Source organism: Pithys albifrons, chromosome 3, assembly GCF_047495875.1.
Source record: "Pithys albifrons albifrons isolate INPA30051 chromosome 3, PitAlb_v1, whole genome shotgun sequence".
Lineage (NCBI taxonomy): Eukaryota > Metazoa > Chordata > Aves > Passeriformes > Thamnophilidae > Pithys > Pithys albifrons.
The window spans coordinates 70452502-70596680 of NC_092460.1; the positions used below are offsets into that span (position 1 = coordinate 70452502).

At 40.0% G+C, this 144179-nt stretch overlaps 1 protein-coding gene and 1 long non-coding RNA gene across 2 annotated transcripts; one reads left to right on the forward strand and one right to left on the reverse strand.

Moving 5' to 3' along the window:
* Positions 1–48765: 48765 nt before the first annotated feature.
* On the reverse strand, positions 48766–60254 carry LOC139670514 (uncharacterized). Its single transcript, XR_011697495.1, has 2 exons — positions 60063–60254; positions 48766–52462 (listed from the first exon to the last, which is right to left on the reverse strand). It is a non-coding gene; the product is annotated as an uncharacterized lncRNA (long non-coding RNA).
* A 10688-nt stretch (positions 60255–70942) lies between these two features.
* SLC38A4 (solute carrier family 38 member 4) lies at positions 70943–93514 on the forward strand. Its single transcript, XM_071552340.1, has 16 exons — positions 70943–71051; positions 74795–75023; positions 75770–75860; positions 77195–77310; positions 80547–80620; positions 80743–80835; positions 82408–82489; positions 82580–82662; positions 82774–82832; positions 83217–83495; positions 83613–83692; positions 84782–84882; positions 85851–85975; positions 88403–88547; positions 89409–89506; positions 90916–93514. Exons 2-16 carry the CDS (start codon positions 74905–74907, stop codon positions 91015–91017), a joined length of 1647 nt encoding a protein of 548 aa, XP_071408441.1. The 5' UTR covers positions 70943–71051; positions 74795–74904; the 3' UTR covers positions 91018–93514.
* The last annotated feature ends 50665 nt before the right edge of the window (positions 93515–144179 follow it).

The following is a 144179-nucleotide window of genomic DNA, read 5'->3' on the forward strand; positions in this document are numbered from 1 at the left end:
TTTAGATAAATAAACCTTGTTGGCATGTATCTACCAAGTAAATTGTACAGTCTGATGTAAAAGAAGATAAGCAGAAATTAACCATTTCTAGTTTGGCTAATACAAAGTTTACATGCTTTGATTGCCCACCTCTGAATATTTAGTGTGAAACTCAGTTCAGTCCATCATGTATCATTGCTTTCCTTGTTCGGGGTTTGGTACAGAACAGACTAGTAAGCACCTGCTTTGAATTTACTTCATCTTGCAGTATTTTCTCTTTCAAGAGAGAACTTCTCAGAAACATGAGGGTAGCAAAGGTACAAAATAGACTAAAATGCATCATTTTAACAATGATGTATCCCAGTAACAGGGCCTTTCCCTGACCATGCAGTCACCTACAGCATGTTATTATTGAAGCAACAGCAAAAGAAAATATCAGAAGACACCAGAAACTACCTCTGTGCCCCTATGCTTAGCATGCAACATTGGCCAAATATTCGATGTATCAGTGAAATGTATCACTCAGCAAATAAAGCTTTTGAAGCAGCATGCCTTTTTTTTGTTGTTTTATTAAGACAGAAAACCATATATGCTTCATCTTTCTTTCACATGAAAGACAGCAGTCTACTCCTTTTTTTTCTAATTTAACAGGTTTTCTAATGGCTTTGCACAAGTACAAACTACATTATTCACAGGCTTCAGTGAATATTCTTGTTCTTTTCCAAGTCACTTGATAATTAAATGCTATAGGAATGTCTTAGAAATATTGTAGTTCCAAAGCCATAGAAAGATTAGAAAAAGCAACAGTTCTTTAATCCAAGTGTTTTTTCATGTAAATTTCTTTATTATAATTTTAGCAATTTAAATTAAAATATATTCAAAATAATTATTTTGAAAATATAACAATTCTTTTACTATCAAAAGCATCTCATTCAGCTCCTCCAACTAGGCAATAGGATGTTTCTTCCTGTAGTTGTTAAATTAAGGCGAAAACAAGCAGCTGTATATACAGAAAATAACCACTTACCTTTGATAAAAGACACGTTTCCCAGAAAACTATCCAGTCATGAATGTAGCAATAGGTGAGGAATCCTCTGTTTCCTATGGCAGATATTTCCCAATAGTCATCAACAATATAAATATGTCTCTGCCATTAGAGGTTCTTACTGGATACAGGAAGCAACTTTTTCCATACAGGATCAGAATTGGAACAAGTTGACTAAAGGCAGTTGTGCTTTCCATCCATGTAGGCTTTTAAGACCTGACTGGATAAAGCCCTGAGTGACCTGGTCTGAGCTCAGAGGTGATGCTGCTTTGGATAGCAGTTTGGAGTAATGACCTCCTGAAGACCCTTCCCGATTGAATTATCCTGTAATTTTATGACACTTATAATCCCAATATTAATTTGCCTCTCCCCAGTTTCCCGGCAGAGGTCTTAATTAGGCCTTTGTTAACTACCAAGCTTATCCTGCTGAATTATATCTCATTGGAGTGCTCACTCCCTGGCCACCAAGGATTTTCTCACTTCTGGTTTTGCAGTAGATCTCCAGGCTCCTGATCTGCCTATTGGTGAACCTTTGAAAAGGTTTTACCTGCATCACAGAACAGACCAGAGCCACAGACCCTCTTCTCTCACTGCCACACAGACTAGCAGATACATTTTACAAAAAAAGCACACCGCATTTTCCAGGCTACCCCTATGCCCAACTGCAAGCTGCTAATTACAAAAAATATTTGATGATATTATTTAATTATTAAAGATCAGATATCAAAGCTAATTCAGACACAGAATTAAGAATAAGAGACTCTTCAAGACATGATAGACAATTTTGCTAATAATATGTGATGTGCTTTCATGTTATAGTAGAAATGGTAAGTTTTGAAATTAAGATGGTAAGGTTGTGTATCACATGGAATGAAATAATATGTATTTCAGGTCCTTTTGTTAAGAATTGCAACAAAATTCAAAATAAGGGATTTTTTTTCAATCAAGAAGCTAGAACAGCATCAAAGTAGAAAAAATGGGAAAAAATTGAGAAAAGTTAATATGTTCTCTTTTATCTATAACAGACATTCCTTAGTGTTTTAGAGACAGCAATTAGCCTGATTACATTAATTCTAGTGTTTAATAAGATTTTTAAGAAGCTAGGAAGTCTGGAAAGAAATAAATAAGTCTAGAAAAGAATATCCCTCTTTAATGTGGTAATTCATGCCACATAGGAAGGATGTGACTTGAAGTGACCAAGCTCTGTAATGATTTCAGCATGATACAGAGCATCAGTTCATTGAAAGAACTCAGTTGTTTGAACTTAGGGGTGTATAATACTCTCTTTCATAGTGGAAGTATGTTTAATGCATTGAAATTACTTTGAAGAGAGAAAGTGTCCCAGTTCCCATTTTTTTCTGAAGATTCAATTTAGACCTGGAGATTCTTCTAAGGTATTCAGAGAACTCTTCACTCAGGAAAAGGGAGAAAAATCTGATTACACTTAAATGTATCAAAATATGTGCCGTAATCAGTGCACTGAACTGTTTTGAGAAGTACTGTGTTAGCATCTGCATTTCCTGCTGACAGTTTGGCAAAGCATTCCATGCAGCTATTACAAGGCACAGACTTCCAATGTAAAGTTTTATATTTCAGTCATGGAAAAGCAAGAAATAGAGCTCCTATAGATCACCCAGGATGAGATCAGCAGTGCCATAGAAATATGAAACCGATATGTCTTTCCCAGAAGATATGGATCAAAATCTGTTCAGGAAAAACCCTAGGTTAAGTAAATATGAATGAGAATTTTTACATCTATTCCTTCCCACTCAATTTCAGTGGCGTAAGCTATCATTTCAAACGAAGCACCATCATTATTTTGGAAATGTTGTGATTTGGGGGGAGGGAAGTGGGAGGAGGGTGGCTCAAGATTACAGTCTCAGATAACAACACAGTATTTACCTGATTAGATCTTTCAAAAATCCATAAGTGTCTTCTAGGTCAGAATGACAATTCTTCCTGTTCTTCATTTGTGATCTAAAAAAAAAAGAAGGAAGAAGAGCTGGAATATGGCTATCATATGGGGACAAGGTTCTGCGCTTAGTCTTCCATCATCTCTTCAACAGCTTTGCACGATACAGTAGACAAACAGGGTTTCCTACAGAAATTGCTGATTCAAACCAGGCAAAAAATAAACTCCTTTTTATTTTGAGCCATTGAGTTACCATGGGTAACCCTGAAGAGCTTTATGCTTCATACAGTGCTACAATACCACACCACTGACACCACAATTCAAATAGAAAACAATAACAGAAGAAAGAGTAGATACTATGGGCATGCCATCCATACACCAAACAGTACCCACCCCATCCCCCAACAATGACAACATCAATAGTTTGTCCCTAAACAGTAAACTTAAAAGGTCATTATTAAAAATAGGAAAATAATCTTCACTATATAATGAATCAGAGCTTATTTCAATCATATGTTGATTCCTAATAAATTGAACTTAAAAATAAAATATTATATATATAATATTAAAATATATAATAAAATGTAAAACACCAAAGTTCATTAAAACAGCAACAAGAATGGAATGTCTCATTTATCTTCCTTTAGAATTTCTGATTGGCAACTCAAGCATTTCCTCATTTTCTAGAACTAAAAGCTACATATTGAAATTTTTTTTGCTGACTTTCTCCTGAGACATGATAAATTCTTTTTCATTGCTTCACTTGCTTACAAAGGAGTTTTCACTGTGGTTGTTTAAAATCTTACTTCTTCAGTCTATCCATCAGTATTCTCTGCCTGTACTCGGGACGGCTGAGGTGGCATCTTAAATACTGTGTTCAGACTTGGGCCCCTCCCTACAAGAAGGACGTTGAGGTGCTGGAGTGTGTCCACAGAGGGAAAACAGAATGTGAAGGGTCTAGAGCACAAGTCTTATGAGGTGAGGCTGAGGGAACGAGGGTAAACAGTCTGGGAAAAAAAGGAGTCTTAGGAGAAACATTACCACTCTCTGTAACTACCTGACATGAGGCTGTAGGAAGGTAAAGATCATCTCTTGTACCAAGTAGTTAGTGATAGACAAGAGGAAATGGACTCAAGTTGCACCAGGGGAAGGGAAGTTTACATTGGATATTAGGGAAAATTTCTTCACCAAAACAGTTGTCAAGTATTGGAAGAGGTTGCTCAGGGAAGTGGTATTTAAAAGATGCATAGATGTGGCACTTTGGGACATGGTTTAGTGCTGCACATGGCAGTGCTGGGTTAACAGTTGGGCATAATGATCCTAAAGACTTTTCTATAATAAACAATTGTATGATTCTATTATCAGGACAGAAAAGATGGCTTTGAAAGCAATATTAATAAACAAAACAGAAGAGATAACACAATATCTTTATTCACAGGACTTTGCCAATAATCAGATTCCTTTTAAAAACCAATAAATTCTGGTCTGTAGAGGATTTACTCTTGAGGCTTGCAGAGTATCACACATGTCAAAGTACACGTAATAAGTTGGGTGACAGGTAAGAGACAGAATCTTACCTAGACCTCATGGAGTCTCACTATTACATTTAGATATTATAATTTTTGGAATGTGCAAATTTTTGAAATGTGGAATTGACTGCTGATCTGGAACACATGCCCTTTTGTTCAGACATGATTGCTTCATATGAAAATCTGCACAAAGCTCCACAGTTACAGTCATAAAAACCACTAGAGACTCAAATCCCAACTTTGCAAAGGGACAGCAGACTTTATAGGTTGCAGTGAAACAAAATCAAGACCTCGACAGAATTTCAGGAACTCAGCAAAATAATGCCCAGTTTCAGCATCAGTTCCAACACCATGCCATGGCCAAAGTTTTGCAGTTCAGGCTTCCAGGGGGCTGAGTGAAAATCCAGCAACTGCAAACTCACCCACAAAGGTAGATACTAATAATGATTAGGACTTTCAGAGAAATTTTCCAGATGAAAACTTTTGAGGTACTCTGGATGAAATTAAGGAAGATTCACATAACTTGAAAGCTGTGAAGGGTGTCTCCAAACACCATTGCCTTTCTTTTTAACACAAAATCTGTAGCTTTACATATGAGGAAATCAAGGCTGTGTGGGGTAAAAGACTAAAATACTTTGAATTTGAAGTTCAGCACAGGGTTTGTGCATTAAAAAAAAAATATTCCACAAATTAGATGGAGTCATGCCCCAATATAAAAGGACTGATCAACACTGATAATAAGACAGTTAGTTTATAAGGGAATTAAGACAGAGAAGGTCACAGTTTCTATAACTCAAACAAGGGTAGCACCACCAATGAACAAGTTTTGCCAGAGTATGTTTCCAGTCCTCCTGGTGACTGCAGGTGTTCTAGAATTATGGTGTTCCACATAAAGGCTACATGTGTACTAAATTCTTGTGTGGTCCTCAACCTTACACTGCTCCAAACTGGGAACCAGGCAGAAGACAAGGCAAGCTGGTCTCTTCTCATTGATTCAGGAGTGCCTGAAAGAGCATAGCAGAGCAGCAGCTCTCACTGAGCAGCTGCAGCCATTTCTTCATCAAAATATTGTGTGATGATGATTCCAGGAAAATTAAGCATACAGCAAGTCAGGTCATTCAGGGTACAGGATAAAGCTAATCAATCAAATGCTTCATGTCTTTACTACAACCATTGCAGAAACACCTTTCTTGCCCAGCTGCATGAAACGAAGTTCTACCTCCTTGTGTTTAAGTCATATTAATTCTCTGAAACCAGTGCTGCCTCTGAGTTGCCTTACACTCCAGTTGGCTCAATGAGAATAGACAAGCAGAGACAGACAGACTCATTACTCACATTTGAGGAATATCTGTATTAAAGTGAGAAAAAACATGCTTATCCCTAATGACTGTTATTTACTTTCCTCACTCTAACCAACCATGGGAGGAGTAATAAAATTGAAATGCTAATTCTCGATCATATGAGTCATACTTTCTTACAATATTCAGAGTTGGATTCTTTTCTACTTGTCTCTTTGACACAGCAGAGAAAAATAGATGTTTGGAAGGAAAGGAGAGGAGAAGTGGTTGAAATTAATTGATAAGAAGGGCTCGTTCTTCAAATTTGAACAGAAATCTAAGTTTCAGGCTCTGAAACATAAGAAAGGGACATATTCATTACCTAGAAATGACCCTTGACATTTCAAATACAAGAAAGAAATTGTCTATGTATCTCTAGCAGGTGCATTGTAAGCCTCTTCCCAGACTGAAAGATCTGGGAAGGCTGGGTGTTAGTCCTTTATTTTTATATATATTTCAATAATAAGTTCATTTCAGTCATGTAGGTTATAGCTATACTTGGAGTTAAGGTTGAGCTTATAGTGACCCCAAGCCTGTGACCCTAAGTCTTCAGTGTTTTAATGGCAGGACTCATGCCCAAACACACATGCATCTTAATGCTAAAATTTCCACTGAGCTCCCAAGAACAAAGTGCACTTCTGTCACTCAGCAATTTTTAAGGGATATCTTGAATTTACTTATTGAGTGTCCAATCTTAACAGAGAAATTCATCCAAAGTCTTTCATACTGTCCAGTTTCATTTTCCCACACCACTGTTATAGAGAAAATTCATCATCATTCACTTTTGCTTGTAAAAAGAATTTAGGATATTTGGTCAAATTTGTGCAAAACTTCATCCTTTTACTGAACTATTTTTTGAAGTGTTTTCTGTTTACAGTTATAAAACTTCTTCATTCATTCCAAACCTAATCAGTTTCTCAAGATGTTGAGAATATTTATTCAGATAGGGAAATTCTCAAAGTATTGCATTTATGGTTCTAAAAGTGTTCTACAATTTTGGTTCTGCATTACTTTTTTTTCCTCTGAACTGATCAGGATAAAATCAAAGTCAAGACAATTTTCACATCTTGTACCAAATGGATTATTAGAAGTGATAGCTGCTTAACCTCAGAATTTTGCACTTTTGCAAAAGTCTTCAGCAATAACCCAGGCTGGTGAGCAAGTCTGTTGTCTCAATTCACAAGAGCAAAAGCTGGAGAGTCATGGTATCACAACACCATGATACTGAAAAGTTTGTACTACTACTCTGAAGCAAAATTTTCAGCAGCATGATTCAATGTAAACAACTCTTTGGCAAATAATCTGGCTAAATTTGTTTGGTGTGCATCCATGCCAGATGAGAGAAGAAAACATTTCAACAAGTAGGTGAAGTGTTAGCTTAGAACAAATACGTGCTTGCTCTGTCCATGATATTTCTTATACAACAGGTAAATCCTTAAAGTTTTACTGGGTGTGTAGTACTAAAAGAAGGTCAACTAAGTGGCTGCATATGGTTCAACAGCTGTTTCCTTTGACCTGTAAAACTCTTTCTTGTTACATGCTAAAAGAAACGAGTATTTGTAATTTTAATGAATGAGGAAACCAAAATTAATGGATTATCAGAACTAAAACTACAAAACATGAAGCACTTTTTAGAAATGTTTACAAATATTATACTGCCTAGTTCTGAGATCAAACTCTGATGACCCCCCAAAGGAAAAGAAGTCTGATTATCCTGTTTTTGTTGGAAAGACTAAAGCTGGAAAGGAGCAATGCTGTCACAAGCCATGTCCACCGAAGTGGACAAAGACAGTCCTAGCACCAGCATGATGACAAAGTGAGAAAGGAATCATAGATTGTGCCAGAAAATCCCTATAAATCATAGTGAAAATGGTCTTTGCTTTGTGTAGTGTAACTTTTCTCCACTCCTCACTTCCTATCAATATGACAGTGTTCTGCTTCACATTCTTCATATATCATCTTTATAAATAAATTCTTTTTTAAAGTAATCATTAACTAGTAATTGGTCATGTTTTCATAACAACTCTTGAATGAACCTCTTGCTAATTTCTCCTTCCTTGCAATTGACATGATTTAGAAAGTTTGATTACACATTTCTCATAAATATTTTCTTCAAAATAAGAAACTAATAGTACAAACTAATAAGGGCCAGAACATAAGCTACTAGCTTCAGCTGGGGAAACGGAAAAAGTATAGGTTTTATTCTGATGTGATTGACAACAAGAGATCCACTTTCCTCTAGAACTGTCTAGAAATAGTGTAGGACTTCCTCCTGCCAAATCCTTAAACTGAAGTGCAAAAACTCACATAGATAGTGGGACAACTTCTCTCCTAAGGCAAATGGCACACATTAACCGCAATGAGGTTTTGCACACCTAGGCCAACAGAGAGGAAGGTGCAAGTTGTCTTACTACATTTTAATAACTCTGGCATGGGTGATGCACACACTCTTTAGAAGTCTGCGGCCCCCACAGTTTTTATAATTTTACACTCCTTATTTCAAGTCATGCCCAACCCCAGATTTGGTAAACATTCATAAAAATTAATGTGAAGGACTAACATAAAGACTCCAGGATTTTCAGCACTCTGTCATTCCCAAAATCATGTTTACCCTGCTTAGGAAGGCACCTGCCTTTTTGACTATTTTTCATCTCCTTTACAGGAGATGAAGCAAAACTTTCCTTCATTCTGCTTTCTTTTATCATGTCTTTGATTATTGTATGCTTTGTAATTAAACAAACAAATTGCAACAGCCATAGCATTTAAAGAATCTGCTCAGGACTTTGAAATTTCTTCAGTGTGTTGATTTTTATGAATGACTGTCCTCAAATCATCTCCTTTCAGATTCTTAACTACTCAGATAATGAGAAACCTGGACAAGGTCATTTTTTGGAAATATTTAAGATCCACTGCACTGCGTAACAATCTTGCAAAAGCGGTTCAGTGACACAGCTCTGTAAATATTTCTTGTGATTAAATTTCATTTTCCCAGCCCACCATATTTTGTGGTTTTATAATTGTGTGTGTGTGGCTCGGCTTCACGAACGAAGATTTGGGAAGGGCTGGCCCCATGTGGTTTTATAATTATTATTGAATATACTTACCAAAAATGTAAATATTATTGCTTAAAATTTTTACAGTAAGTATTGCACAAGCCTTAAGGCATGCTGAAGGTATTCTCAATGCCTTTCTGAGTAACCATAAGGAGAATTGTGTCATTCCAGTTTATGATTTGATCAACAGTGCATGGCTGTTTCAGGTGATACAGCAGAACATAAACTTCTGAAGAAAAGAAAAAAAGCTCTGCTTCCCCCACTCCCCCTTTCTTTACCTCCTTTGCTCTAGAAAGTTGTGAAACTCCATATATGTAGTCTGTAAAATCTTCTTAACATTTTCTACTTCTTTTTTCTGTGATTACTTTCTCAGAGTAAGAGAAGACCAAAGTGAAAATGTTGGTGCTGTCCAAAATCCTTAGTGTCATAATTTGCCTTGGTCCAGCTACAAATAGCATTTACAGGCAGAAGAGAAGTGAAAAAGTAGGGGAGACGTCACTGCAGCAGCACCAGCAGCCTGAACACTCTGGAAGGAGGGTCTGAGTGCAGGAGGTGAGGAAGAGCCCCCGCACTGAATCCACACAGTGCCAGGAGATCGTGAGCAGCAGTGAAGAGGTGGCCCAGCTAAGCTTTGTGGGAGCACAGTGTCAGAAGGCAGTAGGAGAAGCTGTGTCTCCCACAAGAGAACAAAACCTTTATGTAGGTAAAGCTCAAACAGAAACTAAAAACAAAGTACAAGAAGGCTCCAAGATGAAAGAGCCAACTTTACCATTTGGAAGCAGACTAAATCCCAGCAATAACCCCTTAGATTCTAAACAAATGACATCTGGATTTCAGAAATTTCTAATTTGACATTGAAGAGAAGATAAAAATAAACCCAAGGAAAAAAAAAATCTCAATCTCAAAATCGCAATCCACAAGAGCAGATGCTCTTCAATAAATACTGCAAGTCAAGACACAGAGATTTTAGAAGACAATGCAAGAATTGGAATGAATTATCAGGTTTGTAAGAGATTGAAGATAACATTTCAACAGTCAGAACGTGGAAAAGATGGAAACAATAAGAATGCTGAAGTCTTCCTCTGCTTGGAGCCCACCAAATGGGAGCTGAAAGAAAGAAATAGCAGAGGAACATTTGAATGCTGTGAAATCAAAAAAACCACATATTTATATAACATGCCTAAGGCAGCATAGCACAAGGACTAGTCATTTTAATAGTGAAAGAACATGAAACATTCAGATCATAAGAAGTGTGGTTCAGTGGAATGCCACAGAAAGCACCAGCACCCTGTAATTGGCTTAGAATGGATATGAAGATCTCATTTCCTCTGAAGGAAAGAGCTGGAGAAGAGGAGGGGACTATCCAAACTAAGAAAGAGTTTTTAATGTCTTGTAGAAGGCAGCAAAGCTTTCAGTAGAATAAATCTGGGAAAGACTGTCTATGTCTCCAAGAACATGTGCCTCACCCTGAAGCTAAAAAACAAGCTTCAGAGATTCTTCCTTTGTAATATTTAAAAAAGAGAGAGAGAGAGAGAGAGAGAGAGAAAAGTTGAGGGGGTTTTATACTGTATTAGGGGAATTGACACCCAAAGACTACTCCTTCTCTGACCAAATAAAGAAAACAAGGATCCTGAGTACTCAATATCTAAGGTAGCTGCCTCAGGTAGCCCAAAAATTTGAATGCTTGAAGTATCTTCCCCAATCTTCCATGGATATCCAGGCTAATTAGATGGCATGGTAAAGGTAGCTCCATTACCATTTTAAAATAAGACATCTCCAACTTCTTGGAGCACTGAGCCCATTCTTAACAATTTCTTTGATGCATTTTGAGAACCACAACAGGACTGAGCATGTCAAAAACAGAAAAGGGTGCCTACTTTCTGGCTCCTGATGGAGCTTAGAGTTTAATTAGATACAAGATTGTTCAGACAATTCAGGAAGATGATTCAGGAATGAAAAAAGGTATTCTTCTGGGCTGTCTAGAAAAAATGTAAGATGCTCTTGGAAATTACTCACCCCAAGAAGTCAGGCAGCAGCTGAGCAGCAGCATCACACATTTTGGACAAAACCACCTAAATTCTGCCTAGTCAATTACTGGAATTAGACCTGATCAAATACACAAAAACATCTTCAGCTTTCAAATAAGACAGAAATGCCAGTACAGATGATCAACATCCACAGTTTTTCCACACAATGCATCAGCATGAGTCTGATGGGTGAGTTAAGTAATGGATCATATTTGGTTTTATTCAGCACTTCCTTTGGGAGACACTGTCTGCATCTCAAAAAGCAACTGCAGTCTGTGGAAATTCCTGAGTCCTGTATCTATTTTCCTCATGTTAAGACCTGTGAGAAATTGTTGTGGAAGATGTTGAGGAAAATGCTGACTTTACCAACTTCATTATGATATAAGAACAAAGCTGGAAAGCCCACCCAAACCAAAGGAATTCAAAGGTCTCCCATACCCAGCTGTCTTGACAAAGCCACTGTTTATGTCTCAGACCACATTGGTTCAGCTCTAGATGTTTCACCCAAATCAGAAGATTTCTCTGTATTTGTATTTTAAACAGCTCACTCAATGTGCTAAAGTTTACATAGACAACGTTTTGATATGACTTTGTATTTATATAGTAAAAAGCATGACAGATGGCTCAGAACAACTTGGGGGAAAGCCCAGACTCACAGATTAATGCTAAATAAACACGACAAGAAGTTAAGTTTAGACAGATGAAACAGGGGAGGAAAAGCTCATACAGGAAGATAGGCAAAGAGAGGTTACTTGTTTTGGGAGTGCTGGAAAGACAAAAGTTTCCTTGGAATGGTAATGTACCCCGGGAAAATATATCTAATTAGGTTGCATCGATCAACAACCTGTAAGCACTTCAAAACAAAAAAAGAGCAGAGGGTGGAAGTGATGGTCAAATGCCTGAAACACATTACAGACATTAGCAAGGGCTGAGCATCAATGCACCCTCAAATAGAAGTGAAGAGTCTGCTTCTGTATTTATTATGGGAAGCATAGTCACAAGGCAGGCTCAGGATGACAATAGCAAGTCATAGAGCTTTTAGGCTGGAGCTGGCTCATGCCCTGATGGTCCAGAACTTGAGCACACTGTGTTGGCAGCATCCTGCAGTACAGCACTTGGACATCACAGGCAATGCCAGCATTTCTTTTCAAGCAGAACAGATCTAAAGTGTAGAACAGTATGTCATGAGTAAAATATTACCCTCATTTTAAACATGAAATCAAACAGTAGATGTCACTGTGCTATAGGAAAACACACATTAGCAGTTACTATCCAATGCACTAATATTAGGAGAGCAGTTTACACAGTCTATCCATCTGAATTTCCAGACTAGATTTTCCAGGCTAGACTGCAGAAGGGGTCTCTGTTACTGCTGTGAAAACCAGGCCACTGCTCAGCTGAAACTGCAAAAGCAGGGAAGCCAGCAGGAGAGTGAATCAGACAGATGCTGACTTCAGACATGCTATGGAGGCTGGAAGACCAGCCTCCTCTTTGGCAGCTAGTTAGGGTTGTTGCTCTGTAATATCTAAAGCTCTCAATTAAACCAGCCTACTGATGCGTACTTAATGAACCAATATACATTGTCCTATTCTGTGTGTTTCAAAGAATTTAGTGTCCAAGCAGCCTGATTTCTCCTGACTCTGACACCAAAAAGACCAGGATATAAAAGATGCATTTGAGATGTGAAGCACAGGAAGATTCAGGGTAAACCTTCTCTGCAGTCTGATTGATGTGTGACTGCAGCACAAACAGATCTTTTTCATCCATTTTGGTGCCAGTAGCAATGATGCTCCTGGCCAGTCTTGGGGTGTGGAAATCCCACAAGATACCCATTCTGGCCTGGAGTTTATAATACAGCATTTCAACTGCTCGCAGCAGCAGCAAAGTAAAAGCTGTCCTAGGTCTGTCTACAGACCCTGCAATCACAGCCTTTCCATGGAGACAGTCCTGCTGACCCACATTGGCTTTACCTACCTAACTCGTGGTCATGGTGCCAACTGAAGAGCAGAAACTCATTCTAACACCACAAGATAGGGTGACTAAACACAGTCTGCCAGCTCCTGCCACTGCTACTCAGCCTGGTTCAAACTAGCATTATACCTATGCCAGAGTACTGCAGTCATTCCTGTGACTGCTGTTTAGATGCAGCGGTACTGCAATCTAAAGGCATTATTACAATAAGCTTGGTGTCAACCTCCTTTTATATTCACTGGAGTTGGAGTTCAACATGCAGATATGTGGACATTTGTAGCACAGATTTTGTCCAGGATGTGGGGGGAAGGGATAAAAATAGGACATTTTATGGAAATAGAGCCTTCACAATACTTTTTTCACAATTCTACATGTAGTTCTGTATCCCTTTATAATAACACTACACTGACTGGTGGTAGTCTTGGATGATTCATTAACCTCAGTTTTCTGTCCTGCTATTGACCTGCAGCAGTGCATGTGTGGTCTCCAGAGGGTCCCTCTAATGGGAAAAAAAAACTGGAGAAGTGCCTCCCATCCATCTTGATTGTAATTGTAAGCAGAAGGCAATGCAAAGTCACACAGTCTGAATTTGTTTCCACTGACTCATGGCTGCCTCTGGGAACTCTGAGCAAATGCAGCTGCTGAGCAGTCTTTTAAGCTGCTGGGTTGCAGGTTGATCATAATTAGTATCAGAGTGCCAAGGGATGCAGAACTTTTATGAGGAGTTTAAATACAGTATGTTTGGTAGCCCAAGGGGGAAGGTTTATACCCAGTGATTTTATCTGCACATCTGCTCACTTACCTCCTTTTTAGCATACCTATTGCTGTTACTGAGTCCTGTTTATCCTGAAAACAAAGAAATGAGAGAATCTGAGAAATGCCACAGAATGAGATCACTCTTTGATGCTATGTCAGCAAGGAGAATCAAAACTGTAATTTCCCTCTTTGTTTGGTTGCTTGCATTTTGTTGAACCTATAAGAATCAAAGGCAGAGCAATTGCTGATCCCAGATTCTGCAGTGCTTTGAAATCAAAAAGCCCAACACTGACAACTTTTTAGGTAAGTTAGTGTTATTGCCTTTATTTTGAAGCCTCACATAGTGTTAAGCACTACTCTATCCTTCTGGAACAGCACACAGAACTAAGAGGTCATACCTTTAATGCAACTTCTGCAACTTTGCCATTGGTGATACATATGCTATGAGACAACAAAGCAGAAAGGTGTGTCAAGAGGGAGAACTCCTGACAAGGTAGTTTTTTTTCTCATATTATCAGATATTATTCACTTTCTCTAATTTTTACTAATTCTATATGAAACACACTCAGCTCCCTCAGCACTCCTCATATCATTTACTCTCTAGAACCCTCACCAGCCTTTTTGGTCTTCTCTGGACTTGCTCCAGCACCTCAATGTCTTGCTTGTAGTGAGGGGCCCAGAACTGGGCGCCAGTACTCAAGGTGCTGAGTATGTAGGGAAAATCACTTCCATGGTCCTACTGGCCACACTATTTCTGATACAAGCCAGGATGCCAGTGGCTTTCTTGGCCACCTGGACACACTGCTGGCTCATGTTCAGCTGGCTGTTGACCAGCACTGACAAGATGGCTTCACCAGGAGAATGCTGTGGGAGACAGCATTGAAGGCTTTACTGAAGTCCAGGCAGACAACACCCACAGTCTTTCCTTCATCCACCAAGCAGGTCACCTGGTCATAAAAGGAGATAAGATTGGTCAAGCAGGACCTGTCTTTCCTAAACCCATGCTATCTGGGCCAGATGCCCTGGTTGTCCTGTAAGTGCTGCATGATGGTAATCAAGATGATCTGCTCCATGCCCTTCCCTGGCACCGAGGTCAGGTTGAAAGGCCTGTGGTTGCCTCCAGCCTTCACAACTTATTATCAGTTGGATATCCAGTGGATAACCAATGAACAACTCAGCTAAGCAGAAATAGTGTCCATCTTCACTGTATCAAACAGACATGACAATGAACAAAGTGGACAGAGTGATTCCCTTCATTGGCTAAGCCAACTGTAAATGTACAATGGGCTGAGGCGAGAACATCTGAAGATCCCGCTGCTTGTGTATGGTCATCCTTTCCTCACAGGGCAACTGCTCCAGCTCCTAACCATCCTGGAGCTGGATGGGCTCCTCCACATAACTCCACAGCTGGACTCCTCCATCTAACTCACTCCAGCTTATTGTGGTCCACTTTATTCTGGGTTAGAGCATGGCAGAACTGGATTCAACATTCTGAATGTGGTCTGATAGGTCCCAACTCTCAATCTACTGTCTGTGCCCCCATTTATGTAGCCCAGAAGGCCACTGCCCATCCTTGATGCCAGGGCACAGGGCTGCTCATGCTCAGCTGCCCACCAGGACCCCAGTGAGGTGCATCCCAGCCAGGACTACTCTGCCCCAGCCTGGGCCACTGCAGAGGAGCTTCCTTCCCAGAGGCAGCAATGGGTATTCCTCCTTTGGTGTAGTGTCCGTTGTAACTGTCTGTCAGGTAAATGGTCAAACCATAGAACTACACATGACAGGTCCGGATTTGGACAACCTGATTGTAGTGGAAGGTGTCCCTGCCCATGTATGGAGGGTTGGAGCTAGGTGGTCTTTCAGGTCCCTTCCAACACAAACTTTTCCATGATTCTATGAGTCTATGAAAGTTTGGTCTAAATCATTTTATACTGACATCCTTTTTCTCTTGTATTATGAATTACAATATAAATCTCTTAAAATATTTCCAGATTTATTGGAAATAACGAGAGGAAATCTACTTCTATGTCTGTAAACACTGACTGCTTTCTCCATACATACATATACCATCATAACATCCTTCAACTTCTGTGAAGCAGCACCTAAGCACCAAAAGTTGTTTGCCAAAGTGTGTCATCTTTGTCATACCTAACAAATTTATCAGTGGCAGAAGAGCCCCTTGGCCCGCCAAAGGTGGAACAGAAAGAGCTATTCTCTCAACTTTGTCATTGCAGTATTAATTTCCATTTAAGAGCATAGTACAGATTAAGAGAAACAAAATTTGCTTTCCATTGTCTTCTACTAAGCCATGCAAGATATTCTCAAATCGCAGCTATGCTTTTCCAGAGCAAGGTGATGTGTAGCTCTTCATAGCATAATAAGGTGTCATACAAGACTTTCTGAAATAGTTTTGATCTCTTTCCTGGACAAAAGAGAAAAAAAACCCAGTGATCAAACTTCTGAATGGTGCTAACCAAACTCACTTCCCACAGACATCTCACTAAAATCCGTTTAAAAGTGTGACATGGGCAAAAGTTTCTCTTCAGCAAATCCTGTTTGGCATCCCATGAAAGCATATACTGAACATGTCTGGCATGTATGTCTTATATGACAAGATCTCCATTTGGAAAGAGTAAAGTTATTAAGTGAGAGCAAGGTCAAATATTTAAAATGCTACACACTGAGAATGAGGCTTCATCTAGTGAGTTGTCAGAGAAGTCAGCTTAAGAGCTAATTAAAGGCAAAGCAATTACACACTGCTTCACAAGAACACCTCTTATTCTAGTAGTTATGAGTTTAGGAACATGCTTAGCTGAAGTTTACATTTGGATCAAGGTACTTAACAGACCCTGATGAGCCTCTTAGTCATGAATTTGTCATTATTAAGAAATTTTATTTGTGGTTTCAGTAACTACCTACTGGAATAAGCTTCACAGTTAACTATGCTTTACATATGTGAAAAAATATTCACCCATAACATTAATGCAGAACCTCAGTGTCCACAGTAAAATGAAAATAAAATTTCTTAAAAGAGAAACATAATCTGCAAAAGAATTGATAATATTTTCCTCTTTTTTATGATGCAAATAACTCTGTGGTTTACAATGTCAATAAATAGAAAATAAAGCAGTATTTATATAATTTCTATTGGATAGCTCTCTTTTATTTTTAATACAGTATATTAGCATGTTTGTGTTTTTCTAGTTGGAAAATATCCACTCTGAGAGGTGTCCAGATGGAGAGGTGTCCAGGTGTCCGGTAGCTGGGGGCATCTGGTGGCCAAACAGGAGAAACCTGCTCCATAGGCAGCAAAGACCCTGAAGGTCATCACCCACTGCAGACTCAGCACCAAACTGAAGCTGCTGAATCACTCCTACAAATGTAGCACCACACAAAAAGCACCTGACTTCTTTCTGTATCTGGCTTAGATCTGGAAACAATTTTGTTGCTTCATGTGCCACACACTCTAACAAGCATTGTGCAGAAGTTCGGCTACATCCCATTTCCCCAGCCCATGGATTTATCAGTGAACTCTCACCAGTTCCTTATCTTTATGCTCCAAACAGCTGATGTGCATCACAGGAATGTTCAGGGCAAGGTGATTCAGCTCAGGGTGGCCACATCCACATGATCCTATCCAGACAATCACCCAGGGCTGCCTGTGGCAGTGAACCCTTACTGCCCATGGCATGGGGCACTGCTGTACAGGGACACCTCATGGTTCTGGCTGAATTACTGCTGCCTGTTGCACCACCATGCCCCATCTGGGCTGGATTCTTGCAAACACTCAGGAATTGCTCCATGCATGCACACACGGGCTGGATTTAAACATTTCCATTAAGCAGGAGATTCCCATTTGCCATGCAATGAATGTTGACTCTATATGCTCCCATAAGCTCCCACATGCTTGTACATTTTGAAAAGAGCTGGAAACAGAAATTTTAATCTTAGCACTTAGACTTTCTTCCACTGACTTCTGGCATGGGTTTTGGCTTGCTCTGTGGACTTCAACTGAACTGTAAGAATCAAGATAAATCTGAAAAAAATATGTATCAGAAATGGGAAGATTGCAAAATGGCCTTTTCTGTCATTTTTTTGTGTTAGGCACTAAAGATTATATTGCTTAATATATTTCTAAGTTGGGACAGTGCATTGGAAGACCTATAATTTCCTTGGGATAAGCAAGGTACTAATTTATAAGACAAACTGATGAAACAGAACAGCCAATTTTTAGTTCAGTCACTGACTCAAGTACAGTCTATGGAGATGTCTCCATCTCTCTCAATCCAGATTGCAGACAGACCTTCTCTTAGTGTGCTAAGGCCTGTGCTCTTGCAGTTGGTATGGTTTATTGTTATTTCAAGTGTTTTTTGTTAAATATTGAGAATAATGAGAAACAATTTCCTTCCCACCAGAATGTGACACATAGTGGCTAAGTCTACTAAAAAGAATGTGTACATACTGTGAGCAATCCAGATGAGGCCAGTGATAGAAGCAGAGATGAGCGTGCAAAATACATACACAAAAATTCATTAACAGTTTTGCTGATTAAAGTATTGTAAAGAGAAGTTAGCTACAAAGAACTGATCATAAGAGCCAGTGGTTGGTTACCATCATTATTTTCTAGAGTTTTCCTGTTAAACATTCACATGAATAGAAAGTGATCATCACTTCAGCAACTGTTCTTGTATGAGACCATAAACTCTCTTTAAGAAAACAAGTGGATTTTTCTTATGGGTGGACCTAAAGAGCCAAGTGCACCAAGGATCTGTGCATGTTCCTATATTCATCAGTGTGCACCTCTCATTGTCCTGATATTGACAGTCTACACCAGTAGCACAGGGCTGTGCCATGCATGGAAAAGTATTTAATTACATGGCACAGGTCTGGAAGGTGGCTCAGCACTTCATTTGGAGACTCAGCAGAGCTACGCATAGGAATTTTGGTACTCAAACCAGTTCACTGTTAGTATCATACAATCTGGGCACATCCTGATGTGGTGTTTAAGTGACAAAAGCTTCAGAGGTTGTCCTTGACTTAAATGGATATTACCACTCTTTTCAGAGCAAGGTGTAGAGACAAGGGATGGGCTTTGGTTGAGAGGAAGCTGGTGGCCAAGATAAGATCAAAACAGTGATTCTCTGAGGAAGTGGTGCCTCTTTTCACTGTTTCAGAAACATTCAGAAACATAGCTCTGAGCTTGACATATCATACTGTCCTTTTTTCCTCACCACTTTAGTCTAATATCAGTACTTGAGACTATTATTAAAATTGCAATACCAGAAGGAAAATTTTATAAATAATCTTTGGGATTTTCTTTTTCTTTTTTGTCTTTGGATAGGAGGAAAGATAACAATAGTACCAGACACAAATGCAGCAAAGTGTCTGCTACATTATTGAGACCCATGTCAGGGTTTGTGAACCACAAAGGAAAAAAGGGAATGTAGATTCACCTAAGCCGTGTTTCCTCAGCATTCTTGGTCACCACCCCCAACCATTACCATTCCACAGGACATAGCAATGATAGTTTCCCTACAAGTCTACCCGCCTATATGTAATAAACGGTTATATTTTAAAGATTGCAGGACTGATTTACTGGACGTTACAAGCCTATTTGATTTCTCCCATAAGAAGTGCCAGAGAGCAGGCAGGAACTGAGGATACCTCAATAGAAAATTATAAGTGTGACTTATCTCTGTTGATCAAGTATAACTGGTCTCTAGATGAGACAGTTTCCTCAGGAGATCATTGGTAGCTTGTGCTAAATCTAGTAAAAATAACTTTTTTACAGAAGAGCAAGAAGGGCAGATACACCACTAGCTGACCAGTGAAGTAATAATATTTTTCCCTTTTTTGTGGTAAATGATATCAAATCTCAAGGCTAGTTTTGTCAATGGATTTTTTTCTCTGTCTTCAGTGCAGTGATTTATTGGAGCCTTTTACCATATGAGACCCTTACTCTTGGGTCATGTGCAGCAGTTTTTTTTAAAGAGCTTTTTGTAAGTATATCTGGATTTCTCTATCCATACAGTATTAAAAGCACTTGAGAATATTGTCTGTATTCAATTTGTAGTGGTCATGTCCCAATCTGAAGAATTAAGTCTACTGATAGTTTTCAAATAGCTGACTGCAGTGCTCACATCCTAGATTTTGAAAAGTCCACAGAAGCAACAGTAATTTTGGTGCAAACAGGTACCTGAATGATGGATAAGTATTGTGCTTATGACTTTGCTCTGAACTCAGGTTACTAGGACACTACCAACACAACAGTTTACAAATGCTATACCTCCCAGTGTGGCTGAAGCAATATCATTAGAAGCTGTGCTGAGAATAGCAGTCCCTAAGCAGTAGATAATTAATTTATTTTTTGGTTCAGTGCTAACTATGAAAGTTATAACTCATTTGGTGTTCCAGGCTGAGCAGGCAAAGCAGTTACATGTTTCATTATCCAAATCAAAACAAAGAGATTTCCACTTAGCGCCATTTACTTTGGGTATTTCAATGTGAAAAAGAATCAGCTATCATTTCCAATAGATTTGGGTGAGTTTGGTTGCTCATTTTCTGTGTGCCATGTAGATTTGAATCCATCACAGCATAAATATATATGCTTAATATCCTCTTCTCATGTTTATAAGACTAATTATATCTTTAAGCTGTAACATAGTCAACAATATCTTCATTGGTCTTTTTGCTCAATTAATTAATTAATATTAAGCTTTGTAAAGAAAAAATTTCTAGTTGAATTGGCACAACAGAAACTGAAGGTTATAAAAAATTTGGCAAAGTTCCCATTTTAGTGTATTAATTCTGCCAAGTGAGTTGATAATAAGATTGAACTGGATTTGAAAGATTAGAGAGGCCGGCTTAGAAGGACACGAAGGTTAGCTCCATACACTTTTTCAGCTGCTTAAGGGGAGCCGGTATTTGAATTTTGTTCTGCACTTTTATGATTAACTCTTTCTGTAATCTTCTTCTGGGGAGGGGGTAGATTTAGTGCCAAAAATTAAAAATATTATATAAAAATAGCTGAAGATTTTTTCTAATAGCTTGGTATGCTGAAATTGATCCACACAGTCCCAAAGTTTATTAACACAGGAGCTTATGTGTCAAGGCCTGCTGGATAATTAATCAGGTGACCTACATGCTGTGACAGCATACTCAGACTGCACGATGTTATCGTTTTATATTTTCTGCCACAGACTGTAGGCAGAGTAACACGGCAAAATTAAATCAAAGTATTCAGTGGCAGTTGTGGCTTGTTTCACTGATTTTGCAGAAATTGTTTCTCCCTGTATCAAGTGCAAGACAGACTGCGCAAATGGTTGAAAATAGAAGTTACTGGCTACAGAAAGAAGTAACTAGTAAAAAGCAAACAAACACAGCCCTGATGAAATCAGCAGCCTTCTCAGGTTTGTCTGTTTGATGGATGATCAAATCCTGTTTGCAGCGCTTCTAATGCCTGTTTCATATTTATCACTCATAAATCAAAGTCTTGGCTAATTCAAATGTACCTGCAATTTTGTTAAGAAAGGCGAAGAAAATAACTTTTTGTGTTGGTTTCTTTCCAACTGCACTATTATAAGGCATTACTTGAACCCTATTAAAAATGCCTTGCTCCTTTTCCATGATTGCATCGTTCTATACCTGCAGTTTTCTCTTGCTTTGTGGAACGCAGGTTAAACATTCCTATAATAAGCCCAAAGCAATGCATGAAAGCAAAGAACCAGAGCTATCATACAAGTACATTCACAAATACATCTTTGATGGTACAGACCTTTCCATTCAAAAGCTTCAAACGGAAATTGTGGAAAGCCATTTAGTCATGGAGTTTACTGTCCAGATATAGAACAGGTTGCCCAGAAAAGTTGTGGATGCTCCATCTCTGGAGGTATTCAAGGCCAGGCTGGATGGAGCTCAGACTAACCTGGTGTAGTGGAAGGTGCCCCTGCCTGAGGCAGGGAGATTGAAACCAGATAATTTTTAAAGTCCCTTCCAACCCAACCATCCTATGATTCTATGATATTTCCTGAGGCGAAGATTTTGTCTCTTCTAAAATACCCAAGCCAGTTTTAACAAGCCTGGAAGTTCATGCTTGTCTGAGGGTCTTCTGAGGGCAGGTGGCTGGAAGGAGATCTCCAACAGATGTTGAATGTTATTCCATGAAAGTTTCATGCTCTCCACAGTGTGAAAGAAAACTGATAATTCCCCTCAACAATCAAAATCTTGTTAGGATGGCAAGAATCCATCATGTCTTGATACCAGGATTAAGTTACTGTAATTGCTTCATAAGACTTATCTTGCAGAAGAAGGACTACATCCTTTGCCTTTCACTTTCTCCTGCTGTTCTTTGGCTCTAATTAAAGCAATACTCCTAATGTGGCTGGCAATTTGGTAAATCTGGATGTCAATGGTAATGGTAGAGAAGAAAAGTCAGGAGTTCTGGGAGTTCCTGGGTAATTGGTCTTTGTCCCCTTTCAGGTATTGCATAATGCTTCTTCCTGGTTCCCCTGCCAAAAATTTGAGCCAGGAATGATGTGCACAGGAATGAGAAGAAACCTGAACTGCAGCAGTCAATAGCTTGTTGCAGGGAGGTGTGGAAAGGAGCCCAGACAGCAGCTGCATTTCCCCCCTCAGGAGCCTTGGAGAGTCACAGCCCTTTCTGCCAGCCCCATGTCCTGTCATGACCCAGTGCAGGGCTTGCAGGCATCACACAGCCTGGTTCCCACCAAGGAAAGCAAACTAAGCTTAGCAAATTAATTCCCATTTCTCTTCCAGCTGACTGAACCCAAAGCCAAGCAGATTGGAGGAAATAGTCTGTGCACCCTGAGCTGGGGGACATGAATCAGTCATTCTCTTCTTGCAGCTGCGGTAAAGTCACTGTAAACTCTCAGAAGAGAGAAAAAACATGGGCAATCATGCAGTAACATTGTAGAGCCCCTTTGCCACACCTGTCAGAGCCATTAATATTATTTTATAACTAGTTTTCCTGTCTCCAGAAGACAGATTCAGTAACCAACGGTTGTAGTTATGTTCTAGCTCTACCCCTTATGCCAGCCCCCTGCACAGACCACCTTAAGGTTTCCTTAGATGAGGCATGTCCTCTTCCAGAAACCTGGTCTGGATCTGTTGGCATAACAGGGCTGAAATGGTTCTTGTCTCTGTATTAGAAACCTGTGGTGAAACCTGTTGTGAGATCTCCAAAAATGGTAAATACCAAATTGACTGGGACAGTCAGGTGAATTGAATAATTCTTAGTAGCAATATTTTTGGGTAGATGTAGGTTATATGTTTGTGTTTAAAAATGGAAAACACATCTATTCACCGTGTTTGTTTTCCCAGTTCATACATAACAATCTACATATTCTTTTCATATTCAGTAGAAGGTAGTTGCTTTTTGAGCCAGTCACAACAATGCCACAGCCTAATAAAGCTATTTGAGAAAATGAAAGTCAGACTGATTGAAGTTGCCATTGATGGGGTGGGGGGGCAGGGAAGAAACATTATTTTAAATCTGAGTTTGATTTTTCTCCAGAATTTACTAACAGGTGGATCTTCATCTCCACTGCTCATATATAATTTTGGCAGAAGTGTGTCTGTAATTTTATACTGCTGTCACACACTATATTCTGTACCTGGGATGTGGCAACCCTGGTTGTGTGTGTAGACTGGGGTATGAGAGCCTGGACAGGAACACCATTGAAAGGGACCTGTGAGTCCTGGTCAGTGGAAAGGTGAATATGCAGTGTGCCCTGACAGCCAGGAGGGCCAACCATGTCCTGGGGGGCATCAGGTCAAGGGAGGTGATTGTCCCAATCTACTCTGCACTGGTGCAGCCTTTCCTGGAGCACTGTGTGCAGTTTTGGAGCACCACAATATAAAAAAGACATCAAGGTATTAGAAAGTGTCCAAACAAGAACAAGGACGGTGGTGAAGAGTCTAGAGAGGGAAACCTTATGAGGAGAGGCTGCTGTCACTTGCTTTGTTCAGCCTGGAGGAGACTGAGTGGAGACATTGCAGACTTCAACATCCTCCTGAAAGGAAGTGGAGGGGCAGGTGCTGATCTCTTCGCTCTTATGACCAGGGACAGAACTTGAGTAAATGGCATAAAACTGAGTCAGGGGAGGTTTAGGTTGGATATCATTTAAAGGTTCTTCACCCAGAGGGTGATTGAACACTGAAACAGGCTCCCCAGGGAAGAGGTCAGCACCAAACCTGACAGAGTTCAAGTGTTAGAATGATACTCACAGCCACATGATGTGACTCTTGGGGATGGTCTTGTGCAGGGCCATGAATTGGACTCAGTGATCCCTGTTGTGTCCCTTCCTGCTCAGCATGTTCTGTGATTCTATGATTCTAAACTTCTGGTTGGGACATATCACCCAGGACAGGACAAGGGACAAGGACAGAGCAAAAAGTCTCCCTGTTTCCTCTGGGCTTCTAGTGCAGAGAAGGTTCAAGGTGGATACATTTCACCATCTTGCTGTGGTGTGTACTGAATTCACAAAGGAAAGGCCACAAAAAGGTGATGTACATTTATAGCTCATGAGTCCACATTTAGGTCATGGAGACATTTTGCAATCATAATAAATCTTAAAATAGGATAATATATCTGCTGTTCAGGATGGAGCACAGTTGCAGGAAAAAGTACAAAATATTTTATTCATAAGTCTAGCGAGACTGGTCATTCAACCTGATTGACTGTGCTGACCTACTTTTCATGAATACCTGAACTCATAGAGCTGAGCCACTTGCCTCAAAACAGGTGGTACAACAGGTGAACCTGCCTTTCTAACCACTTCAGAGTAGTAAGCTAAAGCATCATTTTTAGCTCTAGTGTTTTCTTTGTGTTTTACTTGAATTCATTCTAGTGATAGAATGATTTTTCCTTTGTATTTAGTATCTGGGTTTGGTCAGACTTGTCATTTTAGTACTTGCTGAATGTAAAAAACCTTTATCGTGAAGTATGACAATAATGTTGCTTTCTTTATTGCAGCCTGGAATTGTACCCAGAGTAACCTCAGTACAAAAAATATGCAAAATACATATTCTTGTTCACTGTATGCTAAAACCATGTTCTACCTGCAATATACTCTTTCTGGGGAAGAATTCAATATTGTGAAGAGGAAATCTCCAATCAATTGAGTCTTTTTAATATTAATTTATAGATACTCAAATTACAAATTACTGCCACATCTGAAAACTCTTACGAAATGGACTTTTATATTCTACAGGTCTTCATATAAAAAGTGAAACTGAATTTGGCACTTGTCTCAATTTGTTTTTTCTATCTCCTAAGTGTATTTGGCACTCATCTCAATTTTTCTTTTCTTTCTCCTAGGTAATAGGGGGTGGTTTTGTATGTTTATTCCTCATTGAAATATAGCTCTCTCCCTTTTTATATATATAATAAAAAGCAGCATGCTACATGTTACATGTGCTAATGATTTGGCATTTATAAAGCAGAATGAATACCATATCTAAGACAACTGCTGTGAAAATGTCTGAGTTGCTACACTCTCTAAATAGAGCACAATTATGGCATACGGCTGTAGTGCTTTTATCTGTACTGCCACTGCTGGAAATTTAACCGTGTATGTGACCTGAATATTTAGAGCTCAGTGGAAAATTCCATAAATGTAGTGTAGCTTCAGAGCACCTAGCAGCTGTTACACATATCATGCCCATTATACACCATTGCCAAATGATACATATGAAGCCACTCTCCCATTCTGGATGTATTCTCTCACTTGTATCACTGCAGTATTTTAAAGGACCCTTTGAAAAATGCAATGACTAAGTGCTAAGTAGTATGCATAATAATTCAGTGGAAGACTTTCCTGTCTATATATTCATACTTCTTCCTGGCTGGACACAGTTAATGTTCAAACCTGAAAAGGCAGGAAGAAACTCTATCATAGGTAGACCACATTTGCTGTGTCCTTTTGTTTGCTTAGTTTGATATACATGCTAAAAGCCACTACTTAGCTGAGCAAACACAAAAGGAGAGAGCAACTCTTCACACTGTTATAAGGATTCTTATTATAGTTGGATGGAGCAGAGGTGTAATAAATCTGTGAAGGCTCCCTTTCACTCATACTTACTACAGGAGTACACTAACACCCCAGAGGAACTGCAGGAACAACAAATGAGAGAGTTATAAGAGCCAGAGAGAGTTTGCGAAGCGTTGTGTTTAAAATAGCACAGTAGTTGAACTAAGATTACACAGGCTGTAGGCTGGCTTTCTAACTAATGATTCTTCCTACTTGTATTTCAGTTCCTCCTGTTTTAATGCTCTTACAACATGTTAAAAGAGTAGAAACAAGAAAAGGAGAAAAGTTGGTGCACTCAACAGCCATTGACAACCTGCAGCTTTAGCACTGCACTGGTTGCATATAGGGGCAGGGCAGGTGAAGAAGTGTTTGTTGGCATGCAGCTGGGAGTTTATAACTGCCTGGCTCAACCGCAGTAACACAGAGGTATCAAAGTTCACATAGATGTAATGGCAGTTACCTATCTAAAAGCAAACTCTCTGTGGCAAATATCTACAAGGGGAGGAGTCATGAAGGCTACAAATTCCAGTCCTCTACCTATCACTGAACAGGGCTAACCACAGTCCATGTCAGTCCTGACAGTTGGTTTCAGAGCTTTCCATAGGTGACACCATCTCTCAAGGCCATCTGTTCCAGCACTTCTCTGTCCTTGCCCTGATAGAGTGGGAGCTTTTTGCCTAATGTCTAATATGAATCTTTCTTGCTGCAGTACATACCCATCAGTACTTGTCCTAATGGAGCAGAAACAGACCAGATTGTTCCCTTTCTCACTGCAATACTGCTCCTGGACATTGCTCCTCACAGTAATCCCTCATTAGTATTAATAAGAATCATCTACTCGATCTATGGAATGGCAGGAAGAGGACATTGTATATGAGGCACTGTCAGCAAAAATGGGAGACAGAGAGAACTGAACAGCTGTCTGAATCAGGGTAACGGCAGTCTGCCCCATACAAATTGCACAGCAGCAAACATTCTGGGGCATGTAGGAGTAGAGCCAAAAGTAGTCCTTCTCCATTGAGGATCTTGAAACATTCCTACAAGGAAGCAGTCCTTGAGCACTCCTAGCATTGGAAATATGATCATATGAGACCCTTCTGAGGCTCAGCCTTACGCATGGATGAGCTCATTTGGTTAGAGCATGGTGCTAGTAATACAAAGGTTGTGAGCACCAGCCATCCACTTAAGAGTTAGACTCAATGTTCCCTGTGGGTTTCCTCCAGCTAAGAATATTCTATGATTTAAGAAGGCCAAACTTATTTACAAGCACTGCAAGTCAACCATTTTAGGAATATCTTTTTCAATCAAATACTGTCAAACTTCTGTGATTTTAAGGAAAAATAATGTTTAAAACAGGTGATGAAAATTACTTCATTTATTGGTTTGCAGTTTAGTACTGGGGCCATCTCACATTTCAGTACAATTGCATCGCATAATCACATAACTGAAGCCTCTTCTCAATGTTCCCTGTCCTTGGCTTCCTTTGAATAATGCCAAAGCATCAGAGCAGCTTAATGCCATTGACTATCTCAGTTCATGTAATACTTTGCATCTTCTCCAGGTCTTCACCAAATTCTCTAACTGACCATAGATATTAAGTCCCATTTTGAAGGTCAGAGTCACAGCAAAGACATCAGTTAGAGAGCACTGTGCTCCATACCATGTCGAAATTACGTAGTCACATCCAAGCTCCCTGTGAAGAACCAAATCCAACCAAAGGTGAATTTGACCTCAAAAAATTTAATTGGCAGAAAATATAAATTTTCTGAGTGTTAAATGAGAAAAATATTTGAGAACATGGCAGGGGATTTTTAACTAAAAGCATTAAGGGAAAAAAACCAAAACAGTTTTTTATTACAGCAAATATTCTCTAGCACCAGACAGCAAACATATCCTTGACCATTTAGGTATGATTTATAATGCCCTCACGCTCTCAGTAGATTTTGCAGTTCTATGAGGTGAGTTACACAATGCCAGTAAAACTAAAGCAACTAACGCAACTTGATGAAGCTGCACTTAATTAAAATGCAGTGGAAATCCCTTCATGAAGGAACTTTCTTATAGTCTTTCTACCTTCAGGAGAGAACACTATGTTCTTGTGCTGACAGACAGAAGCAACCACTTCCTGTACACGGGGAGTTCTGGTAGTTGAGCAGGAATTGAAAGCAAGGCAAGGATCTGCTTCTTTCCCTCACACACCACTGCTGAGACAACCCAGACAAGAAGCCTGAGTGCACCAAGGTCATATGCACCCTGAGGAACCTTCAGCCTCATAAGCAAAGCTGATAACTCTATTCCCCATGTCACACTGGGTACAAACCTCTCAAGGGGGCTCATGTCCAACCCTCCTGTGGCCTCAGGTGTGTAGAGAGCCTGGGCCAGGACCAAGCATGGGCCTGAGAAGGAGACATTGTGCCAACCCCAGATTTCGATTAATGAAAACATAGGTGACTTCTGAGAGCCTGTTTGTACCCATTGGGATTGTAATTTAAAGATCCAGATCTCTTCCAGTCAAAAACAATTAACATCATGTGTCACCTATTTATTTATAATTTACGATAGTAAAGTACCTCTCATAGGACCTATGTGACTTTCTAAATTTCCCTATTACTATTTTTTAACATAATAATCAAAATTCTAAGTGACTGCACTTTTAAATTTAAGTTATATGCAAAAAAATTAAATATTTTCAGCATTAGGCACATTTTCTTTTTATCACAATAAGTTAAAAAGCTACACTCTCTTGAGAAACTGAATAGAGACCCTGGTCTTATAGTGCAAAGCATCTCAGAATAGTTTTCCTGGGATTAAAATTTTGGCTTTATATTGAATTTATGACCTAAATTTTTTTCAATGTTGTATCCTGCTGATATTCTTTCTTCTGAGGAAACCCTGCTGACTTCAGCCAGAGTCCCTGGAAATTATTGCAGAATCATAGAATTGTGGAAGTTTGGGTTGGAAAGGACCTTTAAAGATCATCTAGTCCAAAAACCCTGTCATGGGCAGGGACATATTCTAGCACATCAGGTTGCTCAAAGACACATCCTACCTTGGATTAGACACTTCCAAAGAATGGGGCATTTACAGCATCTCTGGGCAACTGGATCCAGTGCCTCACCACTCTTATAGTAAAGGATTTCTTCCTTGTATCTAATATAAATCTATTCTCTTTTAGTTTAAAACCATTAACAGGATCAACACCAGAGATTCCAGAAACCTGACTCTCAGCAATGACATTATTAGTTAGCATTATCCCTCAGGAAGGCTAGAGCTTTTGTTAATTCTCCCAGTTTAATTGCAAATCTCTGGAAAACCCAGATCCTGAATTTTGGGGAAAGAGAATGAAGCATTTTAGGAGAAAAAAAGTTTGGAAAAGGGAAACTATAATGGACTGAAATACCACAACACAGATAAAAATTTTTCAAATGTTATTTTTAAGCCTTCATTATTTTAAAACTACTTTGAAATTTTGCCTCTTTTTCACTTATGATACTTAACACAGGGAACAAATCCTAAAACTTGGAGTATTTGTGTACTTAATTCCAATGTCTTCTAAAGAAAATGCAGTTGACAGCTGTCATGGCTGTATTTGGAGCAGTACATGGGGTCACTTCATTTAAGTGAAGGATTTATTTTCATTTTAGAGGAGAAACATAAAGTCCTATGTGTTGCAGTAATGTGATAAATCTGTTTTTTCCACAGAACCTACCATCCTTATCTTCTCCCTGATGTCTTTTATAATGAGAAAATCTCATTACCTAGAACTGCTTTATCCCACACAACTGTTTTGGGTCAGGTTAGAAGGGAGGGTGACTGGCAAGAACAGGAGAAGTTAGGGCTTCCTAGTAGTACAAAGCACATAAAGTCCTGTTGATCCAGCCCAGCAATGAGTACATGGTTATAACAGCCATATAACAACCTGTATGAAAGCAGCTGGTGTCTCCCACAAGTCCTTTATTGCAGATCCCACTGATATACTGAGGGTGACACCTGCCCAGGTGTATTCTTAGAGTGATATCCTTGCTTGCAGCCAGGCTGGCAGCTGAAACTCCTTGGACTGGTGCTGCTGGGTCTACTCAGAGCAGGCAAGCAGAATGAGGATGCAGGGTTTTTGCACTGTTGTCATAACCATTTCTGCAGTAGCCGCCAGCTGTGCCAGCTGTGCATTCAGACCCTATCATTTTAGAGGCTCTTGTAGAAAGAGTAAAAGCAAAAACGGGTAACAAAAATGGTACCAGAAAAGTGATCCCTGCACTAAGGACCTTCCAGACTAAATATCCACACTGTACATAGACAGCTTCATTCCTTTGGCCACCTATCTCAAGCCCTTTCCCCTCTTAAAAGCATTGTTGATCATTTAAAGGATAAATATTCAGTTTCACCTTTGTTGTCGGGTCCTTATTTCATTTCTCAAAATCCCATAGGAATAGTTATAGATCCATGGAGGTTCTACTGTACCTTGTGATTTCTATCAGTGTTACCTTGAAGGAAACAAAACATGAAATTGAGCCAGCAAAAAGCATACAGGCAGCCATTCCCTAACCTGTGTTACATGTATATAGCAAGAATAAACAGCAGATGTCAGCACTAACCCAGAACTTTAAATGTTCACATGGAATTTGATCAGACCACACTTTACTGTGCTCAAAATGCGTATGATCAAGCTGTGAAGCCATTCATCAAAACCTCTGCTTGGAAACAAATGTATTTCAGTTTAAAGAACGTTAGTAAATTTTAAGTGCCATTTCTACATGAATACATCTAGCTGCAAGAGAGCACATCTGCATGGATAGGTTTTTGCTTCAACCACCCAGTAAAACATTACTATCTTCATACACTTCCCTAAAAATAAAAACAATTTTTTAAAAGTGGCTTCAGAGGACTTAGTAGTTTGGAACAAGCATAAAGATTGAAGAGACACACAAGGAGCAACAGGTATGCCTAAAACTGAAAGACAGAAGAGAATCAGAAGCCTCTTGGTGAAATTGGCAGCTGGGGGCTGCAGCTCAGCCTTACCTTGGGGTAGAACAGGATGGGACAAGTGAGTGAAATGGATGTAAGAACATGGTTTCTAAGGCCAGACATAGAAAACTCCCTACCTGCTGAACAAGGCCTACAAATCACTGATGATTTTCCTGGAAATAAAACATAATTTAGCAGGGCAAGTACACACGAACCATGTGCATCTGCAGGCTGAACTACATGAAGATGTGGAAATAGGAGAACAGAATCCTCCCTGCCTTATCACCACCACTTTGAGGTCAATGGATGCTGGATTCCTTCTGGAGGACTAGCAGCATACACTAACACACTGCCTCCTAATCCCTGGAAACTCTTTCACATCTTGGAAAAGAAGGCCAAAAAGAAAACTTAAAATGTGTTACAGGTTGCATGATTGTTTCCTGACATCACAAAGCACAGTGACATTCCTCAGGGTTCTGACCACTGTCATGGCTACTAGAGATGTGAGAACCTATATAATACCTAAGACAGGGCTCAAGATTTCTCTTTCCAATATCTGTGGTGCGATCTCTCAAATCCTGCAGCAGTTTGATGTCTGCAGTAAATCATCCTTGATAAGGCTGCTCCCAACAAAAATCTTAAAAAAAAAAAAAGAACAAAATACTAAATACTACTCTAAACATAGTAACAATTTTTATACCAATACATATGAATGTTCAGGGGGGAGGGGCAGGGCGGCAGTTCTAGTTTTCACAAGCATTTTCCATTTGAAAAAAGAAAAAGAAAAAATGACAGGCTTAGTGGATTTATTATCTACTACTATGGCTTGGTCTCCAAGGATCCCTTGTTCCTTAACTGACATTGAACGGAAGAGGACAAGAAATATATCCAGAATCAATTAAAAAAAGTAAAAATAGCCCTGCTACTTAAAATCATGTTAGTTCTGGTTGCAAAAGCATATTGACAGCTGTTTACATTGTGAGCTTAAAAACTCAGATAGTTCCTCCTGAGCTGAGAGCTAAGTCTCAGTCTGAGCAAACTGGCAAGATGCCCAGAGCTACCTTTATTTTTTAGCAACCACCACCACCATACTACAGTCAACTGCCTTTCATGTCATTCCTTGCTCACTGAACTCCTTTGTTCTATGTTATTTTGGGGAGAAAAGAAAAAAATAGTAGGCTATTTTTATTAACTAGTAAAACAATTACTTTGGTTCGTCTTCTCTGACCAGAAGAGCATAAGAGGACATCAATCTTAACTTCTCTGTCAGCATAGAGATGTCAAACCAGAATTAAGTAGTGGAAAAATTGTTGAGGGAGAAAGTGGAAAAAACTAGACAAACAAAATGAAAGACAGTGAATTCTCTTTCTCAAAAGATGAGAAAAGTACTGCTGAGCTGCCATGCTATCACTAGTTGATGATCTCTCAGGTTAAAAAATTCTTTTTTCATACAGCATCAGGGAAACTGTGATACCTGAAAAGGGTGCAGGTTTTTCATGAATTCACAGAAAAAATAGAAAATTAAATTAATTTTCCTTTGGTTCCAGGTGAATTAAACATGCTTTGATCTCCATTTTTTATAATAACAAACAAAACCTCCCTTGAAATTAGTTGCCTTGTCTTTTCTTTGCAGGATGCTCCAGTGTAGGATTAGAGTCCTCTCCTGCCTTCACTTCTAAACTGCTCTCTTCAAAGTGTCTTCTCTCATCCTGAGTGGTGACTAGCTCTTTACCAAATCAAAGCACAGAAGGCTGATTTTTCTACTAATTTCAGCACTTTCTTTATGCACAACAGAAGTTCTTTTGCATTATTGCAAGGGATAGTATGAGTTCTCTCGCATTCTGAAGATGCTTCAATTCTGGCTGGTCCACAAGTAAAGTGAAATTCCATGATCTGTCTACCATAAATGTCTCATATCTAGACTTCTGATACAAAAAGTAGTAACAAAAACACTTTAACTGTTCTGTATTACCACTCCAGCAATGACAGAATGAGAACTGCAGTTAAGTATATTGGCTCTATAACTAGTTAAATTTCTCTGCTCCTTGAAATCTCTGCCAGTCAGAAGAAATATTCAATAGGTCATGGGTGACCTTTCACTTTCCTCAGTAGCTGGCAAGGTTAGCTCCAAACCAAACACATCACAATATCCTGACCACACGTACTCAAAGGTGAATTTCATGTCAGATTGATATTTTTGTAATTACTAACATGCAAGTGGAAAATAGGATTTTAATGACTGAAGAATGTCTAGGAATCTGGGAGATATTGAAGACAACATAACAAATGCATAGCATATAGAAGGTTTTGTCTTGCAGACGGTCTTAATACCCAAAGTTGTTTCTTTTCCCCATCAATCAGTATCTTTTCTACCCCATCTGAACAAGACCTCAGACAGACCTTTCTCTTGTTCATGCACTGGAGGAAGAAATACACCACATCATCTGTGAATTGTGGGGTGGGAAAGGGACAGAGGATGACATTAAAAAAAGGGTAGAATGGCTTATTATCAAAGTAGTGATGGCTTTCTGTACCAAGTAATTTTGCTCTCTCTAGTCATTTCACAATAAGGGCAAGCAACACCTAGAAGATAGACCCTGCATTGCATTTCCTCCTGATGTGCTTTCCTCTGAGACCTTGCAGGGAGGAGGGGACAGATGTTCCTGGGCCACCAGTGCCCATGGGGACCTTCAGATGAAGGGATCCCAAAGTCTATCAGATATTGCTAACAGTTCTCAGAGAATGAATATAAATTAATATAAATATATCAATGTGAACATCATCCTGGTGGAATGCAACAAGGGAATCACCAAATTTAATTAACGCAAACTTTTCCAGTTCACTGCTTTCTTCCTGAAATTGTTTTGGATACTGAAAAGTAAGTGATATACAGAAGTGTTCTGGGTATTAAAGGCAACTTTTAAAAAACAGAAATTTTATAAATGTGGAGCTGTAATTTGTATGCAAACAAGTGAGACTGCTTAAAAGTTTTCAAGCATTTCTATATACAAGGCCTTTCATAAAATGCTGAATAAATTGGAGGTAGGTGGTTCTCTTAGGAATGCTGACATACACTCTCTTAAAAGGAGTTTCTGACCATTTATAAGCTCCTTTGTGTGTCTTTTGTCCTTATCTGTGAACCCATCTGTCACAAGACACTCCATGTCCTTAAATATTACCTCTTATCTGACCTCTCTAGTTGAAAGCAGATTAAATATTTATGTGTCTCATAAATATATGCCAGTGGGCAGAGAGAGTGTATATGAGAATGTAGGCATGTGCACTCACATAAAGGCATGACTTCATAAAGAAAAAGAAGCAACTTCCAACTGCTTGCAGGGATACCACAATTTCTTGCTTGTCACTTTACATAAGGAGTTCACCAGAAGAGCACATTAACATAATAGTGCCAATCGGTCTTTTTTTTTGATAGAAAAAACAAATGCATTTTTAGGACATTTGATTGGTTTCAAATATCAACAGTGGAGTATACTCTAACAGAGGAGTCCTTAAGCAGAATTTAGTTCATTCATCTGCTCAGAGAGATGAAGTGCTAAAAAGAATAGTGTGTTCTATCTAGTAAATTCTTTTATAGTATCCCAATCTTTGTCACAGTATTATCACTTATGCTTCCTTTTAATAACAGATTGCTGTAAAACCATGAGCCATTCTTTAATGTTTTGTTTTATTCTTATCAGCAACCTACTTATTCAAAGTCTTGTCTAAATTCGGATTGATTCTTTTCCTCCCAAATAACCCCATGGAAAAATGTAGAATAGTACCTGACAGTTTTATTCACATTCAAGAATTTAGTTGCACTTGCTGCCTGTGAGAAGGCAGCTATTATCGTCCCCATCTTTGTACTTGGAGAATTGATGCATTGAAGGACTGAAATCAGATTTACTATAAATGCCTATTTTAAGAAAATGAGGGTGTAATGTTACAGCTCCTGCTCTAAATACTGATTATGCAATAATACCAAGTCAAACACTTGGGATACATCCTCCAGGTCCTTCTTGTGTCCTCTTTATTTATTCCTCTCCTCCTGGGCTCATGAAGAAAACATCCCTTGCTGCAAGATCCCCTTTGCCCTTCCACTCCTTTTGCAATGATTTATACCCAGACTTCGGAATAGTCTTTGTGCAGCAGGGGATTGGGATTTGCACTGACCACAACTCAGTAGAGAGCCAGCTAAGTGGGGATCTGAACTATAACTTCTCACTGCTAGTGAAGTCATTGCAGCAAGAAAGCAACCACCACTTCCATCAATACTTGGACTGAGTTAAATTTTAAGGAAGCTTGGTTTTGTCAAGCAGGGCAAGTTTGAGAAGTTACTTACATGGAGACTCTCTTCATTTCTGGACCCAAAATGCTCTCAGAAAAGGAGTAGATGCAGAAGTACTCTGTGTAGAAAAACATGGGCACTCCCAGGAAGGGGACTGTGGACACCCAGAGAGGACATAGGAGGCTCCTACCGAAGCCAGTCGTCCCTAAAGCTGCGTGAATAATCTGAACCATGTTCTGAATACAGCCAGAGCCTCACTTTCCTCTCTTACATCCTTGACTGGACTTAATCATACAGCATGCAGAATATTCATAGCCCTTATAATTAAAGGATTGTCTATAAGTCTAATTTCTCCTAAATATGGAAATGTTTATTTGTTTATTTAAGATAGCACAAATTAATCATAAAACATGGAAGAGAAGAACCTTGGAAAATTATGTTTGAAAACATGATACTCCTCTTTCCTGGCCAGCCCATATATTTTGCAGTCCTTCAACACCCATGTAACTCATGAGGTGCTCTGTGCAGCTTCCTCAGAGCACATCTCCAGCTTCTTTTGAAAAGGACCTGAGCTTCAGATCATGACTTTGATGTGCAGCTGCCTCACACCATGAAAACTGTCAAAATGACCTGCTAACAATTTCTTATGGTCTTTGTAACTGCTTTGCAAACACCAATAAAATTTTTCACATTTTTCATGCAGAGACATCAAGGTGTGGGATTCTTGGTAAGAGTCATACAGTAATATAGGGCTACAGCAGAGTAACTTACTCCCAAGATAAACTATCTTCCCTTTCTCTAAATATTTTCAATATACTTTCTACCTTCCGCATTTTAATTTCTTTGCTATTTACTTAATTTCCTGCTGAAGTGTTATTTGCTTCAATTCTTCCTTCATTTCCTTCTCTTTTCTTCAGTCCCCCCAATTCAATCTTGCTCTGAAGCTGCACCTCTGCCCTACACTGCATACTTTATGGTATGCCTTTAAAAAAATAATAATCCTCTCCTTGTGTGTCCTCTTTTCAGTACCTTACAATTCTCATCCTCACAGCTTCCATCCTGCCATTCTGTTTTGCTCCATATATTCATAGATATTCTAGGATATCTCTGTGCTAACCATCTTCTAGGGCTTATTTTGGTTCTTTCTGGCACAGCTAGAGGTGGTCTCAGGAGATTCAGTTGTGATGTCAGGACAAGCCCCTCACCTCTCACAAACTGCTCATTTTGCTTACCCAGAAATAGTAAGAACTGGCTTTTTCCCAGGAGAAGATCTCTCTTTCATCATAGCAGTGGTGCATCCCCTGTAAAATTCAACCTGAAGCCACAAGTGGTGCTCTGACAGCAGATCTCAGAGATAGTCAGCAGCAATAGCTGCAGCCTTGCATGCTTGAACACTCCCAAAAACATGCCAAAGAACTTTTCCTTTTTACTGAGCTTTCTTGCAGTGCCCCTGATTATGATATTGTCTGCCCCTAGCTCTGATGGAACCATTCTCTTACCTTATGTGGTGGACATACCTTATCCCAGTTGTTAACATGTCCAAGTTTCCCTTCTTACCTCTTAAAAATGCATACCTCTGGTTATTATAAAAATTATAATACTTTGCAGAAGATCACTAACCCATACAATGCCTGAATCTAACCCAGCGCATTGAAATTCTGTTGAAATTAGGACACAGGACCAACACTGCTGAAAAATTTAGATGGAAAACCAAACTGACTTTATCAGAAACACTGCTCAGCTCCGTTATCTCCTACTTCTGCATCAACACATGTAGCAAATGGCCAATAGCCTGTGAGCCCTTCTCATAAGCCAGATATTCCCATCACAACACACCATCCCTGCATTTTTCATGACAGGTGGCCAGTGCCACCATTTTTCCTAACAGTGTGAAACAAACTGGGAAGAGCTACAAGAGCAGTGGAATGTCCAGATCACTACCTCCTGACCAAGCTAGGGAATACCCTGTAGCTGAGAGCACTTCCCTGCTCCTGTCCTGTAGCCAGCTGAGGCTGTCAGGCTGGTGCACATGTTCAGTGTCCCCACACCCCTGAGCATGTGCTGTGGCTGTCGATCCCAAAGGTGGAGACGAACTCACAGGTTTCACCTCACTGCCGCTTCCCTGCCTTGGGACATGAGGGACAGCCACAACACCTCAACCGCTCTGCTATAATTAGTAACACAATGACCTTCTGTTTTCCTGTTCTTTTACACATGAGCACTATAAAATTTATCCGTAGCCTCAGAAATGCTGTAAGATAACTTGGTTATTCTATTACTTCTGATATTACTTCTGATTCTTTTATCACATTCTGCTGAAATAGGCAAAACTACCCCTCAGTTACTGATGCAGCTGAAATCTAGTCCATGCCAATAGCATAAGTTAGTTATAGAGGAAATTAAACATTATGAAAAAAAAATTTTAAGTACCCAGATAAACAGGAATATGTGTATTGTAAGTACAGTTATGATATAAGCAAGGGGACACTGTTACCAGCTATGCTCATGCTTTGCATGATTGATGATTTTAATATTTTTATGCTTCTAATTTTCACATCCCTTTTTGTTCATTTGGAGACATTCAGGATGGGGGTTGTACACACTTAAAAACTCTTCTAAAAGTAAGAATACTGGCCTAGAAATTCTTGGAAAGAATGCAGCTGTGCCATGTAGAAAGGAACAGTTTTGATGTATTCAGGGAAGTGTTCCTGCTGAGCTGGCATTTTACAGTTAGTTTTTGTCCAAACTGAACTGCTCATGCTGATTCATTAGTAAGGGATCTGTTCTTTGCCAGATCACACTTGCCTATGCCAATCTACTTTAGCCAGGCACTAGCAGTTCCTCTACCTGGCATATGAATAGCCTCTCCAACACAGCCATGTATTAAAGCCAGTGGCAAATGAATACTGTGAATAGTTTGGCCTTTAAAAAACTACTTGACTGTATGGAAACATTTCTTAGTCATACCCAATTCCAAAGATTTTCATCCATGAAACCTGCAGTTTGCATGAAAACCATGTGGCAAAACCTATGTTTGATTAAGCAATGTGAACATGTCTATTTCTGTATCAAACATGTAGGGTATATTTTGGTCAGATGCAAAGCCGTTGTGCTAAATAAAGAGCATTTCTAATGTGAAACTACTGACTTCTTTTCCATTGTTCTGTAACATCTCTGACTGCCATCCTCAATCCCCAGTTTTTTCACCTGCCAACTGTTTACAAGAGCTTCTACTCCCACTTAAGAGTTTCCACCTCTTCCCCCACCTTTGAGCAAAGGAGGTGATGCCTGTGGGGCCATCTCAACACAGATGAGGCATACTATTTTGAGCCCTAAAACAGAGAAACTGAATCTCCACCTAGCAACAGTTTCATAACTGTTTCCCACTAGGTGCCCAGCTGGCAGCATAGGAAATTTCCTTTATCTAAAACAATAGTTTATTTTCTAATTGTTTCAGCAATCCAATATTTTTAGTATTTTTTAAAAATTGCTTCTAAACATCTAAAAATGAAAGGGAAACAATTGTCCCTGATAATATCACTGGGGTTACAGAAGAGTTACAAAATACCTTGCAGGAATTACAGGTGAGAGTAGGATCACCAATGGAGTGGCAGGAAATCTACAGAGTCACAGCATCCCCTCGCAGCAAGGCAAAGCCCCAGAGCTGAGCTGGGCACCACGGACAAGGAGCTGCCATCTGCAGCAGGAGCTGCCTTCCTACTGCAGTAGCCACTCCTAAATGTGAACCTGTCCTCTTTCTGGCTGCCTTTGAACTGTTTAAACTAACACCTTTTGTTTCACCATTGGAGTGGGATAACAATTATGGAGGAAAAAGACTGAGGGCTGAATATTATCTGGTAGTTTAAACGAGGAATTTTAAGCTTGGGATGTTTTTGGTATAAAAACATGGTAGGAACACTGAGCATCCAGGTTAATTTACCCTATTTCCACCAAAATGACTTTGCATTTTCAACATGATTTACCCAGGAGTGTTCCATTAAACCAACTGACTTCAGTGTATGTCTATTTTGTGCCTCTGGGATTACAGCTGTTCCTTAATAAGCAAGCTGGAGGGAACTGTATCTGAGAGGCCACAGAAGTCCATGTTCAGTGTCTTCCTAGATCAACAGAACAGCCACTGTGAAATAAACCAGGGAAAACTGAAATTAATTTCTATCTGACCTCCCAAGACTAAAGAGCTTTTCTTCATCTAGTGTTTGTTTGAAAAATTATGTTAAATTATCCTCTTAAATGTGTGCATAAGATAGATGCATGTTTCAGTATCTTGGTGATACAGGACTGCTTGACGTAGAGGCAGAGTGATATTTAGCTAAGCATTAGAGACATGTGAGGAGCTGATGTCTGTCTCTAGACCTGTGATTTACTACAGCAAACAAGGAACCAAAAGGACATATGATTGTGTAGTTCAGCACTTAGTATGACTGGAACAGACTTTGAATTGCTCTTCGAGTTCCCAGCACCATTTCTGCATTCTGAATTGAAGTATCATCAATTAAAATAAGAAAACAAATCATGGGAAGGGGAGCTTGAGTCAAGGCAGGCTCTCTGTTCCCCACAGCAGGGAAGCTGTCCTGTGCATCTTTGCTCTCCATCCTGCATTCTGGGAAGCCTATGAGTCTAACCAGCTCCACTCAAGGAGATAAGTGAGAGATCAAGAAAAGAGAAACTGTCAATGCTCAGTCCATGGTTATCTAAAAGCCTAATGCAATTACACAGAGAGCCTCTACACCTGATTTCTTCTGCAAACTTTCAGATAGCTTAGTTTTTTTCAAAAATTGTCATTAATTTTAAACATTTCCAAGTAGACTTCAAGGCAAAAGACATCTTTCAGGACAATTCAGGCTTGACATCTTTCCCCTCAGCGTCTATAGATAGGGACTGCACTATTTCAAAACTGTCTGTAAGTGGCAACACGATACTGTACTATTTCTTCAACTAATTACTTAACACTCAGATAGACTCAAAATAAATGCAGTTTTTCAAATAATCACTGATAAAATGGGATCTTAAAAACAGTGGTGAAAAAAATAATTTTTAAACAAGAAACAAAGTTATAGAAAACTCACTAATTTCACCAAATAAATTGCAAACAAAAAAGTTTCGATAACTCCACAAAGAATTAAACCTACATTGGGTAAAATTTTTCACACATAGAGTAAGGTTTTAGGCAATTTGTTTTTCTTGTGCAACTTAAAATGTAATGCCTTACTACAATGAGAAATTGTAACTTCCTTGAAATATCCTCAGTGCCTTTGACATCAGCTTATAATTTCTTTTACTTACAGCATATATCCTTAATGCCATTTTACTATATTATTAAAGTTGATATTATTTGTACTGTACCATGTCCCTGATCCAAGAAAGTGATAATTACGTACATGTTTACACACTCAGTTATTTTAGAACTGCAAACCAAAATCTCAATTCCACATATATAATTTAATGATTAATTCTTATTTTCAAATTCAGTGCCTGAATCGTCATTTTCAGCTACAAAATCCTGAAGGTTTCTTTTAGTGTAATAATTAATAATAATTATAACTTGACTATGTTTTATGTATTTCATTTTAGTCCTACTCATAATATTGATATTTTCACAGTGACAAGTAAAATATGTCATTTCATATTTCACAATAAATAAAGCCTGAATAAACATGGGCAAGGTAACTGCTGCTGATTAATTTAACAGACATGTCTCTGGATTTTAAAATTCACCATCAGTCATGAATTGCAACATGACTTTTATGATCCTTTTGGTCAACAACTATGAGTTAATAACAGCCACAGGGTAGGGAAGATATTCAAGTTCATAAGGTCATACTTCTGAATCAGTTTTCGTTTTGTTGTTTAACAAGCCAAGGCAGATTGATTGCAATGAGGTGTTGCACTAGGCTCAACTCAGAGAATTCAGTAGGAATAGCATTAAATTATCACTACATAGATTCTTTTTTTCCCCCTGCCTAGTAGATGGAAACTCCAGCATATTACTGTTTTCTGTATATTGACATGGTAGAGTCTGTGGCAATTCAGCCCAGACTAGATGTTTGAATTGTATTCTGTCATTTCATTCCAAGGTTATTTAACCCTTTCTTGACATTGCTGTAACAATTTTGTCAATTTTGAAATTAAGTAATAAAAGATGGATTATATTTCTTTTGAAATTTTCTAAACAAATATTGCAATTTTCAGGGCAATTCTATGCTTAAAATACTTGTCAAATGGACCTCAACCTATGATTAGTTTCAGCTCATTTCATATGGCATATTCTAATCTTGCTGGATCAAAAACTGATTTGTCTGTGGGCTCAGAAAAGGATTATAATGTCCTTAAGAAGTGAAAACAGCTAAAATGCCATTCACGTAGTTACATACAAACTTTTATTCTGTACTTTATCCTTGGTGTCAGATTTCCAGAGCTGTCTATGACTAGGAAGAAAATGGACCCCAGGCCATTGAAAATTGTTTCAGAAAGGAAAAAAAAATAATAAGGAAAGCCTACCAAGCCAATAATGAATTTAGGTTCTCTATTTTCTTATATTCCTTGAAGTTCAGGCAGAACTAGTCAGTCCCAGCTCCCACTAACATCAAACTGTCCAATACTTGCCACTGCTGACCTGTGATGTGCCTTATAACCTTGTCTAGTTTTATCTGGGCTGGATTTTTCTATGGTGGATCATAAGCTAAGGCACTTCTCTGCCTATACATAACTTCGATGTTTCACCTTCTAATTAATCATCACTATTAAGGAAAAAATAAGACCCAGTAAATCTCTTCAGGTTTTGAAATAAAATCTAGATCTTTAGTAGTAAGCTTCTTGAGCTGCAGGAACTACCTGCTCAAGCTGCCCAAAGAAAAAATTCTGGAAAAATTCTTAGCAGAAACAGCAACAGAGAAGAGAGGAAGATCATTAAATAGTATTCATATTTATAAAAGGGACATAACCTGAGAATCCACTGGCAATCTTGATTCTTACATTTCTATATCTTCTGAGTGCTTGAAATCACAGCCCTAAAATCTGTTAAGGGAACTTTTATACCTGTGTGTGTAGGCTGTTTTGTGTAGTTCAGTTTTAATTATAAAATAATCTTTAAAGAGAGATAAAGAATATAAGGCTGCATGAATTCAAGAAGTATCAGCCATTAGTGGATTATATAAAAGTTATATGAACAAAACAAGCAACATGGTTCTGCTCAGTTAAACATCTTAGTTTCAGAGATGTTTAACTGTGAAACAGGTTGTGTAAAATAAGATGCCCTCCTCCTCTTCCAACTTTTTCACCAGATGTTAGCTTTAAACATATACCAAATAATATAGCTCATGTAAAATATGGTATGCTGAGTCTTTTCCTAGGAAATAACTTATGCTGAGTCCAGCCATTAATTAGCCCAATTAAATGCAAAGCCAGACAAATAATTTCACTTTTAATCATAGAATCAGCTAGGTTGGAAAAGACCTCTGAGATCATCAAATTCAACCTTTCACCTAATACCACCCTGCCTACTAGACCAGGACACTAAGTGCCACATCCATTCTCTTCTTAAACACCTTCAGGGACAATGACTCAACAACCTCCCTGGGCAGCCCATTCCAATGCCCTATCACTCTTTCTATGAAGGACATCTTCCTAATGACTAACCTAACCCTCCCCTGGCACAGTTTAAGACCATGCTCTCTTGTCCTATTGCTGGTTGCCTCGGATAAGAGACCAACCCCCACTTGGCTTCAGCCTCCTTTCAGGTAGCTGTAGAGAGTGATAAGGTCACTCTTGAGCCTCCTCTTCTCCAGCCTAAACTACCCCAGCTCCCTCACCCACTCCTCACAAGACTTGTGCTCCAGTGCCTTCACCGGTCTCATTGTCCTTCTCTGGACACACTCCAGCACCTCAATATCCTTCCTAAACTGAGAGGCCCAGAACTGGGCACAGTACTCGAGGTGCAGCCTCACCCGTGCCAAATAAATTTTGTTGATACAAGGGTGCATTTTTTGCTATCCCACTAGCATGTCTGTCCTTTCATAACATTTTATACTGCTTCTTAATAAATCTCAAGTTCAGGACAGGACATTTTGTTTAACAAGCACTTGAAACTAGAATAAATTAACGCAGATACTTCTTACTCTATTCTAAACTAAGATTAGGATCTCCTGCTCTTAAAACACAGTCATTAGTCTTTTGATATGACAAGACTTTTCAAGACAATTAATATGTATAATTCCTTCAGAAAGCAATATTTCTCAATGCTTAACAAAACATTCCTGCAACAAGAAGTCATTCTGCATTTCACCCTTCCAGCCTCAGAAATCAACTATACTTGTTGCATGTGTGTTTTGTTTTATTTTATTTGGCTCAGTTTTTCCCTTAGTCTAGAGATCAAAAAAGTGATGCTGTACTGTAAAAATAAGGCCTGTGTGGGTTGAAAGGAAAAAAAAAAGGGAGAGAATGGGGAATATTTCATTACATATCGGTTATATCTAACAGTTTTATTAAGTGTGCTTCAGATGCTTTGCATTAAAACTTAGCAAAAAGAATGCTGAATGAGTGGCAAAATCAAGGGCATTGTTGGATAAATGCTATCACTGTGCCCAAGTTCTAATTTATTCTGACATAAAATTTCTTTCCTGCAATTAATAATTCATTATTATACCCTAAGACATAAGTAAACAGTGATAATAAGGATTTAAATTATCATAATTGTTGGTATAAATTTTATCCATTTTTATTCTCCTAGTTTTTGCTTTTAACAGCCATTATATAGTCATAGTAATATTGTTAATTACCACAGGAATACATTAAATACACTGTTTTAGTATGATCCCAATATCAGCCTGTACTTACATACAGGTTGACTGTCTTTCACAGTCTGATCCACCATTTTCTTGTTGCACAAAAAGAAAAATCTTCCTGTTCTAGACACAAATCTCTCTTTCTTTTCATGCTAAGTCTTGTTAGACTCTCACTTGTCCTGTAGCTAACATTTATTCTTACAGGGTAAAACAGAAATGGGCTGAAAGGAAGGGCTGAGGAAGGAAAGAAGAGGGAGTTAAGAGACTCCTGGAGAAAAAGGCACTGGTTTTCCCAGTGCTGCTGGAACATATTGGCTTAGAACACTGTGACGGTTTCTTATCTAGTTTTGTTGCATTACCACACTTCAGTAACCTCAAAAGTTTTTCATCTTTCTACAAATTTCCAGTTTGGCTCTGGATGAATGTGAAATATCCTGGAAGGTTTGAGCTATAGAAAATGTTAGCTTTTTATGAGGACCAAGTGTAATGAGGCCATGGTTTCCCAAAAATAAATTAAAGTGCCAATAGAATTGAGTCTTGTTATTGACTTATTTTTCTGTGATTTTGTATTTTAAATAGAGAAATAATCACAAAAGTAAACCTGGAAATAGTACTTAATCAAATGAGCAAAGTGTAATAGCTATTTACCCAATTAAGAAATCAAGAGGCTGAAAATGCCAAAGGTTGTGTAATCTTAACTCAATGAATATTTTTCTATCCATAGCTATTGGTTATTTGGTGAAAATAAATGATGCTATTCCCTACCCCATGTTTACTGAGCTGTCTGTGCAACTCATGCAGAAGCCTTGTGGAACTGCTGTTCCCCTCCTATTGCACTGCCTGGAGTGGTAGCCCAGCTTTGCCTACAGGACAGGTTAACATTTTGTGTACTAACATGCCAGTTTCTTTCTAAAGCAACATAATATAGGACTTTATAAGTTTTAATATGTGTAAAATTTAGAGTTTAATATATACTATAGGACTTTACCTGGTCTTTATGAACTATTAATCCTCACAATGAGATTGTTAGTAGAGTTTGCCACAATATTCATGCTTGCAGATGCAATCCTTGCTAAAAATTGTTCTTCAGTGTGGACACATCATTTGCTTGATGCAGTTTTCTGTATACAATATGTATTCATATGATTAAAAACACTTATCTCCGCTCAATTATATATCCATAAAATAAAGAGAAGTAATTTAATGTCTTCTCAAAGCGCATTTCACCTGTGTGATGGAAATAGTGTTTCAGTTGCCAACTCAAGAGTTAAGAGAACAAGAAGTGACATAATCAGTTGGTCCATGTGCCCTTTAAGCCATTGTTCTGCACATTCTCTCATATGTAATAGAATGCATTATTTAATTAAATAAGCACATACACATTTGTCCTCAGGAAAAGTGTACATTTGCAAGCTATAAAGGAAAAATATCCTTTTGCAGAATCCAATTAATTTCTGAATGTAATTTGTCTGCATATTTGGGTAGGGTTTTTTTAAACTGGCCTGGTTAATTATGGTAATCCAGTAGTATTACTCTGTCTTCACTCTGATATTAAAAGCATGTTTCTATTTGAAGAAACTTCTTTTTATTTTTCTCCCTGGGAATGTATGTGGTTTGTATGGGGTTATAAAAGGATATTTGTAAGTCTTGGTTAATTTTTCTTGTCAGTAGCCTTGAGGGGAGAAAAGGGATTTAATAAAATGATTTAACATTAACGAAGCAAGAATTAAGGTTCATATTATTCTTAAGACTACTTCGTTAATGAAATTAACTCATCTGAATGAAATTAACAATATTAAGCCTTCTGATTGCTAATTAGTTTGTGTGTTGTCAAAATGGATGTCCATGCAGTCTGAATATTACAATTTGAGCTAAGACTAGAACTTTGATTTGGAGGATCAGTCTTCTAATTTAAACAACTGACAACTCATATAATGCAAAGGCTGCTTCTGACAATATAATCTAGCAGTTCATCCAATTCAAAAATGCATTTTTCTGTTAACAAATATGTGAGTTTTAACACTTTGCCGCAAGCAATGTCCTTTGATTATGTTTGCATAGCACTTAACACTTGCAATCTCATGGCACTCAGTTACAGTAGCTTTTCCATTTATGGCATAAAGAGATAATTTTCAATTGGTCTAGAGCAGCAAGACCTGGGACAGGGTTACAGAGGAATTCAATAAACCCTGAAAATTCAAATCTAAACTGAGACTTTGTCCTTTATTCATCAGATATCACAAGTTATTGCAACAGTTCTTACATAACTGGCAGCAGGTGCTGTAATACATAAACAAACTGTATTGGGCTAAGAGAAATGAAGAGTCAATGTCTTAACTATGAAAGTCTTTACTTTCATGAATTTGTGTTTACTCCTGAAGAAGAATTATCTTTTTTTGGTAGTAGAAAAGCAGAGTTTTACAGAGTTTCAGTGTTAGAGATACCTTTTTTGCCTGTCCAGATGTTTAACATTTGTACAGAAGCAAGTGAATGTTCAGATTGCTGTGAATTTTAAAATTGTCTCAACTACCTATTTGCAGAAGTAGCCTCCAAAATTGCATTAAAAAAAAAAACAACAACCAATCTTAAGTACATCATGCCATCCAAAAAGCAACTTCTTCTAGAAGAAATTATGCATAAATCTCTGGTTTGTATGGAAGCTTTTGTTAATCTGCTTTTGTAATTATCTTCCTTTTCTCTTAGTCTACATGTCAGTGTATATCCAGTGAGCCAAAGTGCATCTACAACCAAAAACAAAGTTCTACATCTAAACCAAGGAGACAGTGCAGAGAATCACATTTCACACAGGATATATCAGCAGGAGGAACTGTAAATGCCAGTGTACATTCCCAGTGGCTCAGTGTTTCTTCTTCTGTTAAATCTTTCCCTGTTATAAAGTACAAATAATTTTTCAGCTCTGCTCTTCAATGCTCATCAGGCTTTCCAGAACAATTGCTGCAGCATTCCATGATTAGTCAATGCTCTCAGAGTGGGTGGCGTCATGTGGGCTTACAGGGGACAGCCGCTGGGAGTGGCAGATAGTACTGGGCAGCTGACAATCCAGACATCAGCAGGTCGCCATGAACTTTACATGGATATTTCCCTAAGAACCAGCAGAACCTTAGCCAATTATTTCCCAGAGTTTGAATCTGGGATTTTGTGGTCCACAGCCTGGGGCAGCAGTCTTTGCTGTGCATCATTACCTTTTCTTTATCCTCTTTAATAAATGAGAAATAAAACACAGTGAATTACAGGATTAAGCAGGTGAACCTGTGTTCTGCCAAGGCTGTTAAGAGCCACTGCAGAGAGGGAAGGGGATTTCATATGTGCCTTTGGATACAATCCTGTCTTTGCCTGGACTCACCTGTTACCATTTTCCTAAGAGAGTATTTCTAACCCATCATATGCCCCAGTTATTCCTGCTTGAATAACTGCAGCTTTAAAAATGCACCAGTTCCTGTTGGAATCTTTTTTGACTGCCCTACACCCTCTCTGCTCTGCCCATATTTCTCAGCCCTGCATAAAATCCTGTCCTTGAAAGGAGTGAGCCCTTCTTGCATAATGGGCTCCATGGCAGGAGAGGCCTTGATCCCCCTGTTTGAGTGTGTGTGGATGCCTGAGCTTTACAGAGACACTCATTCCCAAAGAAAGTTGGACATCTCAAAGTTAAGTCTTCATGCTTTACCCAAAAGGATTTTATATCCATCAGACTCACTGCAAACATATATTTGCCAACTATGATATGGAATATTGACTTCTGAAAAAAATTTAGAAGGCTTTATAGCTAAGTGCAAAGAACTGGCTAAATGTTCACCTTTGATGAAGATTGGAAAAAAAGGAGTTAGGAAACTGAGTTTCTAGACTTTGTCTGATACCCCACAAACACTGAAGGAGAAGGGTGAGCATATATACATAATAGCCCCTATGTTTGTAGAGCTGTGTTGGGACTTGCCTCCAGAGAGGTGGGCTTGGGACCTTCACAGAAGTCCACGCCACTCAATTCACACAGCAGTACCAGTATCAACACAAGCATAGGGGCACAACACCTAGAAGAGGCAGATACACCTGAGTCCAGCCTGCTGAAAGGGGAAAAGGCTGTAAAGCTGCAACCATGAGTGCCTCAGACTGGCTGATCTACAGGCTGAGCTGGAAAGATCAAAGGGGAAAAGATTGCACAGGAACATCAAGCAATGAAATGTCCACCCCGGTACTGCTATGAGCATTTGTTTCAAAGAACAGCTGTTTTCTATAAAGCTGACTTAGAAATTGGTATCTTCCTACTTCTGAGAGAATTCTTTCACTTCATCTTTTTGCTGGCAAAAGTACTGTTATTGCTTTACATTCCTGCCAGCCCTGCAGAGCCACCTCAGCTCTGAGGAGGTGAACCGGAGTGTATTTTGGCCTAAAGCAGAAAGGACACAGCATGATCTCAGATCCCAGGGTGGATTTTCAGTGCTGGCAGTCAAGAATCAAGATTTTATTTGTAAATTAAAAGAGAGGTCATCAGGAAAGTCATTGGAGGAAAAAAAGAAAGAAACCAATATGGAACCCTACCATGCCATTTTATAGTCTCTTCCCAGATGAGAGCACAGTTTATGGAATGTAATGCGAGTTATAAATAACTTTGTTGTTTGTTTCAGCCAAAAAGCTGTAGTTCATTTAATTAATAGAATGGATGTGTTTGTGTTATGTTACTCATTATTTTATTGTAAAATATATCTGTAATGATAATCTATAGAAAAGTTACTGCAGGGACAGGGAAAAAGGATAGTAAAAGAACTTACACAGAGTATTTCCAGTAAGCTAAATACCTGAAGATTATTGTACTTTTTGTTCTCTTAAATCAAATAACTGAGAACGAGAATGAAAAAAATCAAAGAAAAATAAATAATGGAAGAATTGTGAATTGGCAGATTTCACTTTGGAATTTAATGTTAAGAAAAGGGCCATTTATACCAATAAGCCTGGGGGAGAGGCTTAGTCATTTGCTAAATCTGTTCTACACTCAGGGTGTCCCATTGCCTTGGCTGGTGTGCAGTGCATATTCAGCAGTAAGCCATACAATATTATATCAGTCTTTAATGCTCACTTATTTCAAGCACCATTCATGAGGAATTACTATGTGATGTCAAACAGAAATGTTCACTGCAAAAGAAAAAAACATTCATTTTCAAATATTGCGGTTGAAAACACTATACAAAATCATGGATATTAAGAAAAAAAAAAAAGGTCACACTGTCCAGAAATCCAAGATGGTAATAGTGAAAGATTTGTGGTATTTCTTTGAGCCATGTAATGGTGACATTTAACTTTTACAAATCTGATGTGAGTTTTTTTCCCATTAAAAAAATAGAAATTAAGTTTTAAGAATACTAAAACATTAAGCTCTACAATAGAATTTTAACATCAGGTCACAATATGTGCAATATATTGTTTCCACCAGGAGTAAGGCAGGTAGGGGAAAAGTAAAGATGAAATACATTTTTTTGAGAGAAGAATAATAATGCAAGGGGATGTGGTTTGATTTTTAATGAATGGGTCCACCCAGTGAATATCTACAGCAATACATAGAGCAGGAAGTCATGAGCTATTTCCATGGTTCCCTAAGTGGCTGTCATTGTGTATGCGGAACAGGCATGGGGTGGGAGACTGACAGGCCTCTTCCTCACGAATCCAGAGACCAAAAACAAAGCTCTGGCCTGTACTGGGCCCAACACCATTTTCAATAAATCCAGAGATTTATTTAAATAAAGCATCTGTTGAATTCAGGGACTCAAAGGCAGCTGAATGAGATGCCGGCATCACACCCCTGGCTGTCACTACTTTCAGAAAATGGTATGTTTTGGTCATGCTTGTTTGGAGCACCACATAAACAGATCTTTCACTTATTTTGATACAGACAGTGAAGGGTATAGTGACCTGGATTTGCAGGAGCAAGGAGAAGTGACATTACAGATACACCTCTGTGACAGTTAATCACAAAGCTCTTGATGCCAAGAAAATCAATGCCATGGTTACTTGGCTACTTCCATATTTTGAAGTAAAGTGTATAACTCTAGGTCTTGAAAAGTAATCTAGAATGTTATTGTTTGATGATATGCCCATAACATTATTTCAGTTCTCTGAGTGCCACAACCACAATTTCTAGTTTGGGGAGCTCGTAAACTTGTGGTAGATATACCTTGGATCAATCAGCCAGGCCAAACAAACAAACAACAAAACATACAAAACAAAAACAAACAAAAAAACCAGAGGTAGCACATACCCTATGACAAACTCTCCCACCACAGGGTCACAATTAATATTTCCCCTAAATTGAGATAAGAGACAGTAAAAAAAGAGCACAGTGAGCAGCTTAAAGTTAATTATAACAAAGGTGTAAATTGTCACACTTCACAGACAGGCATTCTTTGGTGGGGTTTCACCCGTCCTGTCTGAGTCACACTTTCTCATCTGAGCAGCAGCATGGTTTGTACAGATAGGGAGTCATGGCAAAGGAATAAAAAACAGAGATTAAATACAGCTCCTGGCTGTACAGCTTATCTGGGTGGGAGGCCACCAGTCCTGGAGACAGCCTGAGTTGAACACCTCCCCCAGCCCCTGGGGCACTTTTCCACAGCCCCCACTGGGAACAGGGCACCCATCCTGGGTGGGGCACAGAACCAGGGTGGGGCTTCACCCAGCAGAACTCAGACCCGAAGTCAGGGGAGGGATGTGTCCTTGAATCCCATCACAGCTGGAGTTACCTGGGACCAGAGCATGACACCAATGCACAGGAACAATAAGGACCATCCCTTCTGTTGCTGTACATCATTCCTGACCCCAAGTATAAATAACTCTCCACAAAAAAAAAACAATAGAAAACCAATGGGAAACCAGTACAGTAATAAAATTAAATTACATATGAGGTGAATGCACTTCATCAAAAGGTTTTTAAATCGATTTTGAAACATCAGATTTTTAAGCATCTTCAATGAACAAACATCTTAGTTTGTAAGAAAAAAATTATTTCCTTCTGCTCAAATGTAAACACACTGATTGGTAATGAGGGCTTTGGCCTTAATAAAATGCTTCAAGGTCTTAAATGCACCTCTGCCTCTGCTGCCAGAAATATTCACAATATATTTGAGGGTTTTGCATTTCTCTACCACAGAGAGAAGACCTTTATGAACCCCCTAATTTTGGCATAGCATGAGTTCTCAAGACCAATAAAGGGAGCATGCCACAGTAATAAATCACTCAGGGATTTGCTAAGTGGAAGAATGGCAACAGAGACTTTATGAAATACAACAGGATTTTTAACCTTTTAACTTGACTAGAGTTAGCAATTTCTGAGAGTCCATGAGAGGTACCTAAGAAAAACAAGAATTTTGTTAGTAGGATGAAATTCACTGTAGAAAATCCTTACACATTCAAAATTCATTAGAAATACAAAATAATAGAGAGTTGTTGTATAATAAGCTAGTAATAAATGTGACAAAATCAGGCAAAGCAACAGAAATAAAACTCACTAATTTAAACTTAGAAGAAATAGTGCAGTATGAAACAAGCAAAATCAAAGTATAAGAGAAAGATTTCAACAGTAGTAGGGATGGTTAACATGTATTTAATTTTATTCTAAAGTTGCTCAGTATTTCTGCTACAAAATATGCAAAGCCTCAGTTGTCCTGACTGACAAATGCAAAAATGGTGCACACGATATTGCCCTGTTCTGCACTAACTGATCCCTTGTACTCAGCGTCCCACCAGCTTAGGTTTCCACACTTATTCTTAAGATAAAATTTCATGATTTTTACAAGTCTTTTAAGTCTATATGCACATATTTAAATCAGCTGGTTCTGCACAATTGCTATGAAAACCTATAAGAACAGCATGACAGACACTCAGATAGGCTCATTTAAGGCTAAAGAAGACCTGTAAGGTATATGATTAATCAAGAAAATTTAGATCTTTAGTGAACAAATGTTCTGAGCAACACTGAGTATATTCATGCAATCACAGAATCATAGAAATACAGAATGGTTTAGGTTGGAAGGGACCTTGATGATCGTCTAGTTCCAGCCTCCTTGCCATGGGCAGGGTCATCTTCCACTACACTAGTTTGCTCAAAGCCCCATCCAGCCTGGTCTTGAACACTTCCAGAGATGGGGCATCCACAACTTCTCTGGGCAACATGTTTGAGTGCCTCAGCACTCTCACAGTAAAGAATGTCTTCCTAATATCTAATTTAAACCCATCCTTTTTCAGTTTAAAGCCTTTTCCTCCTTGTCCTATCACTACATGCCCTTGTGAAAAGCCCCTCTCCACCTCACTTGTAGTCCCTTTAGGTACTGGAAAGCTTGTACAAGATCTCTATGGCGCCTTCTCTTCTTTGGGTTGAACAGCCCCATGTCTTTCAGCCTTTCTTTACAGAAGAGATGCTCCAGCCTTCTGACAATCTTCGTGGTCCTCCTCTGGACTCACTTCAACAGGTCCATGTTTCTCCTGTGTTGCGGACCCTGGGCCTGGATGCTGCACTCCAGGTGGGGTCTGAGTAGAGCAGAGTAGAGGGGCAGAATCACCACCCTCGACCTGTTGCCCACACTACTTTTGATGCAGCCCAGGATACATTTGGCTTGCTGGGTTGCAAGTGCATATTGTTGAACTTCTCATCAACCAACAACTCCAAGTTGCTCTCTCCAGGGCTGCTCTCAATCCATGCTGTGGTCAGTCTGTATTTGTGCTTGGGATTGCCTTGGTCACAACAGGTGGGACAAGTCTGGGGAGAGAGGTAAATGAGAAAGAAGTGTTGGAATCTGCTTAGGGCTTTGATATGCCAGCATCCCCCATTAGCAAGGTGGAAATACATTTTAGCCATATAGAAGTTGTTGAAGTTATACTTCTTGTTATTATTCACAGGAGTCTGTCAGTTTTCAAGGTTGAAAGAACATAACTTTTTTTTGTATCAAAGAAATTGCATTATTTAAGCAAAAAAGGCAGTGTATGTCTGAAGACAGAAATTTCAGCAATTTGATGATGGGATCATTTAATCCTTGTTGGTCTGTTGGGAGTACAAGTGAGGACAGTGTAGCCAATCTCATTCCTGTTAATTTACACCATCTCATCTCTGACAAACCAAAAGCCATAGAGAATAATTTGTCTGAGCCTGTTCCAAACTAATCTTTTAATGTCTTCTCTATTTATGAAAATCCTGAGTTCTTTAAAGCACATCCATATGTTTTGAAGACATTTAAAAGAAGTAAGTTACTTACTAGAACTCATTCTAATAATCGGGATAGAGCATAGAATTTTTTGCATTTTAATAACTGCATTCATTCTTCTACTATTTCTTTACCTAGATATATTCCATTGGAGCTGTTCTAAGCACTACAATAGTTGCTTGCTTTCACATTCTTATTCTGGTAAAAACACAGGCATTTTTGTAATTCTCAGTTACATTTTAGCATTTTAATTTGTTTTCATATAGGTCAGGATTTTTCAGTCTTCATACGTAAGACGTATAATTGTTCTAACACGTAATTAAGAATACTGAATTGAAGGATATCAATATAAAATACATCTGAACAATAAATGTTGGATCTTATCACTTCTCCTGTTCTGCTAGATTTCAACATTACAGAGAAATTTCCTATACTGGAGATATCTGAGTATTTTGCAGTAGCATCTTCTTTTCTCTCCTTAGTAGTCCCAAGAACATGGATTTCATTCCTTTATTGTTTTGTTCAGGTGGCTGCATTCTTCATGCCATTTATTCTGATGAATTTTGAAGGGCTTGAAATATGGTTAAAATGCAAATTTAAATGGTAGGTCAACCCTGAGAATTCCCTTTTGATTAAAAATAGGGCTTTTCATTATTCTAGGAAAAAAATAGCAATATTAAATTATTTTAACATAGCTGTAGGCATAGGTCTATTGAACTACCCAGATTCAGTGCCTATTCTCTCTTGAAGACAGATAGAAGTGAGAGGGTGACAAAGTCTTCTTAAGGGCAGCATGTGTCTGCCTGACATTATGTTGTGGGGGAGGCTCTGCTGGGATGTAAAAGAATGACAAAGTGTTGCTCATGTTTTCTGCAAAATACAGAGCTTTCTACTCTGAAGTGTAGAAGGTATTTGCTACTGGTGATTAAACTGGACAACACTTCACAGGTTTTGCAGGCAGCCAGTTCTAGGGTGGTCACATAATGATATTGTTTTATTATTTTTGTAATATTCTACATAAGAAACCTGTAGGTGTAAAGCCTCACTGTTTCCATAAACAGTGAGCATCTAGATGCATTATGGCTCATTTTAGCATACCATCTCTAGACAATCATAAATGTATGTATAAGTTTGCATCCATGTGAATCTCTACATTGCACACCCAGTGTAAACTCTTCCTTTCTTCATAAAATGGCGGAGATCTTAAAACATTCCTGATAAATCAGGAAGTTGTTCAGTCCAAGTAGGCTAAAGTAGACTTGGAAGAAAGAGCAAAAAAAAGTCAACCCAATTGCATATGAGCCATTTAGCAGAGCTAGCAGCCTTGTCTCTATGTTTTCCTCTTCCAGGTCATCCCAATGGACTTGATATGGAGGGAAAGGAAGCTTGCAGGTCAGAGTTGTGTACAGTTCCCAAGATGCTCATATGATGCTTCTGTGCTCAAGTTACAGCATATAGCCAGCAGATAAGACTTTTCACATGTCTCCCAAGGAAGTTGTTTCACAGTGATGAAAGAAAGTATAGAGACAACTTCATGTGACAAAATAGAATACTTGTTCCCTTTTCTATCAGTCTTAGTTTATGTGAGAAAATAGGTGTTTCCCCTCTACAAGTGAAATCTGTGAAGAGTCAATATGGTTGCTGAATATTAAGAAACTAACAATGCAATCACTTAATTCTCCTTCCAAGAGTAAATTCTGTCATGAATTGTTGGGTAAAGTGTAAGAAAGATACAGCAGCAAAAACTTCACTGCAGGAGGTATAGCAACCCACTGGATATTATCAAGAACTTGTTATAGGTGCTCCATAAGTGACTTGAAGTTGAAAATGAAAACACTTAAGTATAAAAAACAATCGGTAACTTTATAAATACAATGATGTTTTGTTTGTGCAAAACAAGAAAAGCCAGCTCAAATAAAGATAAATTGAAGGGACACACATTACCTGACAAAATTCAAGATGCAGAGGAAGAATGAAGACGAAAGTGTAAAATGTCTAAAAGTGAGATAAAAGACTGTTTTAGAAGAAAACCTACTTCCAGCTTTAACTATATTCATATAACTCTACTGAATATCTTATGGTGAACAGCAGTATTATTGCAAGATTTCAGATCATCAGGCCCAAACAGGACACATGAGTTTCCTGGATTAATGGGGAGTGTAAGGATTCACAGTGACATTTAGGAGGAGCTCAACAGTGTGTTTGTCACTACTTTTGTTATAGTGAATTGGAGAGTTATCCAAACTTACATTTTGAGCCAATAATCATAACACAATGAAAATACCATCTAGTAATACATTGATGTATGTAGCATCAAGTTATGCTGCTCTTTGTTATACAGTATGGCAAAATATTTTTGAAACACAATTTGGAATCGATAAATGTTTACCTAATATTCATGTGTATTTCTTCAGAAACATTTGCCGTATCTTAGAAGCAGCATATCTGCAATGTGGTGCAGAGGTTGCTATGGTGAGTTCACATCTCTTATTTAATCCTGTACCTGAGTAAATACACATTGTAACAATCTCTGTTAAAGGTGCTATTAGTAAAGTTATGTCAGCATTTCTACAAAAATACTTGTTTTTCTATTATGATTCGGCCAAAAAACAAAGTATTCCTAAACCAAATTCAGAGAAGCCTTCATACTCTTCCAGTGTTATTTTTATCACAGCATCAATAACTTTCTAAAGTCTTCTTTCATAAAAATCAAATTTAAAAACCAATGCATTTGTTTCTATTCTTTACTAGTTAGTGATTTTGATTACATTTCTGTGATTTTTCATTTAGTAAAATCTTCAGGAAAATTTGGGTGTTAGTTTTCATTTCACTGTTCCAGTTGGTGCCAGTGAGCATTCACTCAGGCATTAATTGCAGTATTTGTTTTACAGCCTTTCTGTACAGCCTTTCTGTATAGCCCTGCTGCACTGTCTGACTCCCATAAAGACAATTCTGTATAAAGGAGAACCAGGTAGTCAGTTCTTGTATTTAATGATTTAATTTAACTAAATAGCGTCAGAAATGTAAGTTGTAGATTCTAGAGTATTCTTTTTGAGCAATTATTTGAGTCACTCTCCAGGATAACACATGAGAAAGGTGTGCTTAGTTGCAAGTAATCAAATACTTTTATCTTTCAGACACTTGTTTAGTTTTCTAGTCATTTACCTTGAAAAAGACTGAGTAACTTTTTGAGAATATTTTTCTCTATGTATGTGTGTATGTCAGGATAATTCTTACACTGTACATTTGAATAAATTTGTAGATTTACCCGATTAAATGTTTTGCTTCCATGGGCTTTTTTTAACCAACTTGTGTGGGAAGTGTCTGTATTTGACAAAATCTGTTACAACAAATAATTGTATTTTTCAAACAAAACTGTCACAAAAGTATTTCTAAATACATATATGTCTACTCAGACTGTAAGTTTTAAGTACTTGGGTGGAAAAATCAAAGTTTACAATAAAAAGTTAATTAAGTCTATCCTCTGGCCCTTAAGGGCTGATTATTATACTAGGACTTGCATATGTACTTGCACGTTGACCTTGTGAAGACTGTACTTTTAAACACAACACTTTCTTCTGTGTTTCACATCAGCCAGTAAGAGTGGATGGTCATTAAGGAATTGCCTGAACAGTGTGGCTGAACAAACATATCTTTCTCGTAAGTCAGGAAGAACATGGTTGGATGGAGAAATTCAAACAGATCATAAATGTGCACCATCAGCTGGTAGTGAGAAGGGAAGGATATTTTTTGAGAATTTACTCCAATTACTCCAAGTCAGAAAGAGAGAGATGTGATGTGTTTCAGATGTTGCCCTGACATAAATCGTGGACACTGGATTTTTTACAAAAAGGCCTTTAAATCAAGCCCCTTCATGTTAAATGGAGTCATAGACATCCTTGAAACTATTTTGATGGTGTTTAGGGAGTTTAAGTGCTACAGTATTTGGATGTTACTGTCCAACTTGTTGCTCAGTTCCTGCATAGTACAGAACTCAAACTCTACAAAATGGACCATCACAGCACTAGAACATGAGAAATGCCCTTTCAATCTTCTGCTTTAAGGCCTTCATTCCAAATACAAACCAATATATGACATTAGGGTCAAAAGCTGCAACACTAAGAATTTTACAAAATACTATTGAGTAACTTAAAGGAAGGCATAGTAGAATATAATGAATTTTACTTTTCTTCTGGCACCTTCCTATGAGTAGAACATCATGAAAGAACTAGCCTACCAACTTTTCAAAAGAATTGTCACTATGAAGACTGGTAATTCATCTTTTTTTTTTCCTATTTGGATCCTGTATTCATGTTTTCTATACCAATTATCTTCAGTTGTACTAATCAATATACAGAGAAATCCTCCTAAGACAGCAAGTCGGCATATTCTTTCTTTCTCTTTCTATCTCTTTCCTTCACCTTACATAAAAGAACTGGAGCAAGGAGAACTGGAAGGAAAGGACTAAGTTCTACATTTAAGGAACTTCACTGGAAAAGTTTTCAGACTCCGAGGATGAATACCCATGTAATACCAGCAGGGTAAAACATGGCAGCTCTGTACATCTCATGCATGGTAAGATACAGATGAGTTCTTCAAATAAATGGATCCTAGAAAACAACATCTGAGCTGTCTTGAAAAAAAAAAAAAAACAACAGAAAACAAGGTGATACACCGAGCAATGTGCTTAGAGCAACCTCCCATCATCCCTTAGGAGGTCAGAGTATGCATGTTAAAACAGTTGACACGTCTCTAGTTTCCACATCAATATTACCATCAGAATGCATTCAAAGTATTCCCTTGAGACGGGAAATGTATAGAATAAAAGACCTAGAAGAAATTGAAAAAATCTTGATCCATGCTTAAAAATTTGTACCAGCATGATACCATTTATTGTATGTATCACTTTTCTGAGGCAAAATGGTTTGATTTAAAATTATTTATACATACTTATTGCTCTTGGTTTTTTTGTAAGTACAACATTTCTCAGTGAAACTCATTGGTGGCTAATTATTGATGTTACCCTCTCTATTTTTATGACAGAAAATTAATCAGAAAAAGCTGGAAATATGATTTTGTGTATTGCGTCTTTATGAAAAGTTTTATGGATCACCAATGAACCACAGATTCCAGATCTGGAAAGTCATGTAACGGACACTCTTGGTGCATAATTTTACATGATTTTATTCTGCTCCTGTAAATTATTAGCAAAAATTCAGAACTACAGTATGATAATTTTCATCATTATCCAAGTGTGTAAAGTTCAGATAAGGAAAAAATTCATCATCTAGTCAATATTTTGAATTTCACTTTCCAATCATGGAAAGCACAACCTTGTGTGAAAGATCACAGACCATACCATGCATAAGAGTTCAGAATTTGAAGGAAGGAATAAAAAAAATTAATTCAAGAAACATATAAAAGTTGTTTAAAAATATTGCTTTAAGGTCAAATGTCCAATTAAAAGAAGAAAGCTCATGCAGCTTATTAGCCAATCAAAAAATTCTACAAACACTAACTGATTTTCATAAAATCATTGTGAAATATGGAGGAAATTACTATCATAGTTTCCTCCTCATCAGGACTTGAAAAACACGTCCCATATCACTACACTGGTGAGTCTTGCAAGTAGTACTAGTAGTCAAGATTACCATGTGATCTTGGTGATTCACACCCATTTTGCTTCAAGGCAAATTTCAACTCAAAATCAATAGAAAATTGCAAAATATCACCAAAAATATTATAATGTCTTCTTGTCTTTCTAGCTATCTAGAAATTACCTTAATTTACAAAGCACCTGTGATTCTTAATAAGCTCATTTTCTCTTTTTTTAATTTATCTGACGAATGCAGCTTAAAATTTAAAAGTCTGGGGTTTTTTCAGCAATTAGTGCTAAAGTTATTGTAGAGATTGAGAAAATACAGAATAAATTATCAAGAACCAAAAAATTCCACTATGAAACTAAAAGTTGAAAAGAATAATTTGAGGAATAAACCTTTGCTCCTCAAGCTCCTTTTTTACACTGAATAAATTAATGGATGACAAGGCTACTCAGTCAGATCTTCCTTTGCCAGTAATAAGACTTTAGCCTGAATAAGTGTCTCAGGATTCAGCCCAGGTTTCTACTTTTTGTCTTATTGCCTACAAACTCCAAAACCAGTGAAAATATAGAGCAAACAAAAGGGTAAGTGGCTGATGGACATTTTTAGTATTGTTTGAAACAGGTTTCACAGAACTTCATCTTAAAAGCATGTCTTGTACTTCTTTATTTCTGCTTTACTCTGGAAAATATCATTTTACTCTAAGAATGTTTATTTTTGTGATAGTGTACCATTAGATAGATCTTCCTCCATGTGAAAGTGAAGGTTGTCACATGTATAACTGCTGCCACAGGAGAAGACGCAACATTCTGAGTCAAGTCCTTTCTGACAATTTACATCATTGGCCAGTGGTGGAGGAGATGACTGACACCAGCTCAGTCATGTTCATTACTGATTCTTTTGGTTTTGGAGCTATAATAATGGCTGCTAAAAACAGTTCCAAGGGAGAAGGAGCACTACAGAAATTTCTTCAGCTAATTAAACTTAAGTGTTGACAGCCTGAAGGGATTCCCATTCAGATACTGGCAGAAGAAAAGCTAAAACAGAGGCCAGAAAGAAAGTTTGAAATGTGACTGACTCAGGAGACACAGACTTTCCCCTTCAGGTCAAAGCATCAAACTCAGCCCAGAATGGAAGCAATTGAAAAATCTCTGATTTCACTGTTGCTGTTCAGAATGCTGCATGAAATTTAGTGATAGCTAGTCCAGCTGCACACTTCGAAAAACCCATGTTATAGTTGTCAGTTGTTCACAGGTTAGCATAAATCAGAACCGGATCTGAAACACATCATATAACTGGAATTGGAGTGATAGTCTAAATACAAGTAATACTTGTTTCCTCTTGCCAAAGTGGTGAAGCTGGAGTAGGAGATCTTAAACAGTAAGCCAAATATGGAAAGAAGGAGCTCTGTACCCAAGCACTTCTAGAAATAGAAGTATATTCATTTTCAAATAGAAACGCCATGAGCAGTACACACAGACATTGAATCTATACAGGAAATGGATGTTTCCCACCATCACAAATAAATAGGACTATAGAAAGTATATTTCTCACTTACCACATAGCACTACTTGCAATAACAAAACAAGTTTTATCTTCTGAGTCTCCTTGTTTTGCTGGAATGGAGGTGGGGAAAAATCCAGTTCAGTTCATCAACATGTTTAAATAGTCTCTTTGAGAAAGGATTCAGAAGCAAATATGTACCCTTGCACTGGGCAGCTGCTCTTGTGGATTTCCAGTTAAGCAAACATCTATTGCAAGGTATGTCTCGTAATGAGGTTGTTTTCTCTAGGCTTTTTCTAGGGTCATGGTCATCACCTGGGAATTGTGATTTTCAGATTTACAAAATTACTAGTCGATATGTGTGTAAATTTACACAATAGCATAACAAACCATAGCGGTGTATGAATCTGCAGCACGTAAACATAGAACACTAATTTTCTGTGAGTAGATAATTTCCAGATTTTACTTCAAGCTACACTTAACAGAGTCAAGCCGAGGAGGAAAAAAGACATGAAAACTAATGGTGACAAAATAAATATATAAATACAGCTCTGTTTTGGCAATACCTGTATACATAATTTTGGATTACTTTCAACTGGCAAGAGCAAAGTAAAGGAGGATGAGTGTTTGCAGGAATGGTGCCTGCTCATTGCCCCACACTAACAGTCTTTCCTATCATGTTCATTCAGTCTGCCAAACCAGGAAAAACCTTTTACTGATAAGACGGGATTAAAAGGAATATCAATGGTATATTGGAAGTCAAGGACCAGCTTCAATATCTTGGATTTTTTCTTGTGGAAAAAAAAATGCTAATATATTAAGAGATTTTTCTCATTAAGTACTATTTTAACCAATATGGTAAGTACGTTTGTTTTTAGCTTCAGGAAGACAAAACTCTCCAATTTGGGCTTCTTTTCTGCATGCTTCTACAACTGTACAGAATTACAACAAAGTCTCATCTACTGCCAAGCCTCTGCGCTCACTTCTGAGTTAGTGCTCAAAGTGGAGTGAAGTGTGTAGTTTCACTTGTCTTTGATTCTTAGCAGCTGTGTTTCAATTGAAAGCTTGACTGACATTTATCTCACCTTGACAGAAGCTTGATTACTTGGGCTATGGAAAGATTCTTTATGCTATTTTGTGATAAACACTTTTTTATCCCAGGTTTTTATATTAACTCTTAGTTGTTCCTGAACAGCCACAGCTGCAATTTTTTGCTTTTAATTGAACCAAAAATATTAGGTGCCTGTGGCTGGCATGATGTATTAGTGTCTAGTAACATTACTTCTTGGATTCGCTTATTCCGATGAATTTTTAGCACAGGTGAAACACAAAATCAAATTTTCTCCAAGACTTCTACTGAGAAAGAACTTCTATAAGCTCTGTTAATTTAGGATTAAAAAGAAGATGAAAAGCCAGGAGTAAAGGCCCTTTGATAGCAGTGGGGGATGAGTAATGGCAAATGTTCTTGCTACGGACTAATCAGAGTTTAATTGCTAAAGGAACCAATCTTTCATTAATTGCAAAGGCAATACACTCAATCAGCTACAATGCCAAAATACTGCAGTTCAGTTGAAGAATTTTATTGAACTAATTGATTTAATTGTTTTAAGTAATGCTGTTATGAGTCATTATTAAAAAACATTATTCTCAATATAATTTTCTGAAACATAAAAACTTTTAATGAGGCAAGTGATTTTCATTTCAAAAAAAGATGAGACAATGGTTTTGATTTAAAAGAGCATCTTGACTAGGCTATGCTTCATTAGAAATTACCAGTACTTGATTTTGGATGTCATCATAGATAACGTGAAGCACTTTGTAAGTAAAGGGTACTTTAGCTATGTTTAGACTAGCTTGAACATTTCTGATGGCATTTTCTCAGAGTCAGAAAGTTGGTTTCATCTAATCTGCCTAATCCGGATATAATGAACCAGGGAAATCTGCCTTCTGCTTTTGCACAAGGAAACATTGTACAAGTGCTGTAGTTTACTCTACTTCCAGAATTCCTTTAAACTGTAATAAACAGTCCTGACTTACATTCCAGTCCTCTGCCTAATTATTGCCATTTACATTTCTCTCTCCCTTCTGGCCACGTATTTGAGCAGCCACATGGTGAGTGGGTTAAAACTAACCTCTTTTTTTCCCCTCCCATGAGTATTTATGACTATTTACACTCACTGGGGAAGCAAGGAAAGTAAAAACAGTGATTGGGTCAGTGGGAAGTTGACACTGCTTCTTTTAGCATCAGCATTGTTCACTTAAGGGAGTTGTGGGACTACAGAGTTAGCCTCGCTTCCTACAGGTCTCAAACCCTGCCATGGTCCATGGAAAAAGGAGCAGAAACCCAGATAGTCAGCCACTAGTTCCTTTCCTTTCCCAACAGTGTTTGAGCTGAAGGAAAAATTCACCTCGTTGCCACCATTTCTGATGAAATGTCTCTTAAATTCAAAACCAGAGGGAAAGTGCTGTATGTAACCCTATATAAACTGCAAGTGCAGCATCCTGGCCGTGTCTGTGTAATCTTTCTGAGCCTATGAAAGTGACAATAAATATTGACATCACTTCAAAGTCAAGCAAACTGTCTGGGAGGTTTTCATGCCCTCATGAACCTTAGTGTGTTTCTAGCAATATTCCATTGGTTATTCAATCACAGACAACCTGATGGCGTAAGATTTGTAGGGAAAGGTAATGCAATTTATTAGATCCAATTGCAGAATTCAGGAGGGAAAAATCACATTTCCAGATGTCAAAAGGCAGAGCTTGTTAGTCTTTCAGATATGGTACACAATCACAGAGGTAGCAATAGTGACTGAATTCCCATAAGGTAACTTTCTCTGAATGCTATTTGTGTTCAGAAAGTTACTCCACATCCGGTCATCAAGCTGTGGAGTCAGTGTATGTCATGAGTCCAAAAGGCTTTGGCCAAAATGCCTTGAATGTCTCTTGGACAAGGCTATAAAAAAACTCACTGCAGCTGCAACATGAATATGGATTTGTTGTTACTATTGCTGGATCGCTGTTATTTTTAGCTATTACAGATACATAACTCGTGGCTTTTCCTCTCAAAGACCATTACACTAGCAACTGTACAGGCAGGCAGTACATGATGGCTTCTAACTCACATTTTTAGGAAGGAATAGAGCTTAGAACTCTGGAAATCTCATTAATTAGGACTGGAATTCATGAAGGCATCTTCCCCATGGAAGGCCTCTCAGGATTAGATGCAGTACTGAGAGGTGAAGCACAAACTGCTGGCTCCACAGCAGATACAGGCTACCACCCCATAAGACTGCTAAACTCGGTGGATCAACGGCTTGGTCAGAGAGAGCAAAGTCTTGCAGAATTTTCAGTTTGGTCAGTGCAAAAGTATGTTTTGCACATGGTAGCAGGAGGGATATAAAAACATGCCAGTGTAATAAACATGTTTCAGCTAGTATAATAAACAGAATTTGGAGCCTTCAGATCTGAGCCAGATTTCTCTTTCAAAAGAGGAAAAATGCACAGCCAGGCATTGTCTCATATGACAAATGATAAGAATGAGTAATAACAATAACATGAATCATTGTTGTAAATCATCTGGTGATTTTAAATTTTTTTTTGAAACTATAAAGCATTACAGAAAGTCACTCCCATGGGGTAAGGAACTCTGTCAAGAGAAGTATGTGAAACTGATAGAGGCAAAGCTTTTCTAGAGATGAAGATTTAACATTAAAGAAAAGGAGGAAGAAGAATGAGTCGCAGAGTATGTTTTTGATAATTTTAACCCTTTTTGCATTTTATCTTTTGTTTTATGTGGCTTTGCCATATTATTCAATCATTAAATAGATGATAAATGTCAGCCAGCTTTCCCTGAGGACCTTGCATGCTCCTTGTCATGCACAGAAGTGGAAAGCTTAGAAAAAATTTGTTAAAGAAGTCCTGCTGTTGAGTCCTGAGGTGCAGAAAGGACTCATTACTTTCTAAACTGTTTCTCAGAGAGGAGTCTAGGTGCAGTTGAATCCATTTTTAGCCTTGGATTATGGAAATGGTTTGAATTTAAAGAATTACAGAGGTGTGATTGAACCACTTTTGTCCCATGGCTTTTAATTAGTGTCAAAATGAGAATGTTTATATTAAATGAATCATTTTATTTTACATGATCTGACAAACATCCTAATCAGAATTATTTACTACACAAAATAAAAAGCTAAAAGTCTACTAGTAGAGTATAATTTAGCATATAATAGTATAGTGTAAGATAGGATAGCGCACTGTATTGAAGAAATTAGCGAAGAAATTACATTAAAGCTAGGAAAAACAAAATAAGTATTAAGTAGAGATTTGATGTAACTCACTCAAACTGATGTTTATGTGGAGGTCTCTTTCACTCGATCTTGAGGAGGGAGGGAGGAATCAACCAAGCAAGGAATCTCCACACATGTACCCCAAGAAGGGTTATGTCAGAAGAACCTGACTATATGAAAAAAGAACAAAGTGGTTGACTGGTGTGCACAGATCTATAGGTCAGCAGACTAGCTTATCTGTCAAATCCTGTTTCAAAAGCAGGATGTGTATTCAGAATCTGGTGAACCAGGATGGTTTTAGCATAGTTTAACCTCAAGACAGCACTCTGGCACCAGCAGCTGAGTTTGCACAACAGCCTGCACAATGGCTTGCATAGTATGCATTCTCTGATTTTAGATCTTAGTAGGATGGGCCTATCCTGCCACACTCCTTTGCTGCTTAGCCTTGAACACACTTATCTTTCTGATGTCCAAGTGAAATAGGGATGTACTACATTCCCAGTTTTGCAGGTTGAGGACTGAGGACCAGAGAGCAGATTAGATTCACTAAGGACATTGCAACATCTTGTTCTGAGCTGTTGTGAGTTTGTCTGCAAGGTATATTTTGGGCAGACATGCACTGGCTCTGCCCATTCTTGAAGTCAGTCCAGCCTGTGGAACTCTTAGAAGTGCAATAGAGGAGAACTGAAGCTTTGTTAGGCTGTCACATTTCATACCAGTAGGGCTGTGCTTGTTGTATTTTTAACAGTTGGGCAGATTGTACAGTGAACCCTGAGCTGCTTACCCCTGCCCAGGTAGCGACCGTGCCAGACAGGACTCTTTCTCCCTTGGGAAAGTGTCAGTGCCTAACAGGTTTGTGTCTGAACACTGGCTGTCACTCTGGTGCCTAAACTGTCCATTAATGTTGCATTAGAGCCATGTTCAATAAAGAGGAAAAGTCTGCACCAGAACCAGAAATTAACTTTTCTGCCCTGGACTAACTGGAAGGCACTTGGGGAGAGCAGGGCTAGGTCTATGGGATCTGCCTCTCACTGCCAGAAGACTGTAATAGGCTCAGACTCTACAGGGCCAGAAATGTATTAGTTTCACACCTATTAAATTTATTTTAATAAATGGGAAATTGTTGTAAGATGTCAACATCCATATGTCTCTCCAAAGCATGCTTTTACTCTTGTGTGAAGATAAAACTTTTTTAAGAATGGTACCTCATTGTGATTCCTTATAAAGTGCTGACTCTGCTCTTAAGGTCTAAGTGTTTCTAAGTGCTGCAAAGTATTGTACACTGCTCAGAAAGCAAACATAGCAGTATTGGTCAGCTAATGAAAGGGAAATCTAATTGTTTTCTCAGGCTGATTTTAATTGCAGCTGGTTTATATGAACATCTTGTTACTCACAGAAATGTAGTCACAGGGCCCTAAAGATTACTGGTGAAATGAAGTTATCAATGCCTTCCTTTGCATGTTTTTAAAAAGTTTATGCCTCTCTGCCTCCAATGGGAACCTGTCTCTCTCTTCTTATGTTCCCATTATGTTGTTGTAGACAGCAATAATATCTCAACTTACCCTTGTTTTCTGCAGGCTGACTAAACCTAGCTCCCTCAGCCTCTCCCTCTATGCCTTGCGCTCCACCACCATCTTGTTGTACTCATTTCTGGGGGAGTAAAACTCTAAAGTGCCTTATGGAGGGGAGTAATCTTTTCCCGACCTTTGACCTGCTGGCTGCTCTCCAACTAATGCAATCCAAATGGTTTCACGAGAATTCTTCCAGCCTTCTCTCTGTGATGCTGTAGTGAGGAGTAGTGATGGCCAGACCTTCCATCCCAGCACATCATGACGGCACATATGGAGGCATTTGGAATTGTACACTACTAAACTAATATAGGCTCATCTGGCTCACTAGAAATTAACACAAGTATATGTATGTGTTCCGTATGTTCCCTATTATATTATGAAATGTGAGCTCTCCCCAGTCTGTGTGACTGGAAGTGAGCTTATCTCATGGTAGATAATTGCAGATACATGCTATAGTGGACACATGTCTGGTCACACAGTGGGACAGGAATTGTGCCCCTGGGAAGAATGATCCATAAGCAGGCTAGCCTAGCATATAATCCTACTGGAAACCTTTCCTTACTCACAGCTGAAGGGCCTCCACAAGAAGTGGCAGCAGAGTTGGAAACGACCTGTTAAATGTTTTGGCAGGTTGGATTTGAGCTGGGCTGCTTCTGATGAATTGCTCAGGATGCAGCAGGTCAATCAGACTCCTGAAATGAGGATGGAGATCAAAATATCAAAATAAGTTTAAGTCCTTTTCTGTCTGGACCTGCAGGTTTTCCAAATCTTAAAAGACACAGACGTTCCAAAGACATGCCTAATGTCCATCTCTGGATGCTCCCAGAGTCCCTGAGTCTCAGCACCACTCACTGCTCAAGTCAGAGGTGTCAAACCAGTAGTAAATTTCAGAGCCTGAATCATTCGCTCGCATATGGGCAGAACGCAGCAGCAGCTGTGAGAAATCCCAAGTCCACTGTTAGTCACCTGAAAGAGCAGCTGTCTACCATTAACAAAAGCCACAGTGAATTGAAACTGGATAAATTTCAATACACAGTTTCATTTAATCAGGAATGTTAAGACTTCTCATATATATCAGTAAAGAAAGGGGCTAGGCTAAAGGGGTGTAATAGCTCAATATTTCTCAGAGCTATTATATTTAAAAATGTATAAAATCATGTTATCATATTCCATGTTATACAGCAGTGGCTATTCACTACCTAGTGAATTCATCATTCCTTTGTCCTGTTACTTTGTTTAGTGAGCCTCATTCTGTGTAAAGCATGGACAATATGTTTTTTCTAGCACACATGGGCACTTTCTGAGCAAATACCAGGCACAGGCTTGCGGTGGAAATCTGCAGGTAGCCATTGCCTTTGCTCAGAAAAGGCTTGAAGCCCAGAATAATTGTCCTGACAGTGCAAGATATTACCAAATATGTTAGGAAAACAATGGAGGGTGAAATGGTATCACTGAAATAATTTTTTATGTGAGACTGTGGAACAACAAAAGACATGGGCTAAAAATCTAGAGGATGTTTTTGTCTGTTCCTGACATAATTCAAAAAGAAAGAGGGCAAAATAATTTTGCATGGTAAATCCTTGTTTAAAATAGTTCAATTAATACCCTTACACCTTACACCCTTCCCAAAGCCTAGACTCATAGCATATCAACCTTTAAGCAGCAGACTGAAGCATATGAAAGAAGTTGGCTGGTGAACATAAGCCCCTCCTAGGTGGTTTGAATCATTTTCAGATATGTTCCTTTCTCTCCCTATTTACATTATAGAGACACTGAGGTAAATTTTCTCCATTCTTAATCGTTGAAGTGCCTTTTGTTAGGTATTATGAACCTCTGGGTTTACTTTTTACTGACACTCTGCTGTGGCAGGAATAATTACAGTAGGGAGATATGGTAATGTCACAAAGGAAATATCCTGTGCCATCCATAGACATACTTAATGTTATATGCACATTAAATCAAAATGCACCATAGTGAAGCAGTTAATATGCTGTAAATTTTAGTCACAATTTGGAAATTTGTGTTTATTATAAGGAATCTTATTTCATAAAATTAATCACATGAGTTCTATTTAATATTGTGTTTTGGTTCTTCCTTAGTTTACTGCTGCCAGTTGTAAGTGCAGCTTTTCATGCTTGCCCTGTGAAGCTCATAATTGCCAGACAGACTGGAATAAACTTGTGGATAAGAAGTTCTGGGTTTGGAGAGAAAACACAGGATGTGGCGGCCTTTTTCAAAACATACCAGTTATTCTGCTACATAGAATTTAATGCATTTATCAACTATCATCATGCTTGTTTTGCAAAACCTGTGAATATTAATATTTTAAAAGAGCACTCTGAGCTCTTTTGTGGGTAATTATGTATTTTCAGTGTATGTGTGAAGACAGAAAGATTTTTTAAGGCAAAAGCTTCTCCACTTTCTCCAGCAAATCTCTTCAAGAAATCAATGGACTATTGAATTCCTCACTAAGTCCTGTTTTAAACTTGATTCTGATGCATGGAATGCTTTTTTTTCCTAAAGTCTGGCCATGTCTCATATAATTGCATGTCTGCCATTGGTATTTTTGAGAGCAAATTTAACATCCCAGAATCATAGCATCACAGAACCACAGAATATATTGAGTTGGAAGGGACACACAAGGATCATCGAGTCCAACTCCTGGACCTGCACAGGACTATCTGCAAGAGTCACACCATTGTCCAAGTGCTTCTTGAGCTCTGTCAGGCTTGGTGCTGTGACCACTTCCCTAGGGAACCTCTTCTAATGCCCAACCACCCTCTGGGGGAAGATCCTTCTTCTAATATCCAAACTAAACCTCCCAGAACACAACTTCAGGCCATTCCCTCAGGTTCTGTCACTGGTCACCACAGTGAAGAGATCAGTGCCTGCCCCTCCCCTTCTCCTCAAGAGGATGTTGTACACTGTGATGAGATATCCTTGTGTTCCTGTGTGTAGCACTAAGTAGTTTCACAGACTCACCAAAGCACTGGTTGGAAGGGACCTGTGAAGGGCAGCTGGTGCAGCCTACTCCTCAAAGAGGGGCTGACACAAACACCATGTTGTCTGAGACATGACTTTGCTTTGCAAAGTCTTGAAAACCTTCAAGGGCAGTGACTCTACAGCCTTTGCTCCTTGAGCAACATGTTCCTGAGTTGCACTAACATTTCTCCTCACATTTAAGGTGAACCTTCCACACTTTGGTGTGGACATAAGCATGTGAATGTCTTCTGCCAGCCCAGGTGCCCATACACCTTATGGTACCTGGCATCTTTGGGGCATAAAGTATTGGGACGGGGCACTGCTGTGCACCATCGACTCTGATGACTCCATCCCCCTATGCACTGAGGAAAGACCCAGCCAACTACCCTGATGTGGCTACAGAGACAATTGTGCCACACTGCTTAAGCTTGATGGGTAGCAGACATAGACATTGATATCTGTGGTATTTGAAAAGGAAATTAACTATGTTCTTGATTATTACCTATTTGGTTAGGTTCAAAAAATGCATAAGAAGTAATTTTCACAGCTGTTGTTGATTTGTTAGTACATCTGTTCCCAGATCTCCCTGCTGTTTTCTTTATGGTTTGCAATCTTATTTTCCTTTGCTCAAAGAAATGTTTTTCTCTCCCCTGTTGTTATGTGAAACATCCACATGAGCAACAGTGCAACGAAGCTGCCCATACCCACAGTCCTGTCAAGTGTGCAATGTAAACAAGCTCAAGCTGAGTAGGGCTGCCTCCCTCAGACCCTCCTGCAGATCTGCTCCCTCACCCTAGCCAAGGCATAAGACAATTTGGTGCTAAACTGCTGCTGAGGACTCCTTTAAAACATTAAGAACATGCAATTGTTTGTCATATGCCTTAGAGGGAGAGCCTGGTTCTCTCATTAGACCAGGGGATGCAATGGAAAACACAGGGAGCTCTCAGATTCAAAGTGCCTTCAACCAGTCTAAGCCCAAAAATTTGTTCATTTTTCCAGATATGTGCTAGGTTTAAAGCAAGATAGGACTTCTAGCTCCAAGTCTTGCACCTCCTAATCTTTGGACTGTGCTACTTTTGGCATCATATAGTATGACAGGCCTTACAATCAGTTATCTTTTCATGGGAATGCAGAACTGAGGAAGAAAAAGCTTATTTTTGTTAAATTATTTGTCTGAGTCTATACTGGAACTTGGATTTTTTTGGAAGAGAGGAACTCTGAAACTGGCACACCACAGCCAGTGCTGGCAGCGAACAAGTAAAAGCCCTGGTCACAGTGCATCAGGGTTGGGTTCCCACAGGTTGTCACCTAGCTTGAGCTAAAACAGTCTGAGTGCTCCACAGGAAACTCTAAGAATTAAAAATTATATCCCCTCACTTGCCCTTTAGTCTTCACAGTCAGGCAACTCTGAGGGTTTTAATCACAAAGCCGACATGGAAGGGAGTGCTGGAGGGTTCTTTGTGGGTTTTAATTATGGTCATTATGTAACTGGATAAAAGGTTGTAAATTCTACATTATTACAGGCACATCACAGGTCATGAAATAATTCTCCACAGGCCTATATTGCCATTAAATTAATAACATGTGTTACTTGACATATACCTCTTCAATTCCATTTACAGTAAGTATTTCAGCTGGTAAACTAAGGCACAGATCAACTAGTTCATTTGAAAGTACAAGCTTCTGACCAGTCTGGACAGTAATGAAAGATGTAGCTTTGTAATCACAGAAATAAGAGCAGTGTGGAAGTCCATGGGTATTTCTCTCAGATCTTACTTTCCAGGCTTATTAGTATTGTTCTACTGCAAGTTTAATGCATATGCATTATTCAGAAATCAAGACTGTCAAATGAAAGTATGATCAAGCCTGGGTGAACCACTCTGTGGATAAGCATTTTGTAATAATGCTAAGCTCAGAGAGCAAATAGCTCGGGAGACTGAGTTGTTTGCCCTCAGTGTGCTCCAATAAACTGATTTACCTTTCTTCTTTTTTTTCCCTTTTTTTTAAAAAGAGCTGACGCAAGTTTGTCAAAGGGAGTTGTTGGGGTGTAGCAGCTGTTGATTGGTTCATCTCATACACTCCCATTTGTCTTTAAATCACTGTTCAACTGCTCTAGGTTGCACATGAGTAAACTTTTCCTTACAGGTGCAATTCCTAAAAGATATAAACTGCCTAGCAAGTGAGGAAGAAAACCTGCTTGACTCAGAGGTAAACTTTTCTTTCTTTACAGTGTTTCATCAATGTATTTTAATGACTGGCTACGTCTTTTGAAATTGGTAAATAGAAATTTAATTAATCTGTAAATATAAGTGCAATGTGAAGGGTGAGATTCTTAAGATTTACTGACATAGTAATTTACGCTGGCAAATATCTTTGATATTTCTTTAGGAATGGAATTTAGTCTTCTCATTTGTACAGAAAATCAAAACCTAACCAATGAGAAAAGCAGCAAAAGTGTTCAAAATTTCCTAGTCATTTAAGAAATGAATGATTGCTTTCCTTAACAGCCCTTGGCTGACTTCTGAGAATTTTTTTCAAGGCTCTTGATTTACTTGGTTAAAATTTGTTTAAACAAATTAATTTGTGAAAGCTTTGCATTTTGACTGTTTGTTTCACAGTGACAACATTTACTTAATTTTGAAATAGCCACATAGACAATAATTATTTATTAATTCACTGTCACGAAGACAAAGAATCTGGCAAAATCTGCTAAATTGGATACCATAGAGAAGATTACAAGTACTGATACTACAAAACCCATGAAAGTGTTAGCCATATCTATGACCCAGCATTATTTGCCCAGTGGTTGTCCATTCTGTTAATGTCCTAACTGAAGACTGGACAGAAATCAATAATATTGTGAAATCAGATGCCAAAAATTTCATCATTTTCTGAATCATTGCTGAAAACTATTACATAATAAATGATGCAGAACAGTACCCTATACTTGAGGAGGAAAATCAGTTTTTTAGAGATAAGTAACTTCCCTCTAATAATAGGTGAATTTCTTCTGCAATTAATATTTCCATTTTAGTACTATACTTTAAGAAAAATCTTTTCTGTTCAGCCAAATGTTCCAGGAGGCATTAGAACCATCACTGTATTAAAGCCAAGGCAGAGGAACACTGTCAGTCTAAGAGATTTTTCTTGCATGTTCAGGCACTGAATTCAGAACTCTGAAGCAGAAAGCATGAAATTCCAGGGAAGCTAGAACAGATGAACTTTAGTGCTTCTCCTCAAATATTATGTGCCAAGCTTCTGACAGGGCCCAGGCTTGCCCAGCCTTGGCGGCTGTGCTGTCACACCATTCCTGCCCCAATTCCTGGCCATCCCCCAGGAGCAACAGTCTAGCCAGCACAAACCCCTGAAAGGTGCAACTGAGCACTCCATGCCAGCGCATTCCCCTTTATCTTAATAATGTTTTGCAGGTTGAACAGCAACTCCAGAGGCACAGGGTTAGCCCATTACCCCCTCAGGTGAAGGAGTGGCAACTCTGCCCCTTCTATGTTACTCATGATGAGGACACGCTATGAGTGCCTGAACATCCTCCCAAACCCCTCAGTATCTCCAGTGCTAGGAACCTGAAGACATGGATTTCTGCCAACTAAGGACCAGCTCTGCCAAGTTCTGGTGAAGCTCAAAGATACCATTGCTCATAATTACACTTATTAGTGTTTGCAGGATGCAAATCTAATACTAGGCCTGTTTCAAGGTTCTCGTTCTATCCGCATTTATGACAATGGCTTTCAGTTGAAGGTTTGTAGACCTCTTGAGCTCTACCAATCTCTCCCTGAAATGCTGTAACTGCAACAAAGAAGATTCTCAACAGATTTAATTTTGCCACCTGCAGATTTGCACTTTCACCAAACTTTTGGGAATTCACAGATTTAAAAGAAAAACAAAATAGAAAATCACTGCTTTATGCAGTAATTCCATAGACTCTTGACGCCCATAAATCAGACAATTTGTGCCAATGTTTGACAGGACAATGTCCAGGTGATTGTTAGCAGTTACATGTATTTCCAGTCTATTTTTTTCTCCCCTTTCCAAGTTGTGTTTGCTGTGCTGCACAGACTTTCACCCTCAGCCTAATCTTTATGTAGCTTAATTCCTGGCAACTTTTTGCTTACTTTTCCTCCATTTCCCAGTTCTATGAAGATCTGTAATTTTTAGACTGCCACTTCTGGAAAAGACAATTCTTCAAGAAGAGTTAGGCAGTATGAGCAGGGGAGATTTTACCCCTTACCAGAATAGAGATAAGCACAGATAGATTTGTTTGCCTGACTTTTACACCACAGATTAAAAACAAGCATCAAGAATTGGAAAGACTGTTTGCCTCAGACAGGGTAGATTCTGCATTTGAAGACAGTCCTGTAAATGAAGCCACAGCTGTTAGGGCTCCATCAGGGGCCTATGGAAGGGAGCAAAAGGTGGTCTTATTGGCTTTGTATCTCATAGAGTTATTCACATCCCGAGTGGCCAGAATCCCCCAGCCACTGGAATGCAAGTGCCAGCAGCAATACCTTGATGCCTGAGTCACTCATCCCCTCACACACACTTTCCATGAGGCGACAGAAAGAATTAAACACAGACACTCTCCCTGGCAGTAAATCTAATGCACCGTGATATTGCTTCTCATTTTTTAGTTATCTGGTCTGGGTGAATGCTTTTAGTAAGAAACAAGGAATTTGACTTTAATTTCTGGCCTGGAGTCAGTTTTAACCTTCAGGACTGGTATTTAAAATGTACATTTACATTTTAAGCACATGCACCCCAACATGTTGTCACTACAAATATGCTTATAGACATTCTTAAGAACCGCATGTGATCAGTATCAGAGGATAATGAACCTCTGCTCATCGAGCAGGACTTAGACACCCATAGATGCAGAACTAGGAAAAAGGCTATTAAATAGTTGCAGATTTAGTGTTACAAAAAGCCAGACATAGAAATTATTTGTTGCAGTATTTTCTGGTACTGTTATTGTACAATGCTGAGCTGCATTTAGCATGTGGCATTTATGAAGAATGTCATGGTTCTGGACAGTGTGCCTGATTGTAAGGTAGCAGGTAGAGGGCCAGAAACCTGTAACTCTCACAAGCATGACAGAAATGTGCTCTCTGTCTATGCTCACTCCCTTCACTGCTGTCGCCCCAGTTGCGAAATGGAAATATAAACTACAACAAGGAGTACCTTTGTGAAGAGAAAAGTCTTGCAAAACTGCAACATTTCTTGCACAGTGTTTTCATCTTGAGTTTGGTAATGAGCAAATGAATCCAAATGTCTTTCTACAGATGAATCTGTAACATAGAGCTCCTGAAATCACAGAGGTGAAGTACCCTTTGTAAATTTGGGTTGTATAGTTTTATTTGGGCCATCGACAAATAAAGAGCTGAACATCATATCATTTTTAAAAGGCAGAAATTTTTCTAACAGGGTCAAGTAAGAATTAAAACACATGTACAGTGAAAACCAGAAACTAGTCTATCAGAATTGCACCTCCTAATCATCAAAAAGTGATCACACAGTAATGCTCACCTCTGTCAGATCCCAGCGAAAGGGACAAATCAACAAAACATTTAAATCTGTGACAATAATAATCTTACTGGAAAATTCTGCTATACTCCTTGCTTAACAGCAACCATTGCTGCATCACCCTCCCCTAGAAATTAAAAAGCAGTAGTTCAGGAAATTATTTTCTGCAGGCTTTGTATTTTTGCCACGTGCTGGACATCCACTGTTGGCCCTTGCACTCTTCATCATTTTAAGTGAGTCAGGAGGGCCAAGTGCTGGCATATAAAGGGACTTCCATGCTTGCCCAGGATTTTCCAAGTCTGTAATAATTTCTCCTCTTAATGCTGTTATAAAGATCAAACACAAACCCAACAATTCACACTGGTTTATCTAATTTGAAGAAAATACTAATGACTTCTATTGTGTTTTGTTTGCAGAACAAAGTGTTCTGGCAGTCCCTGCATGACAGAGAGGACCTGCAAGCAGACAGCACAGTTGTTTACCCTGAAGAAGCGAGTGTGTGTGCTGGAAAGCGCTGACCTCTCTAATGGATCGCATGGAGCTGCAAAAAGTCAACATCATGCTTGATGACCAGAGCAACAGTGGGGAAAGCCTCGAAGACAACTACACAGAGCTGGTTGATTCAGAAAAGACTGCAATTAGGAGGTAAGCATTTAACTCCTCTGTTAAGGCTAGAAAGCTGTAGTCATAAAACAAGCTTCACTAATGGCATCTGCGATGTTTTCCCACAGCACTGACCCTGCCTGCTCTGTGCTCTGGAGGATGGTGCACCCAGCACAGCCGAGGCAGCCCAGGTCTCCCCTTTCCACCACCTGAAGTGACCCCTGCAGGCTCCCAACCCAGACTACCCCTTGGCAAATATCCAACTACTCCAGTCAGATAGTACATGTGTAAATTAGTATACTCTCAGAGCAGTGCAACTTGAGCAGCTCAGTGCTCCCACAGGGACAGCCCACCCTCAGGCATTCCAGCAAAGCCCACCATAGCACCAGCACCTACATTCGAAACCAGCCAACAGCCTCCAGCTTTCAGCTTGCTGCACCCCCCAGCATGTACCTCCAACAGTGCACTTGTAAGGCACTTTGTTCCTCAGATGTGAAGCATGTGCTCAGATTTAGAACACAGCTGTCAGTATGGAATTCTACTTTCCAACATCTGCAATCAGATATAATTTGAAGATTACTGGGTTTAAAACTAAATTCCAAGGCAAAGCAAAGATATACTAAACATGCCATTGGACACAAGAACCTTACAGGAGAAAAGAGGGTTTTTTCTGATTTTTAAATATTCATTGTAATTTCAAAGTTTCTACTAATGACAAAAGACTCTACTTGAATAAAATGTGTGTCATAATCTTTATCTAATGTTTTCTTACTTTCCTTTGTGTTCAGTCCATTTGCTAGTGATGATGCAGAAAGTCAGAAGTTCCTTACTAATGGATATCTGGGTAAAAAGAAATTGGAAGACTATAATGAAGAATGTGTAAGTTTTATAAATTTTAATGAATTAATGAATAGTTACAAAATAAATCTTATTGACATGAATATTTTTTCAATAAGTTTCAATAAACAAAGCTACTTTGGACCTTGATGGGCATAATTTTGGCTTTAAGAGAATAAACACATTTTCTAACAGTTAGGGCAGTAAAGCCTTTCTGTTGTCTTACAAGTCAAACTGGGTCTTTCCTTCATAAGTAATCAGAAAAATTCCTGAGATCACACTTGAACTACAGTACCATCCATGTAATCTCACTTGAGAAGTTCACCCAGGGTAGGTCTGCATTCATGTAATCTCACCCGAGATGTTCACCCAGGGTAGGTTTGCATCCATTTCTCTGAGAATACATTTGGTTCAGAGGTACTTTGTTGCTTCAAAAGCCAGGTAGATCTCGGCCTTAGTGTATGCATGCTTGAATTGCTTTTTTCCAACATCAGTGTAAGTGAATCCAGCTGCACTGTTTTAAAGAAAGGATATTCTTCTTTTGGCTCTATGATATTGAGCAATGCTCAGCATACCTCCAACTTCCTAGACACCTCTACATGCAAGTGGAAGCATAGCACTGGTTTCTGGGGTGTGAATGTGGATACCTCTCTGCTCAGGATTTAACTTTATTCAAAGTTTTCATCAATTTGGTGAAAAGAAAGGAATTATTTTATTGTCTGTGTTACAGATTTTAGTAGGACTGATCACATAAACCCAAAAAATGTTATTTATGATTGTAAACTGAAAATAAGAGCTATATTCTCCCCTTTTCTTTTCCACTTGGTGTCAGTTGTAACTCCTTTGCACACCATACTCCCTCTCCTAGGTTTTGTCATCTTCTGCTCTCTTGTCTCCAGCCACAGGCCTCAGCCCTCCATTCTTTATTCCCCTAGATACACTTTTAGTTCCCCAGAGTAAGTAGCACATCCTACTTGGATAAAAATTCAAAAATCAGTTGTATTAAACTGAAAAAATAATCTGATTTCTAAAATCAGTAGTTGTGAAATCTATAAGATAACAGCACGTCTTTCTAGACAAGCTAGCCAACACAGTCAATGTAACTGTGTTACCTCACTAGCCCATTAGGAATGTAGCCCTACTCCTCTCTGAGGTAATGGAATGATGGGAAGAGGCAAACACTACCAGCACAGCTGTCTTTGTGGGTAAAGAGACTCCCTGAGGTGACAAGTGCCTGTGGGCTCAGGAACCTTGAAAAAGCTCCACCTCCAAGGATCAAGGGACCAGCACAGGGAAATACAGCAATGAGGATGATTAGTCTGTTATGCTCAGTAAAATGCAAACTAATTGCCGTTTTCTGCTCTTGCGTCCAACAGCACCAGGGTAGAACTTCCTTTGGAATGTCCTCATTCAACCTCAGCAATGCCATTATGGGCAGCGGCATCTTAGGGCTCTCCTATGCCATGGCCAACACAGGAATTATTCTCTTCATGTAAGTACATAGAAAGAAAAGCAAACAAAATATAAGAAGGGAGCTGGAGCTGAAGTTTTTATGATTAGAGAGGTATACTAAGCTTGTTTTGTTAGCTGAAAAGTTTTGTAAAATCATCTATAATGAAACTATTTTAACTTCACCATAAGCAACCATCTACTGCTGAGAAGTCTTTTTTCTTCAATATTTTAGATCTGTTTTGTATCACGAATACAATTGTGAATTGATACTGTGCAGTTAAAAAACAGAAGGAAAGAACAGTATACTGGTCCTAAAATAATAATAGCAATCTTGCTACTTCAGTATGGGAATCCAACAATGGAATTAAATCACCCATAAATATATTTACATCATTCTATCTAAAAACTATGTAGAAATAAAAGAAGAATATTCAATATAATCTGAAATAGCAGCATGCTTTGAATACAAAGGCATGCACAGATTTATTCAGATTTAATGTTGCTCCCTCAAGTCTATTTGTACACAATGTGCACAGATGAAAGCAATCCTATGTGGCTGACAGTATCTATACAAAATGGCTTTTGATAGACAGTAGCAGATAGCCATGGGAAGTTTTTTAATCAATGGTAACCTCTGGCTCATTTTAATGAGACAGACCATACAAAAGAAAAAAAAAAGGTGACTTCCTTTTTCTAATAATAGGTTTTAATTTTAACTGAAGCCTTAATTTTAACCTTCCATGAGACTGGCACAAAGTATGATAGTACTATGTGACAATAGCCCATTGTCTGACTTTACTGAAATCTAGCAAGCCTTTAGACCAGGTTGCTTGGCTGTTTTTATACAGCTTCTTGCTTGTGAAGATTGCGTAACTACAACAGAAACAGCATTCAAAATGCTACATGTAGATTCCAGTTGCTAAGAAACATCTCCTGTTTTGCCAGTAGAATTTTTAACTGAAAATTAGTTGTGGATTCAAATGCTGTTCTGGGTAAGTGCTTCATAACACCTGCATCCCACTGGCTTAGACACAGTATTTGCAGATCAAAAATGGAAGCTGGTTCTGAAACTGACTGTATCAGGGTTAGACAATTGTAGGATTTTATTTTTCTCAATTTTCTCTGAACACTTGTGCTAACTAGTATGTCCATAAATTAACACTGGAAAGAAAACAATGATACATTAAGTCTCACTAAGGGGACCAAAAAAAATTACATTTGTAATATCTTTATTTTTAGGTTCTGTTCATTCACAGAGGTGGCTAAAAAATTCTGATATGAGCCTAATGACATTAGCTCTGTTAGCAGTACTGAAGCAGAGAATAATGCTAGAGCATTACAGGTAGAGTTAAACAGATGAAAAAAGGGTGCCTCTACCCAGAACCCACTTTCTTTTCTGTCCTATTTCCATATTTCCTGCATGAAAACATTCTCCCTTCTGGTAGAGGAATTAATTTTATTTAAAAGTACAAACTTATGTGCAGATATTGTTATCCCCATGGCATATATCCACTTGCTGGAAGTTCCTCTGTTTTCACACATCATGACGTTAGTGTTAGTGGGACAGAAATATCCCTCCTACCTAAAAAGAAACTGCTGGTCATTAATTCTAATTTAGATGATGCTGGCAGCACTATCTAAATTTTTGTCTCATGCCAGATGCTCTACAGGGTGAAGGCAAGAGGATGGTTCCTAAAACTCAGAAGCTCTCCAGAGGTTCCCATTACATTCCTCCTGCCGAGGAGGTTTAAGATTGCACAGAGTTTGCACCAGACCATCACTTTTGCTGCCTGGCATGATTTAGCAAGTGAAACCAGGAGGACTTTGTTTCACCCTACCTTGTGTGTCAGGACATAGAGATCATGTCCCTAAACAGCAGCTGCATGGGTCTCCCGGTCAAGAAGGATGACATCGCAGCAGGATACTGTGACCTCAGACATCATTCCCCCTTACCTTATTAGCATGAGCCCACAGCATGAGAGGCAACACTGCTCACATGAAGATTGTAGCACTGTCTATCTCTCTCAAAGAGAGAAAATTGTGATGCTCTGGTGGTCATCACATTGCCCCAGGTCCTGTGTCTCCTCTTAGACTGTGACTCACTTATGAACTTGGCAGTCAGTGTCTCCCATATCAACACCAAACTGCTTGTTCAGAGGAATAAAAGGTGTAAGCACAGCCTTCTGTTCAGCCATAGAGTAAGGCACATTTGTATTTCCTAGCCCTGTCCTGTTATCATTGCATTCCTTTCTGCACCAGCACTTGTGCAGACTCGTGACAAGACAGTTATGGTAATAAGATATAATGCCCACAGTGTTGTGCCCTAAATATGTCATACAAAGGTACATTTTTCACCAGCAGTTTAAAGAGGCAGATAGCTGAAAACACATAGGATGCAAATGTTGTATAGAAGGAACATGGCAGTCATCAGAACTAATGAATTCAGGCACCCATACCTTCAAGTAGACTAGAATGTATGTATATGTATGGCCAAACTTCGTGAACGATTTGGGAAGGGCTGTCCCCATGTGGGTGTGCCCTTCCAGCCTGCGCAGTGGATTTTAGGTGAGGCTCAGCGTGCGCACAACTGGCCCCACCGTTTAAGTCCTGAGGTTCATCTGCCACGGCCGAGCGAGCTTGGACATTGCCAGTGAAGTCCTCAGGACTAAGACTAGAATAGAAGACTAAGCTGAAAGTGCTCCAAGAGCAGGTTTTTCAGTGTCACGCCACACTTTAATATTATGCAAGATTTTTAATGTACTTGCACATCAGGCAAGTACACTCCACTTCAGGATGATGGAGTGGAGGTCAAAAGCAGTGGCCAGCCAGGAGGTGGCAGCAAAGTTGTCACAATCATGGTTTGGTTTTTGTTTTGGTTTGGGGAACTTTTTTTTGACAGCTCTGAGTAGGGAGATATACAAAAGTGAGAAGTCAATGAGTAGGTAAGAGTCCAAAGACCAGACTCTTGCATAGAAATCTGCTTACTTTAATAGGATCTTGTTAAGATTTAAGATTCTGTCCTTCTGAAATAGCACAGAGGTGGCACTGACTGGACTTAAACAGGCCTTTAGGGGCTTTTGGAGCATATAAGGTGCACCTGTACTCACCAGTAAGCTACAGCTGACACTAATCTCTACATTTAGTACTAGGAGACCAAAGAACAAACACACTGAAAACTATTTACATGCTGAACTTCATGAAAATGAGCAAGTATAAGTTCAAATCCACTGTCTCTGATGTCCTGCTCAGGATTCTAATTTCTGTTTTTCCTTCCAGAATTTTGCTGCTCAGCGTAGCAATATTGTCACTCTACTCGGTCCACCTGTTATTGAAGATATCAAAAGAAGGAGGTATGAGGATCAGGCTGTGGCTGACAGAGTCCCTACTGCATGTAATTTACCTTAGGATGCAATTCATCAAGTATGTTTAATGCAGTGGTCCATATTTCCATTTTGGTTTGGGTTTTTTTCAGGATCATTAATATATGAAAAGCTGGGAGAAAAGGCATTTGGCTGGCCTGGAAAGTGTGGTGTTTTCGTTTCTGTTACAATGCAGAATATTGGAGGTAAGGGGGGAGGGAATTTTCTTGCTTCCATTGCTGTTCTACAGAACACAAGTGCTTTCTCTCCTCTGTCTGGCTAAATGACGTCAGAGATGAGCCAGATACAGCATACACTGTATTACAAAAAGAAAGTACATGAGGAATTCATCTCACTTTGTTTCAGCTACCTGACACTTCAGTGTATGGTAAAAGACAGTCACCTGGGAACTCTCCATGGACAGTAAAAAGACTTCAATGATGGCTAAAGTGGCCTGGCTGGCTGTCTGCAAGGAATTGGCCATTTCTTTTTGTTGAGTACAGCTCAGACTGTTCTTCTTAGCATCTGTTTGAATCATCTGCTTCAACTTAGAAAAGATTAGCCAGAATAAGAAGGCATAGCACATGGTTCTGTCTTCTCCATAAAAAGCTCTTCATGAGTTCATTTTTCAGCTGAATTCCTTTCTTGAAATAACAGTTGTGTTGTATTCTCCCTAAGATGCTCTGTGTTTTAGAGTAATTTTTGAATGTATTTACACACAAAGATACTTGCTGTGAAATATCTATTAACAAACCTCCAGACAACAGGAGACTGTTTACTTACCAATATTAGTAGTAGTGGTAGGACTGCACATTCATGCAACAACGCTTGTTTCCTTTTACTGTCCTGGAAGAAACCTTTTAGGAGACAAAAAGCTTAAGGGAGATTGTAATATTTTACAGATTCCTTAAGGAGAGGTAGTTGAAGTTTAAATTAAATATACCATTAGTCAGTTGAATGTATGTAGATTTTTTGTGATCTCTCTACTGGAACTTGCTATGTTTTGCAAATCTCCATCAACAGATCCTTACTGTCCTTTTATAGCACCATTGCTATAAAGGTAGTTCACATCTTTCTACTGAAAAAGACTTTGGGATTTTGTTCATAAAAGATGCTATTCTATGGTCTTCCTTTCCTTCCTGGAGCCTAAATATTAAATTGGTTGAATTCAGGAATGAAGCATGCTTCCCTATTAAAAAAGAATAGCTATTCCTCTAGTCCTTGTTCAGATTTATATGCAGGTCTCCAGAAATCCCTCTGTGGCAAACATAAAAGCACCAGACAACGCATTACTTTTGGCTGTACATTTAATGAGATGCATAGAACTCCACCCTTCCATCAGGAATCTTGACAACTGGTTGGTTTTTTTATATATGGAGAAGAGCATTGGAAGAAAGAAGATGAAAATAGGAAGGACAAGGTAGCTGAAGGAATCTAGAGGTGCAACAACTTAAGTTGCTACAGAATGGGTTTGGCAACATCCACTGGAAAAACAACATTCCCAACAAATAAGCAAAAGGAAAAGCTAAGAGTGATTCAAGTATGCTGAATACAATACAGTAGTAGCTGTATTGTATGCTTATACAGACTGCTAGATGTCATTCAGGACATGATCATAACAATTTGAAGGACACATATAATTTATTTAGTCACACTTTTAATTGAAAAAAATCATTTCTGTACTTTAGCAAAAACTTTTTTCTTTTTTTCTTTTTTTTTTTTTTTGGAACTACAGTTTTCCCAAAAGGTGTTTGGTTTTTTGGTTTTGTTTTTTACAGCAATGTCAAGCTACCTCTTTATTATTAAATATGAACTTCCTGAAGTCATCAGAGCATTTTTGAAACTTGAGGAGAATTCTGGGTAGGTATCTTTTCCCAAGCTGAATCTCAGATAAAATTTTTTGCTTTGATGTCAGTGATGTTTCTTGTTAATTTTATTCCTCCTCTTTAGAGAATGGTACCTGAATGGAAACTACCTCGTCATACTTGTAACAGTTGTGATTATTCTTCCTCTCTCCCTTCTAAAAACCTTAGGTAAGCTTAAAGCACCACTTAAGCTCATTTCTTATTTCTGTTAGGATTGTGAATTTATATGCAGCTGAACTGGTTTCTTTTCTGTTTTGTTTTGTTTTTCTTACTGCCCAGGTTATCTTGGTTATACGAGTGGGTTTTCGCTGACCTGTATGGTTTTCTTTGTCAGTGTGGTAGGTGACTGTTTGGGTGTTGTCTTTAAACAAATACAGAACCTGAAAACTCTTGAACACTTACATTTCTTACCATGATAACTTAATGTGGATGTTAGAAAAGTGCCTGCAAGTGAATCAATTCACAAGCCTATTGCTGAATGAAGTCAGAAAAAAAATATCAGTTTAAAAGCCACTTGAGAATAAAAAATAAAACAGGACAACAGCAGAGGCAAATAAAGAACAAATACTTGCAGGAAAAACAGAAGTGGTAGCACCTGATTTCTTGCTCCCTGTATTTCCCCTCTCTTTTCTGTGTGCCTATTTATACTTCTGTTAAAACACCCTGGATGTGTAATCATCTATAGTGGTACTCTTCTGATTACATTGCTTACTCTTTTGTAGGTAATCCTCAAGAAATCCCAAATACCTTGTCCTCTCCCCATTATGGACCATGGGGTTGAAAACTGGACCACCACCAATAACACAGTGACAATGCATCTGGTCATGTTACCAAATGATTCACTTGATTCTGGTGTGAATTTCATGATGGACAACACAGCTGGGCACTTGCCAGGCCTTGAGGAGCCAAAAGATACCTCCCCCAAAAGTGGTGTAGAATATGAAGCACACAGCGATAATAGCGACAAGTGTCAGCCAAAATACTTTGTGTTCAACTCACGGGTAAGGGAGATTCTGTAGAATTTTTCTTTATCCACTTGTACTACAGCTAACTGCTGCTTGCCAAAAGTCAGAATCACAGCTGTGACGATTCTTACTAATGTGAGCTTTATTTTACAGACTGCCTATGCAATACCCATCCTGGCATTTGCATTCGTATGCCACCCTGAGGTCCTACCAATATACAGTGAACTGAAAGAGTAAGATTATTAAATTTTGTCCCATACTTCCAGATAACTATAGCTAGAGATCATTTCCTACGTGTTGTCTCTTTACTGCAGGTGTATAAACAGCCCCTTGATAATGACTTCTTGCTTTCTATAGTAAGCAGATATTTGCTTCACTTTGAATTTATAGTCCAATATTGGTGACAGAGAACCACTGCATTGATCAGTATTTACTTAGAAAAGGCAGAATCTAAACATTCCTTTAAAGGATGTGAAATAAACTGGGGAACTTGGTTGCACTGAAAGAGGTAATTCTGGTTTCTAATAATATCTTAATGGGTTCTGTGTCTGGGTCAGTTGCTACTTACTCTGAAAGTTTCTTGGGATGCCATTGGTTTCAGTGTCTCACATAGGCTCTTCACCTAGACCATTTTGCTTAACAAATGTCAAAAATCAAATACACTTGCTTAAATCAGCACAGAGTTAATAGTTGGGAAGTGTTAATAAAAGGCATTTGCTGAACAGCAAAAATTACATGTTAGGAGGGTGTCCTGCAAAACTCAAGAAGGCTAAGAACCATTACCTCCAATTTCAGTAGTTTTAACCTCAGAAGCAATAAAAATTCTCAGATAATCTGGGAACATGCTTCCAGGTCCTATAAGATGAAGAAGATTGTCTTTAACCAAAGGATTTATGAAGAAAGGATTTGACCTCAAGGGGTTCTTGAACCTGCAGAAAAGCCGTATATAGATATAAGGGCATGTTCGCATAGAGCTGGCTGAAAGCTCTTGTCTATTATTATTACCAGCACTGTAATTTTAGACCCTTCATTTTTTTTATTTAAAATACACCATTTGAAATTGATAGTTAATAAATAATGACATACAAAATAATGTGATGCATTTTATGTTGTGAGCGAAAAAGCAGTAGAAATGGAGTTTCAGCCTACTTTTATAAGTCATTGAAGCTTTGCAAAGGGCTATACCAGCTCTGTGTAACCAACATAGTTGCTATGAACTTACTAGCCAGTGAGGATACATCAGAGAGCTAAGATAATTCTGAGTACTTGTCATAGAAATAGAAGCTTTGCAGGACTGTTACTCTCTTTCTTTTATACTTCAGTCGCTCCCGAAAGCGAATGCAGAATGTCTCAAATATCTCCATCACTGGCATGCTTACCATGTATCTTCTGGCTGCCCTCTTTGGATACCTTACCTTCTATGGTAGGTCAAAACTCTGTTCTCTGTAGAATGTTCCATCTCATTTTAAAGCAGGAGACCTAGTTCTGTTGCAGAGACCCAAGTATTAATGTATTTTTCATGGGTCTGAATCCAAGTGTAAGCAACACTCAAGCATAATACACAGTGTAACCTTCTGAATGACCTGTGGGACTTCACCAGCTGTCAGAGCACCAGTTCCTCACCTGAGAGAGACTCAGAGGCACCTACTAGGGGAACTAGTATATCTCTTGGCTTTATGAACTCAGACAAGAAGCTGCTGTGAACTTGGCTCTTGGCAAAGGCCAAGAGTGACCGTACTAAAAATACTCTAGAGCTCAACAGTTTTACACAACACTACTAAGTGCTACTCAATCTGGCCCTGACGCTGCTAGTTCAGCTTCATCTATGCTGAAAAACAGGTGCAAATCATTCTAGTGTAAAAAAATATGGATAAGGTAGACTAACCGATAGGCAAACAGAGTGATCCCTCTATTAGCACACCATTTTATGCAAACACCACTTCTTTTTAGCTTGTTAGTTCCTCCATACAACAAAGTGAATGATACAGCACAATTTGCTCCCTCTTACTGGGACAAGAGGACTCTGTCTGAGAGCTGGAACATCTGAGTGAAGGTCTAAGGGAACTGTTACCAGTTCAGTTGTTTCATATTTTGTATCATAGAAATTACTTTTACTTCAAGTTCCACATCCATTAAATTACTTTCTTAAAGTCATCTTAAAGAAACCAGAATACAAAGCATCACCTTAGAGCTGTATTCCCCTCATTGTCTCTCTGAATGATGGACCTGTGTCAGTCACAGTGAGAAAACTCTTTAATGTCTAGCCCATAACATGTATCTAATGACAGCAGCTGGGCTAAGGTTAATATTGTCTGGCTTCAGTATAAAGATCCTTTTGCATGTTCAGATATTGCTTAAGTGGTTTAGCTCCTTTCTGTTTCCTTTTTGTAGGAGAAGTTGAAGATGAGCTACTTCATACATACACAAAAGTGTATACATTTGACACCCTCTTGCTGTCGGTTCGCCTGGCAGTGCTGGTAGCCGTAACCCTGACCGTGCCACTTGTCCTTTTCCCTGTAAGTAACAGAGTGCTGAAGCTGAAATCAGGGCTAGCACATATGCTCTGACTGTATGTGCTCAGCTCAGACAGATTTTAACATTGAAGAAAAGTAAGCCTAAGTTTTCATTTAGAAGGGTCTGTTTTCTTGTATGCAGTTTGACCAGAGCATGGACCTTAGGCAGTTAGGGTTGGAAAACTTGAAAGACTGAAATAAATCAGTCTTTATAAATAAATCAGGAATGACTACCCTCTCTCTGGCTCTTTCTGTACTACTTTTATCAGAGCAGCGCTGAGTATCAAAGTCTTGGGGATATACTGAAACCACTTACAAGATTTCCTAATACAGACATAGGCACCTACTATAGCATCCAAATTCAGGACAGACACATGAAGCTCAGGTCACACATTGTACAGGACTACCAGACCTCGCTGCCAAAATAGAGGGACAGAGGCCCTGTGCTCACCTTCCATGCTCAAGTCTATGACCGGAGGAGGAAGGTAAATGCCAGAAAACAGAGGCATACAAGACTCAGCCATATAGTCGGTTGTCTGAGCCAAGTTTGGAGCTTCTGTGTTCTCTTCACAGGGAAAAACACAATGTCCACAGTAGCCCAGACAGGTTAACACACTGCTCTGCAGAGTGACTGATCTTCCTCAGGGCTCAATCTTCCCTGAAGAGCCAACCTCCAGGCCACTGAATGTACAGAACTGTCCCTCATGTCTTCCCTGAGCTGCTATGCAGAAGGGGAGAAAATAGCTGGTCCTGGTGATTAGGTTTCGGAAGGCTGGTGTGTCATTTGTACAGCACATTCTGCACGTCACACCATACAATTCTCAAGTGATGAGAGCAGTAACCCTGGGGTCTTGTTGTTCTATTTTCCTGGATGCAATGCACACTCTGCCCAGATACTGTTTCCAGGCTTGTTGACAAGTGCCTCAGAGCAGTGATCACTGTTCAGTGTTGCCTACCAAAAAAAATTCTGGTATAGAGTACCCACAGTGATCGGTCCCTCTATATCAGAGAGGTCCAGTGCTCTGCTTTAAATGCTATGTTTAAACCAGAGGCTAAATGTTTAAATTAGTCTTAACATACTGATCACTCTTCATAGGAAAAGAAGCTAATGGCATTGCAAAAGCCTCTGTCTATCAGATGTAGCATTTTGCCTTTTAGCTTTCTGTAAAACCATTTTTATATCTGAATAGTGTACAAGGTCCTAACAGTTGCATATCACAGCACTAATTGCTCTATTAAGAGGATTCCGAAGTAAATATCATATGCTTGTAAGACAGAATATCAAAGATATTTATGCAGCCTATTAGGACAGCCAGCTTATCAGATATTATTACTCTAAATAAGCAATATAATTGTATCAACTATTTTTTAATTAATTAGTACACTTGTATTTTCTCAGGGTAGTCAGAGTTTTTTCTTTTAAAAAATTCCTTGCATTGCTAAAAAAAAATAAATTAACTATAGGTCTATGTACCTTTAGTCACTGTAAAACTTCCATTGTATAGATCATTTTTAAGGACTACATCACAGGAATAAGACACAAGATGCTGACAGCAAGTGCACAGGAATGCAGGCAGTGGTTTTTCACTGCAATAAAGCTATTTTACATCAACTCAGGGGCTCAAAAAAAAATATTTGCAATCTGCCTGCCTTTTCCTCATATTGCCTCACATCAACCTGAAAAATACAAATTACAAAATTCATGCTGTGTTATCAAGTGATGGACTCCAAGTCTGACAGAACCCCATACATTTATTGTCAAACTCACTCATAGTACTTGAGAGTAACACTGTCTCCAGCCACCAAATATATTTGCTTTTGACCTTTTTCCTACTTACCATCTTCTATGATAAAAAAGCAAAATAATTCTGAGTTGTGTGAGAAAGTCGCTGGAGCAAAAAGATCCTCTGCAATAGCTTTTAGGATTATAATTTCTGAGCAGCATTGAAAATATGCTTTTATTTTCAGCTATGTATACATTTAAGGCAAGTAAAACAACAGCTTCCTCTTTCATAAAAGTGAGTGACAGAACTCCTGTGGGATTTTCAGAGGGATCAGGTTCACGAATACAGCAACTCCTATTTCACACATGCATTTTTTGCCTGCTGATTAGTATTCATAGTGGGGTGTTCTTTGGGGTTTTTTTTAGGTATTAGCATATTTCAGTATAACAGATTTCATGTCCCTGATTTTACACCCTATTTGCTTGATTTTCTTCCACAGTGCAAATATTTGTGTTTCTGCATTAAATTTTGACCTCAGTTCTTAAAAACCTACATCAAAGAAAGATTACATTATGGGAATCGAAGACTGAAAAAAATATTTTTTCAGTCAGAATTTCTCACAGGAAAAGTAATTAACATAATTTTTTACAAGTGGAAAGAAAAATTAATTGTTGTTTTACTTTCCCTGCTGGTTTTCATCTTGCAGATACGTTCATCTATCAGTGCATTGCTGTTTCCCAAAAGGCCATTCAGCTGGATAAGACATTTCCTGATTGCAGCAGTAATTCTGGCTTTTAATAACCTGCTTGTAATTTTTGTTCCAACTATTAAAGACATCTTTGGATTTATTGGTAAGTTTTATAAACACTTTTTGTTTACTCTGTTAATCCTTTCTACAACATATTTACATTCCAAGTGACAGTCTCAGTTTGGGTCTTACAGTAGAGTAATGTAAGCACAGATTAAAGTTAAAAGGGATATAAGAATTTCCAAACACATAAAAACTCATAAGGAATCCCCATTTTGGCAAAAAGGGCATGTAATATATGTGGAGGAGAGGGAAATCACCTTTGGTTTTCATACACTTATAGTCTGAACAAAATTTATTGATTTTCAGACTGTAACATTAAAAAAAGGAGAAAAGTGACACATTTCTTTTGACATTCACAGTGCTCTCCCTGTCTCTTTCTTTTGGCCTCTGACCTAAGAGGTCCATGAAGAGCCTCCATGCTCTGAGCTGCTTGAAGACACATGGATGCCCTTGTGAAAGACACCTCCATGGGATTTCTGCAGCTGGTTTGCTCCTCCCTGCCTGTTGTGCCTGGGTCACTGTGCTGGGCTCTGCTGAGCAGAGGAGTAGGCACTTCCTAGGCACAGATCATTCACTCTCTTTTCAATACCTGCTTTCCAGGAATATCCCACCCTGGCAGTGTTTATTTGCCCTTATTTCACCAGGTGACATGCAGACACCTGTACCACAGGCAGCCACACCACTTTGAAAAAAAATTCTCTCAGGAGCAAGCATCTTTTTGGGTCCCAAGCACTCAAATCAGTGGACATCTACAGCTCTTCATGAATGCTGTCTACAGAGGGAGCACTTTGAGGAGCTGGGCTTGGAAGAGCAGCTGCCTCCCCACGTGCTCTCTTTTGCAGGTGCATCACATTGCTTTTCTGTCAGATGGTGCAGTACTCAGCTCTGCTTTCTCTTTCAGGAGCATCTTCTGCTACAATGTTGATTTTCATCCTTCCTGGTGCCTTCTACCTACGTCTTGTTGAGAAGGAACCCCTGAGGTCTCCCCAAAAGATCGGGGTAAGAGAGCTGGCAGAAATGGCAAAAAGAAGGGTGGGAGGGTGTGTGTTTTCCACTGGTCACCAATACTCAGACCTTTGACTCGCAACATCTGGCAGTTGCTCTTAAATGGTAGTGTCTCACTCAAAATACAGTGTGATTCACCACAGGCTTCATGAGCTGAAACCTTTAGTGCCCTACTACTCCTGAGACACGATACTATGTGTTTAGGATAAAGGTGTCTTAAACCACTAGGAAAAGTCAGTTATTTAATCCAAAGCTCTAGTTAACACTTGCTATTGCATAACAGCACCAAGACTATATATGTGTATAAGAAGCTGTTGCTGGTTGCCGTTGCTGTTGTTGGTTCATGGTAGAACACCATCTGTGGATTAGCAGGAGCATTTGAGGTCAAGGCTAAGAGGTAAACTGCAGAGATAAATAAGTAATAGCGATTTCCCCTCTGAGATAGAACCATACACCTACAGGAGACATATATGAAGGTCTCTCATTTATGCATACCATGTGTCTATATGACATGCTGGACTGCCACTGCACTACCTTTCATCTTGAACATCAATAACTGTCTACACATTTAACTATCACTGAGGAAATATTCTTTGGAAATTTAATAAAGAGAGTTATTAATGAAATATACATGTAGGCACATAATGTAAGAGATGAACAAATAAACATCTATATACATGTTCACAAAAATGTGGAAGTTCAACCAATACATACTGCAAGTATAAAAGAGGTTTTTATAATGAAATTATTTTTACGATGACTTTTGGAGCTCTTATTCTACAGAGGCTGTGAATATTTGTTCATGTTTGTTTACTCTTCATCTTACTGTGTGTTAGGCACATCTAGAATTTCACACCCCACGCTGAGATCACATACAAAATTCATCTTTGTGTTGCAAGACAGAATAATGTTAAATGTGGACACATTAAATTAAAATCCTGCTAAAGCAAATTGTGACTACAAGCATCTGAATCACTTGAATACACACAGAAATACCTTCAGATAAGAGATATGAGCCTACCCATTTGTCTAATAAGGATAAAATGGATTACTTTGAAGCTGTTCTTAATGTCAGCAACTACAAACATTTATTGAAAATTTATTATTTTTTAAAGAAAAAAATAAAAGCTGTTCCTCTTATGTTTTGTATCATTGTTCATAGTAACAAAGTGGGTTGTTCTCAGATCTAGCCTTGTAAAGCCTGGCTCTCTTGGACTGAAATTCACACAGGACTAACTGTGATTCATGTATCTCTGTATGACCTTATTTGGTCTTTAGTCACAGCGAATGACCCAAACTCGGGACCTGGTTGTTATATAAACGCAGCTCCAGTGGGACAATCTACAAGCTACAGCCTGCTTCATCACTTGCTTTATTAATAAAATTTCATTTTCCAATTGCAGGCTCTGATATTTCTCATAGTTGGCATAATCTTCATGATTGTGAGTATGACTCTTATTGTAATGGACTGGATTTATAATCCCCCAAGTTCCAGACATCACTAACCTGTGGAGACAACCAAGTGCTTTTTATAACATAAATATTTCAATTTTGTGCTCCAAAGAACATCTAAATGGGATTGTTATTCCTAGATAGTAACTGCAGTTCTTTGAAAACTGCTTCTGGTAAGGTCTCAAGAACCCAATGGAGTCTATGTCATCCTTTTCAATTAGGATCATTATTTATGCATTAGGAACCTGAGCTTAGCATTTCTGGCCAGGTGAAATGAAACATGTGGTGTGAATGCTTCCTGTTTTCAAAACCAAGATAACTTTGTACATAGTCCTCGAAAATAGCTTGGTGTCACCCCTTTCAAAATCTCCCATCATGATTGTAACCACAGTTCCTAGAGCATTGTAACGATAACGGCCAGAAAACCAGATAGTGCCTTGCTCTCTATCTGAAGCTCATAAGAGTGGCTGCCCAGGTCCAAAAGGATACAGTTTCTGTAGAGGATCTGAAAGGTCACTCCTCCCTGCCTGATAGACCATCTATCAGAAAGATGATGGCCTTGACAAGCCAGTGGACAAAGCTGAGAATTAGATTTGTTGTCCAAATTCAGCACCCTTGGCAGGTGATGGCTGTCCTACAGAATAAAGCTCTCTGACACAGATACTGTGTGGGGGCACATGCTTGAAGAACAGTTGAGCATTCTCATTTTGTTATTAAAGATGCCTGTGCTGGGAACTTCAGACATTTCTGCTATGGGTGTTTTTGTTTTGTTTTCTTTACTTTTCTTAATTATTGTGTGAGCTTACATCACTGAACAAGTTGTATCTTCTGTAGAAACTTGTCTTCCACTATCACAGGAATTTAAGAAGACTGCAAGGTGTGGCAAAGCACCCTCTCCAGTATTGTCCAGTACTTGTATATTTGATAAATGTTCAGTGCAGGAAACTGTAATTTGCTATATATAAAAATATATGTATTTATGTACATAATTTTTTGTTTTCTTCTAGTCATAAAAATGTTACCCTGTGGTAAATGATTTTTGAATTTTTCTACGAGTCCCTCTGTTTTCATAGCCACACACTTAATATTGTTTTGAAGAAAACATATTTAATTGGTGGGTTTGAAAAAGGTTCATTTTTATTAACCATTGTTTGAAATATATCTGTAGCAAGTTACCTACCTGTTACCTGTGTAAAAACACATTCAGATGTTTACTACTTATGTTACAATAAATTGCAAGATGTTTTCCTCTGGAAAATATTTAATATGTGCCTTAAAGTTCTGTTTTGTCATTGTACACCAAAAATTTGGATAACCTGCTTGGTTGCTGTACCTTAGCTTGTCTATGCATACACTAGCATTCAACAATGTCACATGTAATTAAGGTATGCAAAGGAAACATCATTACTGACAATCTCAAGGGTATCATGCTATGCAGCTGTGCAAGACAGAAGGAAAAAAAAGATTACATTCTGTGTTACATGGATGCTTAATTTACACTCAGATCATGTTTTGGTCTGTGCTGTGGAGTACTCACCACTTATGGTCTCCGTACACACCAGGGAAAAACAGTCAGAGAGGTCATGTTAATTACTTAACAGAGAGTATGAGGTGGAAGGTGGGTCTCTGGGTTTTATTGTGCTTACATAAATCCAGGCTCATGTAATTGGGGTTCTCATTTTCCAACTTAGAAATTTGTTGAGTACACACCTGTGAACTTAGAAGGCTGTGAAGCACTTGAAAGTTGTCTCTGCTCCCTCCTGGGCTTTGCACAAAAATCTGTATGTGTCTGTGTGTATAAATGTGTGTATACTTACAGATTAACTAAAAAAGGATAACAAATATATATTCCATGCCAAATACAACCTTTCTGAGCAGTAGTGTATGCTCAACTGAGTACTTTATCCTTAATATACAGATAACACTTCCTCATGGATGCTAAGATTGGCTTTGAAATTTTTAAGAAAAATGTGCCAATATTTTTCTCTGTTCCTCTGTTTTAAGCAGATTAATACAAATAATGCTGTTTCATTATTGAAGAGGCCTTTAACATGGATTAGAGTTAATAGCAACACAGCGCCGTACCTCTCTTCCTATTACCATTAGTGAGAGTTATATGTATAAATTTGGAACTGCAGCTTTATTTCAGAGTGAAAGTAGATATCATGACTACAGATGCATGTAGAGACTTATGAATTCATTTAGGCCACCTAAAATACAAATGACTTCAAGAACAGTAACAGAAGAATTATGGAACAATGGTGTAACTCATTGTGCTTTTATAGCAGAAAACTGTCAGTGTCCAAAACAGAGGTAGAGAGGCTGTAAAATGTCAAATTTTTCAGTTAAAATGTGTTGGTCACAGTGATACAAAGCTTCTGTGCACATTGGAACTAAGGGCAGTATTGCTCACTAACTTATTAGCACTGCTGGTAATGGTGGATGTTGGAGTTTCTTATCGATTTTGTAATGTTGACAATAGGCCTGGTAAGGAATTTTATTACAAAACCTTCTGTGAATGTATAATAAATTAATTTTTCAAAGACTGTAGATTTTTTTTTCTTCTGTCTTAGGCTAGCAGGGGAAGGATTTTTTTTTTTAATTGAGCAGAGTCAAGCTGGTAGCCTTAACATGGGCATTGCTAAAACTGTCTTCCCTTTGAAGAGAGAAATTTGGGTATCCATGTATCTTCAGATGAACAAGATGGCAGCCTCTTCATAGAATAAACCTTTTGCATTCCCCATTTTGTTTCTATTCACAAAGCTGGGAAGAGAATGGCTGTTGTTACAAGTGGGGGTATCTGTGAGATACTGAATGCCTCATTCTTTGGATTAGCTGGGATACACAGTATGGCTGCTAAGTATAGTCGCTAAGCACAGTTTAGGAGTAAATAGAGTAAGTATATCACTAAGTATAGTGTAGGAGCACACAACAGATGGTACCGCTCTGTACAAATACTTCCTATCATCGCAGCTGTAGGTTTTCTTGCTATTGCATACTCATCTGGTGTATAATCACAGCCCAAAATATATTGCTCTACACACACCTCCAGCACGGATGAGTTCATGTGAGAAACATGGGGGCCAGCCCCCTACCCACTAATAAGGGAGGCACTGTAGACCCAGATGCATACTCAACACCTACAACACAAACATCCACCCTGATTTTTTCCTCCCTTTATAGTTAGGTAACCTTGATTCCTTGCAGCAGCAGCTTTGCCCTGTCTTGATGGTGTTTGAGATATAAATTTAATGTAGCAGGAGGCTGTTTTAATTTAAGAATTACAATTGCTGTTAGAGAAAAATAAAAGGTATATCTTCAAGGGAAAAAAAAAAGAAATGAAAATGTATTAGAAATTTTAGTAGTCAGGGATTTGTGTCATTAAATGGATGTGATAAGATTGCCAGAAATTATATGGGGCTGGAGGTGGGGGGTGGGCGGTGGGGGGTGGAAACAACCCAAAAGTAATGAGTACTTCAGCTCTGGAAAGGGGCAGAACAAGGGACACACATTAGAGGGCAAATGCCTCTCTAGTTCCTAAATAATCAAAGATTATATTCAATAACATCTATTTTAAAGAAGAGCAGAAGGCCTAAGTCAGACCAGCTGGCTCTGGTGTTAATTTTCAGTAAACCCTGACATGCTTGGCTGGTTCTCAATGGCTGACAGGACAGTAATTAAAGCTAGTCAGCAATTACTCACTAAGACGTCTAGCTGGTGCTATAGGTGGAAAATTTCCATTCATTTGATTTTAAATTTCAAGGGAAGTTTTACTGAAAATGTGCTATTGCAACAAAATTCTGTCAGAACCCAGGCAAACCTGAGAGGAAACCTGCCTGGTTTTCCATCACCCTGCCTGGCATGGTGTTACGGCCTCCAGAGGGTTACAATTCCCAGCCTCCACTGGGCAATGAGGAAGGGCCAGCCCACTGACACCTAGCCCAAACAGCCCTAGTGCTTTGGCTGGGGGTCCAGGATGAGCTCAGGGTCATAAAATTCTGTTCTGTGGAGCTTGGCCTCTGTGTTGCAGTGGCAAGCCTGTCAATATTTCCATGGTATATTGTGCTGTCTAGTAGAATCCTTGAAAAAAATGGGTTTAGTTAATTAAATCATCACTTACTGTAAACACTTAAAAGCCTGTGTTGAATCCGGGTGATAAAGGCAGTTTTCTTAAGAGTATGAGATACATGAAGCAGGAAAGCATCTCAAGTAACTTCCTATTCCACACTTGGGTTAGATAGCAGTCTTAGGCTAGTGTTTGAAGGCAACAGCATCAGCTCAAACTGCTTATTTCAGAGATTAGTAAAGTCAAAGAAAAAAAATTGATGCACTAACTGGTCTCACAACCACTGAAGTGTGGAAGAGATGCTGTTTCCAGCTACGCAGGATACAGTCCTGATACCTCAGTACCCTCTGGAGGTATTTGTTGTGCCGCTGAGCTGATGCCTTCATCAGCAAAGCATTAACACTGAAAGGAGTCATGTCATGTGGAGTCTATTCCCCTTGCCCACCATCTGAGCCAAGTTCTAAACCCAGCGCACAGCACAATGATAAATAGCTTTGGAAATCAATACACTGTCCTAATTTTGCTACATGAAATTAGAAGGAGACCTTGTGCAGTTACTAACAATGAAACAGAGGGTATTTCTCATCCAGCAGAAGGAAAGCTAAATGTAAAACGGTGCCTGCTTGGCTAAAACTCTGCAGGACACTTTAAAGTGCATGTTTCAAATTCCACACACTAAAGCAGAAGGTGTTCACAGCATTCATTCAGCTTTACATGTGGAACATGCCTCTCCTGACTCATTTATGTTAAGGCTTGGGAAAGTTACCCTGTCCTCAGTGCCAGATTGTCTACACATACATTGTTACCCAGCTGTTCATTCCCAAAAGGAGGGTCTGTACCTCCTCTCAAGGGGAAGGTTACTGACAGCAAGAAGTGATGGCTGCATGCCATCAGCATCAATCTTCTTTTCACTCTCTGACTGAGCTAAAACTTCTATTTTTCCACCACAGATAATCTGACACTTTCCAAGATGACTGGGCTTAGTTTTTTCACTAGCAGCTTAAGCATTTGACCCAGTGTATATATTACCACAATTAGACTAACCCAACAAACTGCTCCACTGCATGAGTTAATACAAGTGCTCACACTGAGATTGACATTTCTCCTTTGAATCCGCACCTTTAACTTGGTCCATTCTGAGCAGAGTTGAAAGGCTTGGCACAAAACACTCCTGAACTTCCCCAGAAAGAAGCAGGTGCTGAGGCAGACATCTTTTCATGTGCCCCACCTTATTTACTGTTTCCTACAGATAGCTTGGTGGTATCCCCTTGGCTTGTAATACCTCCTCATCGTTCAGAGGCACTTCAGCCTAAAACACCATTAGCGTACAGAAATAGGTGCTTTATTTATTGTATCACAGGTGTTAGGAGCCACCTGTTTATCTCCTTCAGCTACAGAGTGATATAACTTACATCTGTCTGGAACATGCAATGAACTGATATAAATCTTCTGATGCTGCCTGAGCTGTCTTAATGCACCTCTTTGCTCTTAATAATGCTTTTACACTGTACAGTTCTTCTTATAAACCTTCTGCAAAATTCCATTTAGTCCTTTATTCAAGTCAGCCTCAAAGAAAACACCTGCTTTTATACTTGTAAGTAACTGGACAGACACAAGGTCAATAGAAAATTACCCATTATTTTCTCCAGGAAATATGATGTCAAATCATAGGCTGCGGGAATGTGCTTGTTCCTGGTATTGGTCATTAAGAATCTGCAAGACACTGAATACTACTACTAATCTTACCCACAGCGAGCTGGGAAAACATCTGCATAATGTCTGCCTAAAAGAGTTGGCAATTAAAGCAGCTAGAAGCTACTGAGAAATCAAAACCAAGATTACTCAGAAAGCGAATTTCCTGAAATTGCCTCTAATGCCCAGGGCTTCACAGTATTATGTGAAATACATTGAACTGCATTCCATCTACCAGCATTCATGGTGAGATGATTCAGGCAACCTAGTCAGGGATAACTCATTTTCTTATATACAGTCATATACACTGCCAGAGCCATGAACAGATATTTTGGTTAAATGAGAATATTTTACCTGGGTTCAGACAGAAATTAAAGACAAGTTCAGTATTTCTGTAATATATAAAAAAAGTTATCATCAGTATCCCACCTGGATGGGACCAAAGCCATGTCCTTCCCATGCACACTGTGCTACCAGCAGCAAAACGATCATATCCTTAACTTCAGAAATTGGGAGTATGCAGTTAACACCACTTCAGTCTGTACTCCAGGCACTCTGAAGCACAACCACCACAAGGGACAGGTATTTATGTTGTAGAGGGGATGTTTTGCTAAAACACTAGTGTCAACTAAGTGCCAAAGTTTTTTAGCCAACATCTTCCAGATTCAATGCCGAATTGGAGAAAGACCTTACAGCTGTGTGCACATGTGAACAAGTTTTTTTACAATATCTAGTACAGCCTGATAGACTGATTGGTTATCACTGTAAATGCCAGGAAGCAAACCGCTAGAATGATAATAAGAAAAGTCTCATGCAGTCAAACTCGATTGTTTCCATGCTAAAGAATATTTTTTTAATTTCAATTTTGTTTTTTCTATTAAACATATACACCACAATCATTGTAATATGAACTAAGCAGTGTATGGGTACTAGTAATAAAATGTGAATCCTGGGAACAAATGGACTGCAGGGATTTCCAAGCATTTTCTTCTGGTACTATGGAGCCAGACACAGAATTTTCTATTCTTTAATCACCAATTGGTGGGACAAGTTATATTTTTGGCCAGGTTGGACTCAAGAAAACTGAGCGGCCTAAAAGCAAGTATTTGAAAAAAATTAACAGGTGTATCATATTTGTGTGGCCACATTTTGGTAGTGGGCTAGAGAAGTGGCTTTTGTGAGAAGCTGCCAGAAATTTTCCTCATGTCCAACAGAGACAATGACAGCTTGCCCATCACTGGGCAAGGCCAAACCAATCAGAAATTACAGTAACGCCTCTGTAATAACATATTTAAGAAGGGAAAAAAACACAGTTGCTGTGTAGATGAAAATTGCAGCCAGAGAAGAGCAGAGTGAGAACATGTGAACAATGTAAACACCAAGATCTGTGCAGAAGAAGGAGCAGGAGGTGCTCCAGCCACTGGAGCAGAGGTTCCCCTGCAGCCTATGGTGCAGACCATGGTTACACAGCTGTGTTGCTGCAGCCCATGGAGGATCACAGGAGCGCTGAGATCCATCTGTAGCCCAGGGAAGGGACACTGGAGCAGGTGGATGTGTGAAGGAGGCTGTGACCCTGTGGGAGGCCCATGCCAGAGCAGTGTCCTGGAAGTGACCTGGTGAACTGTAGGGAGAGAAGCCCATGCTGGAGCAGTTTTTCCTAGTAGGACTTGTGGGGACCCACACTGGAGCAACCTGTTAATGAAGGGCAGCATTCCATGGAGAAGTGACCCACAGTTTTGTGAAGAACTGTTTCCCATGGGATGGATTCATGCTGGAGAAGTTTGTGCACGACTGTCTCCCATGGAAGACATCCCATGGGGACCAAGGGAAAGACTTGTCTCCCTCAGCAGCAGCAGAAACAACTGACTGTAACCCCCACTCCCTGTCTCCCTGTGCTGCTGGGGGTGGAGGAGGGAGAACTTGCAGGAGAGGGGAGAGTGGGGAAAGTGTTTTTAAGGTGTTTTACTTCTCATTCTCCTGCTCTGATTCTGTTAGCAAAAAAGTTAATATCCCCATTTTGAGTCTGCTTTGCCCATGATGGTGATTGGTAATTGATCTCTCCTGGTCCTTATCTCAACTCGTGAATCCTTCATTATATTTTCTCTCCTCTGTCCAGTTGTAGAGGCAAGTGAGAGATCAGTTTCAGTGGTACCTGGTGTTGAGCAAGTGTCAACTCACTATAGCAGGTCACTTCAAATGTCCAGACCCACCCTGCCTGTCACAGAAGGCTGTGCCACACTCTCTATCCTCAGCAGTAGCTCCCAGGAACAGTTTTATCCCTCTGGGAGCTCCAACTAAAACTTGGGGGGTTTAGTCCAGATTCCCCTCTCAAAAACTGAAAATAGTTTTTCTGCAAATCTCCTTGGGGGGAAAAACTGCAAGGGACAGTGAAATGGAGACAACTTCAGAGTTCTTAAACATTATTATTTAGGGTGGAAAGGGGAGGCAGGCACTTTTAGGCTCTAAGATACAAAGTTCAGCACATGTGAAGAAGACCTGTATTGTTTGTGTTCTGAGATTCTATATGCTGTGATTTCATCTGAGCACTCGAAATTACTTCAACATCTTTTTTGTATGTTTATATTCTGTCTATCTTCATCCCTCAGTATTTACTAGAGTCCACATTGGAGTCTATGACAGTTACTACAGCTGTTAAAACCCTATATATCAAAATGAATTGTAAAAATCACCCAGTATTAAAAAAAAAAATAAATAAATAAAGAAAAAAAACACTAATTATATCTGTCTCCTTAAGAAACAATGAAGAAAATCTTTCTTTATTTGCTCTGGTATATTTACCAGAACATTCATGTTGTTATATAGCCTAGTTGAAGGTGGTGAACAGAAGAAAAGACACAAACATTCACTAGAATGGTGGGTTCCACTATCTGACCCTCACTTCAGACTGGAGATATGAAAACTTCTCTCCTTCAGTTGGAGTGCAGAATGTGAGGAAGTAGGAAAATAATAGCTTTACTACATTTGCTTAGACATCACCCATGTGTTTTGTCACCTCATTCCTGAGCACAGAAATACTTTGCTCATGACAATTCTTGTGCAAGGAGACAACCTGGAAAGTACCGATGTGTAAATGAATCCATCAGAATGACTGCTCCTGCTTTGGGGAGACATGCAATCTGTGACAGATAATACACAAACACACATCTCTATAGCAACACTCACATTTGTTTGCAGAAAGGTCCGATCCCTGAGGGACTCATTCAAGCCTTTATGGAAAATTTCAGCTTGCCAGCGAGAGAGCAGACACAATCCCTTGAGATGGAGGCGGCCAAAGCACCGTCTATTGTAGAAACTACTGGTCACTTGGAGCTGGAATAAGGGATAGGAAATAGTTTGTGAGAAACCCAACATCTGACTAAAACCCTACAGAACTAAGTAAATAACAAAAGTATTCATGAAAATACCTTGTATTCCTGTGACAATGCACAACAATCAGTAAATATGGACTTAACTGTTTGCCCTCAAGAGTTAGATCATCTCTGCTAAGGTATGCAGACGTCATACTATGTATATCTAGTACGGGCTGGCATGAAGTTACCCCAGTAAAAGCAAGTAGAAAGATACACATGCACCCAAAGACAAGTAGTAACCAAAACACAAGAAAGAACATATTCAGCAAGTTTCTGAAATAATTTCCCTTCTTCTGTTTTAAGGATCCTCATTTATTAAATTTTAATGGAAGATAATTATGCAAGCACTAATACATGTTAACTTTAAGTATGTGGTTTATTCCATCATGCCTATCACCTCTATATACAATATCAATTAAAGCATAATCTGTGGAAGTTTTTCTGGGGTTTCACTGTTCTCTGATTTTCATTGAAACCAGGAACACAAAATGTGATGTGCCAAGCACCTGACATAGTAAAGAAAATGTGCAATATTTCTAAAATCTCAGTTAAACTCACCTTATATTTACATTTACCCTTCATACAGAGAGTAGAGTTGAATGTGAAATGATACACTGATAATATTAACCTGTCCTTCCAAAAGCATTCTGCTCAGTTGCATCCAAAGTTCAAAGAGACTAATCTCAATGAGGGAAATCCCAGTCAGAAAGCAAATATGTGGTGTAGTAGTAGTAGTAGTAGCAGTATCAGCAGCAGTAGCAGTAGTAGTAGCAGTGGTAGTCATAGTAGTAGTTGTAGTAGTAGTCGTCATAGTAGTCGTAGTAGTCATAGTAGCAGTAGTAGAAATTTTGTCCCTTCTTCAGAAAGCATGCTTGGCAGTTGCCTGCTGTCATATCTGTCCCTAGTTACATTCTCATGTAGGATAGGCAGAAGGAAGGCAGCAGTGCAACCTGACAGCAAAAAAACCCAAGAATCCAGTTCTGAGATTTATGCAATATAAGGAATTGTATTTTGCATTTTCTTTCATCATTGTGATGTCTCTCATCACAATGATGAAACTGAGCCTAGAAAAATGTCGGTGGCTATTTTAATCATTGTTGGACAAAGTTGTATATCATATTGGTCACAAGTTTGGAGGAAGTTTTAGCCACGTGCCCAGTGTATTGCTGGCATAAGGCAAGATGTCTTTGTTTATCAGACACTGATTAGATCTTTCTGTGTGTTAAATACCCTTTCCTAATTGGCACTGCTCACTGGCATGCTTCCATATGACCTGCTAGTCCCAGTAACAGCCTTCAGCCAAAGGAATCAGAAACAGTCAGACACTTGCTCTGACCAGTGCCTGTGAATAATCCTACTGACGCTTCTGTGTGGAAAAAACATCCAGCCACATATATCTGACAAGAGTTTTCAGCACTAGCAAAAACTTATAAACTGCTAATAGTAAGACATAAAATCTTTCCATAAGAGGGAAGAGAAGTGAACCTAAAGACAGCAGGCACAGCTGCTTGCTGGCTGTCAGCATCACCTGCCCCAGTGCTGCACCCAACAGTGCCCAGATACCCTTTCCAGGGCTCATCCAAGCAACTTGAATCTAGCAGGAAGACTGTGCTCTGAAATTCTGGATGAGCGCTCAAGTGTCCCTTCCAGTAGCTCCATCATGGGGACTACACTTTTGACAAAGGACAATAATATCACACCGGGCAAGTGATATTTCAAATACTGAGGTCCCTTCTCCAGTGATGCCCATCCATCATCATATGAAGGGTCACTGAAGGCAGCCATCTTATAGCTTTTAATTTTCAGGTTATGAGTAAAGCTGATGCTAAAACAAATCAACTGACACCTGAACTATGAGTTAATCTGTCTATTGTAACCAACAAAACTGCTTCTACTTGCATTTAATGTTTGTATAAGGAAATAAAATTTCTTTGTGACATTTCTGGCAATATCAAAAAATTCTGTTCTCAGTAACCCACAATGTGCACACGAAAAAATCTGCATTTTGGAATAATCTCCACATTGTTGTTTCCTGATTGTTCATGCCTGTCTAAAGAGTGCCACAAGTTCTTGAGTTCCTGCAGAGCATAACATTGCAACTACCACTAACAAGTTCAGGAGGAATTTCTGCCATACATACTCCTGTGTCTTAAAACATCACCCTCAAACTGGTAGAATAAGAGTCAAGTATGGTGTCAGAATACACACAGTCACTGTTGCTCTATGCCACCTTACAGAGGGCAGCTGTGTACTCTGTCCAACCCTCTGACTCATGTTTTGAGGAAGCTGCCATGATCTGTATATTCAGAATAATTTCACTGGGGCTGGATATGGCACTCAGTGCCATGATCTAGTAATCACAGTGGTGTTGGACCAAGGGTTGGACTTGATGATCTTGAAGATCTCTTTCAACGCAGTTGGTTCTATGAGTCACATAATTCTTGAGGCACCAGGCAGTGAGGAGAAGTGTGGTGGCAGAAACAAAGATGACTTTAAAATGAAAATTTTTCCATGATAGATTCTAGATAGAGGTGGGAAAGGTGTTTTCCCCAATTAAAACTGAGGAAATGCCAAGCCAGTTCCTAGGCTAATCTACCTTTTAGCTGGGAGGGAGCAGGTGTATCTCTCTTGACTCTATAGGGAGAAGACAGCTTTTGTCTGATTGCTTTCAAGAAAAAGGAAAAAGGGAAGAACAGCTTTAGATGGTACCTACAGGTAGGGAAAAAATCATTGTGATAATGCATAAGTACAACATTTCAGTCATTATAGTTTTAATTACTGCTTACATGAGCAGTAAGAAAGATAACAGAGCATGAAGCAATCGATTCAAGTGCACTAAAATCCTGGTTTTGCCTTCACTGGAAAAGTGGCAGCACCAAATTTACCAAAAAAAAAAACAAAAAAGCATTGCCCGTGGCACTGAATTGCTAAGTTCATCACAGTACCCAGAATGCTGGGAGAAATTATTCAGAGCCAAAGCAGGAGCATCCACCAGAGAGAGGATTCAGTCTCAGAAGCAACTCTGAGACATTCCATGAGTTGCATCCCAGGGTAAGTTTGGAGGGGATAGTAAGAGGCATGTACATAGGGCAGCAGAATAAGGGATCCCTAAGGAATTCAGTCCCTGAATGCTTTACCAGGGCACCAGGCCAGCTCTGCAGCCTGTGCTGCTGGGGCTCACATTGATAATAGCACCTGAAAGGTGAAGCCATGTAAGGTGGAGTCGTGCAGAGTGGCTCTGCAGCCAGGCTTAGCCTCAGCAGCACAACCTGCTCAGTCTCTTCTCCCTTACAAGCCAGCACATTACTGCTTCCACAGATTATAGCTCACAAAACAGAAGTACCAAATGTGTCTCTACTCAGTCAGTGTGTCTATGGCAATACCATGTAGATCATGTACATATGGACAAAATTGCTTTCAATCCCAACAGAGACAGCCATGGCCATGCTGCCTCCAGCTCATGCTCTCCAAATTGTCCCTGTCTACCTTGATCTGCAGGAGAGTTAATTGGCACAGGGGAAAATCTCACCAAAGAAGCATGTGAGCAATTAACAACCACTATCTGAATCTATACTCTGTTCCTAATACTTTTAGTATAGCTGAGGTACTCAGATTGGTTTTATTTGGGTCAGGCATAGCTCTGCTCCCACTGAGCCAGTTGGAAGCACCACATCTGCAACCACAGAGCACAGCACCAGGAGCTGAGCAGGCTCAGTAACTCCATACCCAAGTCCCTCCTGCTTCCTGCTCCAGGAGCTCAGGACCAATGATTCTGACCCCACCTGAGCATCCACAGGACAGTACACAATAACTGGGAGGCCCTCCATGAATGAGTTCACCTGGCAGCATCATGAAGAAATTCAAGCTGGCTTTATGTGGAGCTGCCTTGAGAAGCCATAGTACCTGTATTACTCAGGTATTCCAGCCCCACTTTCCCCTGGATAATTAAAGCTGACAGGACATAAAAGCAGTAAGGAAACAAGTAAAATCTTAGTATACAGACTACCATCCAGGAAAGCATTTATACCAGCACAAAAAAACCCTTTAATTTGTACTTTTAGCTTCTGTTGCAGGACTTTGGTACAGTTTCTGTGTCCTTCACAAGCATATTAATTGATGGAGGGTCTGATCCTACAGCTTTTATTCATTCACTTACTTTGAGTGCCTGCTCCTGCAAGACGGTGTGTATCTGCAGGACTAAGGTCTAAGTGATCATTTTCATCTCCTTCTTTGTATGTTATTGATCTCTCTGTGCCTTTGTATTATTTCCCCTGGTGAAGCCTTTCAAAGCCAAAGGAAATGAAACAATACTTCCCTCTACTGGAAGACTCGTGAATTCTGGAAATTAGTGCTCAGTGTTACATTTTTCTGAGCTACTTTTGCTATGTTGAGAGACAGGCCACAGCAGCAGAGGGCAAAGAGGACAAAGGGGAGTTAGAATTTTTTTCTTTGGTTCCTAGCCCTGGACTAAGCTTTGGGAAGTTTCTATATAACTCACTCCTTTTCCTCCAAGTTTTAGTCAATATGCTGGGGGCTTTATTTTTTATTATTTTTATTTTATTTTATTTTTATTTAACTAGTCTATCATTTTAATTGTTGATGCACCTTTGAAAACCTTCATGCCACTCAGGCTATATACTGAGATTTTTAAGTCTCACTGTGTGTGTAACTTTCTGGATCTGTTGCGTGATTATTAGGTATGTTTTCTGAGGCTGCAATTACATAGCCTATTCCAGAACTCCAATGGCAGTTGCGGGGGGGGGGGGGGGGGGAGGGGGGGGCGGAAATCAATTGCCACCGATGGAAATCTTTGAAACTCCCACTGGGGGTATGATTCAATGGCAACCAGGGGAAAGCTCCAGGGGACGTGGAAAATTTCACTTCTGGCTTATAGATCTTGTTGAGAAGGCTGTTCCATGGGACAGGAAAGGGTGATTCCCAGCGGAGTCAGGGGAGCCCTGAGATTTCCAGCTTTTTTTATAAATCAGGATCATGTAAAGCAAGGTCAAGCACCAGCTGTCCCATTCCTGATTTCCACGCATCATCTACTGGCAGTTGTTCATAAGCTTTTCTATAGATAGAGAGATTTCTAGTGGTTGTGAAGGCCACAGGGAAATTTGATAACAGGGGAAATTTATACCAGCTAATTCCCAGATACTTCTGTTCCCAGTTTAGTCTCTATCAGATTGCCTCGCAGTCTGTTGCATACATTACCTTCCATACCTTCTGATTATTCATAACTTACTTCTGTAATCAAATTAGGACCACAAAAGTAAGTTTCTTCAAAAGGCTGGACACCTACAAATCTGTCTTTGCATAACATACAGAGTGTTCTGAATTGCTCTTTAACTGACAAAGTATCATTATCTATCACCTCTTTAACCAATGAGGTGACCGATGAGGTATTTTAGAAGCTAGTAAAAGTTACAAATTCTGGACTGAAACACAGAACTACACAACTTCAAAACTACAGGCAGTAAAACAGTACAAAATAATTTTTAAACTGAAAACAGAATAATAGGTAAGATCTCCACAGTCAGATCCTGAGACCATCTCTGGTATGCATCCAGCTCTTACTGAAGCAAAGCTTTTACCAATTCAATAGTAGTTGCTTAAGGATGCCAGCTCTAATCCAGGGTTTGCATTTTGCCAGAGGTATAGAATAAACACCTACTGCTTTGGAAAAATCACAGTGGCACTCCTCAGGGGCTACAAGAGGTCAGACTGCTCCCTCCTGTCTCCTAAGATCCACTTGAATCACAGGACTAGCAAGCTGGCTAAAAGAACACCAAAATGTAATAATAGAACTTGATTCATGGGTTTGACATCCTTTGCTGAGGAGGGTTTGACATCCTTTGCTGAGGACTCCTACCCTAACTTTTTGTTCAGTTAGTCAGTTCCTCTGTTTCACAGGGAACTTCTCACACTGTGTTTCTTTCCTGTGTCCCAGAACATACTTGCCCGAATTCTGAAAAGGAAGGAAAATGTGCTGTTGCTAAAAATTACCAGATCGCCACTTCAGGCAGGTCATGAGCTCTTTACGCCAGCCGCTAAGCAGTCATGCTCAGCTAGCTCCATTCGATGAAATCAGGTTGCATGTATGAGTAACTACTTATTCAGCCTCATGTTGAATTCACAACCTAGTCATTTGAAATCAGAATCAGAAATCAGAAGACCATAGCAGACCACAAGGCTTAAGTCACACTGCAGGAAAGGACTTTCTGTTCTTAATTATTCAGAGCAGGACCTCAAAACTTGGCATCTTGCATAGAGCAGAAAAAAAGGACCCTTTCTTTTTGTAGGAAAACAGCACAGCAACATCCTAGAAACAACTTAGCTGGAAAGAATAGAGCTGGAAACATTTCCTTTTAGGGCAAATCCCTCAACCATTCACTGATTTATTATTAACATTTGTACTGCTGCTGTGCTAAAAGGTCCTGCCTAGCCTGGGCTGTTCTAGGCTAAGTACCATGCTGATGACTTTATCTGCAATTTAAGGCTCCAGTTCAGCCTGTAGCCCAAAGACCAAGATCACTGATACTTCACGCAGCTGAAAGGTGACCTGCTTGTCCTTTGAGTAAAAAAATTGGCAGAGAAAGAGAGGTTCCCAGGTGAGGGCTGTCCCTACAGCTAGTGTAGTCACTACTGTCTCAACATCTTTCATTCTGAAACTGGGACCAAATTTGATAAAAATAAGTGAAAGCCTCAACCTCTGTAGACTTTCACATCTGATTCTTCAAAACTGCATGCCTTGTTGGTGAACACAGAGACCCCTCATTCCTCATTATAAATAGGCATTTGCAAATTTGGTGGAAATTTCAACCCAGTTGATGAGATATATCTGAATGTGGCAGTAACTGCTTTTAAAAAGCCTGATAAGAGCACACTGCATTTGTCGCATTGGTCCCACACTGGTTTTGTTCACTGTGGGTAATAAAGTTGTAACTTTAACCTCTGCAACATGTTGGACTCAATGATATTAGAGGTCTTTTCCAACCTAAGTGATTATATGGTGCTGGTTTTTTGTTTGGTGCGGTTTGGGTGTTTTTTGGTGACTGATGCCCCTATATGGAACTTGTTCAATCACGTTCCTCAGAAGCTTGGACTGACACATCCCAAGTGTGACTGGAAAAAATTTGTGCATCCTCTTCATAGAACCACCTATGACTAACCTGTCTCGTATCACCATGTTTTATCCCTCAAAAGGCACAGTCTGAGGAATAAAACCCCATCGGAGCACGCACTGTTCCCTATTGCATTTGTATTTGTCTGAGCAGACAGGGATTATTCTATCAAGCTGGAGAGGAGTGGAAACCATGGCTTACAGCAGCTGGGAACTACTAAAATAAGCCTTTTCCTGTTTTTGTATTTGAAAACATCAGCCTTTTTAGCCACCAGGACGCTTGCAGCAAGTGTGGGTAAAGCCCTTCCCAAATCTTTGTTTGCAAAGACTAGCCATGATGACGATGATGGTGATGATGATGATGACTTCAAAACAAAGATGTATACTCCCAGGACTTCAAGGAGAGGCCTCAGCACCTGGGGATTAGCAGTCTATGTCATGGGTGCCAAGCTTCAGCCTTACAGGTGCTACAGGGTAGCATGAAACAGTCATGGAGAGACTAATCCTGGATGGATTCATTTGTAGTTCTGCCTCTGGATAATTATAGCTGATGAGTTTGCTGTAAAAGTAATATTGTTAATAGTTATATATTGTATATATAACTATATATATATAACTATATATATATAGTTATAAATATATATATTGTTAAAAGTAATACTGTAAATATTGTTATATTGCATATAACAATAAAGTCAAACATACTTATTGGTATGTTTAAAAAAGAGTCGAAGATCAAGTGAATACTAAAGGTTTGCCCATAAAATCCATGAAAAATAAAGATCCATTATCATTTAGTAATAAAATTTCTTCTGTTTTCTAGTTCCCAGATCATGAAAGGTTGGCCACTCCAGAGCAGGCTCTTGCAGTCTTCAATTGCATGTAGTTGCCAAAACAATCCCTTTAGATATTGCATGTCCTTCCTGTGAATTATTAGACCTCACTGCACAGAGGAACCAAAGAAGAGCTTTAGACGACAATATGCAATGAGTTACCCCACTTGGCCTCTGTTTGTCAGCATTGGGAGGAACCCCTTGCCAAAGAGTCTCCATTCCCTGTTGCAAAAATATGGCACAACACTATGAAATCCCCCTTTTTATTTCCTCATCATGGGTACTAGGTGCCACATGTCACATGCTGCCAGGGACCATAGTATGTGCTCTGAACATCCCCATCCAACATCTGAAACCCAGAACCCCATAGTGGTTCTCTGGGACCAAACACAGGGGTCATATTATCAACAGATTTTTCCGGCGTTCGGATTTCTGGGTCACTCTGCCCCATGTTTATGTCTTGTTCTGCAGGCCTTTCTGATAGTCTTCAGCTCTTCACCTTGAAGAGAGTCTAAACAAGACTAAATGACTAAAGGAATTTGAGCTACTGATAAATGGCAGAGGTTAGGATGTATAAACAATGAACTTAAGCTGCCAGAAATATTAGCATTCTAAATTTACATTTTACTACAGTTACAAGTACTTCTAAAATCTATAAAAATGAAAAATGAAGAATCAAAAATTCCTTCGGCATCAATACAATAAAGGATTATTTAAGTTGTCTTACATAATTATTTAGAACATAAATGTAAACCCCTTAGATAGTCTGAAGCAAAAGATAAATGAAAACTCCAGTACATAAGCACTATTCATGGGAGAGTGCCTCAACTCAATGAGAATCTCTCATATAGGATCCATTGGAAAGGTCCTTGACAGCTTTTGAACTCCGGTTCAACAACAAAAGAATTTAGCACATAAAAGTAGGATCCAGACACTCCAGTCACACAACACATTTCTTCACACCCCTGCTGAGCTTCCACCTGTCCTGCCATGAATAAAGTGAGTGGGATTGAGAGCTGACCAGGGAACTGCTGCTCTGCATGCTGGTCCCTTGTGAGGCCTTGGAGACAGCATTGCTGGTCCATGAAAAGGGCTGGGTCAGGTGGTAACAAGTAACAGATGGTGGAGAAGCTTGAGGGCATAAAGACATGCTGGAAGTCACAGCCTGCAGTTCCACAAATCATGTTACCTGTTATCTATTTTCTCTGCTCAGAGTGGACTGATAGAATAAAGGTCTTCCTGTTAGCCTGGGTTTCCATGGAAATGAAGACTATGTAATTTCTCTTTCTCTGTCAGCTCTTCCTGCAGTTTTCTGGAGCAGTTTTTGCCCTGTTTTGGTGCAATTTGACAGGATCTTGCAGTCCTCAAGAAATTAATTTTTTAAAGAGTTGCATGAAAATCTGCATCTGGAGAGAGAAGAAATTCAAATCTTCACCAGAGGAAAGTTTTCAAATCAAGCCTTCTTCCTCTGGACTGTTTGGCTATTTGGCCCTATTTCCAATCAGAAACAAAACGTCTTCCCTCTTGCCCAGTCAGTAGTTAGGTGAAAGGGCAAGGTGCTCTAGATAGGTTTAAGAAACAGGGTGGGAAAAAGCAAAGACTGCCAAGAGCTACAGGGAACATTATTTCTGCACAGAGAGGAACGGCCCAATTCAGTTAGCACTGAAGCAGTTGATCCCAGCTTCCCTAAGCTTCCATGTCCAGCAGCAGCTAGAAGCATCTGATGCAAAATACCCTGAACCACCATTACAGCCTTTCTCAGGTGTCAGCTCTGCCTTTTTCATCCATTTCTTGTGCATAAGCAAAGGAGTGGATACCATCTAAACCAGCTCTAAGCTTTTAGCGACAGGGACAAAGTTAGGTTTTACCATACCTTGTTTGAGGGTTTGGAAGTGACTATTCCTCACATGGGAGGAAGATATGAAAGGATATGCTGCAGAAGAGCCAGGCTGTCCACTTCTGCAGCCCACTGTGATGGGGAGGTGATGGAGTGACTGCTGCCAGTGGCCACACATGAGCTCAGCATCTACCCCAACACATCCTAAGTGGCAGCAAGCAGCAAACCTGGACTTCCACAGCTGTGGCTTGGTCTAAGCAGGTGATAAGACTGGATAAGACCATCTTAGACATCTGCCATCCTTAGCAGATCCTCTGCCTGACTTACCTGCGTATAGAGCCAGGTCTGGGTGTCTCCCAGTGAGCAGTAGCTGCTGCTTCTCTTCTAGCTGGATCCCAGAAGTAGCCAGACGCTTTCAAGTCCTTAAACTTGTTTTTTGAAGAGGTTTCACTTTGAAAGGAAACTTCACTGTACCAGAGAGGGAGGATGTCCTGAGTGAGTTTAGTAGCTTCTCAACACTTAGTAAGTCTGAGTGGAGGTCTAGTCTTCTGTACAACCTCCAAGAACTGGCTCTGCATTTTATTCAGAGTGGATTATTAAAGCAAAAAATATGTTGGAGATGTCCAAAACCAGTTTGTCTGATGCAAAACATTGTGTGAACAGAAGTACAAATAAAGTAACTTTACAGTCTCAGTTTCTCCCAACACAGTGAATAAAGCCAGCCAATCAGTGTCATCTGAAAAGCTTCAGACACTTTAGTCTTCCTTGCCCTTCAAGGACAGCAAAAGAGGTGGGGGGAGGGGAAAAAAAAGAAGAGCTTATCTACATCCGTTTAAGGAAAACACTAGATAGTACTTGATTTCACATTTGAGGAAGACTGATTACAGTCTGAGGTCTGATATGTTTTTGCAGCACTGAAAGATATTCAGGGGCATTTTACAGCCACTAAAGATGGTTTTTTCCAGTGTAGATAAACACTTGATTATCTGAGAAGCTGAATCATTATTCCTCAATGGTAGTGTCATGACATATTTTTAATTGGGAACTTGTGGTGATAACAACTAAAAGTACATCATCTTTTCCAGGAAGCTCGCCTAATGCAGAGATCCATTCGATCTTCTAATTTCTCTATCGACTTGTGCTGCATGCCAAAATAACAAGTCATGCCTTCATGTCACCACTTGAAATGAGCTTAACCGGAGTCCACCTCCAGACAGAAAATATACTCAAGAGTCTGAAGGGATTTGAAATCACTAAATCATAGGTTGGGAAATAGCATCCAACAACAGAGTCCAAAAGAATTTGGTAGTATGGGAATAAAGGTTGGGGGGAAAACAAAGAGCAAGAAGTGTCAAGCATATGAATTTCAACAAGGGAAAGCCCCAGATTCTGCAGCAGGGATGGGGCAACCCTGGATTTTCATACAAACTGGGCTAAGAGTTGTACTCGATGATCCTTGGGGGTTCCCTTCCAACTCCACATATTCTGTAATTCTGTGAAATTGCAGAATTTAGGAGATCAATGAGAGCGCTTTAAATGCAGTTTTGTTATGATACTTTAAGTAATTAAAGGCTACAGAATGTGACAAGAAGAATTTATGCTAACATGCTGGAAACATGAAGAATTAGTGTGCTGTTCCCAGTGATATTGAGGAGAGATTTGGAGGCGAGAGTGTTAGCCCCTCTAAGCACTGCTGCTGCTGCTGCTACTGCTGCTGCTGCATCACAAACCTGGTCCCTAGCCAGAGACAGGGATGATGACTTCGCCTCACTCTTGCAGTTTAGACACTTTACCTTTCACCCAAGTGAAGCTGTAAATTCTACCCTTAAGAACGTGTCTCAGTCATTCTCAGTGAAGAACCCTGAAAAATTTTGAACAGTTTGCTCACCTATAGAAACAACTTGAAGTATTTCAGTTGAGAGCACTATCCAGAAGCCTCTTTGGCATGTCTAACACCAGAGACCAGAGCAGATGGCAGTGACACCATAACTTACTTGACTAACACATTGCCACACCATTATAGCCGTAGCTTGGATGACACCTACAATAGACCTTCTTTCCCCAAGATATTTACTTCAAAGCCACGTTCTCCTGATTCTCCTGAAGCCAGGCAGAGGGGCCGCATGTCCCACTGCTCTCAAGCCTGTGTCGCAGGTTTGCCACTAGAGGACACTGAATCAACATGAGACCTTGCTGAGGGCTGGAGAGGGGGTGCTGCGGGGGGCAGTGGGGTGGGGAGCCAGGCGCTCTGTCAGCACGCACTACTGCCTTCTCCCACTTATGAAAACTCTGGGAAAGCTGGAAACTGGATGGAGGGAGGCTCATCTGAACCAGTGGTGGTTTGCCACTCGAGGGTATGATTTCTTGGATGCTTTCCATCCCTCTGGGATTCTTTCATTTTATATTTGGGGTGCATTTTTTATGCCGCTGGGGAGGAAAACTGGGAAATCAATGTTATTTTGCATTGTGCAAAGCTCGACGTGTTTGTTTATGATGGGCTCTTTACTAGGGAACCCATTCAAAAGGAATTGTGAAAGAAACCAAACAGGAAAGGGTGGAACAATTATCTCGATAAGAAGCATCACAGGCAATGCTCAAACACAATAGTCAGATTTACAGCCTGGAAGATGTGAGGGCTCTGCCCCAACCCCAATGAAACTTGTTTTTCTAAGTCTGTAGATCCGGAGATCAAAGGGTAAAGATCAAGCCTGCAGAAGGAGTAGGGGAGAGGGGGTTGCAAAAGTTCTTTTAGGTTCCTGAGTCTGACAAAGGCATGAAATTCTTACTTGGTCTTCAAGAGAACAAAGTCATCAACTTGTACAGTCTCATCTACTCACAGGCATGAGGGGAGTGCTGAGGAAAGGATGGCAGCATGTAAATGTCTTTCTGCTGGTTTTTGCCAATATCTCAAGTACCTTGGACACGTAAGTCATTCTTTGCTACAAAGAAGCTCTTTAGGGGTATGCAGCAATCCATAACTGTCCATGCCTCCTCACAGGAGGGACTACCTACCTCACCATAGCTGTTGAACTATAATGTGTATCACTCTTCATGAGTGAGGAGCTGGATCCAGGTACTTCTTAGGGGTAGCTGTATGGAAGGGGCTGCACCAAATGCCAGCGCAGCACCAGATGGTATCCAAAGACTGGTTCCTGCTATAGGAAGAACAGGGTACTTGAGGACAGCAAAATTCACCAGGGTCCATTGTTACTTGGCCTCTCTCAGGATGGTGCTGTTGCTGATGATAAGTGAAGATAAGGCAGGCAGGTGAGCCAGAAGCTCTCTCAACAAGCCAACTCTGCCACAGGAGACACCCAGGCTTTCCCCCACTGCACTTCTCACAGACACCCACGCAAGGGGGATTTGTGCCTTTCCAAAATCCTTTTCATGAAGTCGCCAACTTGCTACACCTTTCTCAGTAGTGCTCCCTTCCCAATGCAGACAACCTAATACTGCAAGGAATGGATGCCCTCAAGGGTGTTCTAGAGCCAGGTCCAAGCAAAGCTTTGGCAAGGCACCTGAGGAGGAGTCTGGCGAGACCCACTAACAAAATTAAATCATGATGTAAGTGACACCAAGGCACCATCACCACCTCTGGAAGAGGAGAATAAATAGTTTCTTCATCAAAAGCATAATACCCCCCCGTGCCAGTGGAAAGGGACATGAATGTTTGCATATGAGGGGAGAGCCACTGCACCATGGTGCAGCTACTCTGGCAGTGCCACCAATAGGAGAAAGGATTGTCCCCTTGACACCTTTCATGCCTCAACATGAAAACCCAGGCTGAGTTTGTGGGAGTATTCATAGCATCCTTGGTCCAGAGTGTCTCAGAGCTGATTTTGGAAATACAAGGTCCTTTACGACACTTCTCTTCCTTTTCCTTCTTTGAACAAATACATTAGGACAGATTCAATTCCTGTTCTTCAACATTAAGCACACTACAGCAGTCATTGCACTGAATACTGCTACCAGCAAACATCTTCAGCTACTAAAACCTGCAGTAAGGAAAGGAGGGGCAGTAGAAGCATGTGAACAGGACTTTTCTCCCCAGGATCTCTCATGAAGGGTGAGAGTTGAAATACAATGAGAACAGGATAATGGAAGAAAAAATAAATTTATATTAATTTTAATTGCTGACAAACATTAACCTTCATTCAGTTCCTGCATTTTCCTTGCCACTAGAAAACACACTGTTACTGCATAAGCTGTAGGAGACCTTCCACCAAATTCCCTATTTCCTGGCAGGTAGGCAAGCTGAAAGAGGAAGAATGAGTCCGATTCAGAGGACAGTTGCAAACCACCATCTGAGGAAGCATCCCAGCCAGGTTACTGTGGGATGTTTAATGTGAGAGGGAAGAAAAAATATTGACTCCACCAGCTACCAGCTTTGTCTTTTTTTATTTGTCCTATGTAGCAAGTTTGGTTTACTTCTAAAACATAAAAGTAAACCATCTATAGAATTATGAAACATTCTTCACAGTTCTGTTCATCCATACTGTTGCCAAGCTTGTTCCCAATAAGGACAGCCACTGCTATTGCATTTGTTGGCACAAAGTATTTGATGAGAGAAAATAAAAATCCAGTCTGTTTTAAAATCCAGTCTGTTTTAATATTCAAAAGGCTTTCAAGACAAGCAAGAGTGATTTAGTTTTTTCAGAGACAAAGAGGGAAATTTTAAGAAGTTTCTGAAAAACTTGTCCATGTCAAAATCCTCACAGCCACCAAAAGGCAGGAATACAGCTCTAAATCACAGCCAAAATCAAGAGCCTGGAAGGAATCTAGATAAATTCCATATTGTCATAACTCATACTTTCTTTCACCTGTCCAGCCCCATTCTTTAGGATTATATCAAGATAGACTCTCACTGAGTTGTCCAAACTCTGCATTACTCAATGCTATGTGGGTGCAGTCCGCTGCTCACCCACCCCTCACCTCTGCTCTCTGGCCCTGACCTCCATGAGAGCTCCAGGTGGAGCCTCTCACAAACCTCTAGTCTCATTCCAGAGGCTCTAATGACAACAACCAATGCTTGTTTAAATTCTGGGATTGTCAGAAAGAGCTATATTTAGGAAAAAAATTTTAAAAGTTGCCCTTTTGACTTGTGCTCTCTTGTAGTTGCTGGCTCCTTCAAGTCTCCCTGTACCAAAGCTAACTATTAAGTTCTTGTTATTGCAGCCCATTTCAGTAACAGCAGTTGCCCAGCAAGCAGTACATTCAATTTGCACAAACCTTCTGGAATTCACATTAACATATGAAGGACATTTTGCTGTATCAAAACACTTTCACTTCTTAATTCTCTGCTGTTATTCACATATATGAAATGGGGATAATTAGCAGCCAAAAATAAGTTTCACAACTTCTAAAAGGCAACACTTGTATCAAGTATATAAAGTATCTTCCCAGTAGCATAGGTGGACACATTTTTTAGTATTCAATTTTTGCCTTATTTAAAAAAAAAAAAAATTGAAATTTGGACACCTGCTGCTATTCACCGTCTACCTAATTTCAATTATTGCAAGCACATAATAGAAAAGCAAATACAGGCAATTTCAAATAGCTCTACCATTTGCCATCATATTCAATCCCTTGTTTAAAAGATGTACTAGCTGGAATAGGCTATTTTGATGAAAAAGGTTAATTTTATGTTCTGATTTCACTTTTTTTGTTGTAGAAGATAGCGATGTAGAAGACTTCAAAGACTCCCAAATTGAACTGTTTTACAACACTGCAGCACAATTACAGTCTCCATTACATGCATATTCAGAAGGAAAAAGCAGCAGATTTTGAGAGATATTCAGAAGTATTCAGTTATTTGTAATCAAAAACATCAGCTTGAAATTATTAAGATTATTCATTCATTGCTTGTCCCAGTTTTCATGTTACTGAAAAGAGCCATGAAAATCTCTGTCCCAGTTGCTTTATAGCCCAGCTTTCAGACAGAAACATCAGACATGTATTGTATGTAAAAGATAGCAAAAAAGTCTCAAATATTTTTTTAATAATTTTTGTGCAAGTATGTTGTGAAGAATAGTTGTGAAGAATAGACTTCAACTGTGGTGCTGATTACAAATAAGTCATCCAATCTGTTAGTTACAAACTCTTTGCAGTGGGCCACCTGTCCAACTGGGTCGCAGCATCTGGAAACACCAGTGGGCTGGAGCACAATAGGCTCTAGCTGCCATTGCTTGACATAGCTCCAAAACCAATGTACCAGAGAGCAACATGGAAGAGCTCAGGTTTAGGTATTTAATGCCTTCTTAAACATGCCAGAACATTTAAATTCACAAAATAAACATAATTTTGTTGTTGTTATTTATTATTATTACCATCACAAGAGGAAATCACACGTGGAAATTAAAGATATGTACCATTGTACTATTGGGTGCACAATGAATTCAGCCACCAGCTATGTTTTTCTTCAGCCTTCTCAAACAATTTTGCAATTCTTTTGTAAGAGATCAATAACTCCAAGGTTACAGCCCTTCTGATACCATGTTCATCTGGAGACAGACTCAGTCTGAGTAGTATCCATTCAGGGGGTCCACAAATACATACTAACTTGCGGCTGAGCTGAGCATAGCTTTGAGAGCACAAGACTGGACCCCAACGCACTATGGAATAACACAGTATGCTTGGTCTGATATCCATAAACATCTGAGCAGATTACACACCTCCTAACCTTGTGCTAAGGAATGTAATGTGTTGTAACATGGTAAAAGCCATGTACATTCAAAATCCTGCCTTTGCAGTCTTTGCCATAAGCCTTTTTCCTTTATAAAGTTAGTTCAGGAGTGGAGGCAGAAAGCAAGGCCTCCTGGTGCTGATCTTCTCCAGGCAATCTTCATCAGGACACAAGTCCCTGCTCCAGCACTGAGCTGCGAGACCAACAGCTGTCCAGGGACACCCTGGACCAAAGATTGTTGATCTAGCTGCAGGAGAGGAGTAGCAGTAAGGATTTGAGCAGGGGAAGGAGAGGATAGTAGTTCATTAGCTAAGAAGCTAATAACAAATGAGCAAAGAGTACAGGCTGGCAATCCATGCTGAGACTGCTCAATGTATGGTTTGAATTAAAGGACTCTGCAGAAAAAAAGTATCCTGAAGCAGAGGAGCCTGGCTTAGAAATGACCCCAGCTGCATCCAAGCCCACCACTGTGTCTCACCAATCTCACTTTTTTAAAAAATCTCTTCACGTTGAATGAAAAATTTGATTGGAAGTATTTCAAATCCATACATACATTTTCAGCAGCCATTTTCATTCCTGTTTTTGGCATGGCTATTTAAAGGGGTATGTTAAATAAGTGCAGTTTTAAGGGACTGTACCACTAAGATTCTAACAGCACAGGTACCTACAGTTCTTGGGCTGCTGTGAAATATTATTTTTTACCACAGAATCACAGAATATGCTCAGTTGGAAGGAACCTACAGGGATCATTGAGTCCACCTCTTAGCCCTGCACAGGACCATCTCCAAGAGTCATATCATGTGCCAAAGAGTATTGTACAAACACTTCTTGAACTCTGTCAGGCTTGGTGTTGCAACCACTTCCCTGGATGGGTGAAAAACTTTTTTCTAATATCTAACCTAAACCTCCCAGAACACAGCTTCAGGCTATTTTCTCAGGTTCTGTCACTGGTTCTCACAGAGAAGAGATCAGTGCCTTCCTCTTCTCTTCCCCTGATGATGAGACTGTAGACTGCAATGAGGTCTCCCCTCAGTCTACTCCTCTCCAGGATGAAGAGACCAAATGACCTCAGCCACTCCTGATACAGCTTCCCTGAAGGCTCTTCACCATCTCCATTGTTCTCCTTTGGATGATCTTTAATAGCTTAATATCTTTCTTATTTTGTGACACCCAAAACTGCACACAATGTTTAAGGTGAGGTCACCCCACTGAGAGCAGAGCAGGACAATCCCCCTCCTTGACCAGCTGGTGATGCTTTGCCTAATGCCCCCCAGGACATAGTTGGCCTTCCTGGCTGCCAGGGCACTGCTGACTCATATTCAACTTGCCATCGACCAGGACCCCCAGGTCCATGTCCATGGCACTGCTTTCTAGCATCTTATTCTCCAGTCTGTACAAACATCCAGAATTGCCCCATCCCAGGTCCAGAATCCATCACTTTTCCTTGTTAAGCACCACATGGCTTGTGATTGACCAGTCCGCTGATTAGTCATGGTCTCTCTGCAGGATCTTCCTGCCTTCGAGGGAGTCAGCAGCTCTTACTAATTTTGTGTCATTGCAAACTTGCCTAGTATCCCTTTCAGTCCTGTGTCAAAGTCATTTATGAAGATGTTGCAGAGCAGAGGACCTGAGATGGAGCCCTGTGGAACCCCACCAGTGACAGGTCACCAGTCTGATGTCACCCCATTCACTATTACCCTCTGTGCTCAGACTGTGAGCCAATTGCTCACCCACCCCATGATGTGTTTATCCAGCTGTGCTGGACATTTTGTCCAGAAGGATCCTGTGAGAGAAAGTTTTGAAAGCTTTACTGAAATCCAAAAACATTACATCAGCTTGCTTCCCTTGATCAACTAGGTAGGTTACCTTGTCGTAGAAGGAAATCAGGTTTGATAAGCAGGACTTTCCTGTCATGAAGTTGTACTGGCTGTAACCAACGACAGTGTTGTCTTTCAGGTGTCTTTCAATACCTCCCAGAATAATCTTCTCCATAACTTTAGCAGGCACTGAAGTGAGACTGACAGGCCTGCAGTTTTCAGGGTCCTCCAGTCAGCTGGGACCACTCTGGATTTCCAAGACCACTCCAAAACAATTGAGAGAGGTTTTGTAATGACATCAGCCAGCTTTTTGAGGATTCTTGAACAAATCCCATAAGGTGCCATAGATTTGTAGGGATCTAGCTTGAGCAGCAAATCCCACATGGTTTCAGGGTGGACTGGGAGTTGATTATACTTGCAGTCATGGTCCTCTAGCTCAGAACACTGAGCCCCCCTTGGTCCATTATCCACGTTCAAGATGTAAAAATGTGCTTTATGTCAGGTTTTGTGGTGTGAGCAAGACCTCCATTCTGACTTTAGTATCTGACAGTACAGCTTACAGATGTGACTACACTGAAGCATCTCTTAAAGATTTCTTGCGGTCCCAAGGAGGTTTTGGGCTTGACAGTGCTTAAGCCCTCTGTGGCAACCAGAAATAAAAATCCAGAGGCAGGCAAAAACATAGCTTTCTAACTGTAGATAGTTTATATTTTCCCCAAACCAGCAAAACTAAGTTTTATAAAAAGCAGTGGGAAGGGTCAGCTGCAGATGTACATTGGAAGACTCCAGGGTGTAGGTATGCAGTACCCCTCCAAATAAAACTGTGTTTCAAAGTACATCTGCAGTGATACAGGCAATCTATCAAAAAATGCCTGGGCCTTAAGCCTAAAAAGACATGATGGTCAGTGAAATCTCTAAGGCCTTTTAAACTATTTTGAAAAATTACAGATTAAACAGGGGAAAGAATTTTAAGCAGGATTTTAAACCATTTGTTAAAACAGTATAAACCTTCTGGATATAACCAACATCAAGACACAGAGACCTACATGCAAAAGGTGTTGGAGGAGAGAATTACTGAGGAGTTTTTTACAAGAAAAAGAATAAAAACTCCTACTTAACGTTAAAAAATTTAAGGTCAATATGACAAACTTCTACTGCACTGATAAAGTTCCTGTTAAGGATGGAAGGAGAGAGATTTGGGAGTATCTCAGCTCCTTGCTTACAGGGCCTCTGCTAAACAGCAACAAGGCATGACTGCTTTCTGCATCTCACCTCTGCAGCCCTTTCCTGCTGTTCTTAGCTAGAAGTTGCCATCTCGCAGCTCACAAGCTAGTCACAACTCGCTGCATAATTATCCAGAGGAAAGGAGACAGGTGTTTTAAAATCTTCTGCATCGTCTATTAATGTTGTCACAAGTTAACTATCTGGAAAATCATCCAAAAATTACCTTTGTCCTTTGTTTCCCATCATGTTAAAGGCTTCCCTCCTTGTTTTTTTCTTTTTCCAAATCCCATGACACTTAGCTTGCACCCTTCACGGTTTTTTTCTCCAGCCCTGGAAAGGGCTCAGTATCCACACAAGCTCTCAGGTGTCTCATCTTTCTCTGTCTTAGTTAACAACCAAGAACATGCTGCATTTAATCTCCCTATTTCAAACAATCACAAGAGAAACCCTGATGCTACTTGCTTGAGCCAAATGGATAACTTAGGAAGTCCACATGTCTGGTCTTCTGAGAAAAATGCCACAGAAATGACATGATTTTGGCAAACACATATCTCCTCTTAAAAGGTACATGGAAGTTTTCCATGCCAGCATGGCACCTCTTGTTGTTGCTACTTGAGATTTTCAACATGTAAAGCACCAAGGCCCTGATAGAAATAGTTGTTCCCTGAAGGAAGCTCTCCCCTTCCATATGTTCAAAAGCTAATAGTACTTTCAGAAGCACCATGATGACTTTCAGGAAGAGAAACACATTCAGTGATGCTGGTTATTTGTAGTTTTGGGATAAGGAGATGCTTTATTCCTCTGCTTTCAGTTGCTCAGTGGTAGAGTCCAGGGGAATATTTAACACTATTATTAAGTCAGTTCTGTTTTGGTGAAAGTCTGGGGACCTTCATTTGTTTAGTCATATTCTTCACATCACATTGGTCTAATTATAGAATCTCCTTCAGCAATGGCCTGATGCTTTTCAGTGACCCTGTGCAACTTTTTATATGGCCAAACTCAGGGCAAGGGAGCTCCTCACATCCAAAAGCTCTGTCTTGATCAACAGCTGTATCGTTTACAAAATAGCATCACTCCTGAAGCTCCTACTTAGGAGCCTGGAGTACCACTGGCTCCCTTCACATCTGCACACCTTCAGAGCCAGTGCTTAGAAAGGCAACAAGTTCTGTTCAAGGCTTCTCATCCTCTTCTGAGGTTGGCCACCTCACTTGTAATTTCTGCATCCTCTTCTTCCTTTCCAACAGCTGTTAGGGAATAATGTTTGCATGACTGCTTTGTGAGCTATGAACTAAAGATGGTTACACTGCTCTCATAGTCTAAAGCCCTTTTTGAGCCTTAAATTGTCCACTAGACATGCTACATTTTTTTAGCCATTGTTTACCAAGGCTTTTTTATGGAAAGAATCAACATCCACTGTACAATAGTTGAGGAAATAATTTCTACCTTAGATCACTAGGGCTTAGCTACATGAAAATAGCACACATCACAAGAGCATACACAGCCTTGGCTCAAACATGACTGTCACTGAAAATGGCACCTTTGTCAATGCTCCAGGAGTTATACATGGCAGAAAAAAAAGCACTTTAATTCAGTGCACAGCAGATATTTTCATGTACGCAAGAAAATTATTCTAAGGTACCCATCCGAAAATATTTAGTTGACTAGAGTTGTGTCTTTGTATGAGAACATAATCTCCTAATAGCAGACTCCAAGTCCATGTCACTGAGGCTGCCGTATTGTAGCTGACTTTTTCCTGGTCAAGACACATTGTTATTTCTTTGAGACATCTTCCATCCTAGCTAGGAAGTCTTCAGACACTTTTTCACTGGGCTCTAACAAAAGCCAGCTATTGGATCCCTGCATGCAAAAGGCATTTGTCTGTTTTTCATGAATGAAAATAAATAAAACATTCTCCACACAGATTTTTATTGGCTGCCAGAAATCACTATATTAAGCTAGTACTAATTATGCTCACAACTTCAGCTTCCAATATTTAACATTATGCATAGGTCTAATTTTTTAATCACTACACACTTATGCCACAATTCTTTTAAATCTGGTGTCTTACTGCAGTTGCTCTCCTGATTTTAAGCCCATTAGAATATGGAAATTATTTTTCTTTTGTGATTTCTTCTGAATAACTTTGACTCCCCAAAATAAACAATGTCTCCACAGAGTTATTGGCTGCCTGATGATGTAAACGTTCCTGAAAGCCTAGACATTTTTAGTAGCAGTACTGGAACCTGGGACAGGACAACCCTGGAATGTAGGTACAGACTATTAAGCAAGAGGCTGGAGATCAGTGCCACAGAAAGGGACCTGGGGGTCCTGATAGCAAATTGAATATGAGTCAGCAGTGCCCTGGCAGGCAGGAAGACCAATCATGTCCTGGGGTGCATCAAGCAAAACATCACCAGCCGGCTGAGGGAGGGGATCGTCCTGCTGTGCTTTGCACTACGTGGCATCACCTCAAGAGCTATGTGCAGGTTTGGGTGACACAAAATAAGAAAGATATTATGCTATTAAAGATCATCCAAAGAAAGACAGTGAAGATGGTGAAGAGCCTTCAGGGGAAGCTGTATGAGGAGCAGCTGAGGTCACTTGCTTTGTTCATTCTGGAGAAAAGTAGACTGAGGTGACATCTCATAGCACTCTACAGCTTCCTCATGAGGAAAAGCAGAGGGTCAGGCACTGATCTCTTCTATGTGGTACCCAGTGACAGGACACAACAGAATGGCATAAAGTTATGTCAGGGGAGGTTTGGGATTAGATATTAAGACAAGGTTTTTCACCTAGAGGGAGGTCAGTTACTGGAACAGCATCCCCAGAGAAGTAGTCACAGCACCAAGTCTGACAGAGCTCAAGAATTGTTTGGACAAGGCTCTCAGGAACATGGTGTGACTCTTGGGGTGTCATGTGCAAGGCCAGGAGCTGGTCTTCGATGATCCTAGTGGGTCTCTTCCAACTGAAGATACTCTATGATTCTACAAATCCATGACAGTAACACAATACCTCATTGCCCCCTGGCATACCAGGAACCTGCTTTTTGCTGCAAGACAGGGCTCTCCTGTCTTGCACACTTCATCTCCTCTATCCTAATGTTTTGGAAGTGCAAATCACTTCCTTTCAGGCTCCATCTTCAGGACCCGAAACATTGTGTTGGACTTTGAAGAGCTGAACTATATCTTTTGAGAAAGCAAATGTTGGATTTCCAGGCTTGGTAGGTCTGAGGAGAAGTCAAGCTCCCTCACACCTGTGAGCTCAGCAGGAGGAGCCCAGGTTTTGGCAGTCTGGTGATGGCCCTGTGAAGTTGTATTAAACTTCATGAGGATTGCTTGTTGATTTGGGTTTGTTACCAGAAAGAACCTGTGAGTAATGAAGCCTGGCAAGTCACTGATGAACAGTCAGAAAGTATGCTAGTTATTACTTACTATAATTGCAACTATTATTAATTACCTGCCATTCTGCCATGCCAGAGAATTTCCTTTTCCTGACAGTCTCTTCCTCTTGGAATTTATTAATGACTCCTGACAATGAACATCTTCTGGTTTGCCTCTGCTATGTATGAGATTCTCATCATATCAAGTAGTCTTGGAGAAGTGTACTTTTCTAAATAAATCATACAATTGCTTTAGAGAAAGGCTTCAAAACATATAAAAAGCTTTCAAAAAACATGCTTCAATTTATAAATTCATGGTGACCAGACTCACAATTAAAAAATCCCTGCTGACCCTAACCCAAGAGCATTTTCTTTTCTCCTTCCTCAGCACAGTGGGAAAACCTCTGTCTTATTTTATGTGCATTCATCTCTGCATGCCATGGGCACCAAGTGCTACACCAGAGGAAAAACAAGACAAGAAGGACAAGGGAGTCTCTCAGTCCCAGTGTTATGCTCCCCTCAGGGTCCACACCCTCCATGCAGGTAGGATCAAGCCCCTCACCACAGCAGATGGGTCTGTAGGACGTTGCCTCTCTGCACCTCCCACTTCAGGTCCTATACTCTCAGGAAGATGGATTTGAGTAGTTGGAAAGATGGAGAAATATTTACAGGCACTTGCAAAGATATCTTCAAGCCAACAAGCTGTGTCTAGAGCACACATACACATATTTTACTCACACTCATAGCATTGGTTTCTTAGAAAAAGCCAATAATTAAGGTAATAAAACCAGCCTTTAAAATACACCAGTGTTATAAACACAAGAAAACACATAATTTCCAAGCATGACTTTAAAAACACGTCTGTAATGGGATGAAAATATGTTAGAATGTGACTTTTTTCCTCTTTTTACCTACTCATACTCAAAAGTTTTGGCTTGACTAACAATAATAATAGCAGTAATGAGCATTACTTCCTAACCTCTGAGCTTGCTATTCTTACCTAAACAAAAACAGACATGTTGTAAAATAAAATTCTGTCACTGTATTAAACAAATGTGTGCTTAGAATGAAATTTTTGACAAGTACCAATGGCAAGTTGCCCCATTCTTTGTATATATATCACCCCCCCCCCAATAGAGAAATGAGCTATTGCTTGAAAAACATCCTGAAAACAAACACATTAACATAGAAGTGGAGTCATGAAAGAAGCACATATGTGTTTTGCAATGCATCAACAGTTCTACCCAGGATATTGTTTGAGGTAAATGCACAGGGCAGCTTTAATGCCAGTAGCTGTCTGAGGAGGAGTCATTCTCCAGCCAGCTACTCCTTCAGTCAAGCCTTACCATCTTTAGTGGACATCTTTTCAATCTCTGATCTACCTGACACACTACTGATAGAAGGAACTGATGCACTCAGCCCTCTCCCCACAACTTTTCATCTGTGAGTTAAAGAGCCTATTTTAGAGGGAATGGGCTTTTCAATGTTAATATTTTGATGGAAAAGAGCATCCAAAGGACTTCTTACAGAGCCATATAATTGGCCTCTCCATGTCCTCAGCTGGCCCCCCAGAGAGCAAGGCCTTGGACCACACAGACCCACTTCATTGTCTGAATTCCAGAGCTGAAAATATTTCTTCTGTTGCTAAAAAATACTAAAGTGGAGAAATGCAGCCTGTATCATCCTTTCTTCCTGTGTCAGTATAGCAATGATCACTTCAAAAATGTCTAGACACTTTACACAACAGAGCTTTTAATTCCCCATGGCACACTTATTCTGGTTTTGAAGATTTGATCAGCTTGGATGCTCTCCAAAACTTGCCAACTCAGAGACAGGTATTCTTTATGCAAGTTGTTGCTTCCTACTATAGTGTAAGCAAAAGCTGAATTTGTCATCTTGGGCATATTTACAGCCTTCCTGAAATCAGGAAGGGCTCTTCAGCACCGCCTAGTCCAGGCAGATAAGTTAGTGCATCCCAGGTCAGGTTCAAGGAGGCCAGAAGCACCACATTATTCCCAGCCACGTGGCAGAGAGAAGCTTTTATCCAGCTTTTGTTTAAAGTGTAAGAGACTGCTTGGTTTTAGCCAGCATACTTAGTTGAGCCATGTAGTTTCTTTATGTAAAGTGTAAAGGCTTTGCATTGTATTAGACACTTTGGCAGACACTTCAGCTCCTTTTCTCCATAACAACCTTCTTTTTTCCAGTACACAATAGCAGATCTCCCTCAAACTTAATTTATTTAACAGATACATAAAGGGCACCTCTCTCCCTTCAACTGCCCTCTTTCTTTAGGCTCATGAAACCTTGAAAAAACAACACTGCTTGTCACAAGCAGCCAGCTCTGGCTAAGTTTTTATTTGCCATCAGAGGGACAGGCTGTCTCCATATCCTCCAGGGACATCAACCTCATTGCAGCACAGCAGGGCTGTTGCTGGTGAGCCCAGCAGGGATCACAGCACCTCCAGTCCCTCCAGCTAAATTCTGCAGGAGCCATGGTGCAGGTTCCCATGGCCTTGCTGGGCTCTCATACCAGCACAGTGTTTACAGAAAAAAAATCCAAGAAAATAAAGAGCTAACTCACCTAATGAATGCATTTATCATGTTTCCAACTTCCTTTTCAATTCCTGTAATGAAGCAGCAGCCAACCCTGCCATGCATGGAAGCAGGGGATTTGGACACCTTTTTCCCAGGTGCCCAGCAAAGCACTCTGCAGCACTTGAAAAAAGCAGTAAACATGGAAGAAAAAAAATTAAGCAATTCTCCCTCTGGTGAGAATGTCATCATTCATGTAAAATACAAATTTTAGCCAGTTCCAAAACATTACAATTTGTTTCAGTTCTGTTTTTCCCAAACTCTAATGGCAGGATAGGTGGAGGAGGGTGAGTTGGAGGCTGCTCTTGATTTTCCCTTTGTGGTCTTGCTCTCCATGTGAGAAAAGTGACTAAAAAGAAAAAAATATTACAAGGCCTTTGGGAAGAGGTGACGGGCAGGGTGATGTGCTCAGCAGCTTCCTGCATGTGGAATATGCCTCCAGCATGTCCCACGCACCAGTTGTTCCTGCGATGCCAGGTCTGCCACAGCCAGTACAGGGAGGCAGCTCACAGGAACACAGCATCTATTTTCAGTTAGGTCCCTGAAGTGCATAAACTGCAATTTGGAATCTCAATGCAGGCTTTAAAAGCATCCTGGGGTAGCAGGGGGAGAGGGGACAGCTGTGAGGAAGAAACAGAATTGCATTTATTAAAGTACATCACTAACACTCAGATGTGTTTTCAGTCATCTGGTTGTTGTTGCGTTTCCTCATCTCCATGTTGGATTTTCATGTCAGCGCATAAGTTGAAGGCATAGGCTGGATTCTGCGGAGCAAGAGGCTGACTCCTAGAAACCACACTGGAGTCTGGGAAGCTCCTGACTGCTCACCCCTGATGCTGGTTGATGGAGGCAGACTGCAACCACCTCCATCCAGGGAGCTCCCTTCCTTTCTCTGCCACACATCCTCTGCAACCTGATAAAGAAAACTTAGAGGTGAATATTATCAGGTAAAATATGACACAGCAAGTTACCACTCTCACAGTGCACTCAAATGTGCGTGGGAAGGCTGGTCTCAGAGCCAAGCAGATAAGCCAAGCAGGCTTCACCACGCAGAAGGGTGCCCAGCTAATGGTCGCCAACCAAGGGGAAACAGCTCCCCAGTGAACACTCCACACTCAGCGTGGGGGTGAACTCAAGAAGCACTTTATTAATGAAAGAGCTGACCCATAAGGGGTTGGTTGGGGGAGATACTCGGAACCGGGTGGAAACTTAAAGGGTCTTGGGTGAACAGTGTGTCGGCAACCATTAAGCATCCAATAAGAACAGAATCCTGGAAAGAGGAAGGCACTCTGAGGGGAGGGTTTTGGAACTTGGACACGATAGGGTGAGGGGAGGGGCAGAATGGATAACTGACAACCTGAATAACCAATGGGGAAACACTCAAGTGACAGGAGAACTGACCAATAGGGACTCAGGGATTGGGGCAGGATAGGCAGAAAAGGCAGGCACATTTCAGGTGGATCTGCCAGCAGCGGTGCAGGGAGGACTCCCTTGGGTGGGGCTGTGCCAGCCTGGACCCCCGGCAGCTCCTGGACCGCACTGCATGGAAGTGACACACACAGCAGCGGCCGCATTGGCTGCGCGGGCAGGGACTGTGCCCAGGCAGGTCCAGCCTGGGAGATTCATTAGAGGAAAACCACAGGGGGAACACATGAGAGGGAAATGAACGTGGGGTGTGGAGACCATGGGGCAGGGGGGTGATACAGAACTTTCTGAACTCAAAACCATACAGAAACACACGTTAACTTTAAACTCCCAACAAGTCTCTCATGCATGTGGCCTGTAGAATTCAGGGTGCCTTTCAGCACTGTCTTTCTCTGGGGTCCATTTCACAGCGTTTTCCCACACCCAGCCTCATCAGAGAAGTGCCCTACTGGCACAGTGCAAGCATTGGAGTACAGTAGGCAGAGAAGCACTGGCAAGAAAATGTCTAAAACTTTTTAAAAAGCCTATGTGTATTGCAAGGGAAGGAGGCATTGCTGTGAAACCTCTCCTGCATGCAGAGTTTCCTCACTTTAAAGGCCCCACACCTATCAATTCATTTGGAACTAGACAGATAGCTTCTACAACTGCAGAAGAGGCAGAGAAGTGTTCCAATCCCTGTGGCAGCCCCACTGCTGCAAAGTCAAAAGACCCTAGGCCCTGAAGGTGCTGCCAGCACTTCTGGGGACATGTTCAGGTGCCCATCATGAGCTGCTAGTCAAGGCACTGCCTTCATGGCCAAGGCATGTGTGAAGCACTCCCTGTACCTGCATCCAAAATTCAGTTTTGCACATTCCTGCCAGTCTGCCCTGGCCCTCAGAGGCCTGTTTGTGCAGTGCAGTGTTTTGCTATGCTGCACTCACCATAGTTTTTCTCTTCCACACAAAAAGCCCCACACAGCTCGGGTTTGTCTCAGCTACTCAGGCACTCACCTCTCAATTAAAATTCAAGCAAAGGACAGAACCTCGCTCCAACCTTTCACATAATAACCCTGTAGTTAGAGCACCACTCTCCTCAGGTGGTGGGAAACTTCTGCCTGAGGCCACATCTTTCAGCTATAAATGTTTTGCTTCAGAGATGAGTACTGGCAGAGGAAAGGCATGCCACTCCTCCCATTGCTGCACTTCAGTTTTACACAAGTTTTGTAAAGTCAATGATCTTCTCAACCACAGAGGCTCTCAGACACTTGGAGGGATGATGTTTCCCCATCTCCCTCCTGCTCCCACCGAATGGCTTATAGGCCAGTGATTTGGGAGCAAGAGAAAGGAGCTGGCTTGAGGATCCTCTCAGACAGACATAAGATCCAAATCCCTCCCTTTCACCCCCTCAAACAGGTCTCTAGGCATGGAGCTACCGTATAACAATGATGGCAACCAGACGTTTTAATATAAGACAAACCTCTTTTCATAAACACTTGATTCCCTTCCTGGACTAGGAAGGCAGCCCAGGATGGCCAGTCAAGGTGTTGGCCACATAGCTGGGAAGTTAAGTCTCAGGATGTGATACTGAGCCATGCACAGTCTTGGCTGGGGGCAATACCTGGCAGCGAGTCATTCAGCTATCATGCCATTGCTGACATGAGCTGTGCTGCCAGCAAACTTAGAGCACCTCCGGAAATTGCTAGTAAAAACTAGAGCACCTCTAGGCCCATAGATAAGGTGGTGGTTTTCAATTAAATGCACTGTTCAGGTAGGATTTAGGTACCTTTGTGACTGTGATTGTCATTATCTAGAAGTTACAGACTCCAAGTACAGAAAAGTGAGAGCTGCATTAACATGATGCTATGCTTGAGCTCATGAGCCTTTCTACACAGTAGAATATGTCTGCCCCATCATGGTAGCATGACAGAATAGTCCCAACATGAAGCTGAGCCACAGCCAGCCATGCCTGGGAGCAGCACCTGTCCCAGCTCCCCAGATGTTTGCCCCTCCACCGTTGGCAGCAGCCACCTCTTGCACACTCTTCTGCTACTCAGCAGCTCTATGCAATGCCCAGAAACTTTCCCTGTCCTCCAGTCATCTTCACACCCCATGGAAATAAGATTCACAGCCTGCTGCAGCAGGACAGACCAGAGCATATGGGCAGACATAGTAATTAATGTTTTCTCATCTTCATTTCAGATCATTCCCCAAGATGTATCTAAGTCCAGTGTCTGTAAAACGTCTATGCCAACCTCATACATGAGGTGAAACAGTGCTTTAATCCAGGGAAGAAGAGCTTCACTGCAACCCCAGCTACTCAAAGCAGCCACCAGCTCACAGCAGTTGATTCCTTTCCCGTCCAAGCATGGACAATTTCACTGCATGACAGCACAAGCCACAAACACAAAACTCTCACTGCAATAGGTCAGTGTTTCACTCAGACTGGGTCTGCATGGCCCTATCTACCCTGCCATTGACAGGCAACCAGACTAGCACGAGGGGCTCTATGGCAGTGAAAACGAGCCAAAACATCAAGGAGCAGATGAATGACTACCACTTATCACTGCTTGTGCTCCTGTTTTCATTGGGTTGGCATCCTCTTTAAAGTCATGTAAAGCTGAGCTAACTGAGGCATGAGGCTGCCTGTTTTTATTCTGGCTGCTGTTACAAGTGTACAAGCCAAGAAAGCAACCTTCCTAGGGAAGAGGAGCAGGGTTGTCATGCTAGGAAACAAAATTATGCTTCTGAACCACTAACCTGTTTGGTTCCTATTTCAGATGGTCAATCAGCTAAAACAGTAGGCAGTGAAATCAACCTCTCGACTGCCGAAACCAGTGTGACCCAACCACAGGGGCAGCAGCAGCAATTGAGTCTGCCATATTAGACATCTCAAATATCTGGTCTGTAAGCATCAAGGTTTTTTGCTTTAACCATGAATGTTTGCTGAACACCACACCCAGTTGGACCATCCCTCCAACTGCCAGTTCAAATGCACACCTCACCTTCAGCCCCAGTCCCTCCAAACCACCAACGCTCATTGCCCTGCACTGGGTCAGCAGGTCACATGTGCTCCTAGACTCTACAGCCAAGAGAAAAGACTACAAAGCTTTACCACGTGGTCATATTAAAAAAAAAAAAAAGGATACATGTTGCTGTGTAAAAGCTCTGTCATAAACTGAGCCATAACAATAGAAGCAAGCCAGACCAGCTGCTGCAGCATCTGAATGCACTGGGAGAGCCACTCTACTCTGATTATGCTGACACAGTTAGACCAACAAACTCCTCCATGCACGAAGGACTTATCTAGTAAAGGTGCTTACAGGGATTAGGACTTCATTCCTGTTTTACAGTCAGACAAGCTCTGCCCTTGACTTCAGGGGCTTGGGAGGTTGTGCCGGGCCAATGACAGGCTGGGAGTATTTGGACCGTGACCTTCATCACAAAATCAATGGCACTCACGTGGCCAGTGCCACTATGTATATCAGTGGCTTGCGAAACACAGGGACAGATCTTCTAAAATTTAAAAACCTCATAATAAGAGATATAGCTGCTGTCTCCCAGCATGCCTTAAATAATTCTGAAAAGTTAATGCATTTTAAGAGAGCTACAGAATTTGCAGGTTTGTAAGTGTCTGTTAAAAGGGCACTAAGAATCATATATAAATATACTAAATATATTGATAGAAATATGATTAAGTCAAATATATCAAGGGGATGCAAAGATTCCCACTCCTCTTGCTGCTACATTTGTAGTTGGGATCTTTGTTAGAAGCTGATAACCTTACAGAAGAGCTTATTCAGAAAGGCAGCTTCACTGCACACTTTTTGTGGAGAATTCATGTAAGGAGCTTACTTAAAGAGCAACCAGAAAATACAGTGAGTGACAGAATCAGATTAATTATCTGGCAGTCTTTTTAACTCCAGCATGTGTAAATCAGAACTGTCAGCTGCTATTTTTAATAGACAAGGGGCCATGAGGGACTGACTGCACAGATTTTATATGCTCTCACCAATACTCAGTAATCCCTATATCAATTCTGAGGTGAGTCAAACTTCTGCAATTTGTGGAAAGGAGCATCACAGGTAGACAATTCCTACAAGTAGGAGTTGGTTGTTACACCAAAGCCAGAGATCCCAATTAATGTGTTTTGTGCAAAACTAGGAAGCAGCTGGTTTGGGTTTCATAAAGATTACCACAACAAAGTTGCAATGGAAGGGGCAAGCAGAGACATACAGACTGATGACCCTTTATCCAAATCACAGCACACACTGTTCCCAAGATAGTCCTGTCCAGAAACCAACTTTGGCAGCTGCTGTGTCAAGTGTCAAGAAAGGGATTGTGCACACAATGTAACCTAAACAGAGGCTGAAATAAACTACATAATCTAGAGAAACTCATATGTGTTGCTGCTAATCTACCTGAATTACAAAAATCAACTTGCAATATTGCCAGTTAGAGTTACATTAGCTTCTCCCCCTGGAGTCATGCAGCTCTGACTGCAATGAGGAGGTGGCCCTAAGCTGGGTGGAAATGCAATGGCGAAGAAATTGTGCAGAATTGAGATTCCTGGATCAAATTCTTCCTTTCTTCCTTTTCAGCTAGTCAGCAGTGCTAGTGGAGTGGAATTCCCTTTCCAGACCAACTGGGAATTTCCATATTGTAGTATGAGCTGAAGGTGTGGAAGAAGATGCAGTGGCATCACAACAGTTTTTAATTGGTGTTGCCAATGTCCAGACACTGCAAGTAAGGACAGTGTGCAGAATGCTGTGTTATACTCAGTTATAACCAGCTAACAAGTATCTGTCACCAAACAGACCTTGCTTATAGAAAAGAACTTGACCCCTGTGTGCATAAAAATGCGCACAGGTTTGCAGAAGATGAGTTTAGATTACAACTTCAACTAACACAAATATTAGTCAAGGAGTCTTTAAGTGATTAAAAAAAAAAGCCCAAGACGTTGCTCCATCTAGTTATGCATATTGTCAGAAGTGGGGTACATCCAGAACAGACTTGGGTACAGAACAGACTTGGGTACAAGTCCCACTAAAGAACTAATAGTGTAAACACTACTAGTTACTCATCTCTGCAACTTAAGTAACTACTCCTTTTTTTTCTGCTTAACTTTAAAAAATCTTACTCTCATTGCCTAGAATTTCAAGTGGTTTTCTGGGATTACAGATGGAGGAATTGTCCTCATGGTATTCGCTCATAGGCAATCTTTTGTCTAGAGAGCTCACCAGAAAGGATTATTTACACTAATCCTCCAGTGGGACTTTTGAATTGCTCTGTGTGGAAAAGAAAATTAGTATCTCTACTCTACAGAACAGACAACAGTCACACAACCTTGAACAGTGGAAGTCTTGATAACTTAGAAAATTTTAAGGGAAGATTGAACTCCCAGTTATCTGTAGACATTCTTAGGCCTTCCCAGTTTGTTTAAGAGAACTAAGAACCATAATGTTGGCTCTCCTGCCCACTCAGCTTACAATAGATAAAAAAAGTATTTCAGCTGGCTAGGGCACTGCTTTCTGCTCTCAAGAGGGTTTCAGACTCATTTCCAGCCATATACAGGGGCACAGCCGTGGCAGGGCCCTTCCTGTAATAGCACAGCTGAGGTTCAAAGTGTCACCCAAAAAAATTCTGAATGTACTGATTGTTAGCACTCAGGACCTGATTCAAATCTACTCACTAAGGGAAAAAAAACAAAGATGCAATCCTGTCTAAACAGAGAAGCAGTGTCTGAGAAGCTGGCCAGGTAGACATCCATGTGCAGGTGAAGCAGACAGTGGGAAAGGGTGCCCCAGAGGGATGTGAGGAAGATCCAGGTTTCAGAGATTCTTAGGCCTGTGTTTCCCCAGGCTGTCAGGGAGCAGGCTCTCTCCCTGGGGTGAGAGCATCAAGGATACAGAGAGCTCATACTAAAGCACTAGCGTGGTAATGGCTTTTAAAAACAGTGATTTGACAAAAATACTTCCCCCCCCCCCCTTTTTCACAGAAAAGTGAATACTGGTCCTATGCTTTCATAGATACTTTTTTTTTCCTTCAACAGCAGCTCATCCTTCAAAAATCAAACAAAAATCACCATTCCATAGTTTTGACCACAGAAAAAAATTGTCAGTTGACAGAAAAATGAGAAGAATTTCTGAGTTTTCCTTTAGCACAACCTTCCTCTCCCTCTTCCCTACCACCTCTCCCACCAAAAATGGAAATCACTAACCCTAATTTGAATAGCTCATGAAAATCACACATCCTGAGCTTTGCATTACTGGCTGCATGAAGTCAATGTGGCTAAATCAGCTTTTCAGGAGACAGGACCATAGCCAGACCCTGCATGGATCCTTGGAGGAAACACAGTCCTGGCTTAGTTCTTCCTGCCACATCCCCAAGTAAGTTGGTGGCAGTGTGCACAATGAGCTCCCAACCTCCTCCATGGCATCCAGAAGACCATAGGAGTGTCCTGCCAGGCACAGGAGCCAGAGCATGATTTAATTCAGTTATACATTGGGCAAATTAATTCCAGAGCTGGTCCCTGCACTGCAGTCACAGTCCATGTGTTTTTTTCAGGCAAAGGGGCCAAATTCTCCACGCAGCTCCACTTTGCTCCTCTCCTCTCACTTGAAGGGTAATGGGAAAACAGGAGTTTTTCAGAGTGTAGGAATGTGACTTGACAAAGAAATAAAATGCAGGCCTACTAGCCTCCATAGTGAAATAACATGAATTACTTGCTTAAGTATTTTTTATGTCATTGTTTCCTCTAACTTACAGTTAGCAAAACAAGACAGCTTATGATTAATGAAAGACTTTGGCTTGCAAATCTATCATTTACCCATGTGATGGCTCTCTCCAGATTTTAGGATAAAGGAAAGCAGTTCAACTTTTAAATAAATGTTGATATTACACTGCAATGATACATGCTATTTAAGATGACTTCCCCTCACTCAACACGAATCAGTCAGTGAAATAATATCTGAAAACTGTAATCACATGCCTCTACTTTTATCCTGGTGTGCAAACACCCCTGTGCCAGCAGCTCCTCTCTGGGAAACCCCTGTGACTGCTCCACCAATGGTAGTTATTACCCCAGCATCTCCAGAATCTCCTCAAAATGCACGTGGCTGTCAGAGCACCCAAGTGCTGACAGGATTGAGGAAGAGCAAAGGGCAAGGTGAAAAGACACAACAGTCATTACCTCTTCCTGCTGCAGCAGACCTTTCACCCCAGCCACTTCACAGCTGGCCTTTGTAATCGGTAGTTTCAACAAATGGAGAGCAAGCAAATGATCTTTTGCTCTCAGAGCAAGGCACTAAGCTTTGTATCAGCTGTTAAGGGAGAACTGGGACCAGGGAAACCCAACCTTGTGTAAGCCTTGTGTAAGAAGAGGGAGGGCTATGAGGGACTGCAACCACATCACTTGTCACAGCAGGATATATTGCACCAGTCAGCCCTTGTGGGAGAGCAAATTCCCCACTGAATCTACACCCAGTCATGATAACCTTCCACAAAGGCTCTGTCATGGGTGGAGACTCAGTCTCTGAAAGCCCTTACCCCAGGCTGGAACACAAAGTGTGTGAGTGGTGAGAGGCAGTGCAGCTTATGGTTTCTCACAGGCACTCTCTGCAAAGCACTTTCTCTGTTCTCCCATCACAAAGCAAGTTTGTGGTAAACATGTCTGACTTCCCCGAATCTGCAGGGTCAGCTGGCCCCACTCCTCCTTGAGCAAGACACTGGATGTCAAAGGCAGCCATGGCCCCACAGACTGGTTGGGTCTGGCAATGACTTTTGCAGGATGATGGCAAAAGAGGAGTTACGGGAAAAGCAAATTGACATAAGCATAAACACACCGATGAGAGGAAGAGTTTCCCCAGGGTCATAGATACATATTGCCATTGTTTGGGACATGTAATTTCTTTGCAACATAATAGTTAATTGTATCACATTAACATTCTTGTACTGTAGTAAAATGTGCTATTGTAGCAAGTTTTGACATGAGCTCTAGCTTTTAGCTAAAACCCACTTTTCTCAGTGCCATGGTGTGGCTACTTGCAGTAACTACATTTCATATACTTCTTGCACTGAAAAAGGAATTTGAACCCTTTTGTTTCAAAACAAAAACTTCCAAAGTGCAAGCTGCAGCCTGAGACCTGGGAAATTCATATACCTGGAGGAACAATGGAGGCAGCTGAACTTTTTCCTTCCCTACCTTTACTCAGTATGAGGTTAGAGCATTAACAGAGCTAGCAGAGATGGTGCTGGTAGAAGGAAGGAGGGGACCTAGGCAGTGCCAGACCTGGGAAATATTTCTGATTAACTACACAGATGTTGTGTTTATGACTTTTCTTTTGTTATTTTTCCTGCTAGGTAAAAATTTCTTAAGAAAGTCATTTCTATAAAAACAACACTGCTAAGCAAAATCACCAAGGCACTGCTGCAGGTGACTCTCCCTGAACAGACACTCAGCTCCATAGGGCAGATCCGAGGCTTTGGGGGAGTTCTGGATGCTTCTGTAGAAGAGTATTAGCATTAGCAAGAGTGGTTCATCTCTTAAGCACATAGTGTAAGAGTGATCTACTGGTGCAGAGAATGCAGATGTATCCTCCTCTTTGTTCTCCTTGGCTTTAGGGCTATCTCACTGTTCCTTGTTGGTGATTGTTTTAGTCTCATTTTTTTAGCTGAAACTGCAATGCAGTGAGGCCACATCTGGAAGTGCTTTCCTTCAGCTTTGGAAGGTTTTGCTCTCCTTCAGGTATTCCTTGGCAGGCACCACTTAGAAATACAGTAGGAACAGTGAAAGCACAAACAGACTCTGCTTTATCAGCACTGCAGCAGCAGTTCCTGCTGCACTACCACTTGCACCCAGCCCCTAAAGCCTGACAAGCCCTGGGGAGCTCAGCCCACAGCAGCTGCTGGAGGAGGGAAGCCCTGGCCTGCCACAAAGAAACAGGGACTTAGACACAGGAGCAAGGTCCCCTCTGCCTGCCTGTGCCTCATCCATGATCAGATATCTGCTGACACACTGTCCACTAGAACAGGGGGCGGAAGTAGAAGAGCTCACTCCCAAAATCTGTGCAGCATCCAAGTTGAGGCAAGGACAAATGCCACTGACCTTTACATTATTCCAAGAACTAAAATCCCTCAGCTCCCTTCCTCTCACTGGAGAAATGGCTTAAAACCTGTTCTCTTTACAGTCTTCTCCCCAGGGGAAAAAAAAACATCAACTCTATGTAAGCATATTTTTTCTGCTTGTTCCTTATTTTATATTTTATGAATCAATGCCAACTTTCAGTCATTGAATCTAGACCCTCATGTTAACAATGGATAATTACAATTTCCATCTGAATGTTCTCCCACAAGAATAAGCATTAATTCAAAGTACTTTTTTTACAAGTAACAGCATTGTAACATATATTAAGATTAAATATTCAGCTGGTGCAGATGAAACTGCTTTGCTGGAACCAGCAGAGCCACACCAGTTTACACCACCAGAGGCCTTGGTACACAGCTGCTTCCCCACTACTGGGCAGCCAGGATGCTGTGTTTGGGCCAATAGGATTTATGACCATTTTAAATAGAAGCGACTTTCTCATGCGCATCGATAAACTGCTGTGCTATTGGACTGCAGGCTGCTGAGTACTTTTCCACTCTTTTTAGCTATTGCTATCAGAAATCATGGGTTAGTCGATAACCACATTCCTTCTAGATGAGTTTGCCAGTGCACTGAAGGAGATCTGTTCACACTGGGAGGCATTGTTTCCCAGCCTATTCCAAACAATACAGAAAACACTGTGTTCTCATTTGAGTACTATGAAGAAAGAGCTCAGTGGAAGGGCTTTTAAAGCACCAGCATACGCAACTCTATAAACTGTATTTTTTAAATAAAGAAAAATCCCCTATGTCATGCAGAACTAAATCATGATCTGCTCATGGATTGCATCCAGGATTAGAAACATGGATGAGCTTTGGCTTGGCTTTCTAAGCAAAAGAAAGAAATACTTCATTCCCAGCAGAAGACGGAAAAAATTATAATAATAATATTTAAAAAGCAGAGATTACATGATCATTTGAGGCCACTTCATTCTCAGTAGCAAAACATGACAAATTAATTGAAATTTGCAGGATCAAGATATTTGGGGTGAGACCTTGCCCTGACCTAACTCTTGCTTCAGCTACTGAGTCAATGCAGAGCAAGAAGATGTTAATCTGTCCATAGTGAACTGGATCAGTTTTCCCAACCAAGTCAGAAGCAGTATTTCAAGCACTAACTTGGTATTGATGCTTTAAATAGCAGCAGAGTGCATGTGCCTCTACATAGCACTTACTGTGAGGAGATACACAAATACATATTGGTTTTGAGGTGGCACTGCAAACCAGCAATGTCCTGGTGGAAAGTGAAGCAGGGCAGGCTCACCTGTTTGTCATTCCAAGCTAGACAGTAAGAAATCATTAGACTCTTCATTGCCCAAATTAGAAATGAATGGACTACATTTATGTGCTTTTTGCCCTCAGTTATACCATTGCTTCAACAAGACATCTCAGGTTTTTTATTTCTTTCCTGTCATTCAGCAACCCTCAGAACACATACTTGGGTTTGCATTGCTTGTTCTAACCTCCTCACTTACCTGCAGAATCTACCAGAGTTTTTTAGCCTTAAAGTCAACTGAATAAGCCTAGGAAAAAAATCCAGGAATTTTTCCAGCACAGTCCAACAACAAAACAACCTTTTAATGAGCACAGTAGAAAGAACGTGTGAAATAAAGATAATCATTTTCATAATGGATGCCTGAACTAGTTCACCTACATTACTCAAATCCTTCAGAAACTGAAGAATTTATAGCCTCAGCTGTATTTCTATCCTCTTGTCCTTTTATCTTTCCCTCCCTCTTACATGCCAGCAGCCCCAGAGAAGTCCATAGGAGGTGAGTGGATGGATTGCCTCCACTGGAGTGCAGTGGGTTTTACTGCCTAGCATAACATGGCTTACCATGTTCCTGTTATTCTTGTGGGAATCTGTGTCCAAAAGAGCAATTCCAAACTGAGATGTCTGCTTCACAGTCTCTGCCAAGGAAAGTCTCCAGCTTGGATCATGGACAAATTTAATGCTGCAGCTTTAAAGGGGCAATTTCAGTTCAGAGGGTTTGTTCTGTTTTGCTTTTAAATCTAGTATATTTTGCAATGAACTACTACATGGAACCACATTCGTGCCACACTAAGGGGATGAAGGAGAGGAAAACACTGGAGAAGAAAAAGAAATCTAGCAGTAAAATAGCAAGTCTGTTTTTGAAAACTAGAAGTCCCCTGAATATTTCTTGTTATATGTGTTTGGCAACAGAACTCTTTCTGACAACAGACTGGAGCATTAATATTGACCAGCATGAAGGCTGCTGAAGTCTAAATCACAGCTGGGCACAGGCAGTAACAAATACTGACCAGTAGCTACAGCACCATTCCTTTTCTTTCAAGACTCACTGTGCTGCTCCAGAGCTCAGGTAGGCAAAATGGCCTCACACTGTGTAATTTAAAAGTGACAAGAAGTGAGGGAGAGTGTGTATCTTAAAAGGAGAAAAAGTAAGATTCAGCAGTTATCCAGAGCAAGAAGCATCATAAGTTTTCAGAAGTTGTTGCTCTAAGCCCACTAGGATTTTCAGTAGGGATTTTGTTGGGCCCCTCAGTAAATTCCTACCACATATCAGTCTAGTTTTAATGTAAAATGTTATAAGTATTCTTAAAAAAAAAAAAAAGAGAGAGAGAGAGAGAGAGAGAACAAGAGACAATCTGTCAAAATAAAAGCATTTACATTTTTCTGTGAGGCCTATTCAAGGTGGAAAGACTAGAAACATGCTGGAAAATGTTCAGAGAGATATTAGCTCAGTCAAAGCACTTGGCTAGGATAAGGAACTCAAAGATCTGAGTTATTACTGCTTGGAGAAGAAATGGCTCCTGGGTAAGAGATAGGAAGATAGAAGAGGCAACCAAAAAAAAAGACTATTCTTGCATTGTGAGCCTGAAAGTCACCCAGTACACTGCTTACAATCCATTCACATTGCACTGCTAGGCAAAAGCATTTTTCCTGTTGAAATACAGAACTTAACCGCCACTCCTCAAAGCCAATACAGGGTCCTTCCAGTGCTGTTGTAGCTGCCATGAGGCAGCTCCCAACAAGTCTAGTGCTTACAGCCCAGGCAATTCACCCCTAATAGGCGCCCCACTTGGCACCACACCAAGTCCATGACCCCAGTTACACAGTGTGGTTCTTGGGAGATGAACACTTGCAAGTTCTGGCTGTGACACCTGGAGATGTTTCCCCTCTAGCCTTGCACACTCCCCAATGCCGTAGACTGTTGTACAGGAGCAGAGCACACTGTGCACTGCAGCGTGCCAGCCGAAAACGTGGCGTCCTGACCTCAACTGCAAAAGAGCTGATGTGTGCCTGAGAGAGAAGCATACTTTAACCCGTTTTAGCTGCTTGTCAAGCAAACATGAGTCAGATCCCTAACATACCAACAGATATTAAATGGCAGCCACAGTCTGCTAGCAAATGGAATTTCTGCTTCTCATCGGGGTTGAGCCAAGTAGAACTGAGCATCTGCCAAAAGTAAAAGTCCCTCTCCTACCTCTTACACTGGCTCAATTACTCATACAGATTGCAAATATGAGACAGCTAGACCGCAAGAAAATTGAAATCTCTTAGGTTTTGTTGTTGTGGTTCTGCTAGTTTTCTGAGCATTCAGCTCCCTGAAGATGCCCAGTGCAAGCACATAGCCAGGAGAAAAGCCACCCTTTCAATACAGTTTCATGATCATTTTACCTAATTCAGCAAGAAGGGTTACTAATACCGATAGCCACATAAGTACTAATGAAAACACAGGAGAGACTGGGAAAATTGCAGGTGGGAGTAGAGAACAGAACCGCAGCCTTTGGGGAAAAATATAGCTATACTACACCGTGAGGCTGTGGCCACATAGGGATCTCTAAGGTGATCTCAGTCAGTAGCTCAGGACATGAGAATATCCAGGCATCTCCAGAAGAGGAGAAAACAAAACAAAAAAACATGTTTGCTCCTGCTAACACTGGGGAACTATTCCCTACAATACTTCCCTTATGAACCCAAAGGCATCCAGCACTGCCAATGGCACAGCACTTCACGTGTCAGTGGCCACTGAAATGGCAGGGGTGAACCGAGGTGAGAAATCACAGGGTGAACTGGAGCCCTGCTGCTGAGTTCAAGGTGGGGCCAGGGGAGCACAAACCCGTGCAGCAAACAAGAAAAGAACAAAATTACTGCAGATCATTTCCACACAATCGCATGATAGCCTTGGTAAAGCAATACAGCACTAGATAAAAGGCTTAGAAATTTTTCGTATTGAAAGTCACAGCAAATGTTAATCTGAATCAACATCTTTAGGTGATAAGGGACACTGTTCAGAAGATCAAAGTCTCTTCATTTCCTCTGCAACACTGACAGATTCAGATGGTATTTTGCAGTAACACAGGTGGCTTGACAATGATGAAGTGCTGATCCCAAGCTGACACAGATCTGAAATAAGAAAAATATATTGGCAATCAAGGCACAATCTAGACTTATTTATATTGCAAACCAGTATCCTGTTTTTCTTCTTAATCTATACTATACTAAAAGAGTATCTCTGACTGAGGAAGTCTAGCAACTAACGATTCTAAACCACAGGAGAGGGAAAAAGACTTTAAACAGAGTTTGTATTTTGGAGTCTGAATGGTATGATATTTCTAAAACAGAAACAGCTTTTTATGTCTTTTTTTTTAATTTTTAACTCTACTTTGATCCATGTTCCAGCAAACATATTAGGCCCAAGTTTGGGGCCTGTAGAGCTTACAGGAGTCTGAACCAAGAAGCTGGAGCACCTCACCAATAGAGGAGCAGTTGAGTAGTCCGGGCAGGTCTTGACAGCACCAGTCAAAGAGAGGGAGGGGGCAGGACATCCTTTATTAGCAACCTTGGAGGATGCTTACCTTGTTAATCATCAGCATTGCACTGTCTGAACCACAAATGTGCATTCCCTGCACACCCACACGGGCTCTCAGATCTAACCCACAGCTGGGGCTGGATTGCCATGGCTGGAGAGGCTGGACAGGTATGGCATCAAGAAACCTTTCACCATAGCATTGCTGCCCTCCAAGTTACATGATTCCCTCTCCAACTTAAAGCAGACTTTAAGTTCTCATAACTTACCAGGGGAAAAAAGACCCCTTAAGGGCAAGATAGGCACTAATTTTAGCTAGAAAGCTTCCCCTTAGTGTTGTCACATGCACACAGCTCCACAGTAGTGACTGGTACTTGCAGGGAATTTCTGCTCAAGAAAAAGGGAAAAGGTTGTTTTCATGTAGTAAATCCCAAATCGCAGACCAATCTTGTCAGTAACTCTTTAAATGGTTCTAGGGAGTCAGGTAGATTTTTGAACCAATTTTTTTAAAAGTGTAAATATTTGTCTGTTATTAAAAGAGAACAGTTAAATATTTTCAACTACCTGTAATGGTCTGGTAACTCTCCAGGTACTTCCTCGTCATTTCCAGATTGAAAATAAAACACAGACCCAAAAGATGGCTTTTGCTACAGTAGACTATGTTGAATGTTTACTTTCCTAGCCCACATTAACCCCAGACAAGAAGGGTGTTTTCTGATGCTCCCATATATAAAGAGTCAAAAAACTCTCATTCATAGAAAAGAAGAAAGACATGCTGAGTTCCTAAAAATATTGCACTATTTGCTGTTTGAGTGGTAGAAAGTACCTCTAGGGAGATTGACACAAAGAAAAAACATTGTTTTTATTGAGCTGAATGCAATATCTTTGTATTACGTTAGAGCCCTCTCACTCATCAATTTGACCGAAAGCACACTTTGTTTTTCAGTTTCTCCCTGCATCTTGCATCATCATACCTCTTATACTGGTTACTTATACTGAATCTGCTTCTTGCATGCTGGTAGATTTGGGGTGACTTTCTTTTTTTCAATGATAGTGTTTTATGCTGCATCACATGGGGCTAGAACTACCAAGTCAGCCCTGATACCTCCAGAGAACATAGAGATTGAAAGGACTGACCAAGCCCCTTCTTTCGGTCCTTTCTGTTTTGCAACTAACCACAGCACATGAATGCAGACTGGACCTTGGCAACTGTCCCTTCATTATTAACAAATTAACAGCTCCATAATTCCTCCTTTCCTTTTGTTCTGTGTGCACAGACATGCACATATGCGCCTGGGGACTTGGTCTTTTTTCATCTTGACAAATCCTTCCTCCTGCTCACCCCAGTTTTCAACAGCACAGTGGGAGGCCAATCAGGAAAGCTTCTCAAGGCCTATCAAACAGATCTATTTAGCTTGTTTCCAGTTCAGTTCAGATCTTCATGAGGAAATACAAAGCAGCCATGGAAAACAACATCTTTCTTCCGCAAGACCTCTAGGCCACAATTGTCAAGTGAAAATGTGCCCCAAATGTGGGTGTTAGCAAGCATCTATGCAACAGCGAGGATGGCCCGGAGGGCACAGCTGTCCATGTCAGGGTAGACTCAGTCCCCAACACACCAGAGCTGCAGTCACTTTTCCCCTCACAAAAGTGATACTGAGTGGCCATATATGAGGTCTAGACCTGGACACCGAGCGTCACACCATACTGTACGGGTCACTGCTCTTCCTGCCGCATCCTGGGCTGGCACTGCTTCAGAGGGCTTTGTGCAGTGCAGATGGGGCCCAGAGAGGCTCCCCCTGCAAGGCCATCTGAGGGAAGGGATTGTTTGATTTGTAAGATGGGAGGAAAAAATAAATGTCCTGTGTTGTTTTTCATTTGAGATGAAGAGGAGGAAGAGTTCTTATTTTTGGTAGCTGAAGTGTGCTCACCACACATTGCTTTCAAAGGGAGGAAAGGAAGTGTGGAGGCTGGGTGACAAACGAGCCTGTGCTTCATGCAGGGCCCTCTCCCAGAGATGGGGCCCCTCAGCCCAAACAGTCCAGCAGAATATGGCAGCTGGCGTAGGGGATCCACGTCCCACCATGACCCCATGGCCATCAGGCAAAGGCGGCTCCACATCTTCCATCTTGTGTTCAGCCATTCCTTTCTGTGGCATCTCATGCAATTCAATGAGGCACTTTGTGCAAGGGGAAAAACAAAGTGCTTGCTTGACCCAAAATGAACTTCAAGTTTTTAAATTTGCCAATAAGCCATGACAAAAATGGGGGTTTGGAGTTAATGACTCCAAATTATTTTCACATTTATGTGTTGACAGACAATCAAAAAAATAAGAATACACACAATGAAGTTGGTCTTCCACTTGTTTTTCTCATGAATAAGATTACATATTTCTCATTACCAGTCCTGGGAAATTTATCTAGATTCTTTTTTAAAATTAAATAGAAATGCCTGGGAGTAGATTTAAGATTATACCTAGCATGGAGGAGTTGTTCTTAGCTACTCTGGCCCTTGGAGAAGGCTTAATAGTATTTAATTTATTTATTTATCTGCTATATTTAACTGGACAGATTCCACGTTCAGTCACAGTCTAGAAGTGATATATTTCATTCTCTAATAATATTTTCCAGTTAATTATTGCAATCAAATGTTTTTGTTTAAAGCCAAACATAGAATCATAGAATCATGTTTTAGAGCTCATTTCCTTAAGAATCAATGTCATTTTATTCCAAATTTTCATAAAATACTATTTTAAAATGCATACTTGTAGGTATAATGGAAAATGAATTCCATTTAGATGACGCAATTAACCCCCAGTATAAATAATCTGTGGTGTATATTGTAATATGATAATGTGAAAGTCTAAAAGAACCCATTCCCAGACCACATCAGAAAATCTACTGAGTCAACAACTGCAGCAGACAATAACAGGACGAGTTAAAGGAGCAGAGCTTTAAAGAAGGTTAGTTCAAACTGTACATCATTTAAAATGTCACTGATTTAACATGACCATTCACACTCAGGCACTACATGAATTCACTCAGAAAAGATTTGGTACATAAGATCTGAGTGTGAACACCTCGTTAAACTTGCTATGTCAAATTATCAAGCATGTTTGTGTCTCCATTTTACATTACCGTCATCAATTCTTAAATAATTTAAAAGGAAAATTATTTGCTTAATTTTTTTAACTTATATTAAGCAATCACATCTGAAGATCACATTCTTGACTAAAAATTCCTGTGCATATAGGATGTGGCTA

Excerpts from the sequence above, each read along its gene's own strand:
- SLC38A4 (XM_071552340.1), top strand. The coding sequence starts at position 74,905 with ATGGATCGCATGGAGCTGCAAAAAGTCAACATCATGCTTGATGACCAG. Across the intron at positions 85,976-88,402 it reads TGCCACTTGTCCTTTTCCCT|ATACGTTCATCTATCAGTGC; the intron begins GTAAGTAACAGA and ends TTCATCTTGCAG. Across the intron at positions 89,507-90,915 it reads GGTCTCCCCAAAAGATCGGG|GCTCTGATATTTCTCATAGT; the intron begins GTAAGAGAGCTG and ends TTCCAATTGCAG.